General features: G+C 43.0%; 1 protein-coding gene across 2 annotated transcripts; it reads left to right on the top strand.

The window, feature by feature from the left end:
• The first annotated feature begins 21,582 nt into the window (after positions 1-21,582).
• Positions 21,583-93,182, top strand: ST8SIA5 (ST8 alpha-N-acetyl-neuraminide alpha-2,8-sialyltransferase 5). Of its 2 annotated transcripts, XM_058043484.1 has the most exons (9): positions 21,583-21,683; positions 43,946-44,654; positions 59,980-60,087; positions 71,929-72,021; positions 74,421-74,507; positions 78,293-78,437; positions 80,862-80,974; positions 84,371-84,463; positions 86,402-93,182. In XM_058043484.1, exons 2-9 carry the CDS (start codon positions 44,524-44,526, stop codon positions 86,862-86,864), a joined length of 1,233 nt encoding a protein of 410 aa, XP_057899467.1. In that variant the 5' UTR covers positions 21,583-21,683; positions 43,946-44,523; the 3' UTR covers positions 86,865-93,182. The 2 variants fall into 2 exon arrangements, with proteins under 2 accessions (XP_057899467.1, XP_057899468.1); XM_058043485.1 differs by lacking the exon at positions 59,980-60,087 and having other exon boundaries at positions 21,584-21,683.
• Positions 93,183-109,315: the final 16,133 nt, after the last annotated feature.

The following is a 109,315-nucleotide window of genomic DNA, read 5'->3' as shown; positions in this document are numbered from 1 at the left end:
AGGAAAAAAGGAGTAAATTATCTGAACTGGAGATGCTCTGAACTGAGGATGTACAGGACAAGCAGCCTGATAAATACTGTACCAAAATAACCATCAACTTGGCTTAGAAATATCTCTACAGCTGCAAAACTCCACTGCTCTGCCAGGATAGGTCTCAGGAGTCATAGAGGTGGAAAATATTCCCCATTTTGCTCTTTTGTCCTTGCACTCACATCCTTCAGCCCTGATGGCCAAGACAATTTTTAAGCAGCTGGGCTGGTATATTGCCCGCCCACCACCCAGCACTGGGGTCTGGAATTAATTTTTAAAGCAGGTTTTAAATCTTCTGATTGCTTTTAAGATAGTTAAGACAAATTGGTATGTGAAAAGCTAGGCTCAGTGATAAACAAATACTTTTAGGATGGAATGTGTTTTCCAGGCTTTTTGTGGAAAAAATTAATTTACTAAGAAAATCCAGTTATTCAAAGGCCAGAAGTTAATGTTTAAGCAGTTCAAAAAGAGTTTATTTTAAAAACCCTGTTCTTTCTGCTCTTTCTGGTTTTTTGGCTACCTATTGCTTGTTATCCTAAAGGTTTAGTGACATAAAGAAAGGAGAGAAGTTATCTCCAAATAGTAACTTCCCCAGAGGAAAGGTAATTTATAAAGAACAATTCACCTATGCACCTACATTTTGCTATTTCCATTTAACCTTTTCATAACTTTAGAATAAAAAGCCTCCAGAATCACAGAATAAGGATGGTCTGGGTGGGAAAGGACCTTCAAGTCCATCCAGTGCCACCCCCGCCATGTGCAGGGACAGCTCCCACTGTCCCAGGCTGCTCCAAGCCCCATCCAGCCTGGCCTGGGACACTGCCAGGGATCCAGGGGCAGCCACAGCTGCTCTGGGCACCCTGGGCCAGGGCCTGCCCACCCTGCCAGCCAGCAATTCCTAATTCCCAATGTGCCAGAATCTGTGCCTGCCCTCTGGCAGTGGGAGCCATTGCCTGGGTGCTGTCCCTGCCTGCCTTGTCCCCAGGGGCTGTGCAGCTCTCCTGGAGCCCCTGGAGGCCCTGGCAGGGGCTCTGAGGTGTCCCTGGAGCTTCTCTGGTGCAGCTGAGCAGCCCCAGCTGGGCCAGGCTGGCTCCAGAGCAGAGGGGCTCCAGCCCTGGCAGCAGCTCCGTGGCCTCCTCTGGACTCATTCCAGCAGCTCCAGGTGTTGTTGGGTGCCATAGAGGTGAACACAGGAATCCAGGTGGGAATGCTGAGTCCAGCCCCTCTCCAAGTTTCTGCATCACTGCATCAAAGACATTGTTCAGTGTTCAGCATCAGAACAGACCTATTGTGGTTTCCTGGAAGTGAATGTGAAAACACATTTAGACTGGCTATTGCATCTATTGTTTTGTCATAGTTGGGTTTACAGCTGGGTTTGATGATCTCAAGGGTCTCTTCCTCCTCAGATGATTGAATGATTTGGCAATCACAGGCCCAAGTACAGACTGGGTACAGAATGGATCAAGAGCAGCCCTGGGAGAAGGAGCTGGGGGTGCTGTGGGTGAGAGCTGGGCCTGCCCCAGCCTGAACCCCCTGCCCTGGGCTGATCCCCAGCGTGGGCAGCAGGGCAGGGGGATGCTGCCCCTGTGCCCCTGGGCTCAGGTGAGAGCCCACCTGCAGAGCTGCCCCAGCCCCGGCTCCAGCAGCACAAGGAGCTGGAGCTGCTGCAGCCAGTGCAGAGGAGGCCACGGAGCTGCTGCCAGGGCTGGAGCCCCTCTGCTCTGGAGCCAGCCTGGCCCAGCTGGGGCTGTTCAGCTGCACCAGAGAAGCTCCAGGGACACCTCAGAGCCCCTGCCAGGGCCTCCAGGGGCTCCAGGAGAGCTGCACAGCCCCTGGGGACAAGGCAGGCAGGGACAGCACCCAGGCAATGGCTCCCACTGCCAGAGGGCAGGCACAGATTCTGGCACATTGGGAATGAGGAATTGCTGGCTGGGAGGGTGGGCAGGCCCTGGCCCAGGGTGCCCAGAGCAGCTGTGGCTGCCCCTGGATCCCTGGCAGTGTCCCAGGCCAGGCTGGATGGGGCTTGGAGCAGCCTGGGACAGTGAGAGCTGTCCCTGACCATGGCAGGGGGTGGAATGGGATGAGATTTAAGGTCCCTTCTGACCCAAACTACTCTGGGATTAGAGGAGAGCTCTGTCTCCTTTGCAAAAGGATTAGGTGAGCTAGAATTTAATCCTAGCATTCCTCCATCATATTCCTGCTGATCTCAACCACGCATTCTCTGAGTCTAAAATAAATACAATTTAGTTTCCCACACATCAGCATCCAGCATATAAAGATGTAAGCCAAACTTTGTGTGGTACCCCAAGGCTTTTTTGTTCTTGTTTTCTCTTTGCAATACTCTGTTCAACAGTGCCAAATTACTAATTATAACACAGAACATAATCTAAATCCATTTTAGGCAGTTTTGCTCATATGTGCAGGAGGAGTGTTATATTTTTGACAGCCCTTGGTATTGTGGGGATATTATTTTTTTTTCCCGAAGCAGCTTCACTGTCAGGTGGCCCCTCACCTTCACTGTCAGGTGCACTGTGGTGCTTTTTTTGCTGGTGCAGGGCAGGGTAGGTGAATGGTGATCAGCAGGGAGCCATCAGCACATCATGCATGGCCTAGGGAATCCAAAATTCACACTGGAATTTAAGCTTGTTTCAACAAACTTAGCAACAAACATCAAAATAAACTTCTTGGATTCCATGCAGAAGGCCTCACCTAGGGATTAATTTCAGTTAAATTCAATTTAATTCTATTCAATTCAAAAAGTCATGGCAGCCATTTGAGATTTCCTTGTGTCTACTTAAATCCTTTAAAGTAAAGCTATGAGTAAAATACTTATTCAGAACAAGTGATTTGGACACAACTCTATGTTTGAATTGCTAAAAACCATCTCTCATTGCATTCTGTGTTTCCTTGGGCTGGTGGCTTACATTCCAGCCAAAGGTTGGGATCTTGGATTTTGTTAAGGTCCTAAAAAAAAAGCCATTAAAGCACCTTCAAAACAGTACTATACAGTGCTAAAAAGGAAAAGGTCCATGCATAGCCATATTTTATGGTTGCCTTTTCCATATAGAGAATATTAAAAATAAACCCAAATGTTTTATTAAATCACTAGTCACAGTGATGTGTTAGGATTTCCCTTCTCCAGTGAAGAGTTAAAGAAATTTACACATCCCCTAGAAACCCTTTTCCTGTGGGTTTTAACAAACCTGAGGAGAAGTGAGTTACAAAGGGAACTAGTCAGTTTCTTAATTTTCCCTTCTCTTAGCATTCGGAGCTGCACAGAAAGTGCTGATGTGCTTCCAGGCATTGCTCTTCCAGGGGCTGACTGGAATTCAATCTTTTTGGGTACACTGGAATCCGTGAGGGCCCGCAGAAATCTCATTTTGATTGCACAGACACAGCATTTGTATCAGCATTGCACTGACACTGACACCTTGAGAAGAGGCAGGGAGGCAGCGCTGGTGTCTCTTTCTAGTAGGAAATAAAAAATTCCCTCTTTTCTTAGACCAGGTGTGTGCTTTGTGTGCCGCACCATGCTCACATCCTGTTATCTCCCTGGCAGATCCAGCGCAGTACATTCCCAGCACATTATTTCAGATTGTGGCATTCCTGACACACAAATTTGGCACTGACCAGGTTGTGAAAGGACAATTGGATATGTTATTGCAGGTAACAGACTGTATAACAGACTGCTCATATTCTTCTTCTGTCCCACATTTTTCACGCTGTTCTTTTTTTTCTAATATGTACAGAAAGCATGGACCTATTTAAAAGAAGGTTGGATGTCCTAAGGGTTAACCTGTTAAACTGAAAAAAAACAAAAAGTCTACGCTTACTCTCTTGCAATCAAATCAAGAAAAACAGTGTTTTACCTTAAAGACAGGATCCAGAACTAGCTGGCAGAATGTCCTCAGCAACTTCTTTCCATCTGGGCTAGAGGCTGATTTGCTGAGTTTTCCAATTGCTGGATCAAAATATCTGAAGAAGATGTTTATTTTTACTCATCCAGTTTGAACTCGCGGAGTATCCACTTCCCCTGCAAATTTCCACTCAGTTACTTTTAAAAGAAAGCTTTGCAAACTTTCACATTTAAGCAGAGATTCAAATAACTGAAGGTGGCTCATTTCAGTATAGAATAACTGCTAGAAAGCTGCGGAGGCAAAGGATGGCTTTTTTGTTAATTTAGCCCTTTGATTTATTGACTGATTGATTGATTTTACTATAAACACTCAATTTTCCAGGTTGGACAGGGTTTGGAACAACCTGGTCCAGTGGGAGTGTCCCTGCCCTTGGCAAGGGGTTGGAATAGATGACTTTTAAGGTCTCTTCCTACCCAAACCATTCTGAGAGTCTTTAATTTCTTGTCTTTTACAGGGAAATAGGCACTTAAAGTAACTTTGCTGTCCAGAATTCCCCTAGTCCACCCTGTTACCTGTAACTGCCTCTTGAAGCCTTGCTAAAATAATTTAGAAAGAAATCCTGGAGGAACCTGTGAGCTACCTGAGTCAGGGTAGGCCAATTTATTATAAGGCACCAAAAGACAAGTAAATACATTGAACTTTCACACTTGTATAAATCATTCTATAAATCATTAACAGCAAGCTGTGTACACAGCAAGTAATAGCAAGTTGATTTCAACAATTTCAGGTATATTAAATTCACAAAAATACTCAGTGGAATCATAAGACTGTGTTTGGTCCGTAATCTTGTGTTTGTACATTGATTTTACCTGCGCAGGCCGATGAAATAATTCAGGTTCTGAAGCTGTGATGGCGACTCCTTTCTCTCTGCTCTTGCAGAGAAGAGAAGGCACGCTCGGAATACCCGCACGACAGGGAATTTCCCGTCTCAGTGTCGCGGTTAAACACTCAGATGTTTAAATATTCTCGTTGCAGGAGTTCCAAACTCCCTGCAGGGGCTGCCTGTGGGAGCTTAGCTCAGCAGAAGCGCTTGTATGCGCCGCTGACATCCTCAGAGTGTCACTGTGGTACCTCAGCATGCATCCGTGCGCAGCCTCCCCTCTGCCTCCCCTCCGCCCCAGAGCCCTCTCACCATCTCTTCTGCTTCATTCCAAGCAGGAGTTTCCTTCCACACGGCGGGAATATTTATAGCAAAGGTTAAATTGAGACTTGAGAAATGCATCTGTAAGGCTCCGAGTAGGATCTGGGGGGATTGTAGCTTTGTGGTGAGCGTTAATTGAATTGTTGGTGAACTTTCTCTGGCATTTAGAATGGAGGTGGCTTGCTCCTGCCACGCAGAGGGAACTGGCCTGGCTTTGGGGTGGCTGAGATCCATGGAATATAAGAATCAGAGTAAAATCCTTAGCTCAGAGACCTTTGTTTCAGTAACTGGGTATGCTGCAGTCAATTTTAGCCTTAAAACAAGCCAGTATGGGAGAATTCCATCTGAACAAAGGGAAACAGAGCACAAAACCGGTGAGAAAGTTGGTCTTGTACCTCTTTGCTGAAAACAAATAGTATCTGAACCAGCACAGTTCTGACAATTCCTCACCTTAACAGCTAGACCACCACAGAAAACTTCCAATTGACTTTGCTTTTTTATTTTACAGTCCTCATCTGCAACACAGGAAATACAGTTTGTCTTTCTGTCCAACTATGCTTCCAGAGGTATCCAGCACATTATCATATAATTACTGACAGAAAAACAGAGACTTACATCTTCAGATCAGAACGGAGCAAATTAAATATCCCCTCAGTCAGGAATAGCAGAAAGGCCACGTTTCTTGTTGTGCAAGTGACAGAAGCAGCAAAGTGAGGCACAGAAAGCCAATCTTATGGATTTAAAGGCCAGCAGCTCCCCTTCACAGTTTGCCCCAGGCAGATGTCTGACATTTGGGGTTTGAATGACGCTGAGAAACCACCTTGAGGGTACACAATTTGTCACCAGAGCATGGCCTGTTTGTGAATTCTCCCCTCCCTCCCAGCTGCTTTCACTCCCCAGTTGTTTGGTCTGAAATAATGTCCCCAAAGGAAAGAACGTGGGACAATGAGGGTGAAAGGGGAATGAAGAATGACTCTGAACTGCATTAAATGCATGCAGTTATTTTGCTTCAAGGCTGGTGCTCTCCAAAACTGGGCTTCAACCACAGCAAAGTTTTTATATCTTCTTCACCACACTATCACTCATTGGTCCAGTTTCACCTTCTCCATGTGTGGGAGTGGCGGCAGTGACATTTTCTACACCATTCTGGTAAAGTTCCTCCAGGTCCAGGCGCAATCCCAGCAAAAAGAATGATCCATTTTGTTCATCATCAGTATGAGTTTGATGTGTTCTGCAGTAGCCTGTCACAGAGCTGTCTCTGTCTGTACACAAACCCCTTAATAAAATACAACCACAATTAAAAATGGTATTAAATATGGGCAAGACATCTAATCTGCTTGAGAAGAGTGGTGAGAGGGAAAGTCAAACTGGTACCAAATAATTTTCAGTTGTCTGTACTTCTCTAATGGAAGGAGAATAGAGACAGGCACCTCCACTCTCCAGGATTTTGCTGAAAGATCAACTTTATTTCCTACATTTCTTCATTCCTACAAACATATATTTACTCTATATTCAACCCACAGTTTGGGTATGAAGTGCTACAATCTCCTAAGAGAGAGGAAAGGCCATGGGCTAAAATTCATGTCAGAATTCATATCATTCAAAGTTAAACTGTTAGAGAAACAAGCTTCCCCCATCACTTGTGAAATTTTTTCCCTTTTAGAAGATAAAAGTAAAACACACAGAGTTCTTTCCAGCAGAAGAGCATGTTTACCTGAAACAGCCAGTCACAACAGGGGCACCATCAGTGACAGGAAGCTGCTGTGAATTCAGAGAAGAAATTGACATTTCCTGGGAAGCCAATTAAGTTAATAAGAAAACTCAAACCATCCCTGAACTGCCTGATGAAGGTCAAGGTGCTCTCTGAGAGTTTACAATTCCCAGAAATTGCCCTGTAAGAGTAGAAAATAAAAACAATGAATTAATAATGTTTCATTTTGTGCTGATTTTATAGGTTTCATTGGTTGGGCAATTACTGTGCCAACAGTTATGGTGCCAGCGCTCCTCAATATACTTTAATATTTCAATTCCTGAAGTTATTAGGATCTAAAACTCTGGGGTTTTGTAATTAATTTTTATTCTTATTCAAAACCAACACCCTAACCTTATAGTCAGCATGACATCTCTGTGAGACACTTGTAGAGCAACGCTCCAATTCACTTTAAAATTTATTAACTTTAAAACTTTGCAGTTGCAGACTTCAAATATAGAGGAAATAACAAGGCACAGCCCTCTAGAGTAAGAAATCCATGAAAAATGAAGGATACTACAAAGAAACTCTCCAAAAGCATCTTCCTCCATACTGAGGAGCAGGTGGGAATGGTCAGTGGGTACCACATAAAAGCTCAGCCCCAAAACTGCTGAGATTTCACTCTGAGGACTGTGAGCTTCTGTTCTGTAGTGCAGAGCTTGAGGCACATGTCAAGTTAAAAAAGATCTGGCAAGAGGCAAGGCTTTCAGCAGAGCCCTCTTCTGTCTTCAGGTTTTAAAGAAAAAGACAGGAAGAGAAGATACAATCAGAATTTACGTAGATTGAATTATGACACACTTTTCTTGCTCTTTTTCTGCGTCTGTGAATCAGATTCCTCAAGCTCTGGCTGAAGAAATCATGCTCTGCACACCAAGGAGTCTGACAAGGTTGATTTGTTCTGCTCTACTGTGAAATTCACCCTGAGGAGGGAGGAAAAAAATAATGAAAAATGAGCTATTGCTTTCTTTCAAAGTATACAAACGATACGAAGTTTTAAATTTTTACTGTCGTTAAATTCACAACCTAAAGAGGAAATGAGGTCGCTCGTGATTTTAAGCTCAGCATTACAAACACCCATTCACATTTTTTGTCTTGTTTGTGCGAGTACAAAGAGCGGAGGCACAACTTAAAATAAATCTCTGGTTCCGTACCACGAAATGTCAACCAGCACAGAAAACGAGGAGCCCACTTGCAGAGAGACAGAACAGAGACAGAACAGCTCGTCCCTTCCAAATGCTCCACACGGAGGGTTTGGTGCGCGCAGCTGAGAGCTGCAGCTCTCTCTCTCCCTCTCTCTGCAGAGCTCCATCCTTCTCCTCCGCTCCGCTCCCGCCCCGGCTCCTCGCCGTGCCAAGCCCTGCTCCCTCTCCACATCCCCATCCCCAGCATCCCAGGTGAGCCCAGCCTCCAGCACACCCTCCTGGCTCTCTCTTCCCTTTGGGGACAAAACCGCCAAGTCCAGAGACTGGTGGTCCAACTCAGCCGAAAACCTCTTAAATAATTAATTAAGCCAAGAGCAGAATTTTTAGAGCCCCTTTCACAAATTTCCCCTGAAAGAAATAGTTCTTATTTCCATAACTCTTCTATCTCTTGCTAAGAGCACCTCCCCTCTTCCAGCTCGTAAAAAAAAGAAAGGAAAGAAGAAATCTTGGCCCCCCAGAAGTGCTGGTATTTATCTGTTAAGCACATTAGACACCTTAGCAAAGGTAGGTGAGATGTTTCTAATCTTGGCATGTCTCAGTCTGTCACAAGCACCTTTAATTGGTTATTCCTGCAAATCCTCTTAATGCAGGAAGCGCTTCACAGGGACAGGGAAAAGGACAGGAGTGGGAGGCAAAAATTATAGGGAATAGCAAACAAACAAGCACAGAAATCCCATGTTGCAGCAGTGGTTTGTACTTGTTGATCAAGGGAAGAAAAATGCCCCATAAGAAACCTAAATAGGCTCCTTGTCTGAGCTGGAGTCACAAATGACTGAAAAATCAAATTAAACACGCTTTTCTACTGCTACACCAACAGAAGTTTCCAACACAGCTGGAGTGCTAATGAGCACATCTTCCTCCAAGGATAAGATATTAATTTAAAATATCAACCAGCCAAGCTCAAAATATAATTAAATGTAAGAGACAAAACAGGATTATTTTGTGCATAGACAGATACACCGCAGAAATAAATTACTGCATGTTCTCTTACTAACTTTGGATCTTTAGTTCCATTTTTTTAATTGTATGTTTTCTCAGAAATTGGTTCTCATTAAAATAGTCAAGTTCTGTTTGGAAATGAGAAATATCTGAGCAGCAGCTTGGCCTCTTCACCCAAAAATGTGTTATTTCCCCACAGTCCTTTTCATTTATAGTTTCTTTCCTACTTAAAAGTCTGTAGAAAACAACCAACCAACCTCTCCCTCTTTTGCCACCAAGAGAAACTTAGTATAAACAAGACAATTTTTACTGTATGTTTACACTTTTGTCAGTGATCCACTTCATATGAAAGTACCTCATTCCTGAATTTGATTCACTGGGTTATTTTTCAGCTTAATATAGAAACAATAGTATTCCTTTTCCATAAAGTTCCACAGTGTCCTTGCATCCAAAGTCTCACTCACAGTAACACTTACATACTTCTTCCGAACTTCTTTGAACTATTTATTTCTTCTCTTTCTTTTCTATTTACAGAGGGCACCACTTTTCTACTTTTATAATTTTCCCTGTTTATTAAGTTGTGCTGTGCTAAAATAATATAAAATCAACACTCTTAGCTAGAATTATGTATAGTTCCATAAGTATGCTATGTACACTTGTTTCATAATGCAAATAAATACCTAAGTGTTGAAAAATGCTCTCTACCTGCTCTTTGTTCTTCCTAATTTTACACTTTGGTGATGGTGCAGCTGAAATTTGTGCCAGATAAATATTTAGCTAGCAAAGATAATTGCATTTTTTCCATTTGCTTTAAGTTTCCACCACATTTATTTGCATAGGCCACACTGTGGTTTTCTTTTGGGACAAGGAACAGAGATGGCCACAGCTGTTTATTTTTATTTCATATTTTAAGCCTTCTATAAATGTCCATTTGCACTAATTCTAAGTATAAACATCATGAGCATGTAATTTCAACAGGGCTGGTTGTTATCCTGTGGCAGGAACTTCAGAATTATGTATCAATAAATGCTGTCCACTTCCAAACTTTTTATTTATCACTTCATTTACACAAATTCCAGAACAGGCCTGGGTATGTGTGCTGCTCTGTAAGACAGAAAAGCATGAGCAGCACAGTTTTTTTGGTCTTAAATACAATTGAAAACACATATTCAGATTAAAAATTATCAGCGACTTTAATTTTAAATTATTCTAATTGAAGAGAATTTTACAGAATTTCTGTTCTGCTGTGTCAGTCAGGAACCAGATCAAAGATATCTTGCCATGAGATTCTTGCTGCAGAGGGATTAAGATCCTTAACCAGCAAGCAAGAAATAATTGAGGTGAAAGCAGTATCTGTAAAAAGGAGAAAAATTACCACTTTATTAAAAACAGAACTTCACTTTTTTTCCAAAACTCCCAAGTTTCATGGCCAGAATGGGCAAAAAATTACCTTCCTTCCTTGTAACTTCTATCTGACATTTTTTTGTTATCTCACATTGCAGTGCTGCCTCCAGACTGGACTTCTTCTGCAAGGCATCTCTTTCTCTTAAAGATGTTGAAATTCTTATTGTATTGAACAATTACATGCTTCACCTCAGAAATAAATATCCTGAAAGCCAAAGAAAAATGAGAACACTTACAAAAGCTGACATGGGTAACTAGAATGTCCATTTCAATAAAAAGTAACATTAATACAAGGAAAGACTACAAGAATTTGAGAAAAAAAAAATAAAAAGGGAAAGAATTTTAATAGCATTAATTCTCAAGAAATCCAAAGGTGTGAAAGCAACTGTTTTTCCACTGGTTCACTAGAATAAAAAATAGCTCAGAGTGAGCGAAACATATTACAAGAACTGCAGTGATTTAAAAGAACCATAAAATCCCAGAATGGTTTGGGTTGAAAAGGACCTTAAAGCTCATCCAGTGCCACCCCCTGCCATGGGCAGGGACACCTTCCACTGTCCCAGGCTGCTCCTGGGACAACCTGGCCTTGGACACTTCCAGGGATCCAGGGGCAGCCACAGCTGCTCTGTTCAGCATGGACTGACAGTGGGAGAGAGCTTTCCTTTGCTTTTAGTTAGTTTTTAGTTAGCTGAGGCAGAGAAGTTCCCTGGACCGTGGTTTTTCTTTTTCTTGGAAGTTTCTCACACCTGCTCTGGACTGAAAACCCAGAAGAACACCAGGAGGTCACACCTGTGGCCCACTGGAGCCTGGGACACAGCACTTTCCAGCACAGGAGGGACTGATGAGAGACTGAGCGAGCTGAGCTACACCCCACAAAAAGGACTTTCTAAATTTGCCATCTCTTCAGGACAGCAAGAGGCTTTGTTGTTTAATATTAATTTTTTATGCTTGTAAATACTTTGCTTGCCAAATAATCAGTTTTTTCCACTTTTCTCCAAGGAAATATTTTACCAAACCTGTTGAGGGACAAGCCACTTGCATCTGCTTTCTAGAGAGATCCCTTTGGTAATTTCCTCCCAGATTTGCCCTAAACCAGGAAAAGAGCCTTTCCCTGTATCCCTGACACAACTCCATGCTGTGGTGTTCCAAGGACCCCCTCTTGCCGTGGGTTTTCCCTCTGAGGATGTTTCGTTTTGATTCCTGGCTTGGAGCAGGTAGTCAGTGCCATAACTCCCCATTAGTTACCTTTAAAAATGAGTTAAATGACTGATCAGCTCTCTGTTGGAATGCAGGGATGACACCAAGTCCCATTAAAAATAACTCGCTGTCATGGAAGGCACTAAAGTAATAACAGCACTTCACGTTTCTAATACAGACTTTCATCCAAAAACGCCTTTTAGAAATATTGGGTAATTAAATTGTCAAGCGCAGAGTGAGTGTGTGAATGGCTTCACTGAAAAGCTCCAACTTCAGGGACCAAGCTAAGGGAACATTTATAAAGGAATACATCCTAAGAGCTGAAGGTCAGGAAAGATGAATATCAAATCAAGCCCATTATTACATACGGAGGGCTATGGGTGGGATAAATGGTTGTATCAGCCCTACAGAATGAAAGGTCCGTTTTTAAAAGGACCTGTCAGCCTTGGGCATGGAAAAATGCTGCTGTAGCTTTCCACAGAGCTGCCAAAGGAGAACTTGCAGGACTTGGCTCAACTGGATGAAGCTTAACACGATTACATATGTTTAAGATAACAAAATATAAAAAGTACACATTCAGAGAGTGTCAGAGCACGGGAATGTGGAAATTCTGGCCTCCAGCATCAGAATTTTTTTTTAAATTAAACAGCAATTTCAATGGTCATAAATGCTCAGCCTGAAGCTCAAAATTACATGTTGCCTCAAGGGCATTGTTCATTTTATTAGAAAGCAGGTATTAGTTGCACCGTGCTCCTCAAAGCAGTGCCATAACAGAGGAAAAGCTGGATCTGAGAGCTCCAAACTTTCCTTGGCCAGACAATTAACAACTTCACGTTGAGCAGGCTGTAAGCCCAGTGTGTTTGATGCCTTGTCAGCACCTGTACTCAAGACAAAATAATCTAAATAACCAAAGCCTTTTACTTGCCAAGAAAGAGAAGGACTCTTTTGCTCATCTCCTTCTCCTGGACAAGAGGAAATGTTCACAAGTCACTTCTCTGCCAAGCCTTTCCTGCCCAAAGGCACATTTTTCTTTCAGCTTATCTTCAAGGGGTTATGAAGCAGATATGAAATAGCTTCCTTTAAACAAGCAGGTTGTGTCACAGCAGAGGGAAAGCGCTGTTGTTTTGTTCTGAAGAGCTGAGCAGCACTTGTGAGGGCCCTGCTTGTGCAGTCTGAACGTCAGCTCTGTGCACAGTTCTTTGTCAGCATGAAGAGTTCTTTCTGAAGACTTGATGTCTGGTAACAAAACCAGCTTTTCCTTGGGTCTGTGTGCATTTAAGTACACAATTTTTGGACCATTTTGCTGAGCTGGTGCTCAAACACAGTCCTGTACATATAACTGAAATTTATTTTCCTCTGCCATTTATTCCTTTCCAATTTATGCCAATCTGTGCAGGAAAACAAAGCTCAGAGAAGTGTTGAAATTTTCCAAGTGAACAGGTTCCTGGAAAAAACCACACAGTGTACACTGGCATGCCATTTTCATGGGCATTTTATTCTTTGTATGACCTCAAATCCATTTAAAAATGACAGCTCTTCCATAAATTGTCTTTCAGCTTGTTACTTACCTACAAAAACCTTCTTACAGGCACTAACCATTCCTCTTCCCACATTTGGTTTTTGTTTTTTTTTGTTTTTTTTTTTTTTTTTTTTTGTTTGTTTTTGTTTTTTTTTTTTTTTTTTTTTTTTTTTTTTTGCTAGAAGCATGGTCTTTTGTGTTTCTGGAGCAATTACTGTCCTTATTCTCTCCTCCACAGCATCGCCTTCAGCCCTGGATGTGGAGAGTGCTGTACTGAACCCCCTCCTGGCTGTATCTTCAATCAATATAATCATGTAAATTGTTCCTGAAGAATGAAAGAGCTGTGTGCAATTCAGCACACATTTTAAAGGCAGAAGGGAAATTGAAGAGACATTATTTTTGTGCTTGCCTTCTGCCAGACTTGATTTCTTTAATATGCTGGGGTTTGCTTAGGAGGAGAGTCTAAAATGATTCTGGGTAAGTGATCAATTGTTCTGTGTTTAGAGCACGGTAAATAAGAGCAGGCCAGCAGGTCTGGAGGATTGGAAAATGTTGAAAAGAGAGGTTTGTCAAAGGGTAGCTGAGGCTTCACAAGAAGAAGCTGGTTCAAACTGCACCTAGTATTTTATCACCATTGTACAGAGGGTACAAAGACCCAGAGCCCTTATTCAGTAACGCATATTGGAACAATTAAAAAATTGCTCGCCTGTTACCCCATGTGTGGCAGGATATGCCATGATGGGTCAGGGGGAGCCATTTCCTGTGTCCAGGGCTTCTCAGAGTTTTAATCCGTTTTCACTTACCCTGTTTTGCCCTGGATCCACCCTTTCTCATTCATATATTCAGATTTTTCCTCTGCGTTTCATTTTGGTCTAGGTTCTACTTTCTATTAATTTCAGTTAGATAGGTTTGCCTTGCTTTGTAGTGCATGGAGTACTTGGTTTTCCATGCCTTGTCTATTCAAATAAATTTTGGTAACATTCAGTGGCTTGGAGGATGGGTGTTTCTGAAGTTTATTGGTACATGGGCTTGTGTGGACAGGCAGGACCCTCCCTGGCTATCACCCAGAGTAGCCAAGCAGAAGACAACTCAATTATCATTACTCTGCAGTTTCCACATCGGTGCTGCCTCAGATCTTGAGAATTCCAAGTACATCTGGAGAGCTCAAGCCTGCCTTCACCTGCTTGTGCACAAGTCATGAAAAATTCAAATCTGAACCGTCCCTGGATAAAAATGGCACAGCCTTAGCTTAAAACATATTTTATTCTGTAAATCAATACATTGACTAAAATATTTTCTTATTTGCAGTATTTTCTCATTTGCATTATTTAAGCACTGCAGTTAGTCAAGATCAATCTGCAGCCTATTTCTTTTATTTACCAACTGCATTTCTCTCTACCTACCACTAACAGCTCTGAGGGATCTTCTGAAGACAGAAGGTCTGATCCACATTTCAGTATATTACCTGTTTGTATTTCTAGTAATGATGATTGAGAACTAAAAACTTATAATTTTATAACACCTAAAGTCAATCTACAACAAAATATTTTACTGTTGTAAGACACCTGATGGGGGCAACAGCTTCTCTTCAGCTGGTAATTCACATACTGTCAGGGAGCAATCCTGCAGGTTTCTCATCAAGGAAGTGCTGTCTCTCAAAATACTCAAATTATTTATCTCAAAAATACCCAAAATAATATTGTAAATCTTCTGCCTTACAACACCTCTGTGAGAATAAAAGCCTGTGATGGATAAATTCATGGGAATAAAAACGTACCTGACCAACACAGTGTTAGAAAATCTGCACAACTGATGCCAGTAAAAGAACAAAGCAGAAAATGTCTAAAATGTTTGATTTTCAGGAGTGGGAAAAGAAAATTGTGTTAGTTGTAAGTTGAAGTTGTTTTGCTTAATAATCTTTGAAAAACAAATAATTTAAACCCCGAGGATTTGGACTTTTCCAGGGTAGCACTGAAAGTTTCCCTAATATGTTGCCATAGTCTTTTTTTTTTTTTTTTTTTTTTTCCTTTTTGGAAATCTGTTACCTCAAGCAGCATGTGTGTTTGAACCTTTGAGCATGGAACTTAAATTAATCTTGATAATCAGGTTATAGAGTTATAGATTGAGTGTGACCTTAACTTTTCTCTCCCTAGCAGAGGCTTTTTCCTAACAGCACACCAGTCCTTTAAAGGTATTAATCAAAAAGCTGGTGAGTTATTTTGCTGGGTTTTTTTGATGAATCTTTTTTTTTTAATTATGCATTGGCAACAGTCAAGCAATTTCCTTGGATTTTGCCTTCACTTCAGAATCACCTCTGTCCACCTCACAAAAAATGAGGCATTTGACAGGGATATCTTCCTTGGAGGCCTTACTTAGGGATGAAGAGGACAGGCACTTCAGGAAGGCATTTCAGCTTCTTGCTTGCCTCTGATGTGTTGTGACTGAATGACAAGAAGGATGTGCCACATGATATTATTTCTGTCCTTCACTGGATGCTGTGTGAGAACATCTGATATTAATTTTAACACATAAAAACAGCACATACGATCTTGAAAAGGGCTGCATTTATTCAGTTCTCCTTAAATCAGTGGGATTGCTCTTGTCATTTTAAGCAGTTTGCCCCCAAATGACTGTTTTTGAAAAGCTGTAAGAAAAAGAGTGCTAAGCAAAGATAATTATGTGTAAATTTGAAATGGACTGTGTGATCATTTGTGCTAGTGAAACACACTTGCTTGTCTGCCTGGACCAAATGAATGAGTAGGTAACTCATCCAAGCTTATTTAGAGTTTAGGGCTGGCCTCATTAAAAGGCATCTCACTACATTTGGGAAATAAATGGAAGACATTACTGAAAATTTACATAATTTCTTTGCCAAAAGGTCCCTGCTTGTGAATGAAATTAACAATGCTTCCTTATCTTAAAATAATTTATTATTATAATATATTTTACAATTATGTATGATTATTGTTAATTATAATATTCAATATAGTGAAATGGATGTAGAAGTAGTTCTATGTTATCAAAGATTCAAAAGGGATACATTTTAGTGTTCATTCAATTCTGGTTTCAAAGGACAGTGGAAAAGAAGGGAAAGCACAAGGAATTAAGTGGTTTTCTGCTTCAGGAAAGATGCAGACAGGTTTTCTACAGTGTATTAAATAAGGGCCACCACTCAGCCTTTGGTATATTGGGAACATCTGCCGAATTGCACTGGGAAGGTCACACCCGTTTATTGGGAGCAGGATGTATCCTATGATGGATTGAAAGGAGTGGTGTGGGCCAAAATGGCTGGGCAGGGAGCCTGTCCTGAGCAAGGCCCATCAGGGCTCAGCAGGCATCCAGGATGCTCCACCAGGAATGAGCAGTCATGGGGAAGCCCTCGCGCACAGGGCTGGAAGTATCCAAGGAATTTGTGAGTCTTTTTTTTCAGGAAATGAAGAGATTAAGAGTGAAAGCTCTCAGCCTGAGCCAGGCCCAGCAGCCATGTTCCCCCAGCTCAGAAAGGCCTGGAGGGGCTGGAGCGTGTCCAGGGCAGGGAACGGAGCTGGGAAGGGGCTGGAGCCCCAGGAGAGGCTGAGGGAGCTGGGAAGGGGCTGAGCCTGGAGCAAAGGAGGCTCAGGGGGGCCCTTGTGGCTCTGCACAGCTCCTGACAGGAGGGGACAGCCGGGGGGGTCGGGCTGTGCTCCAGGGAACAGGGACAGGAGCAGAGGGAATGGCCTCAGGCTGGGCCAGGGCAGGCTCAGGTTGGACATCAGGAGGAATTCCTTCATGGAAAGTGTTGTTGAACATTGGAAGGAGATGCCCAGGGAGGTGTTGGAGTCCCCGTCCCTGGAGGTGTCCAAGGAAGGCCTGGCCATCTCTGGGCTGGTGACAAGGTGGGCATTGGACACAGCTGGGACTCCATGGTCTTGGAGGTCTTCACCAATCTGAATGATTCTGTGTCTCAGTGATAAAACCACTGTGACCACTTTAAAATCTGTGATGGAGGAGTAGTCACCTGGAAGCCCAGCTGGATCAGCTGCCTGGGGCAATCTCTGGTCACAGCCTGTTAAGGCAGATGTGCCCCTTTGAGGCAGGGGATGTCACAGGGCTAAGTTTGGGGTGGCCAGAGGAAGGGCAACCTCCCTAAAGAGAGGTGGAACAACCTTCAGAATTATATTAATCAAGGCTGGTGAAATAAATACAGAGTTTCACCATATTCCTCTCATACCCAGTGGTGGTATGGGGCGGTGAGACTTGTAATAATCAATTTTATGCAGGTTTTCCTTTTAAATATAGCTCTCTTCTAGCAGAAGTGATCAACATACCTCTTTCAGAGCTACTGTGAAAGGAGGTGGAAAGCATTACTGCTACAATAGAATCCCTGTTAAAATATTTCTACTTACCCGAGTGATGAGAAGGTAGTTATAAGAGCTTTTTGTGTGGTTTCTTATTCTTACATCTTTAAACATAACTACTGCTTCCCTTGCCCAGCAGCAGTCATGAGTAGGTTCCTGTAATGCTGAATGTTCTCTCAGTAAAAAATGGCATTTTAAGACTGACTGTAATTAGGGATAAAAGTGACTCTTGCTGGGCTGAATGTTTGCTCCTGGTCAGTTCTTTACAAAGCAGTGTTTTTCATTTCATAAGCAGAAGGATGGTTTTTGTAAGGTCACACTTCCAGGACAATTTTTAGCATCTCTGCCATAACTGTGAGGTACCCGGTTTCTGCAGAGAAGGCAATTTTGTCAGTGATGCATAAGACAAAGTAGTATCCAAGCCATGCCTTCAAATTTTCATTTGGTCATAATACCAACAGGCCAATGGACCTGTTTTTGTCATTAGTGGGAAGAGATAGGAAGATTTTTCTCATCCTTGGGCTGAGCATGTTTCATAATCAAATGTTCCTTTAAAGCTGGGAAATGACATTAACATTAGGAAAATAAAAAAAGAAAAAGGAACATTTTCTCTCCTAGGTACTGCCATATGTCTTTCCAGGTGGAAATACAACAGGGTGCAGTAAGGCAAGGATCGTGCAGGGCCCCTGTTGTGCTTGGCTGTTGGAAAGCATATGGTGCAATAATGTTCCAGTTCTGACTGTGAATTTTCCTTCTCTTGTCTTCTCTGGCAAATATGACTGTTCTGATGTGTGTTCAGCTTTTCTGTTTGTGGCTAGGTATAGTGTGCTCCTCCATCTTCAAACCTACCTGTGAGATCAGATTCCACTTCAGAGAAAACCCCAGAAGAAAAAATGTATGAAAATTTTTCTCACTAGTTGTTTGAACCAATTTTACAATGTTGAAGAGTTTGCAGAGGCTTGGATTTCACCAGCCTTAATGGAGATTTTTGGATGCTGAAATCCCAGGAGAAGGAACCTTTCCCCATCTTGAAAGAAAACAATGCTGGTCCTCAGGCAGTTTTTATGCCCTTGCAATAACACTGACCTGCAGCTGGCTTGGTCTTATTGTTTCCTTCCTCCGTTTGGAGTTGATTGCTTGGGAAGTATTGCATTTTGGAATTTATTGTTTGTTGTTCAAGTTTCTCAGCACACTCCTCAGGCTGTGATGATGCTGCTGAAGTTTTAGCACCGCCTGAGTGCCTGCCATCCTGCTCCCCTCCGCTTGGCCAGGCATGCCAAGAACTGCACAGAGGGCTTCTGCATCCCCAGGGCCTGAATTCCTGTGGGATGTGGTGAAGTGCTTTGGACATGTGTGTGATCAGAGATTATGGCAAAAAGCAGAAGCAGTTGTATTTGTTCCAGTCTCATACCTCAGTGTCAGGTCTCTGCACTGTACAGTTTCTGAGGAAGGCTGCTGCTCGTGGCTTCTGAGGAAAAAGGCATTAATCTTGGGCATGTGGCACTTTTGAAATAAGAAACTCATGCAAGGAAGTTCGTCTGGAATCATGAGCAGTTTAATGACTGCCTTCTACTCTGAAGATGGAGGGGGCTACATCTCTCCAAAAATTATCTCTGGAGCTCCTACTTCTATTGTAACTGTGGATATTTCCATTGAGCAGTCATTTTTAAAAATCCTATTAGGCTACTGTCCTCTGTGATTTCTGTCTGCAGGAAATCCCTTGGAACAAAATGAACTTTTCACAAAGGTCCCTGCATGGAGGATGTTTCTACACTAGGTTTCCACCCTGTGGTACCCAAACATTTAGAAGCCTCAAGATATGTATGGCAGCAGGGCTGAAAGGAAATTGTGGATGCCTATTTGGGCAAGGCTGTAACTGCCAGCTTTGCAGTGTGGTTGCAGAATGGCTGTGACAGGCCTAAAATGCTGAGTTGTTCACTATACTCCTAAAAACTAGCTGTGCCTCCATCTCGCTTCTTCCTTTACTTCTCTTACCTTACCTCCTTTGTGCCTGTTGTCCCTAGGGGATGAAAATGCGCATTAATGCAAACCGACTCAAACTCGCAAAACAAGTAGAGATGCAAAGCAAATACTCTGCAGATTCTCCTATGGATTGCAATCCAAGTTGCACTTCCAGGCAGTGACTTGTGAGTGCCACCCCTTGTCAGTGGAGCACATGGAGCACCCACCAGATTGTTTATCTGCCCTGCTGCTGTCGTGCCTCTGTGTGCTGGTTGAAGAATTTGGGTTTCATCATCATCATCATCATCATCATCATCATCATCATCATCATCATCATCATCATCATCATCATCGCTGTGTTCTTGACAGAAAGCTTTATTTTATTTCTCAAATGCTGAGCAGAGCAGAGCTGGCAGTGTCTATGACAATGTCATTTGTGGCATTAGAGGCAAAGTGGAAGCATCATCTTGCTTTCCCAGTGTGTGCTGTATTAGCACTCTCCATGTGCTGACTGTTTATTGTATTTTGTTTTTTAATGTTTTTTCTCTGGGGTCAGGGTGCTGCTCCACAACCAGAGCAAAAGAAGGCAGCAAGGTTTTCTGAAGGTGACACTGGACACTGCTGTGTTGATAACAATATCCCTTGGAAGCAGTAGGATCTCATCTTCTCCCTCCTCAGAAGCAGCAGATCTCTTCAGTAGCCTGTGCACGCACATTTACAGCATTTCTGAAGCCAAAGCCTTTTGATCTGCTTTGTTTCCTTGGGATTAAACTCTCTATGAGTTCTCACTCCTGAGATACTCAGTTTGAACTTGCCACTTCTCCTTGATCCTCAGGACTGGGTGAAAATGTTGTTCTCACTTTTTTTTACTGCCTTTTCTGTGTGAGGAAACAAAATTTTATTCCTCCTATTCCTGTATATCCCATTGAATCCTGCAAATATATCTGATCTGAGAGTTCTGAAAGCTGGAATATGGTACAGCCATTAATTTCACTCAGTTAGAGTCCAGATTTAGTGGTGGATTTAAACAGAGTGAGTTGTTCAGAGCTTGGAAAAAACATTCTCCAGCTGCTTTTTAAGTCAAGTAAACGGCTAAATTACTACAGAATTGCAAAGGTGTGGTACAGAATTGTACAAAGGGTACAAAGTCCTGCAATATAACTTCTCTTCCACAATCTTATCTGCATGAATGTCTGTAATCAAGCTCACACATTCATCCAGCTTTAAAACTTCAAACGCGATTTGCGGTGCAAAACGTGATGTAGAGTTGATGAGGCAGGGACATTTCTCCAGAAGTCATCAGCAATCTGCTGTGAGTGCTCAGTCTCACTGCAGATCTGCACCCGAGGCCTTTTGCAGGAGCAGAAAACTGCTTTGTGCAGTGTGTTAAACAAACAGCAGCAGTCAGTCCCGGCCTCAATCAGATATTAAGCTAATAACCCAGAAAATTTTAACCTGTGTTGTGTTGCCACTGTGCACACCTGAGTGACTCCAAACAAGTGATTGTTTGAATCAAGTTGCTCATGAGGAGGTTTGCAGGATTACCCTGTAGATTCAGCATTTAACTAAAAATTATGCAAGTAATTTATTTCACCAGCACACACCCCACCCCTTGTTTCCTTGGTTTTTTCCCTTTTTATTTTTTTTTTTTTTGCTTTTTAGCACTCATGCACATAAAAAGGTTGCATGGATTTAAAATTCTAGGTTTCGAATCACGTTATTTTGAGAGAAATAATCCCCTTTAAAAGTGGTGTAAACGTTTCTTAGGAGTATAAAAATAAAGTCTGATAGAAGAAATGCTCCTTTGAGAAGTTTTATTGACTCCAGGGGATTTCAGTCCCACTGGAGTAACTGAGAGATCTGTTTCTAGAAAAGGAAAGAAAGAGGCTTCCCTCCACACAAACAGCTGTTTCTTGTCACATAAGAGAGAAAAGCTGCAAAAGAAATGGGGCATCAAGCACAGAGCGAATAAAACTGCTGCTTCTCTGCAAACACCCCTTGCAAAGTCTGGAGCATAGGAGGGTTTTCCAGCTCATGATGCAAGAGCCGTGGGCTGGGCTGAGACTTGACATCAGGAGGAAGCTGAAATCCAGCATTGGTGGAAGCTGCCCGTGATGCAGAGGTGAGGGCTGGATCCGGCTCGGCAATCCGGGAGGGAAGAGGCGCACAGCCCGGGATCCAAAGAGCCAGAGAAGCAGGAGGAGCCCGTGAGTGGCGCTGGAGGAGAAACACAGAGAAAGGGGCAGCCTGGCAAAACAGGAGGGCAGCCACAGCGTGTGTGGAAGGTAAATAAGCAGCCACAGTGAAATAAGGGGCAGTTTGATTGCAAAGCGCCAGGTTGCTGCTGCTCTCCTGGTCTGGCTGGGTTTCTTGCAGAGGGTGTGTGCTGCTCTCTCTGCTCGGCACGTTCCTGATCCATTCCCACGAGTTTCACGGGAAACCTGGCTCCACAGCCATCTGCATTGATCTGAAAGCCGGGTTAAAAACTGTGAGTCAACTCTAAACACAGAGAAATTAAGTTTTTTCAAATGGTAATTTTTCTCTCTAAAGCAAAATACCCTTGTTATGTCAGGAAGTGGGAGTTCAGAGGCAGGCACGGCACATCTGTAAGATGCATGAGTGCTATGGGAGAGGGAACTGAAAGCTAAAGATCTCTTGCAATTACGTGCAGAACTTCACCGTGGACTTTGGATTGCTTCCTTTAGATGTGCTAGCAAGCTGCTAACACCTGCAGGTAACTGAGTTGCCAAAAAAACCCTCGGAGTACTTGAATAATTCTAATAACAGTTTCATATATTAAGAGAATGGTGTGAAATTGTAGAAGTAGGAAATAAAAAGGGATCATAATGGAGACTGGCTGTGTGATGAAGTGTAAACAAATCAGAAGTCAAATTAAGTCCTATTTAATCTGACTCAGAGCTGATTTGCCTCAACATGATTTCTGTGGGGTTGTAGGGTGTCTTCTCCTGTGCTACCTAAATAGAATTTGAGCACTGTGCAGATGCTGCCAAGTTAATGAAAGAAATGTTCATTTGAGCACGAGCATGAGTTTTCAGGGATGAGTGCTCAGGGTGTTTGCTGAGGCTGCAGGTCATGCAGCACCCCATCAAACCGAATATCAGGCAGGTGATCCCGTGTGGGGTGGAGATGGCAGGAAAAGGAACCCGTGTCTTGGCACCTGACCCCACAAATGTGACACAGGTTGTGTCCTTGGACAGAGATTTAAGATATTGTTCTCTGGTTTAAAGTACATCTGTTATCTAGGACCTATTATCCACTTTCCCGCAATTTGCTGGGAGATTGCAGTGATAAATCTCTCCATCACGTGCAGGGGAGGCTGATAGCAGCACTGCACCTCTCTGCCATTACACGCTCTAATTGCACGCAAGGTTTTCAGGGGTGCAGAGACGTCGTGGAACAGAGAGAAAGACAAAAGCAAAGATTGAAAAAAAAAACAACCCCAAAACCAAGATGGACCAGGAGCAGATCAGATAAAACACAACAGAGAAAATGCAGCTTGTTTCATGGACAGAAAGAGAATACTCAGCTCTGCCTGCAAGTGTGTCAGAAGCCACAAACAGAGGCTGCAGTAATTGCAATTAATTGCACTCCAGAGGGATGATGCAGCACCCACGGCCTATTACAGCTTTATTTTGAAGAACAAAATGACTCCCCAGCCACCCACTGCCCTGTGCTCAGCACTGTTTGCCAGGAGGGTTATGCACACAGCTCCCTTCTCAAAAGACTTTTCCACAGGTACACCAGTTTGAAGGATTTGATGGACTAATTATTTGTATTATTTTAAATCAACAGTAACCAAACAAGTAGATTTTTTTGCTCAAAAATTATCCAAATTTCAGACAGAGCCCACATAAGCTTGCTTTAAAGTCAATGTACAGAAAGATCTAAACCTGTTTCTAGAATAATTCTGATATTTCTAGAGCATATCAATATGTGTATGAATAATGGTTTTGAAAGACCGCAACTTTTTTAGATTAAGCTGTTTACAGAACAAAGGGATTTTTGACCACCAGTCTTAGTTTCCTCCAAATCTAAATCTCTGTTTTTACAAAGTGATTTTATTCTTGGCTATTATTATGTTTACTTTAATATGGACTTATTTTTAGGAGTTAACTTCATATTTCAGGCATAAATGTTTTTTAAAGTATTGAAAACCGGCAGTGTTTTCTTGTCAGAAAAAAATGACGAAATGGGAATAGTCAGTATTTGCATTTATACAGCATCTTCCCTCACAGGATATGGAAGTGCTTTGAAAATTCCAAGTTGCCCAGGATGAAAAGGTTTTGTGGTAGCTACAGATCTATCACTAACTGCAGTGAATGCAATGAAGTAGGTGCACCCAGGAGCCTCAGAACTCCAGGATTTACATGGAAACAAACCTTGGAAAACTGGAAAACAGCCTGTCTCATTAAATAAGTCAACTGTTCACTCTCTGACCCTTGGTAGGAGGCTTTGGATGGCACCTGTGGAGCCACGCATGAAGAGGGACAAGCTCAAGTTGTTGCAAAGTTCCCAGACAGCTCTAGTCTAACGGTGTAGAGCTTCTAAAGACCATATTGTTATAGGATTGAATTAGAATAACCTCCTTTTTTTTTGTTGGGTTTGATGAACTTACGTCTACCTCATTTTCAGAACAGCTCTTACTTGGAAACTATTTTTTAAATTGGTGTGTGGGAGGCTTGCTAGGTCACTGAAAATGACAGACTAGAGGTGTAATCAATAGTTCATTTCTGGGAAAGAGTGAGCAAAAGGAGGTGATGCAGGGCAGTTGAATTACTCTAATAGGATTCAGAGTCACAGAACAAGAAAATAACTTTTTATTGCGTTTGCCCATCATTATCAGTTCTAACTTTTAGTGCTCATTTATTAACTTTCCAACTATTTCCCAAAGAAACAGGATGTAATTGCCTTACAAAACTCTCAAGAATGTGATTCTTGCTATTTGGGTATTAGGACATGCTGTAAAATATTTAAATTTATTGATTATAACTCAATGCAGTCTCTATGAGGAAAATTAGCTTTAATTAGTACAAAAATCCCACCTCACTAATGTTCTCACTGAGTCTCTCTGGGTCTTACCAGCAAGGATGTGGAGCCATCGAGGAGCTTTCTGCTTCCTTTTCAAGAAGAGGAAGAGAGGGACAACTTCTGAAGTGAAATCTCACACTAATGTCTTTGACCTTTAATGTCTGAAATTCTGGTGTGACAAGTTTAAATGCTAATAATATTTTTGGTGGTTTTAGCTAGTTGTGTAGTTTCAGCAAAATGCCACTTTTTGAACCTCTAAGACTGGGCAGATGATAATTTCTGGTTTGTGAACTCAGTTATATATATCCCAGCTTGAGATCTGAGAAGGAAATAGCTGTTGGCCTGTTTTTCCTGGCAATGTGAGAACTGTGTGCTCAGTTATCAGTTCTGTTTTGCTGCTGCTCCTGTCAATATCTTGTAAGTGATTTTGCAAGTAAAAATGATGTGTGACCATCTTTGTTGGAGGGAATGTATCTTCCATGTGATCCTGGCAAGCTCTCAATATTTTGTAGCTCCCAAACTATCAAATGCTATCTTTTAAAGAACTTTCTTATTTTTTCAGTAATACTCATTTTGCAGTTAATTCTAAAATTCTATTAGTTTAAATATTTAAATTCTGATCTATTTTTCAGTGTCCTAGTAAGGGACTTTTGTTGAGCAATGGTCTGTCCTTGCTTAAGTAATGTAATTTATGACATTTCAAACATGCAACATTCTGTTCTGAAAAGTATCATGTTTTAGTGGATGTATATGCTTGTACTTATTGATGTAAAGGTAACCATAAATGAAGAACCTCAAGTTCTTCATAAGAAGTTCTTCACAGACTCAAGTTCTTCATAAACTAAGAACCTCATAACTAAATTTTAGATAGCTAAATTTTGGAAATAAGACCAACAGCTGGTGAAATTTTCTTAGCATGGGCAACTTCCTAGACCTGCAGCTGAAACTGATACCCTTCCCAGCATGAGGCAGCTAATGAGAAAAATATCAGTTTCAAAGAGCAGATTCAAAGCAGGGCAGATGCCTGTCCACTTCATACTCAGTAGATCTGTTTGGCAAGAAGGTTTTATTCTTAATGATGAAACCAAAAAACACTGCTGTGGTATATGTTGGAGTAATTCACAGCTTCTGGTGGCCTATGCTCCTGAAGTAAAATCACCAAAAAAACCAGGATTGTTGTTATTTGCAAAAAAGACTGAGCTTAGCACAAGTGACATGACTCCTACTCCTTTTTCACCTAAGCTGTTTGATGTCTCTCAAGGCTGGAACAGAATGAGAGACATTATAAGTAAGGTAAATTAATATCTGCACTTTTCAATATCTGACCAAAACAAAAAGGGTTTACTTAGGCCTGAAAGGAAATGGTCCTAGACTACAGCAGATTTTCTGGGCCACAAATCAAAACTAGTTTTTATATTATTTTTTTGACTGAAAAATAGATAGATAAATGGATAGATGGAAAGGAAAGGGAAAGGGAAAGGGAAAGGAAATCCATCCTGAGAAAATTTACTAAAGTTTTGTGAAATTTCAAGGCAAATTTATTAAGCGGATGCATTCATTCAACATTACAAGAGGCTGCTAAGGTGAAACTGTGGAATTTCCTTGGAGATACCCAGACCTTTACTGGAAAAGGCTCTGAGCAAACTGCCACAGTTTCAGGGTGCGTCTTCTCCAGATGGCACTGAGTAGGAATAGAGGATCACCAAATGTTCCTGCCTTCCAAAAACTGTCCCTGTCTGTGGCAGGGGTGGATTCAGATGGGAAGGAGTTCCTGGCTGGGAGGGTGGGCAGGCCCTGGCCCAGGGTGCCCAGAGCAGCTGTGGCTGCCCCTGGATCCCTGGCAGTGCCCCAGGCCAGGTTGGACAGTTCTTGGAGCAGCCTGGGACAGTGGAAGGTGTCCCTGCCATGGCACAGGGTGGTACTGCATAAGCTTTAAGGTCACTTCCCATCCAAACCATTCTGAGATCCTGTGATGAGCTCAGAGTTCCTGCTTCTTTACAAAAACTAAGTGACTAAGCTAGAATATCCTCCCAACATTTCATCTAAATCATTCATCTTTTGGGTTAAAATCGTTCTTCTTGTCCTTGTAAAAAAATTGCTCTCCATCTCTTTTATCAGCCCTTCCCCTGGAGGCCCTGGCAGGGGCTCTGAGGTGTCCCTGGAGCTTCTCTGGTGCAGCTGAGCAGCCCCAGCTGTGCCAGGCTGGCTCCAGAGCAGAGGGGCTCCAGCCCTGGCAGCAGCTCCGTGGCCTCCTCTGCACTGGCTGCAGCAGCTCCAGCTCCTTGTGCTGCTGGAGCCGGGGCTGGGGCAGCTCTGCAGGTGGGCTCTCACCTGAGCACAGGGGCACAGGGGCAGGATCCCCTCCCTCAACCTTTTGTCATATCTGAAAGGATAATTTAAGCAGTTTCTGGAGTGAGTGGGGCTGATGAGCACACCCAAGGGCTGAATTGCCTGACTAGCTGCCTTAAAAAGCAACTTTTCCAGAGATGCCTGTTCTCCTCTGCTGTTTATAGCATGTGTTTTCTGAACAGTTTTTCTACAGATCTATCACTGAGAGAGAGCTAATATTCTATCAAACAAACTCTGGCTTTTATGCACTACAGTCATATTCTGTACAGGCCCAGGGCACATTTCAAGCTGGACTTAATTTTTTATAAATTTTGGTTCAGAAAAAGCGTAGAACATATCCTTAATTATATGTACATGTAATATACAATTATATTGTATATAATAATAATGATATAAGGATAGAGCATTAATCACATTTTTTTATTTGCCACTTTTAATATAATATGCCTTTTCTTTTTAGGTCTTTCTGCATAATGTGACATCCAGAAAACTGTTTTCCACCTATTTGCAGTAAACAGAGAACAAAGCAGTGAGAGGTAAAGCAATCTGGTGCCTGAACTCTGGAAGGTGAACATGTGAAGAGAGGACATTGGGATCGTGAACTGTAGGATCTGAGTATGTTTCTTTGGTTTGTTGGTTTTTGTTCTGTTTTGTTTTGTCTTTGTTTTGTTTTGTGGTTTTTGTTTTGGTTTTGGCATTTTTGGGTTTTTTTGTTTGTTTGGTTGTTTTTTTTTTTTTTTTTGCAATGCAATTTTTTTTGTATAATGTATTATTTGGAGCTTAGATATTTGAGTGAATAGAAATTGCATTACTATCTCTGTTAAGAACTATCAGAGTAAAACAAAAATAGTAGTTCTCATTAATCTACATATGGGACATTCTGTTGGTTCACAGAGAAACCATTAAGGTAGGATTTGAAGAAAACAAATGAAAAAATATAATGAAGCAGAGTTGGAGGCAAAATCTCTTATAGAAACCTCTGAGGGTAAGTGAGTAACCCTAAATACTATCTGGATTTGAGGTGGAGGTTCTCATTATTGATTGTGAACCTAAGAATTCAGCCTAATAGAATGCAGAGAATTAAATGATACAAAGTAATTTTAGAGATGTGACGTAGTGTTTTCAGCCTACATAATACTTTAATCCTCAGGCCTACTATTCTAAAAGTATCAGCTGGTGTTAATCAGGAATGCTCACAGCAGGGATTGAAATGGCCAGTTCACTCCTTTTTTTTCCAATCAGATTCTGCTCTCAGCCCCACTGCTGTCCTGTGTACTTGTGAAGGTAGGATTTGGTACATCATTTGATCTTCTTTTTGACTGCAAGCCAAATGAAAAACTGTATTTGACTCGCCTGCTGTACAAGCTGGTTAGATTTCCCTTTAGATATTCACTAGCCTGTATAAACCCAACCATTTTATAGGTGCTTTAGAATGTGTTTTCAGTGTGTTTTTAAGGGATCTGGACAAAGCTGAGTCATTATTCCTAGCCTTGTCCTGTGTTGGAGTGGTTCCATAGGATGGGGGATTTTTCAGTCTGGCTGAAAAATCTGGGTTTGTGCCTCTGACTCCAGGTACCCTCCTGCCCTCTTCCAGCTTTTCCCTCTGAGTTTTCCTTATGCAGGGCAGGAGAGACCGTGCTGGGATTCTGACTTAGTCCCTCCTGGGGAAGGCAGGAAGGCAGGCAGTGTGTCACTTGCTGAGTGACTCAATTTTGACATCACTGTCTTTAGGTACATCTCTTTGGTGACTAAAATGAGGCACACCATCTTTCCTGAGTCAGGTGAACTCTTTCCCTGAGGCTGTAAGGAGCTGCCTAAGTGTGAAGATAAGCAGAGTCCTCGCCTCTCCCAACAGCTTGGCTCTGCTTTTGCTCATAATAAATTACTTTCCAGATTCTGAGAAAGATCTATTGCCTCTTAATGTGAGGCCAGCACTTGGGCAATTCTCACAGTCAGTGGCTGTGAGTTGTTGTGTGAGCCCTTTCCCAGTCAGACAATGAGTTTTCTGTCTTATTTTGCTGGAAGGGAACAAATAATAATAACTTGGCCAGGGTCGACCATTGCATGACCACACTAAAGGTCTTTCACCCCAAAGATGGACTGAAAGCCTCATAAGCCTGATAGCAGTTCTAGATGCTGAAAGTTTGCCCAGCTGGACCTGGTGTGTCACAGGATCCCAGAATCCCAGACTGGATAAGTTTGGAAGGGACCAGAGGGAGTCAATCTGGTGCCACAGCCCTGCTCCAGCAGGATCATCCCACAACACAGGGCACAGAATTGTATCCAGAAGGGTCTGGAATATCCCCTGGGAGGGAGACTCTACACCCTCTCTGTTTCAGGGCTTGGACACTGCCCAGGGCAGAAGTTTTGCCTCCTGTGCAGGGGAATTGCTGGGCTCAGGCCCTGCCCGTGGCTCTGGTGCCATTGCTGGGCCTGGAGCAGATCCTGGGCTCTGCTCTGACCCCCCCTGCACACAGGGACACCCAGGGACACACAGGGACACCCAGGGCTGAGGGTGCCTCTCATCTGGGGCTCCTCCCCAGGCTGAACAGCCCCAGCTCCCTCAGTGTTTCCTCACAGGAGATGCTCCAGTCCCTCCATCACCTGTGTCACCCACCTATGGACCTACTCCAGGAGCTCTCTTTGCAAGGATGAAGTGAGGGACCCCTCTGGCTGCCCATTTTCCTGTGCTGGCATATCTCTTTCTGACCCATATTAAAAACCTCCACTGCACACTGGCATGCCCTGAAATTCCCAGGGGATGATGTGCAGTTTTCCATGTGCAGGGACGCTGGGTGGACAAGCAGGAGCTGCAGTCTCCTGAATGGGAAAGGTTAATAACCACAGTGTTGTTGCAAAGGTTTTTAGTAATGGAATATTATGGGTGAATTTTCTGTCCCCTCTGTCTAGATGATATTTCATTTATGATCAGAGATCCTTGCTTTTCAAGAGTTGATTCCTTTCCAGCTCACGGCTGAAGACTTAAAAAATAAAGTTCACATCTTGTTAGCGTATTGTCATTTTGAGAACTCATCCTTCTGAAACCCAGGGTTATAATTTTGCCTGAATCTCACATTGTATAATAGGGAAGAGTTTGTGCCCTTCAGAGTGGCCTTAAATAGCAGTAGCACAAAGAAAGCGATCAGATGCCATTAGCAGCCTTCTGTTGGATTAATGGCCAGCAAAATCTGGTGAAGATGCCTGGAGCTTTCTAGCATCACTGTTGTGACTTTGTACACAATTGCCCACGAGCAGCTACACAACATGCAGCTCTGTTACTCAACATCCAGCCCAGCACAGCACAGTCCCCCACGCATCCCTCCCCACTGCCTTCCCAAGGGAATGCAGTGCCTCTCCCGAGGGGACACGGCGAGGCAGAAGCTCTCCTGTGCTTGAAATCCTCCATCTCAACATGGCTCTTGGGCTTTCTGTCCTGCACACTTGTGTGACTCTTCTTTATCCTCCTGCCTGCTTGAGCTGGACTGGCTTGGCTGGAGAACCAGCCTGTGGTGTGCAAAAATAGAGAGACGCGATGCGATGCTGTCTGAAGATTTCAGCGGGGCTTGCTTGAGAATGCCACAAGCCACATTTTCAGGCCATCACTTTGCAAGCACTTTCAGCTCACAGAAAACAGCACTGCTGCCAAAAGCATCCAGCCTTCTCACCCCTTCATCTCCAAATTCCAGTGTAGCATCCCTTCTCCTGATTTTGGGTCTGTCTGTTTCTTGGGCAGCTGAGCCATCTGACAACTAACCTTTAAAATTCTTTTCCTGCTGGGCTTATTCTAAACTGGATTGCCTCTCAGTTAATGATGGAAAACCCATGCAAACACTAATGCTGTGCAAGATGAAGAGCAGTGCAACAACAAACATAGGTGGCTGAGAGCAGGACAGGTTTGATTTTCCATTGGTATTCCAGTTTAAGCCAGGTTGTAGTGCTTGTAGCGATGCAGCTTCATGTTTCCTTCATTAAAAAGCCAGTCTGCCCTGGCACACCATAAATTTTTCCATAAAATAATGTAGTCTGGAACAGCTAGTTAGAGCTGTTTGAGAAAGTGGTAGTTTTTTAAATTTTATTTTTAATTAGACCAGATGCTGCACTTTCATTAAACAACTCTGCAGATGTAGGAGAATCAAAGAAAACCCTATCTGCACCTAAAATATATTATTATTATATAATTCAGTCTCTTCCAGAGTCAGAAGATGCTGTTTCACCCCGGGGTAACTTGCAAGCAAGTGCACAGACCAGGCTGCAGAGGCAGAAATTGTGAGGGGAGGAGGAGAGGCCTTTGACAACCTCCCCAAGCTGGGAGGCAAAGGTCAGAGAGGGGAAGGGAGCTGCTGTACTTTGGATGTTCAACTTGTCAAAGTTTGTTTAGTGAAAAAAACAGGAATATTTCCCAAAGCTCCTCTTCTGGGCACATCTGTTATTTTTTCAGTAAATGAACTGAAATAACAAAGGGGGAGGAAAGTTAACTCCCTAACATCACACATGGAGAAGGAGTGATGTCCCTTTCTCGTTATCAGATTCTGCTTGTGTTGGGGGGAAATGTCAGCCCCTAGTCCACCCTGAACAAAGAGATTCCCAACAGCAAGTTCAGAAGAGGATGATATCATGGGACCTTTGCAAACCAGGACCAGCTCCTGGGAATGTGTCTTTGATACTGATGTAACTCATCTTTAACTTGAACAGGATTTTCAGGAGGAAACACAGATTTTTTGCAGTGATAGTTTGGCTGGAAATCCCTATTACCTTCCTTTCTTACCTCTCACCAAGCCCCTGTAAAAGACTGGAGCCCAAGCAAAATACATGTGGGGTTTGAGGCACCAACCCCACCAGGTGTTCAGCTCCACCAGGCCTGAAACAGGAAAGGGAGCAGGGAAAACAGGACAATGTCACTTGGAGGGGAGCAGAAACTCATCTGCACCAAAAAATGTCTCCTAAAGAGCACAGTCTCTCTTCTGTACTCTCTGCCAATTGTGCTTGATTAATCAGATTTCTGTGGGGGTGTTTTCTTTTGCTCCATTCCTAACAGCATATTTTTCCATAAGTGATCTGAGTCTTGTTGCAGATAGCTCGTTGCCTGTGAGATCATGACTCTTCCAAACAGTTGCAATATTTTGCTCTCAGAAACTAAGAAAATTCTGGTTGAAAAAAATCCCATCAGTACAATGGCCAGGGCATTGGTCCCACAAAGGTGTTTGTTCTTTTAAAAGTAATCAGTGTGAGCTTTCTTCCCTACCAAAAAGATGGGAGGGAGAGTTAATCTGGCCTTGCTCCTGAGGAGCTGGCTGAAGATTTCCTGCTGGAGTCTGAGATAGTTTCGGACCAGGGAGCATTTCTGTGCCACACACCTGTGCCAACATCTCCCCCACCTCGGCACAGACAGCTGCAGCAGAAAGCCCCATCCACTCTGGGGAAAACACATTTTACAGTAGCATCCCATCCCCCAGCCAAATGGGATCAAGCTGAGGCAGCTGCAGTCCAGGTCCCATGAGGAATACTACAAAAAGTGCAATTAAAATAATTAGTTAATGCCTTTTTATCCGGGATGGTAACAAATAGGGAAAAGAGCTTGAAATAGCTATTCTACATATCAGTCCAGTATGGTATTGGATGCTTCCCAGGATTGCTCTAAGCTTTCCCCAGGGCTTTAAAAGCTTGTGGGTAGTGCTTGCCCGCTTGCTGGATTAAAGATCTCTATTACTGATGGTAACAGGGGTAGGTTAAAGCTGCTTGAGCAGTAGATTTTGCTGTGAGAACAAAAAAAGTGAGTCTGAGTTTATAATAAAGTGATTTAGATTGCCATTCCTCCCTAGGAAATCAAGATTGCTTCCCATTGATTTAAACATGTACTGGCTTAAGCTCTTGATTAAGCAAAATTTGCCCAATGATTCAACTTTATGGGGGATGCACAAACAAAAAAAATACATGGCCAAACACATCCGTGGCACAACTCAGTGAAATGTGGCATTTACCCAGCTGTTAGCTGCTTGTTGTTTGAGGATTTCTCTGCTAGCCTTCAAATGGTGCAATAAATGAAGATTTCTTTTGCAGACATTCTTTTCCTGAAGTGTTCAAGGCAAATAAAGCACTGTACCAGGAACTTCAGCCCCAGCAAACTGTATTTGTTATTGCCACAGCAGGTGATATTTATTCTGCAGCCAAGTGAGATGGCCAAAGGGTGAAATATAACCTAGAAATCAGGGCAGAATCTCTTAATAATCTTTAGATCCTCTGATTTCACTCTGAGATTTCATCCAGGGGCCAAATTATGCAAACATTAGGTTTTTTTCATTTTATATTCCTATCGTCATTCCCTGCCATCGCTGTGGGGTAACCTGCAGGTCAGGCATCTTATTGAAGAACATGAAAATACAGAATAATACTGAATAATAAATGCTTCAGGTCCTGCAAGCTCTCCCTGTGTCCCACCTCCGTGGCAGATGAATACAGAATAGCTGAGCTGAGGGAAGTCTGGGTAGCTCACACAGTGATTTTGAGGTGTTCATATGCAGTCTGTGAAGCTGCCAATGATCTTAATCTTTGCATGGATCATCAGAGCAGATTTTGAAGCTCACTAAGCACTTTGGTTTGTGGCAGCATGGTCCAAAAGCTACCTTCTATATAACTGGGCATTTCCTTTTCATAGTTTCAGATTATTTCCTTTTTATAGTTTCAAATTATTTGATTTTTCTTGCTTTTAAAATTATTTCAGTTCTAGGCAACCTGTTATTTTAAAGTATCTGATTCTCTTATGTTGTATGGAAGTATAACTCCCCCCATCTCCTCATTCCAGACCATTTTTTGATATCACTGAGGGGGAAGAAGAACCCAAGGTTTGCTTTGTTTTCCTTTTGTCTGTGAGTGGAGGGTTAACAGCAGAAGAGGGAAGAAGAGTTAGCAAAGGGGAGTGTTAGTCATGTGGACAGAATGCCAGCAGCAAAGCTGGCACATGTTGTTCCATTCACATGGAACTATGTTTTATTCATTTTGTGATGATCATCTACAGTAGCTATGGGAGAGAAACAAGAGGACCAGGGTAAAAGTGGAAATCTGGGTAAAATTCTCTGTAGCTTTGTCCCCCTTTGGTGGTAGGTGGTTGCAGGAAGTGTGATTTTCTGTGACATTTTCCCTGGATTTAAGACTGACACTTTGAGTGGATTAAATATTAAGGGGAAAACAATCATAGCTCACTTCCTGATGTTATTTTCCTGATGTTATTTTCCTGACATCAGCTTGTTTCCATGCTGTTTTCACCCTTGGCCCTCTTGTCATCCCACTTGCAGCTGAAATGGTCATCCTAAGCTCCTGTTATACTCAGGAAAGGAAAAGGTGTTTCTGGGATGTGACTCATTTGACGTATCTTTGGGATACTCTGGGATTCAAAGAGCTCTTATTCTCCACGGAGCATGTTGACTAAATCCCAGCTAAGTGCCTGGAGGGTTTTGGTGAGTGTAGGCACATTCACTGGTGGTGGGAGTTAGACTCATCTCTCTTCAGTGCTGGTAACATCAATATTTCTTGTTTTCCAAGAGCTGTGCGTGATACTTGCGCATCTTCAGCAGGCATGTCAAGGAATTGGGGATGGGATTGCGTAGGGAAGTGGATCCTGTGCTCAGTCAGGTGGATCCTGCTCTTGCTAGAACGAGATCTTAGGATCTTACTGGCAAAATGATATGTTAAAGGGCAGCAGGGATTTTTTGTTGTTGTTTTTTTGGTTTTTTGCCTGTGGAAAGTTGTCCTTGGTCCTTCTGCAAGGCCATGAAATGCTCTGGCTGCTGGTTCGGAAATGAGGGAAGAGGTGCTGAGGAGGGCAAAGACACCCACCTGCGCTGCATGAGAGCTGACTGGGTGGCAGATGACTCCTCCCCAGCCTGCAGCAGTCACAGCTCAGGTGCTGGGAGCAGCATGCCATCACAGAAATCCCCTCTTGCCTTGCCAAGCTGGCCTGGAGTCCCCAGCACTGTGGTGCAGCTCTGCCTAAATTCAGGGAGGAAGCCTGGTAGAACATGGAGCTGAGCCCAAACCTACAGCTAATTAGGAATGATAGTTAGGGTTGCTGTCCCCTCTCCAATGAAGATAAGGATGGACTTGGTTTTTTTAGCCTGCTGAGAGGGAGTTTAGGGTTTTACATTAAAATAAGACAGGATAGTTCTGCAAAAGCAGCAAAATCATTAGCGATTCTTTAATTGAAGCTTTGACATATAATATTAATAACCTATTAAAGCCAATGGGGTGTGAAACATTTGGAACTGTAGCTTGAAATCACGTTGGATGGATATTGAACTGTGACTTTTTGTAGCTGTGTAACTCTTCACTAGCTGCTGGGGAGATAAAACTGCTAACGGGAACACATTAATTTCTGGAGCACAGTCATGTTGTGATGGGAGAGTGGAGACTGCAAGGACAGACAGTGGGTACAAAATGCAGAGTTAATGGCTTTTCTGCGTATTTTAGGGGAGGTGATGTGCTGGTTCCAGGCAGCAGCTGGTGAACTCAGGCCTGGAGCTCTGCATAGAGAACTAGTCAGAACTTGCAGGGATTTTCCAGGTGTGTATCCCAGGGCAAGGTGTGTATTCCTGTGGAGCTGGTGACTGTCTCAGCTAAGGTGATGTGTCACAGCGCAGCGTTTGTTGTGAAAACACTGATTTTTGCAGTGCCAGCTGGTTCTGCTTCATCAACTGGAAGGAGAAGTGCTGAGGAAAAAAGTTTGTCCTTCCTTTGTCCAGAGCAGAAGAATGCTGAGTGTACAGATCTGAGCTGCAGCTTCCTTGGATTTCCAAGCCAAACCTTCAGTGATACCCAAGGTGAGGGGCCAGCACCTGAGCATGAGCTGCCAGAGGGAAGCAAGCTGATGACTCTGCCATAGCTCCCTCCTGCACTGGAAGGACTTAATTTTAATATTATTTTGTGTTTGACATGGTCCTTTTTTCCAGTTGGGAAAAGAAAACAGAAAACCTCTACCTGGAATAGTGTATTGTGAGGGATGGCTCCAAATGAGGAAAAGCAAGAGCAACCAGGAGGCTAGAAATCTGTAAATTAAAAAGGGGTAAGGGACATTCTTCATACACCCTTCCCACTTTGCTTTTAATTCCCTTACCTGGTAAAGCTTAGAGCAAAAGTTGAATCGGTTTATAATGACAGTGTGCAACACTTTAGGATATATCCTCCTTAATATCTTTGTCTTTGGCACAGTGAAAAAAAAAAAAAAAGAACAACTTATTGTGATTATTGCCCCTCTTATTAAACAAATATTTTGTCTCTGATTCCAGCGAGGAAAGGTGAAGCCACAGTGTTGTTCTTGTTTGCCAGCTGCTTCCATGCACTGCAAGGACCCACAAACAATACTAGTTTTGGTTTCTGTTGTCACATCAATTGTCAGAGCTCTCCTCATCAATTAAGAAACTTTTGAAGCTCTGAAACCTTCAGTGTGAATGTGGCACTGTGGTTCAAATTCTCAAGCGCAGCAAAAGAGAAATTTAGATTTGGGCAATCCGTATCTGTGAAAGGGAACCATGATAACAACAGAAAATGCAGATCTAAAATGCAGACACAGTATTTAATTTTAACTGATCATGAAAAGAAGCAGCAAGCCAGTGGAGGAATATTTTCACTGGTGACTTTTCACTGTTTAATGTTTCAATACACTGAATTACATTTGGAAGTCATAAGCATTGAAGAATACTTTGTAGACTCTGAGCCCAAACAGTGGTTTTACTGTGCTTGAACACTTGGTTTATCTTCCTCCTTTACCCAGGTCCAAAGCCATTCTCTCTCACTGCCAGCAGCCCCTTTCTTGCTGCTGTTTGCTCTTGTGGGTAATATTTATTATCATTTGATATTTATTATCATTGAAACTGAAATTGTAATTCAGAGAATGCTCTACCAAGAGTAATTTGTTCCCAGGAGGACCTTTTAGCTACACAGTAACATGAAAGCATCAAAATGCCAGAAGAACATTATAAAAATGAACTGTCCTGGTGCTAAAATAAGCTTTAATTGATTGAGAATTGCACTGAGCCTGACAATCTGAACCATTTATTATTATTTTTCTTTCAAGCTTCAGCTACATGTGATTTAGAGTGACTGAATTATAGTTCCCACATACCTTCCTACCCACAGTGCGTGAAAGAAAACCCACGCACAAATTTCTTAGCTCCAGAGGAGCTGCTGGATACACCTGGAAGAAAATAAAAAAGCTGATTGAAAGTGATGTTTAAATAAAGGTGATGCTGATGGGAACATTCTGAAAAAAAAAAAAAACCCCAGCCCTATTCTGGCTGAATGCCATGCTGTGCTGCCCTCTCCTCATCCCCACTCTTCTGGGGATTGTCTCTCCCTGTCAAAGGCAGTTCCTTAATATCTGCCTGCACAGCACTGGATCCTGTAGGCCGTATGGTGTTGGATGTTAATATTGGCTGTGGATAAATTACCATTCTGTCTTCCCCATTTTAGGTTCTTAGAGACAATAAATGCATCCAGTTGACTGTACTCAGCTATTTAAATGAACATCTGTTGCAGGGTCTCCAGCAAGAGATCAATACCACCACCAAAGATTGTGGATAAAAACTGAAAATTTTCTGACTGATGGATGTACTGGTGGTCCTGTTATAGAAAGAAATATGTGGAATACAGCACTGGAAGTAGCTGGAAGTAGCTATTGTCAACAGGGTCATCATAAATCATAGAATCACAATTTGGGTTGGAAAGAACCCTAAGGATCATCTTGTTCCAACCACTGCCATCAGCAGGGACACCTTCCACTATCCCAGCCTGAGTTTAAGGTCTCACTCTAATCACAGCCCTGGACAAATTCACTTGCAGCTAGGAGCCAAACAAGGATTTCCATTTAACTCCCAACATCCTAAGGGGAGGAAGATGCTTACATACAGTTTTGGCTGCGGCCCTCCATCTCCCTGCCCATGCCAGCACTGCCTGTAACAGGGCTGTAAAGGGCCAAGATGCTGGTAGAGGTCAGGGCTGATCCAGGCCCTGCCTCTGCTTGGAGCTTATCCCTCTGGGTGGCTGGTGCTGCCCTTGAGACTCTCTAGCTTCTCTGGCAGCAGAATGGACCATTGTTGTCTTGGTTTTGCACTTGTTTGTAAGCCGAGCCGTTTCCATGCTACCAAACATGACTTCCAAATTGCAATTCCTGCTGCCTGCCAAAGGGGCTAATAAATCCCGCTGTCACCTTTCCTTCTTGCCTGGGTAAATTACAAATGCCGGTGGCAGGAGCTGACTCAGCTGATGCCTGGCTGCAGTGTCTGACTGTTCCAGGAATGTTCTTTATTTGTTACCCTAACACAGGAAAGCACGACCCAGGGATTTATGGCAGATCACAGATCCAAAGGAAGGAGTTTGAAAATGCCACCAGCTTTATTAATAGCCACCTCTGTGGCCACTTTTCAGGTCAGACCAGAGACTGTGCAGGGCTTAAAATCTGAATCCACACTGCCCCAGGAGGGGCAGAAAGGTGTGCCTGGTCACAATGCTGTAAGGGTAGAGGTGTCTCTCTTCCAGGTTCCTTGTCCAGGTTCCAGTGGGCATTTCCAGAGTGCCAGAAGAGCAAAATAAAATATGCCTCATGAATAACGGGGATTTTTGAAGACCACAAAAGCCAGATGGATATTTTTTTTAATTAATAATTTTTGTCATGGACTAGCGTGAATTATTTAAAAAATCATGATGTGTCTGAATACATACTGGCTTTGGCTAGAGGAGTAGCTCAGGTGAAGTAGCAGTTAGACTAGTGGATACTAATGTGTGTAGCCAGCATTGTAATTAGTGCTGTTGGAGGGCATAATGAGGAATGGCTCAAAACCTGAATGTCTGGCTTTCTTGAAAGGTCATGGGAACTAAAGCTGATGGTTAATTCAAGAGGAATATACTTAATTCCTCTGAATACAAAATCACTGCAGAACTGAGATAAAAAGTTACCCTTGTAACTTCTTCTAAATGATTTTTCTATAATAGGTCTCTTTTACATCTTGATCATAAAAGCAATGTAAAAATTTGAAGGTTTTAATTAGGTGATAGTTCAGAGGAAAAGTTTCATTTTCACGTTTACATCCATTCTTTAATGTGGATTAATGCCACTCACTGACAGAGCAAAACATAGTCCAAAATCTGATGTGCTCTCTCTGTGAATTAATATGCCATATTGCATATTTTTAAAAATATTTGAGATTAACCTTTTCACTTTTTCTGTAAAAATGTACTGCTGAAATAGTGAAGTAATATTAATTGTGGTTTTCAGCATTAGATAACGTGTGATCCTTACTCTGGTCATGGGAAATATTTGTTCATTGTGATGTTACTACTGAAATATTTTCATCCAAAAGAAATACCAATCTTTCAACACCCATTAAAGTGAGTGCTACTGATTCCAGTGCTTTCCTTTCGGAGGTTTTAAAGGTGGTTTTGGAGAACTGGGTGGGAGTTATGACTTGTTTGGAACAGAGGCAGGATCACATTTCTTATTTGAGAGCAACTGCTGGCCATGGAAACCCTTTGACCCCTCTGTGGCTCTGCCAACATCTCAGTCCCCTTGAGTTGTTGCTAAACCCAGGGGTCTCATGCAGTGCTCCAAAATCACACTAATGTTTATTATTGATGATTCCTGTAAATGAATCAGGATCCTGTTTCTTTTTCTCTGCAGAGAGGCTGGGCTTCCACTGTTCTCAGTTTCTTCTAGCTGGGGCCATGAGCCTGAATAGGACCATAACAATCACACTTAACTTCCTTTGTTTTCTAGGAACATGGAAATACCTCTGGGAAAGCAGAGATGTCCTCAGCTCTGAGTTTTGCATTTTGCTGTATATTTTAGCAGGCTCTGCTATAAGGAACTGTCAGCAGTAAATGTACAGCACTGCAGCCAAGGCAGCCTCTGCAGAGCTTCCTGCCAGGAGACCTTATTCCTTTGAGGCAGACATCATTCCTTTCCCAACAGAGACGATGTCATCAGGGTAAAAAAGGGATATTTTATATACTGGGTCATTTTCTCCCCCATAATGGAGCATTATGTGACCCATAATTGGAGAAAAATTGGTCATGATTTAAGAGATGATGTAATGTGTATCCAGTGTACAGGCCATATGTTGTGTTCAGGACATGTCCTCTAATTCAGCTGTCTCCACAGGTGGGAGCCTGGTGCCAAATTGGCCACTGTCATCTCCACGTGGCTGAACCCAACTCAGAAGAAAATAAATGTTTACATCTTAGCTGGATCCTTTCAGCTTCCTTCTCTTTCTCAGTTTAAGACATATGGATTTGTGGCAGTGATGGGGGACTAGACATTGTGTTAAGCGCTCGATTATGCTAATACATTCATGTTTTATATCTGCAAAAGAATTAATATTGATAAGCATATGTTTATGAGTTTCGTGTTCAGCAGAACCTTCCAGCCATATACCTATGTGCCAGCTCTTTGCAAAATCAGGGATCTAGCAGTTTACACAAGCATTGTGGAAACTGTAAATAGGCACGATTTAATTTTAATTTAGGGGGGAAAATGAGGTGTAAAAAATGTTCTCCTCAAACTGTTTACCACCCATAGTATTCTGCAATGCTGGCTAGGGAGTTCTTTGGTCTGAATAACAGCCATGAAGAGTGGCTGAGCAGGCAGGAATAAAAAAAATCCTGAAGGGGAACGTGAAGCATGTCTTGTTTTACCCTGAACCTGTATGATTCTGTGAGTTAACATGTTCAGTTAAGTGTTCTGTGGTTAAACAACCAAGAGACAGATCTGCTGTCCCAGACACCAAATACCCTTGCTTTCAGCTGAAATTAGGATGCATGATCAGTCAAACATTGATTCAAATGACAGGTTCAGTGAAAGATACTTAAAAAAATATCCCAATCAGGCCTGCCTATCAAAAATGAATTTTTCTAGTTCATTTGCATTAAAAAATAAACTGCATTTCAGCAGGAAAGGCTGTGTATTGTCCTTTCAACAGAGAGAGAGAGAGGAACTTAGTGCCTCCAGAAGAGAAGTAGAGTCTGACCCCTACCAGATTTTGTCCTCTTGCCAATTCATCTTTCCTCAAATAGAGCCTCAGTAGCATGGTCTTGTCTTCTTTGTCTTTGAAATTTAATGCTAGCTTATTTTTAAAAAAAATGAATAAATTCAAACCTGCTTCATTGGGCCCCAAGGGCAAATGATGGGCTCCCATTGGAGGGTGTCACTGTAAGGAGCATGTTTGTGTTTGTGTTAGAGCACTCAGAGTCTCACTGCTCAGGCTGGAGGAGTTTCTTGTGACAGATTATCTCTGGTGATATTTAGCAAGCAGCTCACATGCAACAAATAAAGGCCAGACACGTGTAAGCAGTAAGTAAGAGTGACTGCTTCTGGCAGCTTCATATTAAGATCCATTTTGCCAGATTTGCTTTAGATTTTGAAGTCTGTGCCCCAAGAATGGATGCAGGAATACCCGTTCTGAGCTTGTGTCTGTCGTGCTGGAAATGTTATTAAAGCAGCTGGATGCAGCACTTGGGGGCATGGGTGAATGTGGACCTGTCAGTGTTGGGGGAATGGTTGGGCTCAAGGCTCTTAGAGGGCTTTTCCATTCCTTCTCAGACTCTGGAGGGGATCTGTTGTTGTCTGCTGCTTGTTCAAGTGCAGGGTGTAAAATTATTATAAAAAATATATGTTTTTTTCTCTGCAGAGGCCTGATGCTTTAAAGGAGGCCTGCAGTTTACAAGTCAAACTCTCAAAGGGCCCCAGGAATGAGTGCTGACACTGCTCATTCAGCACTTCTTCTGCAGTCTCAGACTGTTTCACTCGCAATAAATATTGCAGGCAACCTTGAGCATCCTATGAAAATTTGTCAATAGACATTCTGTTTCTCTGTGCTTGCACGGAGCTGGTCTGCTTCCAGTTGTGCAGTGTTGTTGTTGTACTGGGCTGAGGGCAGCAAACAGATTTCTTTTGCATGTGACGTCGGGAATGATGCCTGTGCAAGCTCTGGCATGGAAAACCTCTCCTATTTTTTGTAGGTACCTTTGTACTTTGGGTCTGCAGCTCTCCTGCTCATAGGTCGCTCAGGTGCTGCATCTTCTGGCCAGTCCTGATATAGCAGAGAATGATGAGAGGACACAGAAAATCAAAGACTGACAGAATACATGGGCTGTTTGCTGCAGCTCAGGCTCACCATCACTCCAGGAGAAAGAGCTTCTGCTAGGCTCAGGAATTTGGTGCATTACTGCACAGATCTCAAGGGGAAAAAAAATCGTTTTGAATGGAGGGCAGTAAAAGTAGAAAAGCTGAAAGTGTTTTCACCAAAACCTAGGTGACATAAGAATCTGCAAAATAAGTTTCACACCTACAGAAAATCATAGGAAGCCAAATTCTACTCTCTGATAATTTGCTGTTATTGTAAAATGACTCCCAGAGCAACTGAGGCAAATTTCTCTGAGTTTTCAAAGCTATCAGTAGAAATCAAACAGTTCAAATCATTAAGTAAATTTTCCTTCACTTCTGAACTTATTGGCCTTGACTAAGCTGCTGCATACAAATCTGCCAGTGCAGTGTCTTGTGGGGTCTCAGACTGGGAATTTTGATGGCTGTGCAGCTTTTCCTTTTGCTGGGAGGGTTTTTGGTAGATCCATCTAGATGGTTCAGTTCCTATATGGAAACAGTCTCATATAATGTGAGCTTGTAGAACTGATCATTTATAGAATAAATATTTACCCCCCAGAGCTGATGGCTTTTATTTGACCCCAGAGCTGATGGCTTTGACAACAGGGAATCAAACTACTTTTTGTGTTTAGCTTGAAGTCCCCTGGTGTATGTATTATTCCCAGTGCAGTGCATCCCACTGAGTTATTTCTCTATCCTAAATATTGGGTTTTTTTTCCTTTTTTATGGAAGACCCTGAATGACAAGATAGTAGAAGAGTGTTTCCAAGGAAGTATCAGTATGTCCTTGCCCTCTACCCCTGCTTTTCCCTGGATAATCTTTGATGAGGCTTGGGGTCCCCACTGTATTTATAAGCAAGGTGATAATGGAAGCATTTAGCAGGGTTCAGAAATAGAGGTGTGGGATTTGTGAGAGGCACTGAGGCAGGACACACCAGGGGCTGGGTCCCTGAACCTTCTCTGCAAAGTTATTTGTGTCTAAAATGCTGCTCTCCAGCGTGCAGGAGTTCAGGGTGACCAGCATCACACCTTAAACACTTGTGTGACTTTTACTACTCAAAATCAAGTAAGGTAAAGCCTGCTTTAGCCATTTTCTGGCTTGGCTAAATTGCTGTAGGGCATGCTGAGGACTAGCCCTGTCTTTAAGGATTGTGTTGAAAGGGTTGCACAAAGTTACCTTTGGCCCTTCTTCACAAGGAGCACGAGTTACAGCTGAAACAAAATCCATGAACACTCTGTTTGCTGCTCCACACAGCTGGGCTGCTGGCACACTAGAGCAATTTGCATACGCTGATTTAACTGTTGGAAAAATCTATTCACACAAAAATCTTCTATTCTCTTAGACAATGGATTTTTCCCCCCTCATTTTGTTGTCAAAATCGTTCTCCCATCTGTTATTGGGGCAAAACAACCTCCTAGTCTGGATGTTTCATTCATGGATAAAGCTTTCATTGGAACTTGTTTTAGGGTTGGGTTAGACTTTGCTCCCAGAGAAATGAGCAACAAAACTCCCTGTGAGCTGAACTGAGCCTCTCCTGAAAATGAGGGGGTTTTAGAGGAGTTACGATGGCTGTGGACAAGGTCTTGTTGCTCTGCCCTTTCAAAAGGGAACTGTGTCTAGTGAAGGAACAATCAGAATATTTGTCTCTTTAAATGAATGGTTCTTAGAGCCTGCACTGAGAGGCAGGCTCCCTCTCTGCGGCTGTGAGGCTACTCAGAGCCTCCAATAAATCAGCATGCAGGCAGGGAGAGCTCTGTCCTTGAAGGGATGCACAGTGACCTTGCTCATGCTTCCTCTGGAGGAATAGGGGAAACAGAGGAGCCCAAATAGTGAGCAGAGTGGCACCGAAGGCTCTGCATTCTGCATGCAAATGCCACGGCACGGGAGCCACGGCACGGACAGCGCGCTGCTGCACAGAATGCAGCTTTCCTGCTAGCCTGACCAGACTGCTGCTGCTGCTGAGCTGCTTTTTCCCTTTTTTTTTTTTTTTTTTTTTTTTCCCCCCTGCAGGGTTCTGAATGAAATCCTCATGATTGTTGCATGCTTGTTCAATAATAGCAAGCCCCAGTCACGTCTCCTTGCGAGCACATTTGGTCGGAATCACTGAGCAGAAGCAGAGAGGAGCTGACGACTATGTGCTTCCAACGCAGGTTGCCGGAGCCCCGTGTTTGCCATTGGCTGCAGTTCCCCGGTCTGTGTGCAGCTTCCCCCATCTGGAATATGAAAATGGGATTGAAGTAGATAATTGCTAGCAGCGGGTTTTCAAGAGAGGCTTAGAGGGAACAGAATGCCTCTCACACAGCACAGGCTGCCTGCGCTGAGAGAGCTCTGAGAGATGATTTTAGATGTTACCCACGTCTGAATCTCCTGGAAACTTTGCCATGGAAGCAAGCCATTGCGCACAGTCCTGGAGCTAACATCCAAAAGGGGCAAGGAAGGGGCAGCAGGGCCAAACAATGGGATACCTTGTCCTTGGATTGCTCACAGAAAAGCCAGCAGGCATTCCCCTCCAGCCCCCAGCAAAAAGGGCATGAAGGTGGCAATGAACTGAATTTTACCCAGCGAAGCTTCCGTGGCTTTTCAGAAGGATGGGATACACTGACCCTTCATCAAGCCGGGATTTGCTGGGAAACAGAACTTTGTTCTTCATCTTCATCTGCGCCTTTGCCGTGGTCACCTTGCTGCAGCAGATCCTCTACGGGAGGAACTATCTCAAGAGGTAAGGGGGGATCAGAGGGAATAGGAAAAGTTGTCTGGTCAGGCTGAGGGGAGAGGGAGCCCCAGGCAGACCATTACAGCAGTTCAAACCACTTCTCAGTGTTTTGCTGATGATAACAGTATCTTGTCAGTTCTGGGAGGGTGCATCCAGCATCTGTAGTGTTTTTAGGTTATGAGTGCAGGAGAGGGTTAGGCAGAATATAATGTTTTGTGAGTTCCCTGGGTTATGTTTAAATCCTCATCTGCGGCAAAAATATGGGTTTGTATTCAACTTAAACAGACTCATGCCACCTGAGTATTTGCCCCTTACAAGGCTTCCCACTCTGTGTAAGTTCAGGCTGAAATGGCTCGAGATGTTGAATTGAAGTAGCATGTTCATTGCTGAAACTTCAATGTCTTTAGAAACAAACATGCAGATGCAGTTCCTAAAATCAATATTAGTGTTCCAGATAACCGAGAGAGCACTTTATTTTTGCACTGCTGTGTTCTCAGGAATAGCTGCTGAGACTGCCTCGCTGTGGAGCACATCACTCTTTGATCTGAAAATGCTCTTTTCACAGCAAACACCGAGGGGGCTCTATAAATGTTTAACCTTGACCCATGCGGAGTTTATTTTACTTAAACCTAGTTTGAGAAGTTACAGCTCGCATGATTTTATGAAGATGAATGTTTCCCTTACATGCTTTGAGGTAAGTGTTTCAGTTGTGTAGGCAGCTGCTGTGGAATTTTTTTACTGGAATTGAGCTGCATTCTGCCAGGAGAGATAAATGGTTTGGTTCTTGCCTTGCTTGCAACTCATGGAGTTGTTTGCCCTGTGCCAAGAGCAAGCAAAATGCTGGCAAATCAGCCAACATTTCTCTCTGGGAGGGAAAAGCAAGCATGATATTAATATGTTTAGACAGGGGTGTTGTTTATCCACAGAGCAATTTGTGTGCCTTGTGTAGCACAAGGCCTTGTCTGGGGGACTCTGATTTTTTTGGGCACCTCAGCTCCAGAAAGACGTGACTTCCTCAGCTAGAAGAAGCAAGAATGAGCAGAAGTGTAGAAAACATGGGGGGTTTTGGCTTGGAGAAAACTGAGGGGAAAAAGGATAGCTGACTTGAAATACCCAAATTAAATCTTAGAAGAAAATAAGCAATAACTGCCTCTCTCTAAACACTCACAAAGTGCTAAAATGTTGTAGCAGGAAAGATTTGGATTTAATCATGACGGGGAACTTTTAAAGAAAATAATTACCTGAGGAGGTATAAAATCTCCACATTTGGGGAGCTTCAGGAACCTGGTAGGTAGACAAGGGTAGAGTGTTAAGAACATGACTTTATGGCCAGGTCAAGGCCTCATTTTGCCTTATTTTCTCAGTTTTTTCCATTTGTCCTGGAGGCCTGGCAGTCCTACCAATCCTTGCTTTTCCCAGTCAAAATTACTGTAACGGGGTTTGAGAGAAGAAAGTACACACTGAAATTAAAAATGTCACAGTAAAGATAAAAATATGAGAAGATGCAACCAAAAACTCTTCCACTGAGTGATCTCTGGGGCCTGCCTCTGTCCTGCTTCATGCCCTGAGAACCTCTCCTGTCATCATCAGGGAATGAAAAAAGGCTGATGTCCACTTCCTGGGATTGCAAGGAGAAAGTCTGATTCTGAGCCCTCTGCCATCAAAGAGTCTCAAGTAGGGAGATGAGCATATATTTTGTCACTTGGACTGGAAAATATTACTTTTCTGTTTTTTTTTTTTTTTAACTCCAGCTTGCAATGATTTGTTTCTTTTAGTTTCTTCTTCTTTTTTTTTTTTTTTTTTTTTTTTTTTTTTTTTTTTTTTTTTTTTTTTTTAATTAACCATGTGAAAATAGTCTCATAAAGAGCTCTGCTAACTCAGTGCAGGGAAAAAAAAAGCACCTCAGCTCCTTTATGCTGGGAACTAGCAGTTCCCCTCTTCCATGGAAATAGAAATGCAGGCTGCAAGTTTTTGGTGACAGAAATGTGATTTAATCACCGTCCTGCATTGTTACCACAACGTTATTATGAAGGTACCTTTTTTTTTTGTCCCAGCTTTCCTTTCCCTCCCTCTCCCTTAACACCCCGCATTACCTTCTGGTGAGCATTCCAGGGCAGCCCGATTGCCAGCGAGGGGCAGCTGTAACCTTTAATTACTCCTGCACTTCACAAACCTCCTGTGTTAAGCCCCCTGCTGGAAGCTGATTCCGGCTGTGAGGCTCCTTGGACGTGTTTTGACTTGTACCTGGTGCTTTTGGAGAGGCTCCTCGGAGAGGGGAAGCGGGGTGTTTATATCCCTGGTGCCACTTGCCAAGCTGGAGCCTGGGGACACAGCCATTTACTCTCTGGGATCCCATGTGCTGCTTGTTTGGGATGCCTTTGCCTGCATCCCAACTACCTGCAGCAACAGCAGGCCCCATGGCCTCCTCCCAAGGCAGCAGGAAGAAATTCCCCCGTGTATTTGGAGAAATTGCCCTAAAGTACTATTTCAGTAAGTGTACAGTGCTTTTAAGTCTAAATATAACACCAGGGTGGCTCATTTCTCTGCAAGAAGGTGGTGGAAAGGGGTAAAGGCCATCAAGGCAGGGAAGTGTGACCTGAAACAAGCAGCTTGGGCACAATGCGGGTGGCAGCAGACACTCAGGACTGGTCCCAAAGAGCAGAGTGGAGAAAGGTACCCTTTTCTGGGAAAAAGATGGGGAAGCTTGCTGTGTGCCATGCCACTTACCCATACCAGCAGGGAATGGGCTGGTTTGATGGCCGTGAAATCCCACCTGAGGCTGTCCATGGAGGCTCAGGATCCTGCATTTGCCCGTGGCCATGTTCCCAGAGCATCTGTGGGGGTGGCAGGACTGTGGACAGGAAAGGATGCTCCAGGAGATAAACTCTGCTCAGGGAAATTTGATAAGGGGTCCAGCCTCAGGTCAAAGTTCTCTCTTTACCCTTATGGGATGTTAATGAGCTCCTGGCATTGCTGGAAGAAGGGGACAGCGTAGAGATTGAATTTCTAGGCATCCACACATTTTTCACCCACTGTGTAATGTTCCCCACTCCTTCCTTTGCAGTTTTATGCAGTGTCATTGGAAAGCAGAGTCCTGTCCCCCCTTCTTTTTGCCCTTTTTCAGTTTTCTCCCAGGTGGGATGGGTGTGGGTGCTCTCATCAAGGCCAGGGCCTCATCCCTGCAGTTGCAGCTGAAGTTCTCTAACAGGAGAGTCAAACCACAAGCTGCAGAAATGGCATCGGGAAGCTCTGGTCTCGGCAGCTTCTGATCCCCAGTAAAAAGGATGATGAAATGAGATATAATTAAGAGACTTTAATACCGATCTCTGGGGTAATTATTTTTATTTTAGGATTAATGTGATGATTAAAAATCCACTGCATTGATCTGCTAAAGTAGGTTAAATGCTGTGGTCTTCTGCTTAAATCCAGAGCTGCCTCTTGCTTTTGTATTGACTCATCTTTCCAATGCTCGCCTTTCAGCTGAATTTTCTTTTGAATCAGATGCTCAGCTGAGGGCTGGCCTTTTTTTTGTCAGCTCTTGTTTGGCCAGCAGGGAATAATCCTGGATTACATCAGGAAACTGCCACTACAGTAAAAAAAAATGTTGAAATCTGTCTTCATCTCCCAACCTGTAGCATGGGAGAGATCAATAGGACAGTCCTTCCCTTTGGCAAGGGAAAGATATCAGAGCAATACTTTGCTATATACCAATATTCTGTTGGCAGGAAATTCACTAAATTCTGAGTATTTTAAGAGACTCACTTCTGCACACTGAAGAATGTCATGTGAAGAAGGGAATCTGCACCTTTGAAACTCCTTTTATTCAGCTGAGTTAGGAGAACACATTTCCAAAACTATTAAAGACCCTAAACAAATATTACCCCAGGACCTGCCAGAGGGTAAAAAAAGATTGCAAAGAATCATACAGCAAGATTCAGCAAACCTTCCCATGCAGGCAGCCTGTATGATTTGGAAGCTTTGTATCTTCTAAATGAGAATAAAACATCACTCTTATGTATGTGTGCCCTCTTATTAATATCAGAATCTCATGACTTGAGGTAAATCCACTGTTTTTTAATATCTTAGGCAGCTTTTACTCAGCACTTGCAAATCAATTCCCAGGCATCCTTACTTCTTTCCTTACCATGTAAGATTATCTATGATCACTGCATGGACTAAAGGAATAAACCCAGGGAAGATGAACCTGAACTGCACATTTCATCTGTACCCTAAATTCATGTCATTCCTACAGCAGGGACAGCAGGAGCTGCAAATGGGGACATGGAGGCTACGTGTGGCCCAAGTTGTATTTTGTCCTAAAATGTTTTTTTTTGCCCTAACTCCAGCCAGCTCAGGTCAGCTGAGAGCTCCTGCCCCATCTCTGGCACGTGCTCCTCTGGCCAGCTCATAACATCCTGTGAAAGTGCTAGCCATAACCTAAGACCATCTATTCCCGTGTTAAAACTCTCCTGCCATTGAAATATCTTCCCCAAAAGGCGTAATCTGAAGGTCACCTAGTGAGTCATCTCTCTCTGGTCACACTGCTCTGTGCTTCCAGCTCTAACCAGAGGGAATTACTACTCCACAGAAATTACATGTATCCTGTGAGTCATCTGGATGAATCCCTGACAAGGTGCTGGGAGGTCTTGGGTTTGGGAAGCTTTCTTCAGAGAAGAGTGCTGGAAACTTCAGAACAAAGCAAAGTCTTCAAACAATATAGAACACCAAAAAAAAAAAAATATGTGTTTACAGGATATGGACATCACCTTAAAGTGGCCAGATCTAGTTGAGCACAGCAGGAGAAGCTGAGACTCATGCTGTTCCTGCTACAGGGCACTCCCAAGGCCATTTCATGGGGTGCAGGCATCCCTGCTGGCAATGGGATGGAGGGGGCAGAACCAACAGGGAGCTGATAGATTAATTCAGCTGTCTCCAAAGTCATGGGCTCACAGAATCACTGAATGGTTTGGGTTGGAAGGGACCTTAAAGTCCATCCAGTGCCACCCCTGCCATGGGCAGGGACAGCTCTCACTGTCCCAGGCTGCTCCAAGCCCCATCCAACCTGGCCTTGGACACTGCCGGGGATCCAGGGACAGCCACAGCTGCTCTGGGCACCCTGGGCCACCGCCCTGACAGGGGACAATTTAACATCTACCCTAAATTTACCCTTTGTCAATTTGAGGCCATTGCCTCTTGTCCTGTCACTCCAGGCCCTTGTAAATAGTCCCACTCCATCTTCCTTGTTGTCTCCCTTCACGTGCTGAGAGGCCACCCCAAAGCTTCTCTTTTCCAGGCTGAACAGCCCCAGTCCTCTCAGCCTTTTCTCTCAGCAGAGCTGCTCCATCCCTCTGATCATCCTGGTGGCTTCCTCTGGACTGGCTCCAACAGGTTGATGTCCCTCCATCCAGAGGCTGGATGCAGTCACCCCTTCCCATTTGTCACCCCATTCCCTTTCCCACTGCTACTGTTGGTTGCTTTAGGCAATTCTCCTGAATCCAACAATTTTTCCTTCTATACTTAAAGGTTTGGGGAATTTTAACCATTATTTTAATTTGCTTTTAAAGGAGAGCATCTAATGGCTGAAATTTTAGAGTGTGAGGAAATGTTATTTCCTGTCCTGTGCTCCCTGGCAGTGATCCCCATGGCCCTGATGCAGAAAACCAGCAGGGTTTATATCCCTGCTCCCTCTATGCTGTATTTCCAGCATTGTTTTGTTCCACCTCTGCTGTTGAGATGGCAAAACCACAGGTCTGGCCTGTGGATTTCCAGTCCTTCTCCACTCTTGAGATGGCAGTCAATTAAGGTAATGAGCATCCTTTATTTCAGTGTTTTACATGTGCAAATTCCATTATCCAAGCGTGTCACTCCCTGGTGTGTCACACCATGGTCCTTCCTGACCTCATGTCATGAGGGATGTGTCCTACACGGTGGCCTTTGGACACTTGCCCCTTTTATTGTGGCTTTGGACACCCAGCAGCTCCTAGGCCAGTGTCCACAAGCCCACCCTGTGGCTGGTTTGAATTGTGCTGGGCTCTCCAGAAACTTTTTGCCCTGGAGCAGTGGATTATAGGTGTCCTGCCTGCTAGCCAAAAAGTGGTCATTGTCCCTACTCATTAATACAGAGAAAATTAAATCCTGATTCTAATTCATGTAGTACCCAGCAGCAGCTTCCATCGGTCTACTTTGTTCTGTGAAGATCTAGGCCTCCTTCCATCCAAGCAAACAAAATTCTTGTGTATTTGGCTGAATATCTGGGTTAAATCCTCATTTTACACAGACCTGTTGCCTTGGTATGACAAAGTAATGGCTGAGTTTTGCCAATGCCCAGCATTCAACACCTTTTCACCCAACATGATTTAACTGCTGAGACATCTCTCTTAGAGAAGAAATGCCATCAATTTGTTTTATGATGTTTTGAAAATAATTACCTGCTTGGCCTCTTTGTGTGTGGGCAGGTACAAAGGTCAGTCTTGCCTTCATTTGTGAAAAGCCAAACCCAGAAACCTGTGTTCCCATTTTGGGTTGTGATCCACCCATGCTCCCCACCTGGGATGGATCACAGCCTTGACCACGAACCTCTATGGCCAATGTTGATCACCTGCTGCCTTGGTCCTTTAATTTTGACCCTGCTGGAGTTTCCTGATGGTTCTTACACTTGCTGGATTTGCTTCAGCCATAATCACTGTGCAAAGCTTGGTATTTTCTTACTTCCACTGTGCTTCATTCTTACCCTTGATTGCTTTTTCATTTCATTTCTCAATTTTTAATTCAAGTGTATTCATTGCTCAGCAGTCCATGTCTCCCTCAGGCAAATTGTGGACTTAACCTCTCATTTCTTTGAGGCATGCTTGCCCTCTGTTGCTTGCATCCATTTTGCTTTTCCATCAGCCCTGCAGATAGTTGATGTCCTTTCACATCCATTTTATTTGGATGGGTTTATGCTTTAGTTCTCAGGGTGAATGCCTTAAAAGCAGCCTCTGTCATTGGTCTGGCATTTTCTATCAGAGCAAATACAGCCAAAGCTGGGCTTTTGACAGCCCTACCTGAACATCTTAGGCTGTAAATATTTTGGAAGGGTTGCCTAAGTGGCAGGAGAAGACTGTGCCATCCACCTCTGTGATGGAGAGAGAGAATATTTGCTACCCCTGTGCCTGGCACTGGGTACACCCTCACTGACTGTGAATGCATTTTTCTCCTTGTCTTCAGCCTGAGCCCTCAGGGCAGTGTGGGGACACTTGACCTGATGCTGAATATATTGGTGCTGGAAGCTTGAGATGCAGTGCAATTATTTTAGTCAGATCTCTTGTGGTGTGGTGAGATTTGGAACCCACACTGCATCAGGCATCTACCATCTCAAATGTCAGAATTTGCTGGTGTCTTAAAACATTTGGGATTCCCTGTATCTGTGCTCAGGGCTTGGTTGTGTTGGTAGATTTTTTTTTTCTTTTCTTGAAAACTACGTCCCTCACTATAATTTCATTCTGTTGTTGGTTTTGTCCTGCCCCTCTGTATTACAAATAATGATATTTAAATTATGAATAATTATAATTGTGAATAATTATTGCTAATAAGTTTGATAAAGGTTATCTATTACTCCTTGGATGTTTCTCTTCCAGCCACAGATGAGAAAAGGCAAGACTGTAAAGGTTTGGAAGGTATCCTTGGATGTTCTTGATGTCCTGGTCAACATTAGATCCAGTTTAAGCCAACCATTTGAATGTGTTTTTTCCTTCCTGGGAAGTCCTTTTAGACCAAGTTTTTTCAGATACTGCTTGTGAGTATCTGATGCAAGATTTAACCCAAATGTGAAACGTGCTACATGAAACAAAACCTTTTTTCTGTGTAATAATGGTTATAATCCAGAAGCTTCCCACCTATGTTTCCAATTTTGCTTTTTGCACTAGTCAAAATATACTCCTCCACCATTTTAATACTATTATTTCCCTCTAACATAAAGAGCCAAAGTTTTCCCTGGTATAATTCTGTAAGGCCAAGAGTGTGGTGAAACCAGACGTGCACCTTTCCTATATTGTCCATCCATATTTTGTGTTTTGTGGGGCTCATGTTATTTAATTTCTTCCTTTTGCTCTGAATATACCATTCCTGCTCTTCCACTTATTTTCATACAATTTTCAAAACCTTTTAATAATCTTGTCCCTGTGAGATGGTAAGTGATGAGCTCAGTAATTACCCACTGTCAGTCTATCTACAGAGCTGTAGGTCACTGAGACAAAGGTTGATCTCTATTAAAGCAGTGAGCAGAAGAATGTAAGTGCTTGTAGCAGGACTAAAACTTGCATTTTGCTAATTTCTCTGGAGAAATAAGTATTTCTCTAAACTGGGCTAGTCAGATTCAATGCTTCTTCCACCGAAAGATATGAATTTTTTAATGGACTCACATTAGACGGAGAGCATATTGCTCAAGTCCTTGAGATGGCCCCAGGAATGTTTTATTTATTTGTGCCTTGCCTGGCAGGGTTATGGACCTGGATTACAGGTATTACCTGGCACAGTACAGGTGAATTGGACCTGGACTACTGCTACAGGCAGATTCTTTCTTTCTTTCTTTCTTTCTTTCTTTCTTTCTTTCTTTCTTTCTTTCTTTCTTTCTTTCTTTCTTTCTTTCTTTCTTTCTTTCTTTCTTTCTTTCTTTCTTTCTTTCTTTCTTTCTTTCTTTCTTTCTTTCTTTCTTTCTTTCTTTCTTTCTTTCTTTCTTTCTTTCTTTCTTTCTTTCTTTCTTCTTTCCTTCCTTCTTTCTTTCTTTCTTTCCTCCCTTTCTTCTTCTTTTCTTTCTCTTTCTCTCTTTTTCTCTCTCTCTTTCTTTCTCTCCTCTGTCCTGCATCTTTTAACTTGTTGTGCCTTGCATATTTATTTCAAAATTGATTGGGGTGTTTAAAGTGATATTTAACTAATCAAGTAGGCATTTGCCTTGTTCTTGTCACCTGGCTTTGTTATCTTCAGGGACTAAGCCTGACCCTTTTGTCAGGGAAGGGGTTTTGAGCATAGGCTGGTCCAACTGGGCGCTGCTGGGCTGGGTCTGATCCCAGTGTCTCACTGTTCACTGCGGTAACTTTAGTCCTTTACTCCTTTTGGGCCCCTCTGATATCTTTTCAAGCTCAGTGTAATTAATTTTGCTTTTTCTGGCCTGTGCAAAAATGAAAAGGGGTCCTTGGTTTTGCTCCAAACCTCTTCTTGCTGCTGTCTCTGCTGGCTGCTGTGCTTCTCCTCACCTGTGCAGCAGTCTGTCACACTGAGACTCCTGATATTCCCCTCACCCAAGCTCCTCCAGCTCCCTGATCCATTTTAGTGAGTGCTTCCAGTCCCTCTCATCTGCAGGTCACTCATGCATACCACGGCTTTAGTTTTATTTTCCGTACGCCCCGTGGACACAGTGAGTCATAGTTTCCTTATTTTGCGGAAAGAAGGAACTGGATCTCTGGCAAGATTAACCATCTGACTTTCCAGCACCTCTGTGACACCCCTGCTAACAGGCTAAGGGCACCACTTTCCATTTTCAAAGACAGCAATGATCATTTAACACTAAAGGCTTCAGTTCCTCCCCCTCAAGGGCACACGAATTACAAAACAGGGAAACTGAGGTACAGTGAAATTGATTTTCCAGTAACTTTAGGAAGCCTTTACATGGCCTGGGCTGTCGGTCATCAGGACAGAGGCTGGATATGGCTTCTATATCTGAGAAGTGTATATGGCTTCTAGCAGAAACAGGATTATAAAATTACTAATGATGTATATGGAATTAATGAATGTACTATTTGCTAATAACTTCAACAGGAGCTGAAGTCACAAAACCTGGATGTCCTGTCACTTCCTAATGGCTTCTTTGTTAGGGAGAGTGCATATAGAGAAGGGATGTGAGAACTGCTGGAAAGCAAGAGCAGGAGAAGTGAAGACAAATAATAGAGGGAGCTCAGAAAGACAAAAAATTTGCCTTGATCTTGGGGACATCCATATCTTCCTTCCCTTCCTCTGCTTCTCCTTCCTTGCCCATCTGTGCAGGCCAGCAAGCTGAGTCAGGTTTTGGCTTAGCTTCACCATTAGAAAATAACATTCATTTCTGCCTGGTTTTTGCTTGGGCTTGGATTTAGCCTGCCTGTGGTGGATGCCAAATGAGGATAGTTGTAGCTGTCACCTTTTAGACGTGAGTGGAAGTCTCCCGCTGCCTGGGATTAAATGGGATGAACTGGTGGTATTTGGGGAATAATTGTGGCAGGAGTGGCAGGTGATGGCCCCACTGGCGCTGATGGCTCCTTTGTCACCCAGAGGTGCTGATGACTGTGCCACCTGCACCAAGCTGCTCTTGTGCCTGGGAAGCACATGGATCTCTCCTGAGCAGGTTCTGCTGCACACACAGTCGTGGACAGTGCCCAGACACGACCTCCAGCTGTGCTTGGAGACTTTTGGGTCTCCTTCTTTCAGCAGCTCCCTTTATACACCCTGCCTTCTGGTTTGAAGTGGGTTTTCACCTTTCCTTTCCTTTTCAGAAGGACAATAGGCCCCGCTGAGGGGGGATCTCCGTGTGGCAGCAGCACGGGTGCAAAGCTTCTCCCTGCAATTCATCCGCTTGCTCGTTCTTGCCTTGTAGTTCAAAACACTCATAATTATCTGACATCCTCTGCTATTAAAACCTCTGCTTGTGTAGGAGTTGTTTTTTGTTTGGATTGCAGCAACAGGCTTTCAGTCTTTGCTTCCTGCTGCTTCCTAACAGCCGGTTTTGACAAGCCCTTCAGAGTCACTGCTGCTTTGTTAATTTTCTGGCTTTTCACCCCCTCCTCCTATTATTACTTTACACTGATGTTTATTTGACCACACACTGATTCAACACTTACAGTTACCAATTAGGATCAAAATATTGCTTTGACATTTACCTGAAACTCAAGGCCTCTGTTGCTAAGGCATCCAACTTCATGGAGTTTCTGCAACGCGAGGCAGAGCATTGCTCACACTTTTGTTTGTTAGGGATAAGTCTTGTGATTAATGGTATCCATAACTGACGTACATCTTCCTTGATGAACAATTTGCTTACATTCATGGGCAAAACGAAGCATCTCTGCACTGAGAGGGTTTCTGGTTATTGCACCTTTTATGAATTCTTTCCTTGCTGTCATCAGCATCACACGTTGGGGACACATCCCAATTTTAGAAGTTGTTATATTAGGGCAAATTGAGCAAATGGCAAAGTTCCACTTGACAATCATTGGCAACAATTCCAAGCTTCCACTTAGCTTTTCTTTCTTTCTTTTTTTTTTCCTTTTCTCTTTTTCTTTCCCCTTTTCTCTCTTTTTCCTTTTTTTCTTTTTTTTTTTTTGTTTGAACTGTTTGACACAAGCTATGTAAATTACATAGTAGGCCTCGATGTCTCAGTCATTTCCTCAGCTTTCCTCACCTTCTTTTAATCTTTCCTTACCCTCCCTTTTGCTCTGATGCTTTTTCTCTTCCTTTTCTGTGTGTCTGTGCTCTGTGTGCTTTTATATTGCAATTCTGATTCACAGAACCTTAATTTGTTTACCTGTTTAAATGCAGTTACTGCTGAGAGTGAACAGGGTAGAATTTGACTCAAATAGAATGCCAAAGAAATACACTGATGAAGCAGCTCAAGTCTCTTTTCTGTTTTCTCAGGCTGTTTGCACATTTGGCCAGACAATTTTTTACGGATGCTTACAACTCAAACCTGAGAGGATTAGAAAATTTTGTATTTCAAAAATTAAATTCTCCCAACTCAAGGCTGATTGAAATCAATGGTAAAGCTCTCAGTAATCCTGTTAGAAACAGAATTAATTCAGTGTTTTTAAATGTCTCATCCTTGGTATCTACTCAGTCCTAATACCACAAACCATTATTTATGGAAGTAGTTCTTACTGTGAGAAAGAGATTTATTGCACCACCTCTGGAAAAAATGCAGAGCAGCAGCTTGGTCTTACTCTTACAGACTTACAGTGAGACACACAGCCCTGTAAGCTGTGAAAAGTTTCTTTGGTGGGGTGTTTTGTGTATTTATAAGTCTGTATTCTGTTAATCCCTGGAGTACCTGTTGGAAGAAGAGCCCTGTGTGGTCTGGCTGGCTCAGGGCTGGACACTTAACTTTAATCTGACCCTAAGCTCAGCTCACAGCTCTGTCCTTAACCACAGAGAGGTGTCGTACCCAGATCCCTCCCTGGATATTTTTGTACCTCCATTAGATCCCCACCCTGCCACTTCAAAGCTAACTATTTCAAGCTGGTCATCATAAGACATATCTGCCATTCCTCAGGGTTAGTCTTGCAATTTCCCCTTGGATCTTACCCAAAATGAGAATGTCCTTTACACTTTGTGCTTCTGCTGCAGTGCACGCCCTGCCCCAAAACCAGCTTAAGGAAAGGAGGGCATTAAAAAGTGATTTTACGATTTGTTTTGCTTGATGGACAGATTCACCCCCCTCCACTCTGAAACATTTACTTAGATTTCCTTTCAGCTGTTACATACAGAGTAAAGACACACAGACAGGGAAGGGACTTTACTGCATGTTTTAATTCTTCATTTAATCTGCCTGAATATTGGCTATGCTGTAGAAGAGTTCACCTCTGGAGGACACACCAAGACCAGCCATTTATCTGGATTAATGCTCTCTATTTCAATTTGCAAGCAAATATTGAAGTCCCAAATAGTGAATTTAAATCCAATTAAAAGGCACAATTCCAGCTTGGTTTTCCCACACTTCTACCCTCTCTCCCAATGTATCATTTAGTAATGCCTTTAACAATTAAAAGATATTTTTAAGGCCATATACTTAAATGTCTTTTACAAAGATATATATTTGAAGAAACCATGGTTCTATACCAGTTAGTGTGGTAAAAAATGTGTAAGACTGTGGTATATGGGACAGAACCACAAGCATTTATTTCAACAAGCCTCAAAGTGAAGGTGTCCAAGTAATTTTGCTATGTTTTCTTCACACACCAATATTCGACTCGTAAATTTTACCTTGGGCCGGTCAGCTGAATAAAAACGAAAGTTATGGGGCTGCCTGACAATCCAGAACACTGCATTACCCAATGGCTATTACAGCATAATGTATTCACACTTGGTCATTAATCATGGAATCATAGGGTGGTTTGGGCAGGAAGGAAACTTTGGCCTCATCCAGTGCCACCTCCTGCCATGGGCAGGGACACCTTCCACTGTCCCAGGCTGCTCCAAGCCCCATCCAGCCTGGCCTGGGACACTTCCAGGGATCCAGGGGCAGCCACAGCCAGGGATCTGGCAGGGAACCCCCAGATGCACAAACCCTGGGACCCTCAACCAGCGAGTCCCAAACCCTGCGGGGCTGGTGAGAGACAGCCGGGCTCAGAGCAGCCTTTGGGGCGGTGTTCACCCACCCAAGACAGCGCCAGGGGCAAACACCAGCTCGCGTGTCCTCACCTGCATCCATCGGGATTCAGTTCAGAGCCGCAATCGTCTCCTCACGACAAAGCAGCATCCAGCTGGGCTCCAAGGAGTGGGGGTTAAACGGGGCTGAAGAGAAAGAGACTGCAAGGGTTTCACAGAGTCACAGAATACTTTGGGTGGGAAGGACCTTAAGATCATCCAGTCCCACCCCCTGCCATGGGCAGGGACACCTTCCACTGTCCCAGGTATGCTCCCAGCCCCATCCAGCCTGGCCTGGGGCACTGCCAGGGATCCAGGGGCAGCCACAGCTGCTCTGGGCACCCTGGGCCAGGGCCTGCCCACCCTCCCAGCCAGCAATTCCTAATTCCCAATGTGCCAGACTCTGTGCCTGCCCTCTGGCAGTGGGAGCCATTGCCTGGGTGCTGTCCCTGCCTGCCCTGTCCCCAGGGGCTGTGCAGCTCTCCTGGAGCCCCTGGAGGCCCTGGCAGGGGCTCTGAGGTGTCCCTGGAGCTTCTCTGGTGCAGCTGAACAGCCCCAGCTGTGCCAGGCTGGCTCCAGAGCAGAGGGGCTCCAGCCCTGGCAGCAGCTCCGTGGCCTCCTCTGCACTGGCTGCAGCAGCTCCAGCTCCTTGTGCTGCTGGAGCCAGGGCTGGGGCAGCTCTGCAGGTGGGCTCTCACCTGAGCCCAGGGGCACAGGGGCAGGATCCCCCTGCCCTGCTGCCCACGCTGGGGATCAGCCCAGGGCAGGGGGTTCAGGCTGGGGCAGGCCCAGCTCTCACCCACAGCTCCTTCTCCCAGGGCTGCTCCCTCTGCTCAGCCCCAGCCTGGGTTCATCCCATGGGCTGCCCTCATCCAGGTGCAGCTCCAGCACTCGGCCTTGTTAAACCTCACAAGATTCCCCTGGGCATATTTTAACACCCCATGTTGTTCCTTCTTAATTCCCTATGCTGATAATTGCTCCAATTAGACAGGAGGATGGATGTGGCCAGAGAGATTCACCATCCCTTGTCATAAGCCTGGTGACCAGCAAAGCTATCGGGGTCCTGGATGCCCTTTGTTTTGGATAAAGCCTGCTGGCAGATTGCTTCCTGGCTGTCCCCACACAGCCCAACTGGGAAGTTAACTTTCAGTATTGGCAGCACCAAATGTTTGCAACTCAGCTTGCCAGGCTTCTGAAATAATGAAATAGGGTTAAAAAGGAGAAGTTTAAAAATAACAATCCGCAAGATCCTTCTTCGTTGGCTTCTGAGATAAGAGAAGGGTTTTGGCTTGTGTTGTCCAATATTTCCCCAGCATTTTTAAATTTCTACCCTGCTACTGGTGTAGTTTCCAGAAGACTGCAAGCCTCATGGGGGTTGGAACAAATCTGTGAAAGTTTGGAAAACAGGGGCTTGTGGTGATTGCATTTATGCATTGGCTTTAAGAAAATGCCATCTTACCAAACAGGCAAAATAAGCACTGTGTTATGACTTTAGAGACGTCACAAAATGACACATCCTTTGCTAGCAAAGCCAGCAAATCAGAGGAACGACCCAGTGCCCAACACATTTAGCAACTCCTATAGATGTAAAACTGAAGTTTGGAGCTTTTACTTCTTTGGCCCTGTGGTTTCCCATGTCTCCAGCTTTTTGCCCTTATCTTTGGAGAATGAAATTTCCTCCTCCTCATAGATGTGTGCTGTTTATGAACACAGATAACTACTGGCCTTCAAATTTATGTGGGGAACCTGGTATTGTTTTCATCCAACGACTTGCAGGGTCTATGGGAAGTAAATATTATTTGTTTACCCTAATAAGGTGATATCTTGTTGTGCTTGGTACCTTTTAATTGCTTTTGATGAATGTGTCATAGTCACATGTGTATGTTAATAAATAGGACATGAGAACTCATGCTGATAGACTTGACCTAATGAATGATATCAAATATCAACTGCCTCATTTTCTTGCTAGAGGGCTGCAGTTTAGCTGGCAGAATGGAGAGGAATTGGCAAATTGGACCGGCACCTTTAATTTCACGGATGACGGAGCAGTGAAGAGTGGCAGTGACACAGGCACCAGGTACCAACACCCGAGGGAATGGCTGTAGAGATCTCTCTCTCCTTGTGTGAACCACAAATGTGAGCACAGGCTGTATGAAAAATGAGACCTGCAGTGTGCTTTGGCTGCCTGGCGCTGCTCCCCACAGTACAGAAGACGTCAGGGATGCCCAAGCACTGTGCTGCTTTCCCCCTTGCAGGCCTTGGGGACATTTTGGAATGTGCCATAAGCATCCATTAAGTCTGCAGGAGGGTGGTTTCTATGTTCTGTCCTCTCCTGTTTCCCTACCAATGCTGTGTGTCAAGGTGTGGCAGTATGGGAGAATGGGATTTCAGCAGAAAATGTCCCAACATGACACTGCTGGTGCATACAGAGCACACTGGGGAATGTGGTCTTTAGAATAAAACATGTATTCCATGAAAACATAGCTTAATTTAAATTCTTTTCAGGGCCTAGCAGGGGAAAAGTGTTCTGTCAAGATAAGGCTGGAGTATTTCCTTTATTTACAATATTTGGCAACATGAGAAGCACTGATGTGCTGCTGCACTCTTTGTACTTCCTGGTTTGACATGGGCTCAGGTGTCTGCAGGGTCATGAGCAGAGTCAGAAAACTGGCAGCAGTTGTGCCTAGAGAACTCCACAGCTATCCCAGGCCATCTGCACAAATCCAGGCACAGGCACAGGGTGGATATTTGGGCTCTCTTCCTGGAACACCAGTTACAGGAGTAGTTAAAAATCCTGAGTCATGTGTAGCATCGAGTGCAATAAGCAGCAGGGAAATCTTAGAAAGAGCTGTAAAATAAAGAAAAAACCAAAAACAATTAAAAGAACCTTACACTTAGTACTTGTGTATAAACAAAACACTGGGTAAATTGCCCATTTTATTTTAAATATCATCATTTTGTAGCCGTACACCACTGCAGCTGTGGAGCTGATAGCACTTCAAAGGCAAGCAGAAGTTGCAGAGTCTAACCTGCCAGAAATCATCGTGTCACTGAGCCACAGCAATGCTGCAGTTCCTGTTCAGGCTCTTGCTGTAATGTGATCTGTGAGTGCTGCCTGCTGTTCTGCTGGTTGGCTTTGTAAAGGTTCTTTATGAGAACAACCATCCTCCACTGCAGTTTTTCTCTTAGAGCAGGGGGGAAAAGGATTCATGTGTATATGTGTTGGTGTGTGTATATATCTTCCTCTCTTGTTGCCTTTTCAGTATCTGCATATATAATCTGTATTTACACAGTCTTCAGTTTAGGCACTTGGCGTATAAAAGAACTCAGTGAGACACAAAGACACACATCATCTTGAAGGCTTGAGAAAATAAACAAATATAGATTTCCTCCTCTAGACACCTTTGACAGAGGCAATTGAACCATCATTGATTGCATGACGGGGAACCAAAAGCCTTGAATACAAAAGACAGAGTCGTGAGGGGCTGAGCCACAGTGCTGCTCTCAGTCTCCTCAGCCTCTTCAAAGACAAACAGGTTCAAGGTGCAAGTGGTTTTTACACAAACAAACCACACAAGCTAGATATAAACAGGACAAAGTCATAATATCAATGAAGAAAAAGTTTGTATTGCAAAGCCTGTGTTATGTGATATGTCAGTGACTGTATCTCCGCTGCCCAGGCTCCCCAGGGATGGGCACAGCCCCGAGGCTGCCAGAGCTCCAGGAGCCTTTGGACAGCGCTGCCAGGGATGCTCAGGGTGGGATTGCTGGGGGTCTGTGCAGGGCAGGAGCCGGGCTGATGATCATTGTGGGTCTCTTCCATCTCAAGACATTCTGGGGTTCTGTGTTACTGGCAGTGGAGCTGAAAGCTTTTTCAGTCAGGGATAAGTCTACCTGCAACATATTTCGCATCTAAGTGTGCTAGAGATATTATTTATCCTTTTGTATGGAACCTGGGAATATAGGAAAATAAAAAAAAGTACTTTGTAAGTGTGGAGATGAGACTGTTTGGTGACTACTGCAGAGCTGTGTCAAAATTGTTTACTATTTACATTTGATCACCTTTCTGACTGTGTTGTCACCAGACATCTCCTGAGAGTCTTAATCTGACACTCAACTTTATGCTGTTGTTGTAAAATGAAAACAAGTCTTCCTTTAATGAATAATTCTTTCCACTGAATGGAAAACTTGCAGACTACATTTCACAGAACTGATTTTATTTGTATATATTTACAGGACTCCAGAGAGATGCCTGAAGTGCACAAAACTAATTGTATGTCAGCATAAGCACACAGAATACCTTTTCACTGCATGGCTCTGCAGTTTGCTGTGCCACCACCTTCTTGTAAAAGGTTTAGTGTTTAAAGATATTAATTGAAATAGATGTGAATATCATTTCCATTCTCTTGTACCATTTATATATATAGAGACATATGTTTATTCATGCATGTGTGGTATCAACTTGAACATATTCTAGAACTACTCTTTATCTTTTAATTACATAACCTAATACAGGGTGTAGAGATGCTGACAACTCATCCTGTAGGAGTGAAGGTTTAGATGAAAATAAAGGACTTCCAAAGCAAAGGCACGCAGAAAGAATGAGTGCATTAGAATTGCAAGTCAGCCAGACTTAATGAGAATAGTGGCCTTAGAGAAACCAATGAGCAGTGAAGATTAAATACTGCATAAAAATGATTAAGTAAGAAAGATATTAATATTATTGTGTTATGTGATTTCAGTAAACATTGAGGCACACCTTAGATAAAATCACACAATATTTTGGAAGGGACATTAAAGGCCATCCAGTGCCATTCCCCTGCCATGGACCCGGACACTTCCCACTATCCTTGATTGTTTCTAGCCCCATCCAGCCTGGCCTGGGGCACTGCCAGGGATCCAGGGGCAGCCACAGCTGCTCTGGGCACCCTGGGCCAGGGCCTGCCCACCCTCCCAGCCAGCAATTCCTAATTCCCAATGTGCCAGACTCTGTGCCTGCCCTCTGGCAGTGGGAGCCATTGCCTGGGTGCTGTCCCTGCCTGCCTTGTCCCCAGGGGCTGTGCAGCTCTCCTGGAGCCCCTGGAGGCCCTGGCAGGGGCTCTGAGGTGTCCCTGGAGCTTCTCTGGTGCAGCTGAGCAGCCCCAGCTGGGCCAGGCTGGCTCCAGAGCAGAGGGGCTCCAGCCCTCTGATGTCTGAGGTCTGAAACCAAACACATTTGTCACACTGATCCCTGCTCTGACAGCTCTGCTGAGCTGGGGTAACTCAGCTAACCCAGGTTTTCATCACAGTGCTGAAAGACAGTTCTTCAGTCTGTGTAGAAGCAGTCCATGGAAATAAAATCCTGTGTCATGTATGTGGTGCAACCAAGAGTGTGGATCCCCTTTGTGTCACCTAACACTGCTCTGGGCAGGCACTTGACAGATCCCAATTTGTTGGGCCTTTTTGGGCACCAGAGCCTTCATTTCAGTATGTTGCTGAAGGCCTTCTAGGTGTCAAGGAAATAGTGATTACTAATAAGAAGTAAAAGTGAAGCACAGGAGCTCCACAAAATCCATAGGGATTTCAACCAAAGGAAGACTACCCACACAGATGCAATAACAACCAGTTGTTGAACACTGGCTTATTTTTGATTCTTGCGCATCACCCATTACTCATATTTCTATCTTTTGCATTTTACTTTGCGCTAAGCATCGTTAAACCTTACAGCATCCCTGTGGAGAATCAGATCAAGGGTTTTATCTAGTGCTGGTTATGACAAGTGATATACACAACCCCTTCCCAGAGCCCTGATTCTTCTGCTCTCCTTTTAATATATTTTCCAACTTACTGGAATTGTGAGTCTTCATGCTTAAGTAATTTTTCACTGGCAAGAAGCTGCCTTAATGACAGGATGACTTGTCTGCCATATGAGTTGGTTTATGGTGTTTCCTTCAGTCAACTGGAGCTGCAGATAAAATTCAATGTAAAATTCTGTGATAAAACTGCAGAAACCTTTGGTGGGTGAGAGGAGATCTTACTTTAAGGCCTGTCAATCTGCACACTGAATTCTGTAGCATGACAAATCTGAAGCTTTGTCTTGTCCCCACTGGCTACGAAGTAAAGAGTAGAATCAATTTGATTTGTCAAATACATGTTTCACAGGAGTGAATATAAGGACTTAGGATTTTGCTTAAGTCACATTGCTGAGTTCTTCATACAAGGATCCTAAAATCTAAAAATGACAAGAAAAAAAAAAGGCAGATGCTTGCAATAAGCTAAAATGTGGGGTTTAAGATGTCATTGATGCATAAGGGTTGTCATGAATGTTGCTATATCTTCTAGGTGGGTGGTCATATGGGTAACAACATCAGCAGATTATTTCAGTCAGAGTGAATGGGAAAGGGCTTGATTAAAACACCCAAGAACCAGTTTATTAAAAATCTGAGAATTTTGAAATTAAATTGGGAAAACAGGGCTTCCTGCAGCACACTCCACTGCTGCTTGTCAGGAGACGGCATTGGTTTGACACAGCAAAAGACAAGAAGCACCAACATGTCCCTGAAACTCAAATCCAATGCAATCTCCAATAAATCATTCACACACACAGCACAGTGGGAACACCTCTAAATGAGGATGGGTGTCAGCCTGGCTCAGAGAGGGCCTGGGAAGCACAGGGGGTGGTGGTGCTGATGGGCTGCAAGGTGGGCTTATCTCCAGGGAGAAGCAGGAGGCAGCCTGGACTTTGCTGTGCCATTTAGGGCTGTTTCTGCTGGAGCTCCTGCTGCTACACCCACGCCTGCTGCAGTGGAGCTGTGTTCTGCAACTTGCTCTGGTGCTGTGCTAGGCTGAAACCATGGAGAGAAAGCCTTGTGTCCCAAATCAGTGGGCAGATGGGAAGGGAACAACGTGCCTTTGGCAGGAGGGGATGTTTGGTCAATTCCCGTTGCTAATGAGGCAATGAGCAGCAGAGCCAAGCAATTCCAAGTGATCTGTGTGTGGAGACTTGGAGATGAGATGGGAGATCATAATGAAGATGGCAGTGAGCAGCCAGTGACAGTTTGCCGGGAGCTTCCATGGTTGTGATGAAAAATATATCCTCAGGGCATCACAGCCATCATCTTGACTGCACAGATAGGGTGTGTGATACCTGTGGAGTCATGGTCAGAAAAAGAATCCAGAAAAGGAGCCCCTCCAACTAGAAAAAAATTGTGCACTTTCTACTTTTCTGGGGATGTTCAGTGAGCTATACAAGAAAAGCCTTTAAAGGACAAAAATATAAAAGCCACTCCTCCTCTGAAGAAGATCAAACTTATGCATTTATGGCTGGTTCTTGGAAGCACTTTTGGTTTTTTGAAAGCAAAAATTTTAATTTGGAAAACAGGCGCAATATCATGGTCCTTGTCTTAATGGATGGACCTATCTAAAATCATCTATTATGAAACCCCAGGAAAGCTTACAACTCTGTAAGACCAAACATATAAAAATATCCAAAGTGAATAACCAGTGGGTTCATGAATCTATAGCTTTTAACCTCAGCTACAAGAATCTCCTGGAAAACCTAAACCCCTGTACAAGAATTCCACATCCTGAGTTTTAGTTACTTTGATTCTTCTAGAAAGACAACTAATCTTGAACTAAGCATGCCACTTCTATCTTTAGCTTCCAGGCACTGAATACTGTTTTTCCTTGCTATACTGCATTGAAAACCTTCCTGCCACTGGTAATTGCTTCCTGGTGCAGTATCTCCTTATTCAGTCACCATATGTTTAGATTAAGCTTCACACGCCTCTCATAATATTTTAGAATCCAGAAAATTTCTGCAAGTCCTTTTGTAACTCTCGCCAGTGTCTCAAATCTTCCCCAAAGATGAAATGTCAGAAGTGGATGCAGTAATTCATAAGAGCTATTACTACACGATACATACAGAGATAAATGACCATTTTATCTTGCTTATATTTTAAATTTTTTTACATGACACAGCTCATGGTGGCATATTTTGCTCCCACCTACAGAGACATACTGGAAGTTCATGATCAGTTAGACATCTAAGGCATTAGAGATGAAGATGGTACAGGGTTTAAACCAGTATTGCCAGTGACATTGTCATCAGCATGAGGTAGGCAGGAGGAATGTGAACCACCTTTCTTAATATTTGTTGTCCCCCGGGATGAGACAATCAAATAGTCTCATGAAGCTGTGTAAAAGAAGCCTGATGCTTCTCCAGTCTCCTCTGTTGAACCCACAGCTCTTCTCTCTCAGTTCAGCCTTTCAGGCATCATCCTGTTGTGGACGGGTCGACTCAGGCTCTCAAATAGCAGAAACAGCACAAGCAGCAATGTGATTTTTCTTCTTTTTTTTTTTTTTTTTTTTTTTTTTTTGTGCCACAGTCCTAGTGAAGTTTAAGTTACTCTAAGAGCATCAAAGATTCCTGCTTCCCTTGCCACATCTACATCAGCTCCTTCACCTGCTGAACAGGGATCATCCCTTCCCAATGGGACAAAATAATCTTGGGAGAACAGGCCATGCAAAGTGGTAGGATGCTTTTATTAAGGGAGAAAATGCCCTGAATTCATGTAAAGCCCTTAAACCCTTTGACCAAATCTCGTGGGTTTTGATGTTGTCACATAGAAGCATTAAGAGAAGCAAAGGCCAGAGGGATTTGGTCACTCACAATGGGCTCTGATGAAGTCAACACCTACTGTGCTCTATTCCAGATGAATTGTCCAGGGCCTCTAGAGCTGTGGTAGGCTCCACCCCAGCTGTATTTTTGCTCCAGGGACCTGAAGGTTCCATGCAGACCTTGCCAGATGATGTGAGTCCCCTGTGCTTTGGGGAATGCGTGCTCTGGCACACTTGGAGCATTCCTGAGTAAGGAAGGTGAACCTCGACCCAAGGTTGACCATGGATCTGCCCATAGTGATGAACACAGGCACTGCTAATTGGACAGCACTCTTAATAAGCATTTAGTAGAAGCCTGCAGGGCTTGGTTCTTTTATTCTCATTTCTTAGTCACTGGATAATGTATATTTTTGGAAAGATCTTTGTTTTTCCTGCAGGGTAGGTGGAATCCTTCCTGCCATGCTCTGCAGTCTCGCCGTGCAAGTGCTGCAGCCTCACTGCAAGCAGTGTTGGGAACTGGCACTTCAGGAGTGAGCAGAATGAATGGGAAGGCAGCTTCAGAAAATGATCCTGCTTAAAAGATGCCTGACCATTGCAGTAAATTATACTTTTAAACCTTTGTTCAGTATATCAGACAAAATCAGTGTCTCAACCCAAGCGTCGCTTGAAGGCAGGATTGAAGTCTCGGACTTTTTAATTCGTGTAGTGTGATCAAGAAAAGCTTACTTCTGATCAAAGCAGGAGCAGCCCAGCTGCAGATGATCAAAGACCTAAGTGTTAGCTGATGTACTGAGAAACCAAATGTGTCTCTCACTAGCGAGCTCAGTAGGCAGCTCAGCTGGAGGTGAGGTTGCAATGGGGGACGTGAAGGTTAGAAAAGAAGAAAGTTTCAGTCAGTCAAAAATGGAAAATTACAGAGTGAACAGCATCGAATTCCTGGGTACTCAGTGCAGTGGGCTGTAAAAAAATAGTGCCCTCTGAGCACTGTGTGGTGTTCAGGCATAGAATTTGACCCTGGAAAAGTGTTGTGGGTTTGAAAGCTACAACTGACGTGAGCAGACACAGAGCAGTGAGTGGTGTGTAGCACCCAGTGCCCCGGGAAAGCACAATCCTACATACAACTGAGCTGTTTGCTATAATTCATTTGCAGTTGTGTTCTTAAGGTAAAGAATCATGAATTCTTGTATTGGTTTTCCTGTAGAGTTTGACCTTTAAAGGGATTTATGTTTCGTCAGGGGCAGTGGAAAAATGCAGGGAGAGGACATTATGGCGGTGACAGATCAACTCTGTTTTATGGATAATAAAACTTGACTGTCATTCTTGTAAAGCCAAAGCACAGACCTTTTCTGTAGCAAAAGGAGTAAGTAGTATAGTCAGGTTTGTCACTTGTCACTAATCCAGAACATAAATCAAAATAAACTGAACTACATCCTTGTTTCCTAGCTGGAGATCAGACTGAGGAGGATGATGGGGAGGACAGTTTCCATTTGTGCTAATTAAGCTTTCTGACAGGCAAATGTATCTTCGTTCACAGGGAACTACATGTTTTGGAGTGGGAGTTAATAGGCAGGAAGAGCTCTCAGAGACCAGGGAGTGGGTGAGACTGATGCTTCCTCTGGGAAAGTGTGGGGGCCTGATCTCCAAACACTCCCTGCAGGTCCAGACCCTTGCAGGATGAGGACGTGGGTTTAAAGGACATCTCTGGAGCTGAGGGAACCCATGGCCCTTGTGCTAGGGCCTGGTGTTGTGCAAAAGCTGCACTCTAGGAAAGCACAATGTGAAGCACTTCTGTGGGAAGAGGTTGTCCAGTGCTCTGGGGAACAGCCTCTGCTAATATCCTGTAATATCTGCAGCAGGAGGAATCACTGTGAAGCAAATAAAAAGCATGAATACTCCTGGGAGAAAGAGAGAAACTCTTTTTTTCCCTGAGTCTATTGACCAGCCACTGTCTTGAAAAACTCCCACTGCTGTTGCAGCACCATTATTATGGGCAGCTGATGTGCAGAAGCATCCACAGCATTTCAACTCAGGAGGGTTCAGTGGCTGTCTGTCTGCTCCAGAGAGGTTCAGGCTGAGGAAGGACAGCCCAAAGGATGTTTATTCAATAGCTTGGCATCACTGAGCTCACTTCAGCCAAACTGACCCCATGGCCAGCAGCATTTTCTCCCCTCTCTGTGCAGAATGACATTGCCATTGTTGTCCCCTGCCTTTGCTGCATGTGTCCCATCAGCAATGTGTCATCCAGCCCGTCCCATGGATCCTCCCTCTGCCCTTCCATGGGGTGCTAAATGGTGAATTCAGTGCTGCCAGTGGCTCTGTTGGGAAAGCTGAAGCTGTTGTGAGGGTAGAGATTTGCAGGACTGTGCTTTTTCAATCTATAGGCTCATGGAATAGCTCTGCTGGAAACGCAGTGTTGCCTCATGGATTGATTTCCTTTCAGATCCAGAAGTGGTTTATTTTTGACCCAATCCTTTCCTTCTTAACCTTCTGCTGCTGTGGTAACACATCCTTTTTCATTTCTATTTTTGGTTTGTGGATTGAGTAAACAGGCAACGATCAAAGGGAATGGCTGGGACACAGGAAATTTCATCTCCATTCCATAAAATGACATCTTTGACTCCAATGCCACAGGCTGAAGGCAGCTTTCCTGTGCTGTGGTGCTCCCACGTGACTGCATGTGCTGTTCAACATCTGAGCTGCTGCTCTCTAACCTAGCAGCACAGCCAGAAGTGCGCAGGAAAGATAAAAATAAATGTTAATCTAGGTTTTTGCTCTGCTTATCTGTCCTGAGGCACATTCAAGGCACTGAAATGAAGTGTTGGGAGGCAGGTGAGGATGAGGCTGATAGGATTGCTCACTCCTGCACACCCTGAGTGGCAGGAGGGGTGTGTGAGGTGCTGGATGTTGTGTGGGGGTGTGTATCTGCCCCTTGTCACTGTGTAGAACGTGCACATCCAGGGTGCCAGCATTGCCTTACTCAAAGAGCCAAAGAAAAGGATTGCTTCTGAAAAAGACAGTCTGAAAAACGATTATTTCAGAGGATTAAAATGTTGTCTGTACTGGCAGCCAGAGGGTACTCCTTCAGCCCTGGAACATTCTGTGAATTTTCTGTGAACTCTAAGAAATTCTCTGGTGCTGTCTAAAGAGAGATTTTGGTTTAGTTTGGGGAGGTTACCTTGAGTATATCCACACAGGTCCTTGGTCTGGAGCAAGCAGGTGGGCTCTTAATCCAAATCCAGTTGAAGCCTCTTCCACAAGTTTTTCAGCTCCAGCTCAACAAGACAAGCCCATGGGAGATGCGCTGGGGCAGTGGATCTCAGCCTCTCCTTAGCAAATGCTCAATGTCCAGGCGTCGCAGACATCTTTTTGTGAAAACCCTTTCTTAGGTTTTTTCCTACTGAAGCTAAGAAGTTTCAGCAACATAATATAAACAATGATTATCTGCTGCTGTAGAATGCAACAGGTGCATCTGTGATTGGCCCACCTTAGATGTTTATAATTAATGGCCAATTAAGGGCCGCGCCGTCTCGGACAGAGAGAGCTGCCTTTTGTTATCATTCTTTTTTTTTCTATTCTTAGCCAGCCTTCTGAGAGGAAACCTTTCCTTCTATTCTTTTTAGTATACTTATAATGTAATATATATATATCATAAAATAATAAATCAAGCCTTCCGAGCATGGAGTAAACATCCTCATCTCTTGCCCCTTTCAAGAACCCCTGTGAACACTGTCACATCCCGGTGAATAATTCAGCTGGAAGGAGACTTTGAGCCTTTTGGTGAGATGAAGATTCATGTTAGGTCTCCATTAATCAGTCTTTTCATAGAGTTCTTACTGATCTTGGAATCCTTTAATTGCATATTTTCTTCTACAAAACTTATAAAAAATACATGTTTGTTGCCTTGAAGTCTATACAAACACATTTACAAATTGCCACATTTTTTGAGGATGAGCTATTGGGTTCTTCTTTATTAGGATTTTTTTTTTTTTTGTTCTCCTGCCACCTTTTAAGCATGGGCTTCCTCCTTTCAGTCTCAAGGTTTGTGCTTCTCACTGGATCACAGAAATGTTTGGTTTGGGTTTTGACAAAGCTGAGGTGGTGAAAACCTCAGGGAGAGGTGAAGGAGACCTTTTTCTAAAGCAGCACTTGACAGAAGGACAGAAATATTCCCTGTTGAAAGCAAATTGCTTTGGGAGTCTCTTGGACTTTTTCCAGTTACACACGGGTCAAACACGAATTTTGATACTATTTTGCAATGACACAAACCTCAAATATTTCCTTTCCAATGATGGATTGAATGAAGCTTTTCCACAAATCTTATCTTATATTTCTCATTGAAGATTCAAAAATTGAGTTCTTGGAGTTACAACCTCACGAATACCAGGATTTTAAACGGTCCATCAAAAGAGCTTTCCCTAGTCTTGTTCATAGTACCTATTCCTCAGGTCACCTTCTCTCAGTTTTTCATTATCCTCTCAAGTGTTTCATGGGTATGTGCAGGTCTTAGGCATTAGGTTTTAATACAGACTTGTAATGATTAGGAGTGAAACTAATGCAGAGCTTGGTTTAAATCCAAAATCTTGTTTGTCATTTCAATGCAGACTCATTGAGTTCACTTGTCAGCCTGGGCTTTTTCTTTTCCCTAGCATGAGTAGCTACCATTGTGGTTTTCTTCCCCTTCAGCCCAGTGATTAAGGTAAAGAAATTAGCCAATAAATTAAATATTTCTCTCTATATTTTAATCAAGAATATCACTCTTATTTCTCCTGTGTCTGAGCATTCAAATCCTTTTGTTCTCAAATTATTTTTTCTAGAATATAATCCCTGTTTCCACTCACATCCAAATAGACCAAAACAGTAAATCCCAGTGAAAAGCTCAGTTGCTCAGGAGCTATGGAATAGCCTCCACAGATGGCATACCATCTCTAGCACTTTTATGGTATTGTTTTTTCCAACCCAGCACAGTCAGGCACTCCAAAGATGGGAACAGTGTCCCTTAAATGATCGGTGCTTTTGCCCTGGCTTTCAGTTCCAGCTGCCAAGTGCTGACTGCTGGAAAAGGTAGCTGGTCCTTGTTGTTGCCTCAAGATAGGTGACCTCCTGTAGGAATGGACAAACTGGGCATGGGAGACTGTTCCAGGACCAGCAGGGAGACATCTGTGCTTTCCTGTGAAGGAACAAGCTGCCTAGGGGCCAGGCAGTGCAGCCTCAAGTTAGGAAAAAATCATAAATGACAACTTTCAGCAAAATTCTGCTGATGTGCAAGAGAATTATTCTAGCCTAAACCTTATTTACGATGTCTTTTCTTGTCCTTCCCCAGGTATTTTGAGTTTTATGAAGGGCCTTTGGAGTACAACTCTACAAAATGCCTGGAATTAAGGCAGGACATCATCGAGGTGAAGGTCTTGTCTATGTAAGTATGAGCTAAATGCAAAAAGTAGAAGTACTTAGCAATAAAAGCATTGCTAAAAGTGTTACTTCTGAGGCAGGATGGAATGGTGTCTTACAATGACACTGCCAAAAGGCTCAAGAGGTGACATCAGCAGGGATCTCAGAAGGGATCTCTAGCCTTCTCTTACCTGTGCAAGCAGTGTTTGAATTTGATCTGAGCTCCATTTACAGAACATGGAAGCTTTTCCCATACATTGAGGCATTTTGGTCAGGCCCAGAATTATTGCTGAGAATTCAATACAGTGTTTATAATATCATATTTGCAGTAATTGAAGGGCAAGAACAGCCAGACTGACTCATGCAAGTGTCCAGCTTAAGGCTCTTTCATTGACAGTGGCCAGTAGTGAAGGCTGAGAAAGGAAGAAAATGTTCAGCCCTTCCTGATAATAAATACTGGCATGGGAGCTTGTGGACTGGTAGAAGGAGTCCAGAGTGGAGTAATCAGAGTAGACCTTTCTATTAATTTGTTTAGATATTTTCTGAGCCCATTTTTGTTTCTGACCTTTTCAAACAGCAGAGAGTTTCACAACTCAAAACACCTCAGTGAAAAGGTAAGAAAATATGATTCTGGGAAACAATAAAATATCTCTAAATTGTGTTTTGTGGTCCAGTAAGTATGTCAGGAAACCAATGAGTTGAATGAGATGTTTATGTCAAGCTACAGCAAGGGAACTGGGTGAAAAAAGTGAGTTTGCCAGTACGACAGTGCACAGCTGGGTGATTTTAGTGTTGCCTTTTTGCATTTTTCAGCATTTCACTGAGTTTAGGTGCTTCGATTATGCCTACTCCCTCATCACATCTAAAGCCAATGGTTTATTAATGTGGCAGGCAATGCACAGGGTCTGAAAATTGCCCTGGGAATGTAACTTCAAAATGCAGCTCCACACATGCACAACATTGAGCAGCCAGGGCTACAGAAAATAGAATTTGTTGCTCCAGGTCTGCACGAATCTGAGCACACGCCTCCCTGCCTGCCTGTGTGCACAGCAGAATGTAGGTTATGTCCTTGCCTCCTGCACTGGATGAAGGGTACACGAGTAACACACTTTGCACGGCTTGCTGACTCGCAGTGCTTAAAAATAAAAGGGAGGGGTGAGAATGTCACACTTCCCCAGTGTTCTGCTGAAGATCAGGAGCTCTGATATGCCTTTTTTCTTTTTGCATGCGCAGAGAATTCCTCATTTTTCTTCATCTTACCCAGTGCCCCAAGGAAGGTAGTGGATTCCTGCTCAGCTAGATATGAGTTACCCTAAATTCTACAGTAGATGCTGTTTGACATTAAACTCTTCTACTCTGCTGGTCTCTTCTGATGTTCTTGATTCAAATGTGCTATGTTTCCCAAGTCAGCCCTTGTGGTAATGGAAGATTTCCAAGTTAATGTGCTCTGGTGGGCTACAGAAAGTACAATATGACCTAATTCCTTCCTGCAACTTCCTCAGCCTGGGAAATGCTCGGTTTTACCCACATTAAATATATAATTATCTTAAAAGTCTATGCTTTATTCAAACATTAAAAGCCCTCAAGCCTGAAAAGAACTCATTAAGACCTATCAATCTAGCAGAAATCACAGGCTTCCAAATTTCCTAGCCAGATTATACAGTTGCTTCCTACCTCCAGATATTTGCAAAGCCTTCATTATCTCTGTTGTCCAAACGCACCAGAATATGTGCGAACTTCAGTGAGGAACTTCTTGGAATTGGTGATATCATCAAAAAATGAGTCATCCTCTATCAGCCTAGTTGAAATAGGAGTGGGGATATTTTTTTTTTTTTTAATGTGACTACAGGTGTACTGATTAGCAGAGGAGGAGGTAGAGATCGTTATGTAAAGAGCTTTTCATTTGCCCTTACCATCACAGACTCTTATCCCTACACGTGATCTTATAAATTGTTCATAAAATAAATTTAACCACAATGTTGTGCTATAGGATCTCACAGATCAAGTTAACCTCACCAAAATGCAGCTTTAGTTGGCCAAATTAATCCTCTTTTCCAATACTCCCCTCCTGGGCCCTTCTGCTGGGTGCACCTTTTCCCCAAAACCCAGCTGATTGAAATTAATTTGCTTCCCAGCAGATTTTGGTAGAGCAGCTGCTTCTTGCTCAATATTGCATTTTTTTTTATCCTGAAAAAAACAGTCAAAGCCTATCAGGGAGAAGAAATCAGTCCCAAACATCAGTTCTTGCATTCACTGGGCTTGGAGTGGCTATGTCTGAGCAGAAAAAGGAAGAAAAATTATAAATTTTGTACTGTTGAGACTGGCTGATTTGTCCCATCAATTTGCATGGTATTCTATCTGCAGCTGTTTTAGGAAATTAAGCCCTTGTAATAAACTTAATTTTTCTTTTTTTATATATTTTAGGGTGAAACAAACTGAATTGTTTGACAGATGGAAGAGCCTACAGATGTGCAAATGGGAGATGAATGTCACAGAAGCCAATTTATTCAAGTAAGAATGTCTCACATTAATGAGACTGGGTAAAATCTACTTTAGTTTGAGTTTAGCTTCTTGCAGAGATCAAAATTTCACATGGTTACCAAGAGTAAGCATGACAACATTTGGAATACCATCCTTTTGAATAAATGTGGACTTTTCCTCCTACTTTAAAGAAAACAACTCAGCAATAAGATTTCTGGCAGGTGGAACAGTCTTCCAGGAAAGGCAAGGAATTTGATGTGGGAAAGACTTCCAGATGTTATTTGGGCAGCAGTGGGGATGGAGATGAGATTTAATGGCTGCCCCTAACACATCGGCCTAACTCTCTGGCTTGGAATGGTAATACCACTGGTGATAGTGCAAATTTGGCCTACAAAATACTCAAAATACTTGATTTCTTCTGGGTGTTTTAGGTACTGTCAGCCCTTGGTTATGACTTTTTCTAGTTGTTTGGTTTTTTTTTTGGTAATGGCTTCTCAGCTCTTACTCACAGATTATCTACATATTTTTTTCTGGTCTTCAGAGACCTCTCAGTTAATTTCTGTAGTGCTCTGTCTTTCTTCATGTAACTTCTCTGCTCCACGATCCTCTCAAGACACAGCTTTTGGAACTGGCCTTGTGAAGGCAGCAGTGGATTGAAGCCAAACCAGTTTTTGAATGTTATATATTGATATATTCCAGTGCCATATTTGAGTAGGTTTTGAGAAAATAAACTATTTCAGGGTAAGTGCTGTAGACTGGAGTCTGCAAGTCACTGGTACAATCCAGAGATGTTGTTTGTAATAAGGCCCCCAGCTTTATCTCAAATTCTCTTGCATGATTCCAGGAAATAGCTGTCAGGAGTTAATGAGAGAGTGTGAGAATGCATGTGCTGAGTTAGTCATTGACATCTTTAAAAATAACATTGTTAGTCTCAGACTCATAGCAGTTTCTCCAATGTGATCTCCACACCTAAGTTTTTTTAGGTGTTTGGGTTTTGTTTGGTTTTTTTTTCCCCCTGCATTTTTCCTGGAAATTACTTGGTAGGCAATTATCAGAGCCTGTTTTGAAGAGGAGAGTCATTCAGGATTGCAGCTCATTATTTTAAAAACAGCTGGAGTGAGAGGAGTAATGATTGTGCCCAGAGAGAAAGCAGCACTTTGAGGTATGGAAAGGAGCCCTTTGAGCTTTGGAGGCCAGAGCAGAGATGGGAGCAATGAGAAAGGAGTTTCCAAAGACCACCAGGAGGACCATCAGTCTATCTCAGGCCACCAACACCAGCACATTAAACAAAGAACCCCTCTCCACCCTGTGCACTGAGAGAAAACAGAGATGAGGGACTCCTGTCACTGCTTCTACCTGCCTGACTGATATATCACTGCTCCAGGAACCCTCACTGGCACCCAGATGCAAACATAATCTCTGTCGGCTGGTCTCAGGAGCAACAGTAGTGCTTGTAATTCAAAAGAAGAAAATGTGTAAAGCCTGTTTCATCCGTGTTCAGTGGGGCAGAGACATCAGTGTGTGGGGCTGTGGGGAGGCTGCTGTCCCTAACAGCAAATCAAGGTCTCTGAGTTTGGAGGCTGTTAGGAGGAGGATGAAATGTGTAACCCTCATAGCTGTGGGATTTTGAGCTTTGCCATTCCAGTCCCATCATGTGGATGGGGAGAATCCAGCAGATTTACATGGCAGCTGCTTGAGCAGCAGAGAGGGATGAAGGGCAAAAATCACAATAAAGTTTGTATGTAAAGACTAAGGAAAGCAGTTTCCTTGAGAATCTTCTTCCATCAGATATCAGGCATTCACAAAATGTGCATGTGTGCCTCTGTGCCTCTGGAAAACCAGCTGGACATTAAGGAAAAACATCTCTTCCCATTCCTTAAGGAGCAGCCAATGAAGAGGTTTTTCTCATATCCAAACTATAACAATTCAATTCCTTGAATCTGTTTGTAATTGTTTTTGCTGTTGAACGTTATTCATTGACTTTTTCAGTCTCATTTGCTGCCTTGATCTGATGGTCATTTTGTGCCATCCTGCATGAGTCAAGTATATGAGAGTAATTGGACATCACTGAAATGTTTGCATAATTCTCTATTTGCTTTCTGGTGCTTGTAATAAAACCCATAAAGAAGACAGGCTTATTCTTCCAACTGAGAATATGAGGCCACACACCCCAGAGGCAAGGCATTTAATCTGGGTTATTTGAGAGCCATCTGGCTTTGCCTTCATGCTCATACATTTGCTATGACATGGATTTTTCACTAAAGGTATCAAACACATTGACTGGGAAATAAACCATCTCTGGAATAAGGGTGAGCAGAAGTCAGGGCTTCCAGTTCCACCAGTGAAAGAAGAAAAGTATCCAAGGCAGGATGGGGAAAGGGAATCTTATTCACAAAGCTGCTTTTCCTATCTACATTTCATGTATGGGAGGGTGTTTCATTTTTGGGGTATTGGTTGTTGGTTTTTTTTGGGTTGGGATTGAAGGTATTTGAGATGGTAGTTTATGTTTGGATTTAAGTCTTTATTTTTTTATTATAAAACAGTTTCATTACTGTGAGTTTGGCAGCTTTTCATTAGAAGGCAGTAAATGGTTAACGATCTTTTGTTACAAGGTTTTTCAGGACTAAATATTTAATTAAGAATTTACACTTAAATTATTTTTTTCTTTTAACTTAATAATTTATTCAAAAAAGTTTGTAATGTGTATTTTTTTATCTAATTACAAAATGTTACTTAAACTTAGGAAGAAGAAGGAAGAAGAAGCATGAAGACACTTAGGACGACACTTTGTGTTTTTTATTTTGCTTCCATCTACAACATACTAAAAATTTTTTAACTTACATTTTTTACTAAGTGATACACCATTTCCTATACTTTATTTTACACTTATGTGGATTTCAGTCTATTTTGAAGTCTAGGAAACTTTTTCTATGAATGAGGGTTAAAGTTAGTGCTACCTTGGGGGTTAGGACACTTTAGAGTAGACAGAGAAATATTTTTGGTGGTTTGGGTTTCTACAATGCAAAACGCAGCAAAGAGATCAGACCTGAATGTTTTTTCTCTCTTACTCTGAATCCCATATTTGGGATTTTATGCAAAAATATTTTGATCATTAGTCAGAGGTTTTTGAGTTTTAGGCATGACCAGTTTGCCTGGCGCCAAACTCTTGGGGCCACATCACCTTCCTGATGCACACATGTGCAAGGCCAAGGGCAAAATTAAGATTTTTGAAGTTTTTTTTTTTGTTGTAGCCAAAGTGTGCTGTGCTCCACAGCAGTCTGTCAGGTGGGGCAGTGTCTTTGGGTATTGCTGTGTTCAAATACTGCCCTGCCACATTTCCATGTCTCCAGAGGGACTCTTGAACCCCTACATTTCCTGCCCAGTGATGAGTGTATAATTCATAAAATGGTGAAGATCTCGAAAGCAGAGAGGGACTAATTCACTGATGTGGTTTTGCCAGGATATGGGAGGCAGAAGCTCATCTCTGGGGCTCGAGCAGGGCAGAATCTGCGCATGAGTTTCCCATGTGCAATTCCCATGAATTTGCACATGATTTTCCATCTTCCCCTAGAAGAGACAAGTGTAGGTATCTAATTTACTCTCTTTTCTTTTTGTTTTGCCACAGTTTTCTCAATCAAAGAAAATTTCACCAAATCTGAAGTTTTCTGAGTGAAAATCCACCAAACCACCATTTTACCTATCCAAGAGCTAAAAAACATTTTTTTGGTGAAAAATACCTTGTTAGGAGCAACAGTAATTGCAAATCCTGTGTCATGCCATCATCTCCTTGTTCTTATTTATTTTTCTTTTCACAGGTCTACTCTGTCAAGGTGTTGCAATGCCCCATCCTTTCTGTTCACCACACAGAAAAATACTCCCTTGGGAACTAAACTGAAATATGAAGTGGATACGAGTGGAATCTTTCATATCAACCAAGAAATCTTCAAAATGTTTCCAAAGGTGCCTCTGCCCACTTGCAGGATCAGCTTCACTGTACTTGCTGCATTAGGCACTATCCTATAGCCAAGCATTTAGCACTTGTTTGACATTTCTACAGAATTCATTCACTGCTTATATTTGATGTGAAAATCTTTGGTTTTTTAATATGATATTTTAGGTGATTATTCTGTTTTCTGGCGTCATCTGCAAAATATACACATACACATCCATCCATATGTATATGTATATGTGTATGTGTATGTATATGTATATGTATATGTATATATATATGTATATGTATGTGTATATGATATATAGATATAGGTATAGATAGATATAGATATAGATATAGATATAGATATAGATATAGATATAGATATAGATATAGATATAGATATAGATACATATATATGTAATTTCCTGCAGAATATTGCTGACTTAGGAGCAAAGTGGATAATGAAATAAGAAAGCTAAATATAAGAGACACTGATTTATCAGAACTCTTTCAAAGTATAATATTCACATATAGTAAATCCAACATTTGAGGGTAGGTCTGATTTTCTTTTTGGCATGATTATTTTATAACTCATATTCACAATGATTATTTTTATACTTATTTCCGTTCGCAGATTATCTGTGAACAGGCTTCATAATTTTTAAATGTATTCATCATAATGATTATTCAAAGCCTTTCCAGCAAATAACACTTGACCTCCAGGAGTGTTCAAGGTTATAATCAGTGGGCAATTCCCTCTGCACAGAATGACTGATGAGCAGGAATGGGCTGATGTGGCTGCAGATTTATCACAGGGCTCACCCCTTCAATTTACACAGAATACTTGGAGGGGGTGGCTGAAACTGATCCCTTTTGAAAAGCCAGACACCAATATTCAGGTTAAGTACTTAGAATCTGTGCCGTTGAACCCGTCCTTCAGGGTCACACCACATCTAATCCTTTGGCTTTCTGGGCACTGCTGAGAGGAAGGGAAGTGCTGTTATCTGAATGTGCACGTGGGGAGCTGGGGCAGAAGCAGGGAAAGGCTGGGATCCAGGAAAGCACTCTGGCATCTGGAGACGTGCAAAGAATGGGTACGTCTAAATCCAGGACTGTTATCCTCAGAACCCTGCCTGATTAGGCAGATGAGTGCATCAAAGCCTGAACACCTGAGATCTGCTAGGTTTGTTTGTCCTGGATGATCAGGATGCTGTGAAGGCATCATTGCATGCCAAAATGCCTTTGGGAGTCACTGGGCAGTGACCAAAGCCACCCTCTGCGCGGGAGCAGGGCTGTAGCCTCTCACATGTAGGAAATAAAGGGCTGAAAACACAGAAGCAATGCTGCAGGGGCAAGAGCTTTGTGCTAAGCATGGACACCTGGCTTCTGATTTCCCTTCCAGGGCTGCCAAGGGACTGTGTGTTAAGAAATCACTGCATAAAGCACAGACAGCTCCATATTTCCTCTCTGTCAGACAGCTGCTGCTTTTCTCAGACAGGTGTAATTGCATGCCCTTTTTGCCTCATGGCTTATGGATGCCGTGGAAAGATCCTGGGAATAATCACCCAGAAATGTCAAGCCATTCTTGCATCCCTCTGTAGTTTGCAGCGTGAGATTATTGATAAAATATGTATGTACCAAAAACGAGCACTCTCATGCTTATGTAAGCACATCCCTACATATTCATAAGGTGTAGCATGGCTCAGTTCTTCGTCACAGCCCTCTCACCCTAACAGCCCAGTTTGTTCTCAGGATGTGATTTTCACTCTCTGGCTCCAGCAGCAGCTGCATCTCTGTGTGTGAAGACGGGATTTTTCCCAAAGATTACAGGAGAAAATTGTGGATTGCATCATCCACAAGTTCATAAAGGTGCCTGACCAAGGGCAGTGCTGGTAGTGCAAATGCTAATTAATAATCATTAATACTATCAGTACAATTACTGGTGAGCAATAAAATTTGGGCTGCTTTCTGTGACATGCTGTCTGACAGACTTCTTGGGTTTTACTGGCTGCCCTGGAGCTCTGTGTGCAGCCTTCCCAAAAGCAGGACACCAGAACCTCAGGAGCCAGCAGTTTGCAGGCAGCCCAGAAAAGAGCTACACTAATTCATGGTTTGTGCCCTCACATGGAAATCAAAGGGGAAAGAAAATGTCTGAAATTATTCCTTATGTTATTGAGCCTGGGGAAAAATGATAGGTTATTTGGGTTTGTTGCCTGTGCCATTTGGGTTTGTTGCCTGTGCCATCTCTAACTGCACAGCAAAATATCCATCGCTTTGTGTAAAGGGAATATTGCACCCCAGAACCAGTGTCAACATCCTGTGGTTAATGCAGCAAGGTGCAGCTGCAGAGGAAAAAAAAAAAAAAAAAACAACAAAGGAAGAAGTGAAAAGGGGGGTTGTTGTGTCCATGTTTTGGGGTCTTTAACTGTTTCCTTGCCGTGCTGCTGCAGGACATGCCGTACCACCGCTCCCAGTTCAAGAGGTGTGCAGTGGTTGGGAATGGAGGAATTCTGAAGAACAGCAGATGTGGCCGGGAGATTGACAGTGCAGACTTCGTGTTTCGGTAACCACCACGGCTCCATTTTCCTCTTTTTTTTTTTGCCTTTTCCAATGATAAAAGGAATGTTGAGAAGCTATTCTCTCTCGCATGGAAACATGACATTTGCTGAATTGGCTGTGTCAAGCCTACTTCTTGCACAAAAAGCTGGTTTTCAAAAAAACCCCAAAACAACAACAAAAAAAACCACCCCAAAACATCTTTCTTTATAATATTTTTTTTTAATTAAGCTTTGAGGAATTACTTCTCCCAATCTCCGTGGGGTTAATCACTGACTTATTGGCAAAGTCTGATGCCCTCTCCCTGCCACTGAGGTTATGGATTTATCCTTCTATGGATATTACACTATAAGCAGTGTCCTATGAACCTGGGCATAATTTTCTGGGGCAGATCTGAGCCAGAGGTACAACCTCTATTAAGTGACAAGCAGCCTGGTCAGATGTTAATAGCTCACAGCTGATGTGCCTCAGAGGTGTGTTTCTGGACTGGTGCAGAGCTCAGGTGCTCAATAACAGGATTTACTGTAATCAATAATCTATCCAGGGCTTCCAAAGTCACCAGAATAACTTTAAAGGTTAAGTGTCTTCACTGCTCCTCACTATATGTGGAATTACCCAGGTTTTGCATAAACTGGGATGTCCCACGATGAGTGTCCCTGGATAAGAGAGTCTAGCAGCAATTTTATAATCCTTAATATATATGAGAAAGATTTTTTTTTTTTGTTATTCATATGCATGACTAATCCCTCTCTAAATCCTGTTAAGCTCTTTGCCTGGGTCATGGCATATGACCGCTAGCTCACAGATTCATGACTTGCTCTCTAGAAAAGAAAAATCTCTTTATTTCAGTTGGCCTATTTTCTGATCTTGGGTATGTTGTTGTCAGTTTAGAATAACCATGCATAAAGCAATTAATTTCTCTGACTTCACACCAGCAAAAATTAGATCAGATTTTGATTCAGTGCAGTCTTAATTCAACTTGACATCACATGAGAAAATTTTACATTCAGGATTTATTATTTTCAGACTCCTGTGTCTGCCTTCTATTGCAGCTTTACAGAAAATTATTATCTTAGTTTTCAATGAAAAAAAAGTCTGTGAGAAAGTCTAGGCTTCACATAACTTCTTTCTTAAAAGCTTAGTGTATTCCATATGCATTAAATAATTACTGTAGATTTGCTGCTGTTGTGTTGGATCACAACCATAAGTATGGATGAAAGGAGCAGCCCATGTGACACACGGAGATGGCAAGCTCTTAAGCAGAAGCTGAAATATGTCTGGGAAATTTATCATTTATCTTTAAGGACTTTTAGTAGAGTTCCTCTTCTACCACTGCTACTCTTCCTTGAATGGTACCAAAACTGGTGAAAAAAAAAGGAGATTATTACAGAACTTAGAAACTGGGTTGCGTTTGGTAACTGGAACAATTAAATGGAGGTTTAGTCAGAACTGGAATATGAAAAAATATATCAGTGCCAAAGAAACCGCTGGTTCACCATCTCCAAATTGTGGATTATGCAAAAAGATGTGCCAGTGTTTTAAAACTCAAGGTCTTGCTGGCATCAGTTTTAAAGTAAAGCTTGTGTTCAAGATCAGGTCTGAGCACATCTGCTTTCCAGTCCACCAAACTATCAGGAATCATCATCTTGGCCACCAGTGAAATTTTATAAAACATTTCACAAGTGTTTCTGGAGCCCTGATTACATTCAGCAATACTTTCAGGACACTTGGGGAAATCTTTTCTTGTGGCCAGCAGCATGCAGCCAGGATTGTTCTGTGAAGTAAATTCTGAAAGCAATCAGTTATAGTATAATAGAATATATAAAATACACACCAGGGTTGCATATACCAGTAGTTATTGTCTGTCTCCATCTACTGGCCAGAGGGGACCTCTGTGAATTTAGAGATGGGACTGCTCTTGGTGAGGATGAGTTTTTGGAGTCTTGTGACAGAAGTACAGTTTGTCCAGATTAGACCATTTTTATAAGGCATTATCATTATCTTCAAAAAATTCAGTCACTCTTAATCCTGGTGTGAATTTTCTGTTCAGAAACATTGAAGCTGATTATCTGAAAACCCTTCTCAAATATTATCTAATAAGCACAGTGCCAAGTGCTAGGTGGTGCTGGGGGTGCCCAAACACTTGAGTTCCATGACCCAGCAGAAGGAAGTCCTAGAAATGGCATTGTCTATGAAAAGGATAACCAAACCCAATTCTCTGGCCATATAAAGATGGACTATCTGTGAGGTGGATGTGAACCTTTTGAGTGTTAGAAGGACTTTAGAGGAATTTTGTGCATTCTTCTGCTCCCCAAGCTGTCCTCTCTCTTTGACTGAGAAATTTTCCTGTCAGCTGAACTGTGGTATTGTGAAAACAGTAAGCATCTCTTACCTTAAATCCCATCACAGTTTTTGCTCAGCCCTGTTCTTCAGAAATAAGGACAGCTTTGAAAATTAGGCACAGCAGTATTTTTGAGATGTGGGGGGCCTTAACAGTGATGGTTTTAATTGAGGCTTGCAGGTCACTTCAAAAAGCTTTCAAAGTGTCACTCAGTGCCTAACTCTAGCTTAAACTGAGTGTAAAACCAGTTGCCAGACCACACATTTTATCCCTGAAAACACATGCTGAAGGTTTTTTTCAGCTGGATTTCCTTTGGAAGGAAAGACAGCGTGATAACTTGTGAGTGTGCATTTCAGTAACTTCAGCATCTCTTGAGAGATACTCTAAATTTTGTGAGATGATGTATCTAGGACAAGGCCAAGGTGAATGGAGGCTGGGCAAAGTCAAGGCTTGCAAATCTCACAAGTTTGCTTCCAATAACTATAGTGAACTTGTAGAGTCAGAATTGCTGCTATTAAACCATGTTGGGAGATGCTTTTAAATGGAAAAGGAAGTGAAGCAGATAGTTTGGGATTAATTAGGTCTGGATTGATTTCTCTCTTGTGGAACATTTTCCCTAAATTCTCCTGGGTATAAACCGAAGCATCTTAAAGGCAGTGTTTTAGATATCGTTTATTAATTATTGAATGCATCTCAGCTACTGCTCAGCAAGCCTTTGATTTTATAGGCTGATTGGCCTTGGAGCTTCAATTCATTTTGCATCCTAAACTGGCAGAGTAAATAGGTAAATTGCTGTTAAGGAAGCAAAATGGGCCTTGGCTACACCTGCAAAGAGAAGTCATCTCTCACAGGTGAGGGAACAAGAAAAGTCCTCGCACAGCCCTCAAGAACTTGATAGATTATTGCACAGTTTGGGCATCAACATGTTTAGATACAATTTTAAATTCTCACTCTGCTTCTAGATTTGTTGCTTGGCAGAAATGCTTAAATAAATTTTATTTACTGGTCCTGAAAAGGTGAAATAAATTTTTGAACTTTCTTACTGATTTCTCTTTTTTATAGATGCAATTTGCCTCCTATATCTGAGAAATACTTCATGGACGTTGGGGTGAAGACAGATGTCGTGACTGTCAATCCCAGTATAATCACTGAGAGGTTATTTCTGGTTTTTTTGTATTTTCATTTTTCTTGATTTCCCAAATCTACCTTAAATGTAATTCTGTTACACAGAATTTTTTACCGAATCCTACTTTATACCATCACTATGAATCATACATTTCATTCTGACTTGAATAAGTAACAAGTTGTAGAAATGTGTTAAACACTTAAACCTGCACTTTGACGATGGAAAATGGAAAGGCAATGAGCTAAAATTAAATTAAAACAACAGAGCCATCCTTCCCCTGCTCTGCTTGCAAGTCCCAGTCAAACATCTTAGAAACATTCAGGGTGAAAGAAACTGGATCTCACCCGAAATGCTGAACTCACAGAATCAGAGTCATCAACTTTGGGAAATTAAGATCATCAAGTAAATAAAGTAACACATTGTCTTATATTTTAAAGAAATGCCAGTGAAACTTTACTGTAGACAGGATTGACTAGGTGATTTTAATTTTAAATTTGTAAATGCCCTAATGCTACGTAGTGACACTTTTGGGACCATAAGGCTCATTACTGCTTTCCTTTCTCAAAGGAGGGGGATATTTTTCTTTCCTCAAGCAACATAAAATAATTTGTTTGACTTTGGATTTCTTTTAAAAATGTTACAGTAAGACATTTTAAGCACTTGCTAGCTTTGGTGTTGGCCACTTTTTCATACAGCCCTGCACTGCATGGTGCACTGAGGAGGGTCCTCGACAGGAGAGTCGGCTGAGTAACAACAATCATACCAATGTTGTTCTACATTGCTACATATTGTTCTCCTTTATTCACCAACTTTGGCATATTTATTCCTTTCTATACGTTGTCTCACACCACTAGTGCTTGATGCTCATTCGTTTAGCAACTATAGTTGCACATACATGTTAATTACTGATGGGTTGTCACACCTATAAGCATCTTTAGTTAAGGTTTGCCAAATTAAGAGTTTCCCACAACGTGCTTGGCATGTAGTCACATCTTGGCACAATGCTCATTCTTCCTTGTTGGATCCATTCGAGGTCAGTACATGGTCTGTCTTGTTATGAGGACAGTACATGGTCTATCTTGTCCTGAAGACAGCACATGGTCTTCAAAGTAACTCTGTAATCTGAAGGCCAGGGTTGTCCATGGAGGAGCACAGCATGGCCTTGTTCTGCTAAAAATCCTTCTACAGTGCACCACGTAGCTTGGAAAAATTACGTACTTCTAATAATACCATGAGAAGCGAGACACCATCAGTAATGGCCACAGGGTTATTATGAAGTTATTATGATTTTTTTTTTTAATTTTTTAAAAACAAATTTTTTAAAATGTTATATTTTTAATAGTTTTTCAGAAGTATGTAATTTCTACCCTACATTTCATGCTGATGCTGTATCTACAAATCTAAGTACATTCCCATTGATAACGGGAAGCCATCAATGGGAAGAATCATCTCAATTATCCCTGTGTCAGAAGTATTTCAGTAAAAGCCCATTGTGGGGGGTTTCTCGCTGGGAATATGCTGACCATCACTGTCGTGGTTTGAGAAGAAGTAAGTTTTCTGGGATATGAAGTGGTCAAGCCAATAGGTGTTCAGATTTCCAACAGTGTTTCCTCAGGAAGCCTATGGCACAAGAGGGACTCCTCTCCTCTTGATGAACGGAGAATTGATTGACTCTAAAGAGTAGTGACGGACGGAGTTGGTAATTTAAGAGACAGATGTATTAGAAATTTGGTGGGGGGAGGAGGAAATGTTTTAGAAGGCTTTCATTTTTCCCTGTGTGTTTCTTTTTACACATAGTTGTAGTTTAGTTAATAAAGTTTTCCTTTCTTTATTTCTGAGTAGGGGCCTGCTTTGCTTACTCCTGCTCACATCTCACAGCAGAAACCAGAAAGAATGTATTTTCATGGGGGCGCTGGCTTTGTGCCAGCGTCAAACCATGGCAATCGCTCCCACCCTCTCCCCTGCAGATTCCACAAGCTGGAGAAGTGGAGGAAGCCCTTCTACGACGTGCTGCAGGTGTACGAGAACGCCTCCGTGCTGCTGCCGGCCTTCTACAACACGCGCAACACGGACGTGTCCATCCGCGTCAAGTACGTGCTGGACGACTTCGAGTCGCAGCAGGCCGTCTACTACTTCCACCCCCAGTATCTCATCAACGTCTCGCGCTACTGGCTCGGCCAGGGCGTGCGGGCCAAGCGGGTCAGCACCGGGCTGATCCTGGTGACTGCGGCCCTGGAGCTCTGCGAGGAGGTGCACCTCTTCGGCTTCTGGGCCTTCCCCATGAACCCCTCAGGGATTTTTATAACTCACCACTACTACGACAACGTGAAGCCTCGCCCTGGCTTCCACGCGATGCCCTCGGAGATATTCAACTTCCTCCACATGCACAGCAAGGGGATCCTGCGGGTTCACACGGGGACCTGCAGCTGACAGGGGACACTGCCAGAGTGTGGCGCGAGCTCGATGGCCTGTGTATGGTGGAGGAGGTTTTGTTACACCCCGAGATTATGCAATAATTGTTTGATATAAAGTTCCTCAAGGCGTTGGCATCCCATAAGATCTAGGACACCAGCATCTTTCCTGCTAGCAGAGTTGGGTCCGTAACAATGTAGGAGAAGCAAAACTCCTGTGCCCCAGGGTACACCCTGTCCTGGAAATCAAGTCAGATAAGAAGCACATTTACAATACATTTAGAGATAAATAGAGCACATTAATATAGTTATCATTTCACTATGGAGAAAAGCACCAAACTTTTGAGGAAAAACAGAGGTGGAGAATTTTAGCATAGATTATATGACTTTACATAGGTTTCTGAATCGAGTACCTTGGGGTATTGCCAGATGTTATTGAACACTCTGTTCTCTGGCCTTTAGATTTTTGAAAATACTCTTTAGCATTATAGCTTAATGGGGATATATAACTTAAAATCTTTGTTCTGTAATGTCACAAAGTGTTGATCAAAAATAGCAGATAGTTGTGTTAGGAATAAACAAAATCACTTTATGAATTTTTTCAACCAAGATAGAACAGAACGTTGAACTCCCATTCACAGCAACAGGTAACTGTGTGAATCATGTTGTGATATTGTTTTAGAGATTGTTTCTTCCTTCTTGCGCCTTGCATTTCTGTTCTCCTCTGCTGACTGTGCTTCCTTTCTCCCTGTCTGTGATGCTTTCCTTCTGGCTAACACATGGCAATGTGTGCACTTCCTCCCACAGCCACCATCTCAGCATCACATTGGAGTCCTTGCTGAAGAAACAAGCTCCTTCACAAGGTTTTCTTGAGATGAAGAGCAAGGGGATTACATAGTTATATTTTACAAGTTGATTTTTTTGTTCAGCATAAGATAGAAAAAAAATCATTTCCTCGTTGATTTTTATTAAAGACTTTGTAAAAGTATCTGAATGTTGATTCACTGTTGTACAGGTTGAGTTAACATTTTCAGGTATCTGTAATATGTTAATGTCAGGAAATGAAGTTAAAATTCAGAGAAGTTATTTTGTGGCTTAGATTATGATGCTTATTTTAAAATTATGCATCTTGAAATGTCAAATGTCTTAATGTGGCATTTTTGTATATTGAGAATGTTATTAGGATAGTGAAAGGGCTGGTGGTGTATTCTTTAAATGTCATCAATGTAGCTCTACCAGGTATGCCAAGCCTAATTTTTCACCTGCTACAGTTGACAAAATCCTGGAGCAGAAAAGGTGCCAGAAGTTGCTGGAGTTTATTTTGTTGTAGTAGGCTGCTGGTAATTGCTCTTTCATACTGGTATGACTGCATACACAGGAGGTGAGGTTTGCTATTCCAGCTGTGCTGGCATAGCTAAATGAACAGAGTTTCCCTGTCTAAGTTCTTAGTCTGAAGCACTAGGGCTGTTGCCTTGTCTTGTCTTATGTAGATTGCAAGATCTTTGATCAAGGACTTGAAGTTTAAAATATTCTGTATGAGGGATATTTTATTTTTGTGGGGGGCTGGCGGGGAGAGGGTTTAAATCCAAATATGGACTTGGATTTTGACTTTGTAATGCATGAATGCACAAAGCTTCTTTTAAAAGCCTCTGTGCTATGCTGAGAGCTGTGCAAGTTGCTCACACTACAGATAAAATGGTCACAAAGAAAGTGAAAGCACGTTGGTCACCACTTCAAAAGTCCCTGCTGGCCAGCAGTGACCTGGGTGGTATGTGAGAGTGCATTTTATTTACGCTGCACTCTTGAGGTTTGATTGCCTTAGAAGCAACCCATATCCTTGATGAAGGTGTCAGAACTCACCTGGGAAACACCAGCCAGGGGCAGGTGAAGGACCAGTGCTTAAGCTTAATGTATTATTTGTGGTGATGATGTGTTTTAGGTCTTAGAGTTACACTGTGTGTTATTGAGCACCCCCTCATATTGTCTACCCGTGAAATAGGCAGCACCCCCATCAACCTGCAGGTGAAATGGTTTCCTTGACTCAATATGCAAAAGAGATCTTTGTCTTTGCTGTGTTTTGTAAATTTGTGTGCAAAGGGCTTTGACAATGAAGTGCTGTGATGAAAGTGCTATTTAGAGAGCAATGTGACACTGCAGGTTGGCCGTCTCGCTGTGCATTGAGTTTTTATGATAACAGTAATGACACTGAAGCTGGTACTTGGAGCCCTTACTCCTTGTTCTGCCTGAGTTTGGGGCTAGTAGTGGCTTCAGGTTTGCTTTGCTGCTGCTGCTCTGCTAAGGTTACCTTCTTTAGTAAGAGATTTTTCTTTACTGTGGTGATGGAAGCGAACAAAATCAGCTGAAAGGAGTCTGATACATTGCAAAAGGCACTTCAAAAAAGATGGGAAAGCACTTGAGAAGCATCCATATGCTGATAGAAATAGTGCAAATCCCTCTTTTTAGTTGCAAGAAATCCTTTTGGACAGACAAAAGGATAAGCAAAACTGCATTTACAGTTAATCTGTAAATACAGAGTCACAGACATTTCCTTTCCATTGTTTGCTTCATATAAATCAGCAATGTAAATTCACTGTAATAAGTGCAGTGTTACTGTGTTTAGATTTTGATTGCTTATAAATCTATAGCTACTATATTTTTTTAATGATTTTAAGAAGTGTGTGCAGGTTACTTGCACATATGCACCAAAGGCCCAATCTTGCCACATTTATCTGAAAAGAGCCCCCATTAAGGTGGGTGGGTATTTTATTTGTGTAGGGACTGCAGAAACAGGCCCAGATATTTCTGTGAAGGTGTACATAGCTGTACAGTTAAGGAGTGATTAGCAAGCCAGAAAGATTAGTAATGAAATATATATAAAATAGTCCTTGTGATGAAACACATGTTGCAACATGTTCACTTTCTGATTAAATTTTCAGGTATTGCTCAAAAAATGATTGCAAAACTATGGCATTTGTCAGAAATGCCATATGTAGAAGGGCTTTTGCAGAAAGAAGGATCCTCCTTGGTTTCTGCCATCATTCTTTTGTGTGCTGAGCATAAGAAAATATTCTTTTGACATCAATCATTTGTCTGAGTTTGGGGCTGCTTTTGTTTTCCCTTCTCCCACAAGGTCTAAGCTCCAAATGTCCAGTCTTAACCTCTGAACAATGGGATAGATGAGTAATAAGAAGTGACTGTCAGGTGTGTTTCCTGCAAGTAAAGGATGTGTGTAGCACGTTGTGCTTTCCCAGAAAAATCCCCCCCACCAATAATTCTGATCTGTGCATGAAGAAAGGCTGTCAGCTGTCTGGTACCACATCCTGAGCTTGAGCTGTAATCTCAGCTCTGCTGCTGAGGATATGAAGCCTGAGACAGGCAGAGAGAAAATGTTATGGTTTAATCCCCAATCCCTCACATTATTTAGGAGAATCCCTTAAGAAGTTCCTGATACTGCACACACTAGCAAGGCAAGTTGAGTTGGAAATGATAACTGGGATTCCTTTGACTTTATTGTCGGGTCAACAGAGGAGGCTTATGAATCTGCCAGTGCTGTCATCAAAGGGAAGGAAGTATTTAGCTGGAATAGTTTAGCTGATTGCTTTTGATTCATGAAATCCAACTTTGCTGTTGGACAGAATGGCTTCAATGGCGATAGGGCCATTATAATATTTTAGCATATTTCCTGTGATTGCAGCAGAGTTGTCAAAGCCAGCTCATGAATTGCAAAAGGGAGAGCCATGCCATGGCAGCAGCAGCTCCTTCTGCTGCTATCTCAAGGAGGAGAGGCACCGTGCTGAGCAGGTCTGTGGTCTCCTTGAGAAACAATGTCAAGGGAATACAGGAGGCTGCAGGCACAGCTCTGCTCCAGAGCCTTTAGTGCCCTGGAATAACACGGCAGAGAGAACAGGAGAAGTTTCACAGCTTGCAGCAATCAGGGGTGGCTCCTGCAGCCCTTGAAAAATCCACCCTCTTGCAGGCTCGGCTGACGATGAATTAAAGGTGACTCGGGATGGCCAGATGTAGTGGATGGAAGGAAATCAGCTCCAAGAATAGTCCCCTCTGTGGGTGTTTGGTGAATCAGTGGCAGGGCTGCTCCTGCTTGGAGGCAGAGCGCTGGTGCTGACGCAGCTGCGTGGGTGCTCAGCCCTCCCTGGCAGCGAGGAGCAAACCCTGCTCTGGCTGGGGGAAACCAAGGTGGGGAGGCTGGGAATCTGTCCTTTCTCATCTTCTGGCATGTCCACTTGTCGGCCAGGGTAGTGAATGTGAAATGCTCTGAAATGGGCCTTTTCCCCCACCTCACTCGCATTTGAGTGTGCAGAGAGCCTTGGAGCTTTCACAAGTATAGGAAAAAGGAAACAGCAAAATTCGGCAGTCCCTAAAGGGCCAAGCTCCCTGGGAAATTCTAGAGTGAGCTGAGGTTCCAGGAATAAGGAAGTCAGTATATATGCTTAGGGCCTTTGCAAAACCCAGTGAAGTGTGTGGAAATTTTGTGTGCTCCAGAAATGGGCCTTGATCATTGGTAAGATGAGGCAGCCTCTTTTTCCCCCCCTTCACTTGATTTCAGATACACTTTTTTCATATGCTTTAGATACAGTGCAGGAGCAATACCATGTTTTTAATGGTGTGAGTAAAGAACAAGCTTCTCTGGAAGCAGAAGTGTTGTGACTGTCACTCTCCCTTCCAGATTTCATCAATTCATCCTTTCAAGCTCATCTATGCAAAGCATTTCATCGTGGTGGTGTAAATCCTACATGAGCCCCCTGTACCTGGCAGTATGTGTGTGAACCACAGCCCTCAGGAAAAGAGGGTTTTTTTCTGCTTGCTTTAAAATACCAGTATGGAATTTGTCAGTGATATGAATGTGTTGAAGGCAGGATGCAGCCCACTACCTTTAAAGCCACCACAACATTCACATTTGGGTTCAGCAGAAAGAGAATTCAGGCCTTACATCAGTGCTTGTAAGCCAAGCCAATAACCTGCATCTCCCAAAAAACCCACCCAGATTATTATCATTTTGTGTCTTGTTATCATCCTGTCCAATGTGGGTGAGCCTGCTTGTCATCCTGTGTTGTCTGCATGGTATTAAAAAAAAAAAAAACAAACAAACAAAAAAAAAAAAACCCTGATTCTATTCAATGAAATTGTACTTAAGTGCTTTTAAAAATAAACTTAAGAGAAATCCAAATGTACGAGAGGCATTGGGTTGAGGGAGCCTGGGTCCCAGGCTGTCAGCACCTCCAGTGCTCCCCAAAGCCCTGAGCACCCAAGAAACATCAGAAATGAGGGACTGGGCCACAGTGGGAAGCTTGAAGTAAGACAAATCTGCCTCAGTGCTTCAAGGATTGAAAGATGTAAATATGTTACCAATGTGTCTGACTTTCTATTTAGAAGCCATAGATGTTCTCAGTGTTTGATCTTTGGGTAAGCTGATGTACATTTTTGACTGTACTAATCACTGTAAAATGTGTTAGCATGTAAAGCAGTGACAAATTAAGCCAGAAAAATCAGATACTGCATTGGCTTTATCTTGAGAAGTTTGTTGTACCTGAAACTGTCTGATGGACCAAGACACTGAAGTATCTCCAGTGCTCCCTACAGCTTATGAAGACTCTGGTTATTGCCTTCTTATCAGTGTGGAACAGGCAGAATTAATCCCTAGTTGTTGGCATTGTGTGACACACACTTAGGTGTGCATTCGAGCCTCTCCCCTTAGAGATGAGGAGAGGGAGAAAAATACCTTCCCTCTCTGAGACAGGACAAAAATTTGGCGACTTTTCTTCATTTCTGGGCCCTCCTGCTGTCAGCCATGAGGTTCCTGATCAAACCTCTGCATTGAGCCCATGTAAATTTACTGAGCAACTGCTGCCTGCTGAGTATTTCCCTGGTTTTCACCTGGTGGGAAACAAATGCTTATTTTGGGAATACTGGAGTAAAACTTTGTGTCTTCATTGTAGGGGAGCTTGGGCTATGACAAAAATAAAGCTGTTTCATGTTTGTTGTTTCTGTAAGGCAGTGGCAGGGAGGGTGGAGAAATCCAAGCAGGGTTCATGTTGGTTTTTTTGATGATGTTAATCTCTTGTGTCCTTTGGCTGACCTTTATTTTGTCGACCTTACACCTTGTAATTTTGGCTTATTATTGTTTCTGTAGCTGTACTATGGTTGTGATAGAAAGCCTATCAATTGCTGTAAGCCATAACTAGAACAGTAATCAGGGGGTTTGGGGTTTGGTTTTATTTCTGGTTTTTTTTTTTTTTTTTGGTCTGTGTCACTGTGTTTGAAAGATGATTTAATTCTATTGAATAAACAAATCACTTTAACAGTTTTCTGGGAAAGGCAATCTTTGGGCCTCTTATTGTGCCTTCACACTGATTTTGTATTTTCTGCTGTTCTGTGTCCCTGAACAGGGGGAGTTAGAAGCTCAGCTGGTAGAAATTGATTCACAAAACTAGAGAATGTCACTGTAGAATTATATGATGATAGAGCATCATTTATAGATATATATATAAGTATACTTAGAGTTATGCAGCCATAAAAACTGAGAATTTGGTATTTTGATCACTGAATATTTAGTATATGTTCTGGACTGTTGTCTTCAAAATATCTAGACACAGTAAGGTAATTTATTACTGCAAGTAGCAAACTGTGCAGAGACAGCCTTTGCAAAGCCTCTGCAATCCCTGGGATTTGCCTACTTACACCTTCCTAACAGCTCTGTCCTTTACTGTCTTCATCCTTCATAGAAAATCATCTTCTTTGGATCTGATCTGTCTTATTCAGCCTCAGTCTTTCAAGCTTACACTTCCATCAATATTCTCAGAGAATTAAAACATAGATGTAAAAATATTTGTGGTAATGCATGATAGCGGATGAAACAACCATCTATTTTTTGAAACTGGGTATTTTCCCAATTGCCATTCTATTGTTCCTCGATTATAAACTGAAATGGAAGTACGTAACAGAAATAATACAATCTGGGTATTAGTGCTGGTATAAGGAGAATGTAAATGACTTTGAAGATGCAGAGCTGTGGTGAATGCTGGAGGAATCAGCCCTCATTCTTGCTGACATTAAAACTGATGGATGTACTTCCTTCCCCCAGATGCTTGTGATTATTGTTAGTGATTATTCAATCAAGGAGAGGAAGCATGTGGAGAGGGAAAAATGAATAGACAAATTGACACTGGATGATATAATTTCTGTCTATCACGCTGCAAATTGCTCGGCTAAGCAAGCAATCAAAGAATGGTTAATTTCCTAAAGCCTGCTGCATCCGTCATTTTCCTCAGTGGCATTTGCAGCCTTGGCTCCCAGAAAGTCTCCATAAAAAGCCAGAGTGAATTACAGAGATGTTTCACCACAGTCTGACAGTGCCCAGAAGTGGGCACTTAGGGAAAGAGCAGAAGAAACAGGGGAAATAATAAATGGCCCTTCTGCTGGTATTCCCTCAGACTGGTATTGACAGCTTGTATTTTTGGCCTCGGCAGTGCTGTGTGGTACTGAGTGTCAGATTTCAGCTCTGTGTTCATGATGAAGTGGTTCCTCCTGCTCTTATGAGCTCCCAAGAGTGCCCAGCAAGATGTTTTTGGATTGTAGGCCCTGCCAGATGGAGCCAGGGCAGGTACTGACCTTCCTCTTCCCAGCACAAGCATCACAGGGAGCACCTCTTGGAATGAAAGTTTTATGAATTTCTATTTATCTTCTGCTTCCCTTTTTATTGTTTCTTTTTTATTTTTTTATTTTTTTTATTTCCCTAGCACTGCTGACTCAAATCTGCTCCTGGATGGTGAAATGTTAGAGGTCAGGTAATTTTATCACTTAGTTGTTTTCTCTCTCTACATCTTTTAGTCATCTTTTCATCATCCAATGGATCTGGCTAGAAGAATAAACATTTTAATCCATAAAGAGACTGCTGTCCATCACAGAGAGGTAAAATACTACATTAAGTCTGTGTAAGTGCTGCCACTCTTTTAGGTGGAGAAGATGCTGTTTGCAAGGATGTCAGCACTAAAGCTGCCCATGAGGAGGGTTTCAGGATTCCCGCTTACTTTTTTCTAAACCTTTAAACTTTTGATTCAGCATGTTCAGGTTTTAACCCTGAGCTGAGAGCATGAGCATTTTGTTGAAGGTGAATATAGACTTCTGTAGACCTCAGAGACAACAATGGAACCTCTGAGTTGTGAGAGGTCCTTGCTGTTGGGGCAGCTGGTCCCATGGTGGAATGACAAGAGGGTCTTGGAATTCCACTGAATTCCTGGGATTCAGTTATGCCTTTTGAGACCCCCGAATTAAGGACCAGTGAATTAAGGGCCTTCCAGACACAAGATACAAGGTGCTCTGCCGGGCCTGAGAGAGCGTGACAAAATTCATCCACAAAAACCAGGTTTCACATAGTTTTATTGCATCTTTAGAAATAATAAGGGCTAAAATCCACCATTTTCTCTTCATGGAGCATCTTCTGTTTGTTTTTGGAAGGAATAGATTTTGTCAGCCATACAAACAGCCCCACTGTCAGTTTCAGAAGTCTTTCTGCCTTGCTGGGCTGAGAGTCAGGTTTTGGAGAGTGAAGTTCACCCTTCCCCCAGACAAGGTGAGTGAAATGCCATCGAGGTGTCTGAGCTGATGTCTGGAGCTTCACGTGAGCATTTTCATTTGCTGAGTGGCACTTGGCAAAGCCATGGTCTGCACTCAGGTCAGGCAGGCAAATGCCTTTCAGGCACTGGAAGTTAATCTTGGTGACATCTGTATTTCTAAGCACGTTATTTCCCTTGAGAAGTGCTGAGGCACTGAGGGAGCCTGATAATTTTGCAAATAATTTGCCATCTTTACTGCTCAACAAAGACACCAGCAGGAGATAAAATGAAATCCTGAGTCCCTAATGCCCTGCTCTTTGGAGGTTTCCATGAGCATGTGGTGCAGGATGATAAATATGGGATACGTGTCCCTTCCCTCTGAAAAGATTAATTAAATTTTTGACTTCCCATCTAGGTGTTTCATGAAGTGCTGTGTACTCAGAATGGGTTTTGGGGATTTTTGTTTCAGATCTGTCTCCCCAATCACGTCTTTAATAAATCTCTCACAATTTTTTCCTTTGTATGGCAACTCTGGGGAAGGATTTGTAATAGTGATGAATTTAAATTTCTCCTTACCTCAAAACTGATTGAATGGGCTCTTTGGATGATGGTGAGAATGGGAATTAACCACCCTGAGATATTTCCCTTTGTCCTTGGTGGACACTCAGTCACTTGTGCAGAACTACTGAGTCCAGATCGTTGAACATGTACATTCCCCTCTCTCCCAATGAGATTTGGGTGTTCAGCCACAACCTCTTGAAGAGAATATGGGAATATAGAATTACTGTTGGAAAATACCTTTAATATCACAAATTCCTGCCATCAACTCAGCACCAACACCACGTTCACTACAAACCACATCCACAGGTGTCACACACACATTTTTAGAGCATTTCCAGGCATGGTGACTCCACCACTTCCCTGGGTGCTCTGTCCTGATCCTTTAACACCCTTGACATGAAGCATTTTTTCAAAGTACCCAGTCTAATCATCTAAATATCTTAGTGCAGGTTGCTACATTCACCAGCTCCTTTCTCCTATTTTAGTGGGATGAGTCTCACTGCTTCTCTTGCCTTTTTCTGGGAAATCTTGTATGCATTCTCTACAAGGTAATATGGATGTGTTTCTGCCAGAATGCATTACTCAAGAAAATCTTTGGTTGCAGCAATCTCAAGGCTGCTGTTTGTGGTCTGAGGGAATCTTCCTGCTGCCTTTTCTTCCCAGAAGCAGAAGGGAGACAGGAGGATTGGACAGAAGCTCTGCATATCACTCTGCACCACTCTCAGACCAGCCCCAGAACCAGGCCTGTCTGACCTCATGCAGAAGATGCATTTTTTCATGTATTTATTTTTCTCCTTAGCACTCACAGTTTCATGGCTCTTTGGTCTTTCTTGCCTTGCAACCTTTCACAGTGAATTGTACACAGCAAGGCAGGTGTTTGGAACAGAGGGGTATCCCTGGATTTTCCATTTTTATGGAGCAGAGGCCCTCCCATTGCTTCAAGGCTGGCTGTGGCAGCAGTACATGAGCCACTGCTATATGTGGTGGAAATATCATGGAATCATAGGATAAATTGGGTTGGAAGGGGCCTAAAGCTCATCCATTCCACCCCCTAACATGGGCAGGGACACCTTCCACTGTCCCAGGTTGTTCCAAGCCCTGTCCAACCTGGCCTGGGACACTTCCAGGGATGGAACAGCCACAGCTCCTGTCTTGGTTTGGAAAGACAGGAGTCTGCTAAAGAAGGCAGGAGCCTTCCTTGATATGGAAAATGTAAACCCCGTCACTCAAAATTGCTTATAAATTTTAAATTAAGGGGCTCTCAGGTGAAATAATATGGGAGCAGGAAATAACAGTTCTTTAACAGGGGAAAGAAAAAGATAAAATAAACAATGCAGTAAACTAAAACAGCACTGACAGAGTCAGAACACAACCTGACACCCTGTGGGTCAGGGTGTTTGCAGCAGTCCCATTGGAATTGTGGCTCAGGAGCCACCCCCCTCCTGCAGTGTCAGGGGTGGCTCTGTTGGAGCAGGGATCCTGTAGAAAGGTGCAGCCTCTTCCCCTGAAGATCCAGTGGAAGAAGAGGCAGCTGCTGTTCCTCTGGGAATCCAATGGAAAAGCCATGCTGGTGTTCCAGAATCTCCAGATTATATCCAGGTAGGAATGCTTGGCTCCTCCCCCTGGGCAGAGCATCTCCCAATGGGATGCTGTAGTTCTTATCAGCCATGCAGTAACATTCAATAGCCTGTTATCAGCAGATATCCCCCTGGAGGGAGAATTGGTTGTGGAAGGGATAAGGAAAACTGCCCACTGAACAGCAGACAGCTGCCACACAAATGGGAATAGAACACAATTTGCTTGGCAATCCAGGACAGCTCCCCTGCGCACCCTGTGCCAGGGCCTCTCCACCCTCACAGGGAAGAATTTATTCCCAATATCCCACCTCCCCCTGCCCTCTGGCAGTTTCAGTCTTGCTCTCTGCCTTGGCTGAAATTCAGTGCCAGGGATGGAAGGGTGAGACTGACAGACACTGACAGGGCCCTTACACAATGTGCTCTGTAAGAAATCACACCAGCAGCCACTACTTACCCCAAATATTAAACCCAAATAGGTCTGCAGATGTTTTGCCAGGCAGATGCTAAATTTTGTCACAGAGGAGAGACTGATAAGACACGTACAAATGCAGCTCCATGGCTCTCCGAAGAAAGCGGCATGTATTTGCATTTTTATAAGCTCTTATCATTAAATGTTTTGGGTGAGTTTTCAACCAGCTCACCAGATGCTGACTGTCCTCAGCAGGGTCTTTAATGCACCAGCTGTGTGTCTTTATGCACAGATCATTTCCATCTCCTCTGTTGAGTATTTTTGGCCACCCCTAGTGCAAAGTTTTGCTAAGTATTGCTAAGCTGTTGCTTGAAAAATGTATTTTTATGATTAGGAAAATGTTATAGCTGCAAGAGCAAAAGATTTGATTTCTGGGGATTAATTAACCTTTATGTTAACAACTTTTTCATCTATTAGCCTTTTGATTTTTAATTCTATATGCACAACCAGCAGGAAAAAGCAAACAAGATTCACTCACTCAGCAATCAAATATGACATTAAAATAGTTTGGCCCTACCTCCTTATCATAAGCAAGATTATTTTTGTTAAAAACTATTGGGTTTTGTTACACAATTTTATAGCATGATCATGGCTATTTAAGGGAGCTTGCTATGAAGGACAGCTCATTGTAATCCATCCATAAATCACACAGGCTTGGATGGGCCTGGTTGAGTTGTTAACCTTGACTCTCGCTTTTTCGGTCTAATCATACCCTTTGCACAACAAAACCAAATCTGGCTCATCTCTCAGTGTCACGTTTCATCGTTTTTGAGTGAAAAATGAACTTTCTGCCAAGAGGAGAGCTCAGCCTGGCTTTTTCTAAAGCTGCTGTCAAGATCCCGCTTGTTGAACAATTGAGGCACAACCCCAGTGTGAAAAGAGCCTGGCAAATGCAGGGGTGAAAGCTTTTCCCTTTGTCCATTGATTTCCAGCAGCCTGGGGAGCACAGCTGTGTGCTGTTCACATTCTCCATTTTCATGTGGAAAACCTGGGACTGGGAGAAGTTGAGTCTGTGCCTCCTGCAAATTCAAAGCAACAATTCTTAGTGTGAAACGAGTCTCTCCTAAGTTCAGGCGTGTCCAGTGTAGAGCCAACATGTGAGCTCCTTGCCAAGGCTCTGTTTAGCAGAAATACAGCCCAGATTTATCAGTTTAGGCCAGGATTTGGTGTTGTTCCCTACAAAATGCAGTTTTCCTGGCCACCATCCTGCCTTTGTCCTCCCTCCTCTGCACCAGCCTGGAGGCACCAGAGCTAAATGGAGATGTCATCCCACACCTTTCCAGGGCCAAAGTTGGTCATTGCTCTTTCTGAAAGATGAAGAGATCTGCTTAAAAAAATAAAATAAAATAAAATAAAATAAAATAAAATAAAATAAAATAAAATAAAATAAAATAAAATAAAATAAAATAAAATAAAATAAAATAAAATAAAATAAAATAAAATAAAATAGGGCTGACCCTAAGCTTGGAGTGGATTTGCATAACTCCAGAGGGAGTGAACATCCGGCTGATCTGTGAGGCTGTAATTTAGGAAGGGCCTCCATCCCCACAGACCCAGCTTGTATTGCAGAGCAGTTTGTGCTCATGATATGGGCTCTGATATTGGGACGTAATTGCTTTTCTAATATCCATGTATTATTTACACCATGCTACTGTTGCAAACTCCTTCTGACTCCGGGTCTGTTGTTGCTCTAATGTATTTATTGGAGCAATGCAAGGTCAGGCTAACCTCCACTGCTTGTCTGTAAATGACCCAGCAGAAACCAATAGTTTTAGAGCTGGAACATCAGTGTAAGTGAGACACAAATCAGGACCCTGAAGTATTAATTTACTTTATTGCCATATCTTCATAGACTGTTATTTAGTGCTTAACTATTAACTATTAATGTTGCTGCTTTATTTATTGCACAGAGGTATGTCTTAAGTGTTTCCTGGGTATCTTTTCAGGAGAAGGGCATCAAGGGAAAACAGTTCAAGACAGGCATATCAAAGATGATTGGAGTGGGACAGCATTTGTCTTCAAATTCTAACTAGAATTGGTTAATATCTTTGCAAACTACAGTCCAGAATTCAAAATATATATAAACGTGACCCTGCAGAAAATATTTCAGATTATTCTGATTTTTTTCAACATGAAATTACAGACCAGAATGGGCTGAGGGGAGTGTGAGGGTTTTGTTGGCTTAAAACCTAACTCAAAATATCAATGTAGTCAGCTCTGCCATGCAAAGAGCAGCACAGGAAAATGTCATGCAGAGGCATTCCCAGACACAGCTCATAGCTTGCCCTGCTCATATTTGAGGGGGGAATGTTCCTGCTCACCACCTACTCATTTCTTTCCTTTCTCTGAGCATCTTGTCCCTGCCTTTACCTTTAAGGACACATCCTTAAGTGTTCCCCATCTCCACCTGCGCTCGCCATGGAGCCCTAAGGCACCCAGGGGCAATTGCCTCTCAGAATCATGATCTGATTGTCAGATAATGGCTTGCTGATGCTCCTGTGGGGTGGAAGATGCTCAAAACCTCCCCAGTTCTGGCTGTGCGAGATATTTTGTGGTGCCAGAACCCTCCCACAGCACTGGTGTGCCCATCAGTGAGGTGCTGGGCCACCTCTCCTGGCTGTGCAGGATGGCTCCTCGTGGCCATTCCCTCAAAGCCAAGCAGAAACTCTGCCTTCAACAGCAAAATATCTCAGAAATGGTCCCCAAGACACCCAGCTGAGCTGGGTTTTGTGTAAATGAGGCACATTGCTCTGCTCTTTGCTGAATTCCACAGCTCCAGTTGACAATGGCCTCACTCCTTCTGTGATGGAACACCCTCTTCACCCCACCAATACCCCTGCCTGGTTTGAATAAGAGTAGCTCACGTATTTTTATGCTTTTCTGTCTTTTTGAGGAGTTTTCTCTGGTGTTAAATATATATACAGGAGATGTAACTGCTGCCAGATCAAAGGGACACCAAATAAACCACATGAAAAATTATAAAAACTTCACAAGCACAAATTTTATTATTTAATGAGGATGTTAATGAAGCACCTGAGTAGCAGTTTTTCCTCTTGCTATCACAGTCAATGAGACTGATATGAAAAACACCTAAAAAAACAAAACCCAACCCGACTCAAAGGACAGCTGCCAGATAGGAAATCCAGGAGGAGAAGGATGAGGTGGGCAGGCTGGCACTGGTATCATGTGCTTGGGAGCCTCTCCATATGCTTGGGGCAGATTTGCATCTAAAGGAATGGAAAAACCTTTTCCTTCATATTGATTATTCCTGTGTTTTGGTTTTTCCCCCCACATCTTTCACATATGCTGGGTTTCCAGTTGATAAGCTCTGGCTCATTTATTCACCTTTCAGCAAACCTCCTTGACTCTTTTTCCCTGCCCAACACTTGAATCAGCCCACATCTTCTTTAGCTGATTAAGTTATTTTCCACTTCACAGTTTGTTTATTCCCTAACAGACTAACTTGCAAATATATGAGAGCTGGCGCATTTTCATTCCTTGAAAAAGTAGTCAGTAATCAGAAAAAGAATTCATGTTAGTTCTTTCTACTTACAAAACCCACATTGCAATATATCTTATTATTTATTAACTCCAAAGTCTGACTCAGACTGACTCTTTCAGTATGTCTCCCACCTCCCCCATAAAATACTCTTTACATTGGAAATAATGAGCTTTGAACTTCTGACACAAAAGGTCTCCAACACTTTGTTCCCTCAGCTCTCTGAAGCAGCTGAGTTCACTAACCAGCTCCATTAGTTGTTTCAAGCTCTGTCCTTTTGAATTTACCAAAGCCAGCAAAGCAAAGACCACTTCAGTATGTGCTCACCTGAACACAGGCACAGAGCACTGGGCCAGGCAAGCAGAAATGGTGCCTAAATTCAGATATTTCTCTGAGGGATGGTGTGCTGCAGGGTGAGCACCGTGGTTGGTGTTGTGGGCTGGCAGTGCCACCCCAGCTAAGGCTTGAGCACCTTGAGACCCCCCAACACCCCCTGTGACAGGGCTGGTAGGTTTAATGCCTTCAAAGTCACACATCAAACCTCAAAGTTTGCTCTTTCAGAGAGACCCAGCGATGTATCCTTTTGTTGGTGGCCAGATCTTCTCAAGAGCAGCTCTGTGATTATGCAGCGTTTTAATTACAGTGAAAACTATTTGTTTTACAATAGAAAGTGCAGCTGGTGAGTTGTGACCTGAGGAAGAGCAGCAGATGGTGTCCTCCACGCAGGGTTTCTCCAGCACATTTTCCTAAGAATTCCTGCTCTGACCTGATTTTCTCCCGACTGCAAAGCAGCAGTGACCTGCCCTTTGGTCAGGAGTACAAGCTGGCCATGGTGTACAGCTCTCCCCAGCCGTCCTTTGTTCCTTTTCCCAAGCAGAAAATGCTGGGGAAAGAGGGAGGGAATCTGTGCTGAGGTCTGCATGCTGAAAAGCACAAAAAACCTGTAAGGTCCATTTGTCTTCAGAACTGAATATCCTCAGTTAAATAGGATTGACTCCGTCAAACAAACCCGGTCTGTGCCTTGAGAAGGGGATTTGACTCTTCTTTGATGTTGAAAGTCAGAAACTGCAGGTTTTCTCCACCTTTGTACAAGGGGATAAAATGGATCTACTCTCTATTGTATGGAGAAAGGCAAAGTGAATTAAGTGGGAATTCTTGGGTGAACCTGCAATGGCTGAATTAGCAGACAATTCTTTTTCTTATCATTATTATTATCAATAACAACAACAACAGTAAATAATGATAATAATGTAAATGTTAATGTTAACAACAACAACAAAACAACAACAATGTTACTATTACTATTACTATTACTATTACTATTATTATTATTATTATTATTATTATTATTATTATTATTATTATTATTATTATTATTATTATTATTATTAATAATAATAATAATAATAATAATAATAATAATAATAATAATAATAATAATAATAATAATAATAGTATTTTGGCATAATTTCCTTGACATCTCTGAGAAGTCAATAGGTCCTTGCTGGCTTCATATTTTTTTAAAGCCCTCATTAACTCAGTCAGGGCTCCCAGCTGACTTTGGCATGTAAATACCCCGACTCCCTCCTGGCTGAACTCCTCTGCTGAGGGCACCTGAGACCTTGGGAAGAGCTTTTTCCTCTCTCAGGTGGCTCCATTCAGGAACCTGCACCCAGGAGCTGAAGGAGGGAACTGGCTCAGCGCTACCAGAACAAGAGTGGGCACCATGTGGTTGGGGAAGAGACTGCAGTCTGCTGGTAGGGCAGTGGTCTTCACTTTTCTGTTTTTATTACCCCCAAATTTGTGAGTGCACAGACGCCCTTCCCCTCCAGCAAACGAGATGGAACAACGTTCGGTTAGAATCAGAAGCTGTAATATGATTTTTACTTTCCTGCTGTAATCAGAGAGAAAAAAAATACCTTCAGAGTCTTTTATCTCTATAAGGAGAAAGAAGAAATATGCAGAGAAAAAGCCTTCAGGCTGATGCAGCAAACTGCCATAATAGCTTCTGTTTACTTTGAGCCTAATACTGATATCTTGTAGACAGGTAAAAAAGCTACACTGGCACCCTTTCTTGTTTGTTTTGTTGCTTTTTTTCCTTTTTTTTTTACCCAAAATCTCAAACCTTATGTAATTTTTATATCATCCCCTGCAGGAGGAGACAGGTGACATCAAAAATGAGTGCTGCTGTTCTTTGGCACAGGTGGAAGATGCCTGTAAGAGCATGCATAAATTGGGGTTAAGAGCAGTGGAGTGCCCTGTTCACTCCCTGCCACAGCTCCACTCTCAAAGGAGCTGAATTTACATAAGTTAATAATGAGGAACTAAAAACTTAAATGTGATTTGGTAGCTTATGATTATAATAAGCTTCTCCAAATCCATATGGCTGGGGGGGGCATAGGTTAGGCTGCTGCAGCACGAGACAGGAGGCTTATTAATATTTTAAATTAAATAATGCAGACTTGAAGATTTGGGGTGGGGGAGAGGGGTTGCTGACCAGATGATCTTTAAAGGTCTTTTTCGACCCAAACAATTCAATGTCCTGACCCTGGCAATGAGGTTTGAACTGTATTGAAAATCTTGATGGCAAAATGGTAAATGGTCAGGAGATTTTCCTGCTTTATTTCTCTTTATTTGCACATGAGGTGGTGTGAAAGCAAATCTTCTCAAAAGACCAAAGACCAGTTACACTTTCACAGGCTCTTTATTAATTAGATATTTTAATTATTCTGCTTTGTAGCATCACATGAAAGAAATTAGGGTCTTTCAAATAGATGCATGATTTCTCCTTCTGTGTTGAAGATCATGTACAGCTGAAACCTGGAGCAGTTCCCTGTTCTTTGAGCAGCTTTAACATCACCACAAAAATCCCTGTTTTGGACCCTGGGGTCTGAGGCTTAATTTTAAGACTGTGTTGGGTGTGCTGCTGGACTGAGCCCAAGCAGGGAATGGAGGATGCCCAGTGAGGCATGGCCCTAATTACTGATCTCTGAGGCAGGGATTTTTGGGTGGGTTTTAAACATCTTGGAGACTGTTTTGATAAGGGATAAGGAAGGGGAGGTTTGTCCTCAGCTCTGCCCAAAGCCCCTGAGGAGTGCACAGGCTGCTCTTCTGGTGGCACTGGTGGCCTTTGTCTGAGGAAACTTTCTAAAAAACCTATTTAGGTGCACTTCTTTAGCCCTGGTGAAAACAGCACAAGATTTGTCTCAAGGTAGGACAATGAGAGTTGGGAAATTTGGCCTTGTGCAATTTCTTCGTGAAGGGAATAAAAATAAAATCCATGAATGCTTTCTGTACAAAGATCAGAATGGGAATTGGCTCTCAATCAGATATGCCTCCTAGATTATAGACACACATTAATAAAATTTCTCTCTACATGTCATCTTGTAAAGGCACCCTTTATAAATGGGGGTCAGTTTGTTTGTTTTGCTTGGGGTTTTCTGTTTAGTTTTGGGTTTTGGTTGGTTGGTTTTTGGTTTTCTCTGTGTCAGGTTATTTCATCTGCTTTATATTGTGTGTCTGCTTTGATATTTCATGTCTGTGTTTTGTGTGCTGTGGCCCACTGCAAAGAGAGTGTTAGCTGGGCTGGATTACTTTTCTCCTTTCTGTTTGTCCTAGTGCTTCAGATACTTGTTTACAGTCTGTGTACTGTGCATATATATTTGCACATTACCCCAGCTCTCCCTGCTCCTGCCATGGTGTCCTTTTCCCTTAGCAAATGGAAGTCACTGCCATCCTCCTCTTTGTTTTGGAGTTCGGCTGTGTAGCATCACAATCATCACTTAGATGGATATTGAGGGTTGGTCTTGAGACAGTAATTTCAGAAATCTAATTTCAAAACTAACAGAGTGGAAAGAAAATCATCACCTGCTTGCTTCATGGTTCATGGTGGCTGCTGCTGCAACACAGAGCAGTGGGGAAGGGTTTGCTCTGGAGAAAAGGAGGCTCAGGGGTCTCTTATCATTCCCCACAGCTCCTGACAGGAGGGGACAGCTGTGGGGTCGGGCTGTGCTCCCAGGGAACAGGAGGAGAGGGAATGGCCTCAAATTGCACCAGGGGAGGTTTAGATGGGATATTTGGAAAAATTTCTTTAAGTATTGGAACTGATGGCCCAGGGCAGTGGTGGAGTCCCCATCCCTGGAGAGATTTAAAAGCCCTGTGGAGGTGGCACTTGGGCACACGGGTCAGTGGTGGCCTTGGCAGAGCTGGGGGAATGGTTGGACTCAGTGATCGTGAATGATTCTGTGGTTTCTGCACTTGTGCTTCAGTGGGTAAAGTATTCCAGGGCTGGTGCAAACCCTTCTCAGGAGTGAAAACCTTCTGGGTGCGTTGGGGTTTGAGTTAGCTGTTTTTTGGCTCCTGATCTATGTTTTACAAAATGGGGAAAAAAAAAAAATCCCTCTGCTGATCTGTCAGTACATGCAGTGACATAAAAAGCATGTCTACAAGTGTGAAAGCAAGTTAACCACCAACTCCTACTGTGATGGGACTTGTACCTGTGGAAATAGAGTTCAAAGAATAATGGTGAAAAGCTTGGAAATATCCCTGAGGACAGAAAAATCAAACACCTGGGTTTTCCTCAGTGTGGTCTCTGTGCCAGTGCCAGCGTGGGCAGCCAAAGCCAGTCTGGCTTCAATTTGGCACTTGCCAATACAAAAGATGTTGTTGGAAGCTGAAGCCAGGAGATGATTTCTGGGGAGATGGTGAACCTTTATTGTAACTATGCTGAATTCTCCAGTTTTGGAAGCGTTGTTTCTAAAACCCCCAAAATTCACCTGCAGGTATCAGTGTTGCCATCCAGTCCCACCAGTCTCAGGCTGAGCAGCAGGACCAGGAATCACCAGACTAAAATAGAGCTGTTTACCATGGGAAGTGTCAGTGTGAGTGGGTGCTAAACTTGGTTTTCCCTTCACCTGGGCTGTAACAGAATTTATTGGTGGTTTTGCAGAAAGGATCCAGACAGGTCCTGAAGTGCTGCAACACTGACACAGGCTGCCCACAGAAGCTGCCCTGTCCCTGGGAGTTTCCAAATTCAGGTTGGATGAGATTTGGAGCAGCCTGGGATAGTGGAAGGTGTCTCTGCTCATGGCCCATATTCCCACCCAAACCATCCTGGGATTTTGTGACCTGAGGATTTGCTTCTTGCCCTCTATCACCGGAGGGAGAGCGTTTGTGCAGCTGTGCTGGAGTCATCTGTGGACAAATAACACAGAGGGAGCTGGGCAAAGGGGCTAAGGATTCATACAGGTACCTGGGGAGGGAGCTGGTGTTGTGCATTTAGGAGAGCTTTATTTGCATGTGCACAGCTACTTACAGGCATATTCAGATAAGGTGTGGGAAGCAGTGAGTCCTGCTAGAAATAACTAGATCAAGCCTGACAGCCTGAGAGTAAATCCGTGGCACAGACAGATAAGGGGTATTGGTGTTTCCTGTGTTAGGTCCGGATCCCTGTAACTCTGACAGCTTTTCTATTTTTTGTGTCAGCTTAATAGAAAGTTTTGTATTTATTTGCTGTTATCTGAGCAAGTTCAGCTGCAGTTATTTCACTTTTATCCTTTCCCAGACACACATACATACGCTTGCACTCTTGTTTCTTGGCAGCTTGTAACAACGTCTCTAATCCTCTTTGGCAGAAATCTTTTAAACTAATTCTCTTAGCAAAAAAAGGAAAAAATTAAAAAAGAAAAATTGGTGGGGATAATTTTACGGCTGATACAAGAAAAGAGGTGAACAAATATCTGAAAGAATAAAGAAGTTTGGCCAGAAGTCGACTTTCACTACATCTTTAGAGTACTTTGTGTGCTGCAAAGCCCTAATACCTCTTCAAGATAAGGAGCATTGGGTGGGTGAGGATGGTATGATGAAAGATAGACAATGCTACCAGGGTGACTCAGAGATTTGGTGTGAATTAAAAGAGAAATAAACCCATTCAGCCTCTCTGTGTTTAAGCAGACTCAGAGGTACCACTTGAAATCCCATGTCAGAGTTTGGATAGGGCTTGTAGGATTCACAGCATTTCCAATCGGTAAAAGAACTGCAGAAGTGGTTTTTTGTTTCCTTCTTAACATCAGGTCCTGGAAATTCTGCCTTGTTGTGAGCTTTCTGGGAACGATTAGTGTTAGAAAGGGTGAAAAATTAAGAGGACACAATTTTTGTACAGGATTGCAAAAACAAAACTTTGTTGGGGCATTTTTGTTTGTTTAGGGATTTTTTGTTTGTTTAGGGATTGTGTGTGCGTGTGGTCTTTACTGTTGTTGTTGGGGTGTTTGGGGTTGTTTTCTTATTTTTATTTTTTATTTCAATTTTAAAGGAAATAATGCCCCAGCAGCTCTGCCCCTGCTTTTAGAGCTCTCCATCCTCTCTGATGCCTCACGTGTAAGGTGTGCAGCTGTGGTTCATCGATGGCTGGTGCATTTTGCAACACCCAAAACTTGGGGGCTTTAGTGCAGTTGTGGCTGGTGACCCAATGACTGCTGAAGCAGGACATGTGATGGTGTCAGGACGTCTCCCCAGCTCGGCTATGCTGACCTGGTGGCCATGCTCCTGCCCTTTTCCTGTTAGCCCTGTGTTGGGGAAGATGAAACGGGAAAGCCTCATAAATATGATTGCCTGGCAAAAGATTTTGAGAATACAGAAACTATAAGCGAGATTGAAATGAAAGCAAGCTTTGAGATCCCTTAGTTACAGAACAACTGGAAAACAATGGTGTGGCTGACTGAAGGTGATCCCCTTTTGATGGAGCAACACCCTCTGCTTGCAGACAGGCCCAAGGGTCAGAGCAGACCCTGCCAGCTTGGCAGAAGGGGCCCAAAGAGGAGTTTTTAGGGTTTAAAATGTAACACAGTATAGTAATGTAGTGATTCTTACAGGTTGTATAAAAATGCTATAAGATTTGTATATTGTACTAGATTGGTTAGTGAGAAATAGAATATTCAACACACAGGATGATTTATTGTATTGTAATGGGAACTTCGCTCTCTTAGCTCTCTTGCTTCTCGCCTTTTACTCTCTTACCCCTTTTACTCTTTTATGCTTTTACTCTCTTACCCTCTCATCCTCTCTCCCCCTCTCTTCTCTCAGTCCTGCTCTGAGCTGTGGCTGGCAGCTCCCAGCAGGGCCCTGCCCCCAGGCCCTTTGCAATGAACCCCAAATCCCAGCAGGGCCCTGCACCCAGGCCCTTTGCAATAAACCCCAAATCCCAGCAGGGCCCTGCACCCAGGCCCTTTGCAATAAACGCCAAATCCCAGCAGGGCCCTGCACCCAGGCCCTGTGCAATAAACCCCAAATCCCAGCAGGGCCCTGCACCCAGGCCCTGTGCAATAAACCCCAAATCCCAGCAGGGCCCTGCACCCAGGCCCTTTGCAATAAACGCCAAATCCCAGCAGGGCCCTGCACCCAGGCCCCGTGCAATAAACCCCAAATCCCAGCAGGGCCCTGCACCCAGGCCCTGTGCAATAAACCCCAAATCCCAGCAGGGCCCTGCACCCAGGCCCTTTGCTTTAATAAACCCCAAATCCCAGCAGGGCCCTGTCCCCAGGCCCTTTGCAATAAACCCCAAATCCCAGCAGGGCCCTGCACCCAGGCCCTTTGCAATAAACCCCAAATCCCAGCAGGGCCCTGCTCCCAGGCCCTTTGCTTTAATAAATCCCAAGTTCCAAAAGGCCTCTGCACCCAGGCCCTTTGCAATAAACCCCAAGTTCCTGACCTGGCTGCAGAGATCTCTTGTCTCTGTCCATCCCCACCATCCCACCTCCCATTGCTCCTACAGTCCTGTGTCCCTCCTGCCTGCACAGA

The sequence above is a fragment of the Melospiza georgiana genome, chromosome Z (genome assembly GCF_028018845.1).
Source record: "Melospiza georgiana isolate bMelGeo1 chromosome Z, bMelGeo1.pri, whole genome shotgun sequence".
Classification (NCBI taxonomy): Eukaryota; Metazoa; Chordata; class Aves; order Passeriformes; family Passerellidae; genus Melospiza; species Melospiza georgiana.
The sequence above is the reverse complement of the archived record's forward strand: the minus strand, read 5'-3'. Positions and strand labels throughout refer to the sequence as shown.

Excerpts from the sequence above, each read along its gene's own strand:
- ST8SIA5 (XM_058043484.1), top strand. The coding sequence starts at position 44,524 with ATGGGATACACTGACCCTTCATCAAGCCGGGATTTGCTGGGAAACAGA. Across the intron at positions 74,508-78,292 it reads ACAGAAGCCAATTTATTCAA|GTCTACTCTGTCAAGGTGTT; the intron begins GTAAGAATGTCT and ends TTCTTTTCACAG. Across the intron at positions 84,464-86,401 it reads CCCAGTATAATCACTGAGAG|ATTCCACAAGCTGGAGAAGT; the intron begins GTTATTTCTGGT and ends TCTCCCCTGCAG.